This window comes from Ylistrum balloti, unplaced genomic scaffold (assembly GCF_031769215.1).
Source record: "Ylistrum balloti isolate Yb309-2 unplaced genomic scaffold, AGI_CSIRO_Ybal_v1 Utg370192, whole genome shotgun sequence".
NCBI classification, from domain to species: domain Eukaryota; kingdom Metazoa; phylum Mollusca; class Bivalvia; order Pectinida; family Pectinidae; genus Ylistrum; species Ylistrum balloti.
Window position 1 is genome coordinate 143,395 of NW_026782171.1, and position 144,179 is coordinate 287,573.

Below are 144,179 nucleotides of genomic sequence, written 5' to 3' on the forward strand. Positions count from 1 at the left end.
GCAGACGACGCTAACTCTTCAGAAACACACGATGTCGTCCTTAAAGCAGACGACGCTAACTCTTCAGAAACACACGGTGTCGTCCTTAAAGCAGACGACGCTAACTCTTCAGAAACACACGGTGTCGTCCTTAAAGCAGACGACGCTAACTCTTCAGAAACACACGGTGTCGTCCTTAAAGCAGACGACGCTAACTCTTCAGAAACACACGATGTCGTCCTTAAAGCAGACGACGCTAACTCTTCAGAAACACACGGTGTCGTCCTTAAAGCAGACGACGCTAACTCTTCAGAAACACACGGTGTCGTCCTTAAAGCAGACGACGCTAACTCTTCAGAAACACACGGTGTCGTCCTTAAAGCAGACGACGCTAACTCTTCAGAAACACACGGTGTCGTCCTTAAAGCAGACGACGCTAACTCTTCAGAAACACACGATGTCGTCCTTAAAGCAGACGACGCTAACTCTTCAGAAACACACGGTGTCGTCCTTAAAGCAGACGACGCTAACTCTTCAGAAACACACGGTGTCGTCCTTAAAGCAGACGACGCTAACTCTTCAGAAACACACGGTGTCGTCCTTAAAGCAGACGACGTTTACGCCTCAGCAATACTCAGTCTGTCTTTGTTTCTTTTGTTCATGCTTCGCCCCAGTTTCATCGAAATGAAATTTGAATCAAGATTATGTTAACATGTCGGTATTCCTCTTGCTGTTTCAGTATATTTCACAATAAATAGAAGGATATTTGCTTGAGGCTTTTATCTTGATCCTGCGATGTTTTGAAAAAGTGCAATTTCCTAAATCCGCTTTTAGTTATTTTAGGGAAAAATAAATGTCCTTCACCAAAAAACCGAATCATACATGTGTTAAATCAAAATCAATGTCACTAAAGCACGTTAACACATATTTGAGGACACTAACTTACTAATATGTCAGTATAAAGACCCAGTCCATGTGTCGTATATCTATCTAATGGATAGAAGTGATGTTTTAAAATCGACACTTTTAATCCTTTATTATTGGTTCTAGGCGTGGGGGAGTGATGGAGGTTACACAAATCATAATTAGTATCAAACATTCATTACTGATGCCATACATAATGTATCATCCTACATTCTCCCAGTTTCCATAGCTGATGTCATACTTTCCTAGTTTCCTGTAACGTCCATAGCTAATGTCAAATCATCCTAGTTTCCCAAAACGTCCATAGCTGATGTCACATCATCCTAGTTTCCCCAAACGGTCATAGCTGATGTCACATCATCCTTGTTTCCTCTAACTTCCATAGCTGATGTCACATCATCCTAGTTTCCCCAAACGTCCATAGCTGATGTCACATCATCCTAGTTTCCCCAAACGTCCATAGCTGATGTCACATCATCCTTGTTTCCCCAAACGTCCATAGCTGATGTCACATCATCCTTGTTTCCCCAAACGTCCATAGCTGATGTCACATCATCCTTGTTTCCCCAAACGTCCATAGCTGATGTTACATCATCCTTGTTTCCCCAAATTTCCAAACATAATGTATCGTCCTAGCTTCTCCCGGTTTCCACAGCTGATGTTGTATCATCCTAGCTTCTCCCAGATTTCATAGCTGATGCCATATCATCCAAGCTTCTCCCAAATTCCATAGCTAGTGTCATATCAATATAGCATGTCCCAGTTTCCACAGCTGTTGTCATATCATCCTAGCTTCTCCCCAATTCCATAGCTGATGTCATATCATTATAGCTTCTCCCAAATTCCACAGCTGATGCCATATCATTCTAGCTTCTGCCACTTTCCACAGCTGATGTCGTATCATCCCAGCTTCTCCAAGTTTCCATAGCTGTTGTCATATCATCCTAGCTTCTCCCAAATTCCATAGCTAATGTCATATCATTATAGCTTCTCCCAAATTCTACAGCTGATGTCATATCATCCTTGCTTCTCCCAGTTTCCACAGCTGTTGCCATATCATCCTAGCTTCTCCCAAATTCCATAGCTAATGTCATATCATTATAGCTTCTCCCAAATTCCACAGCTGATGTCATATCATCCTTGCTTCTCCCAGTTTCCATAGCTGATGCCATATCATCCCAGCTTCTCCCAAATAGCATAGCTGATGCCATATCATCCTAGCTTCTCCCAAATTCCACAGCTGATGCCATATCATCCTAGCTTCTCCCAAATTCCATAGCTGATGTCATATCAATATAGCTTCTCCCAGTTTCCACTGCTGATGTCATATCATCCTAGCTTCTCCCAAATAGCATAGCTGATGTCATATTATCCTAGCTTCTCCCAAATAGCATAGCTGATGCCATATCATCCTAGCTTCTCCCAAATTCCATAGCTGATGTCATATCATCCTAGTGTCTCCCACTTTCCATAACTGATGGCATATCATCCTAGCTCCTCCCAAATTCCATAGCTAATGTCATATCATTATAGCTTCTCCCAGTTTCCACAGCTGATGTCATATCATCCTAGTGTCTCCCACTTTCCATAACTGATGCCATATCATCCTAGCTCCTCCCAAATTCCATAGCTAATGTCATATCAATAAAGCTTCTCCCAGTTTCCACAGCTGATGTCATATCATCTTAGTGTTTCCCACTTTCCATAACTGATGCCATATCATCCTAGCTTCTCCCAAATTCCATAGCTGATGTCATATCATTATAGCTTCTCCCAGTTTCCATAGCTGTTGTCGTATTATCCTAGTGTCTCCCACTTTCCATAGCTGATGTCATATGGTCCATACTCCTACGACTATCGATACATATGCCCCTATATCAATATCCTTTTCCTATTGTTGAAGCGCACTTGCTTTTACCGAGTTTAGAACCATTGAATCTATCAGGATATACATTGTTCTTTGTATCTACCCAGGAACACATTGTTCATTGTATCCACGACATCAATACACTACCTTAATCATATCTGGTCAAACTTATGCTATAAAAATATGTATATAGCTCTTGTGATTTGTCAAACATAACAACATGTTAATTTTTTAGTTACGATAAAAAACAGAAATTTTCTTTGTGCAGATTTGTACAGCTTTGCAAAATGTTTTATTTACCGCAGTCAGATTTTGTGACATTCTTCTAGCCTCAAACAGAGTATAAAAAGAAAGGGAAAAAAGACTTCAGAATAACAATTGTTATAATATCAAACTGAATTTATTTGGCAATAAACTATTTCCGTAAGTCATTCTTCTGTGTCTTTTCATCCATTCCTCTGGTTGATCGTAAATATGGTGATGGATAATCACATAGAACAGAAGCTATATATCTCCATACTACTGTTGACAGACGATGGTTTCCTTTGTCGATTCCCTGAGAAGACTGGTAATGGACGAGATGTCGTATATTACAAAATATACATTATTGCCATTTCTGAAGACAAAATCCATTAGTGAACAGTATAACGTGATTGACAGTATTTCATAGCCAGCCCCAAGAATACCTAATGTTTGAGGCTGATTTCCTGCCGCTGTTTTAGACCGGAATAATTATACAGGTAAAAAATTGGATTTCGTGTCAGAGCAGAATTGTGTTTAAGAAACAAAACGTTTCAAGAGCTTTTCAAAATTTCCTTTTTTAGGAGTCCGTATATGTTTTCTAGATGATTAATACAACAAAACTATGTCCACTTATAGCTATATTAAGAATAAATGGCATTTTCCAATTAGTCAATACGTAAACAGAAAAGTTTATATTTGGAAGAGACAAATCGGATTATTCGTTATATGCACTGAGGCGAAAAACGTGTATCGATAACCCATCTAGATTGCTCATATTATCGACAATTTATGCTGGTCTGGCGAGAGATAATTGTATTAGTGTGTATAATTTCAAATTTGAAATCTATAAACATCTTCGAAATTGTTGAAAAATTATTTCCCGCACGTCCATGTTATCGAGAATTATATTGAGGGCAATTGCAAAATCATCTGCATTCTCTTGAGGTTGACCAGATTAAATTGTCGAATGGAGCTTCAGACACCTTAAACTGTTTAACGAGGTAATGGCGTGTCCTTCTGGGCTTGTAATTAGGAGGGTATAGCAAGGCCAAGACAAATTACAACCATTTTCCGTATAAGTAGATCTAATATTGTTATCTGGGGAGATGTATGATGGAATGGGAGAAATTCAAAATTTCGTCAAATTGCAGAGCGACATTTTACCGGAAGAATGTATAAAATGAGAATTTAAAAACAAGAATTTCATCATGATTGCAGAGATATTTTACCAGAAATACAAGTCAGCTATGATTTTCGTCATGGTACAGTTGTAGAACAGCGGATTACGGAAGTACAATTATAGGGCAATATTTTACCATGAGTTTCCCCCATCATTATTGCACCCATACTATTTTATCTGCATTAATTTTATTCTTGATATTTCAGCAAAATTTTTTCATTAAATTATTTATCTGCGTCTAAAAAATGTTACATCGATTGATTTTGTGCCCTATTTCTCTGTGCTCAATGAATATTTTTGTATTCAAATGTATTAAAAGTTAAACTGATTTCAGTTGGCATTCATATGTCTGTGAATGCCAGCTGAAAGCATTTCAATGTTTATGTGTATTATCTTAAATTCTCATCATTAGGAGGGTAAGCTACTTGTTTATATTCACGTGCAATATTTTATTCATCAGGAGCAGTTCACAGACTGGTAATACACAACCTTGGTAAGGTTGCACCATAGTAATGCTATACAATAGTAAATATGATCGATGTCATCATTGTCCGTATTGGACTATTAATTATATTGGCATTGATCTCTTACATGTATTGTTATCTGTATCGATTTCAGGATGTCAATAATGCTGCTGTGATACCCCTGAATAAAAAGTTACTATGTTGATCTGTAACATAATGTAATGTACATTCAGTACATGATCCCTATTAAATAAATAAATGCAATATAGCGTCGAAACACGATCAGCAATAGAGATTTTATCTACTTATTCATAAGCTGTGTTATATATATACTTATATATAAGTACCATACCTATTCTATATGGCTCACTACGGGAGGGCTGTGTACTCATTTCCTAATTAAATTTCATAGATTTTGTGGTGTCGAAACACAGTTTGAAGCCAGCAACAAAGATTGTATCTATTATTGACTTATGAACATCATATCCTTCATTTAGTCACTGATACTACTTCGCATTTAAACATTGTATAACTGAAGCATAAAACTGTATCTTAATTTTCTATTACGGCTTTCAACACTTAATAAAAATCAACAGCGCGCTTGCCAATTTTTTTTCAGGCAGAAACCGGAAACATATTTTTGCATTATATACGCATACGTCATGAATTGAAAATTGCGCAACAAATAACCTGCCTCCGTTTTATTTTGTTCTCAACATTAAGGAATTATGTGATAAAAAGTATCTTTATTTTGTTTTCCTTTCACATGAGATTTTATGACATTAAAGTATATATGGATTACGATAACGATCACACCTGATATATACCTGATTTCGTCTATAGCTGTGAGTAGTACAGAGTTTCTTAAGAAAGTCTTAATTACCGAAGAGGAAATTAGGAGCGTTGTCGGAAATGAAAATCGAGAATCGTTCTTATCTTTTGATTACTTGTGGGTAGGAACAATAGACATTAAAGGTCATTTAGATAATGTCTAAATCTATTTACATAAAACAACGTCCCTGGGCTATTTACACCTCAGTATTACAATAATGGAATGGAAATGTACAGCAAGTGACCAAATATTACATCGAATAGACATACTCCCATCTAAGCGAGCAACGGAAATCTCTAAAACGACAGTTGACAATCCTGTGCGTTGAAAATGTTTAAATGAATGCACAAAATGCAATCGTCATGCGTCCTTAATCAAAGGTCCATTAGACTGGTTGTCACAACAAACGGCGAATTTGATTTCTTTTTCTTTTTTCTTTTTTTTTTATATGTTTTTTTCCACTCACTTCCATTACAAGAGTACTTCTAAAAAATAAATGAACGATAATGCGATCTCATATTGTTGTGCAATGTCTTAATTTACGTCCCTACGTTTCATCTAAAAGGTCAGGGAAAAAAAACAAACCCAAGATTTGCATTTAACTTCAGTGGTATCAGAGCAGTACAAAGGATTGAGAGTTTTAATTTACAATCAATGAAAGACATTCTGCCATTTGCAAAATATTAAGTAGTCTGGGATGTTTCCGGAAAACATTCTACTAAACGACCGTCTTTGTGAAATTCTGACATTTTTTAAAGTACAATCATGGTAATCGATCTCCATATGCTTGACAGAAGTTAGTACAACAGCAACAGTACATGTTCACTTAATACGACTGCTGGTGATAACATCATTTCAAGACATTTCAATTTATTTTGCCAAAGTCTGTTGAATTTCTAAATTTAATTTTACAATAGGAAGTTCATCTGTTTGGTCATTTTGTGTTCTTTGACGATTTGTAAATGTTGTTTTGACAGAGAACTGCTGAAGCTTTCAGGATAGATATAACTTATTACTGAAGTTGTACAAGCAAGAAACGTAATGACATCTATGTCCGTTATAAATGAAAGGGCTTTGCAGTCAAATATCCATTAATGTTGCATGCAAATCCTTGTCTGAGATACATATTTCCTACTGACTAGATGGATTAGTCTTGTATACTCATAATATGCTATTTGATGTGAAATATCGCCCACTTTGTTGGCAGTTTTTAATTGTGTTTTATCCTATATATCTTTTCTTCGTCCTCAAGCGCGATTCTTTTGATGGATTTAGTTCGTTTTAAGCTCAACAGCTGCAAAAAGGCAGACCATGAATATGAGATTAAACCTCATGCATATTTATAAGCGGATAGTTTCCTGTATTGACATTGAAACGTTGCGTTCCTATAAACCCTTGCTTTGCATCAGCTTTCATCCTGAATCAAGGAAGGACATCACCTGATGGAATGCACTAAAGGATTAGAACACTTCCACGCGCTAGCTCCTCTTTCGTATCAAATACATTTTATCATCTTTGAAATAAAAAAATTCTCCTCGCATTATTTAAATCTTTCCTGTCTTCATCGATCATTGGCATCTATCATGACAATGTCAAGGAATATTCCTTAGATACGTACAAGACAAAAGCGCTGGGGCTTTGTTGACTATTACAATGACGCAGTAAAACAGACAGACGACAATTTTAAACTTTTTTATTCTGACGCATGTATGTGATAAAAACAGTTCGAAACGATGTGCAGAACAGCATCATGTTTCCTACACAGAGTGATCAGCACAGAGCGTTGGGTATTTCATGACGTATTACAACAGTTTACAGTGGTGAAGGTAAACAGGAACTGAGACCCTTGTTTTAATGAGATATACAAATTGAACGTCGCATTCACATATAACCATGTCTGTACTTTTAGCAATGTTATATGAGTGCATCATTTAGACTTAGGTAATTTGGTAAGAAGGATCATTTTACCTCACTAATGGTCAATGTTTGCTATCCAATGAATCTGTCTTCAATAATCTGAAAACCATATAAGGTAATGGGATGTTGTGATTGACGTATTAAAGATATTATGTATATCAAAATGATCAGTAGGTTTTCAGAACTGTCTTCAAAGTTACCTATCGCTGTTTATTCTACTTCGCTGTGTCATTCTATGACAAAAGAGGTCCTGGATGCCAATAATTCTGCAAAAAAAAAAAAAAAAAAAAACCCAAAAAAATAAAAAAACAAAAAACAAACAAAAACAAAAAAGAAAAACAAAAATGTTTATTGGCATCTTGCTATTTTATCTCACTTTTGTAGCTTTTCATATTAGCTCAAACTTTCTTATTCGGGTTATAAATGGTGCTTAAATGTTACAGCTTCGTAGAGGTTTTGAGAAATAAAGTAAAATCAAGTTTTGTCTTGAAATGTAGTTTTAACGAAGGACTTGTATACATACGAAGATAAGTATGAGGGGTGATAAGTATACCCATGGTATGACTTTCTTTTATCTTATAAGTTGAGTAATAACAGATATATATCAGATGAGGAAGGACATGTTTACATGGATATTAGATCTGATGGAACAAACAAGCGTCACACGAATAGCATAGCGTACCGGTACTTGGATTGTTACTCACTAATTACATAAAACTGATATGGGTTTACTTTGACTGACCCGTACACTAGTAATTTGTTAATTAACTACATGTAACATTAGCTGTTGACCAACAAAGATTGCTGACATGTGTAAGGTAATATATCATCACTGACTTTATAATTTTCTTGGAAAAAGTATATATATTTATTTCAAACTATACACATATAATTAAAACTATACATTTTTGTTTCAAAGAACATGTATAAAATAATTACTTTATACAAAATAAGTTGCTTAAATATATCTTATTGCTTTACTTGATACAGGCGCACAAAAAAAAAAAAAAAACAAAAACAAAAAAAAAAAAAAAAAACAAACAAAAAAAAAAAAAAAAAACTAAAAAAAAAACCCCAAAAAAACAAAACAATGAGAAAAAAACAAAAAAACAAAACAAAAAACAAAAACAAAAACAAAAACAAAAAAAAAAAAACCAAGGAAATAACATCATGTCAATAACATCAGAATCCGAATTGAAATTCAGCAAAACTCGGACAGAATATGAACAAAAGAAAGATATATAAGGAAACTATACAAGATAGTAAGATCAAGTGAGCCTGAAGGGTAAGCGTCTTCTGCTTCATCGACGACCTTCGCCATGTAAATCTTGGTTAATCCAAATAAGTAATGTCACGTTCTCAAATAAGAACAAGGTATATAACAACAGAATCAACAGGCAATCATATCGCGCCAAGAAACAAGGAGAGCACACTCCGTAAAATTTCCCCACAATATTCATCAACCAGCATCTTTTGAAAACCCGTGTTACAAGTGTGTCCTTCAGTTGATGACTTTTTACACGAAAATCGAATCGTGTAACCAAGAACAGACCTCTGAATATCGAATCAACCGTGACATGCACACACCATTAGGCGAAAAATCTTGTATCATTCCTTCGATGTATCTGTCATATCTTTGTCTGGATGTCAATTAATACCTGCCACTGACACGTTAGATAACTTTGAGGTAACTGTTCTACTGTCCGTGTATTGTTTTCCCGAGATGTCTGTGATAACGAATGAATTCATTTTAAGAATTTTTACTTGTGTTAAATGAATCTTCGATGTAAAACGTTGGTAAAGTCGAGACTTTTGTGATATATAGCCTACAAACTCGCTATTAGAATCGGTCCATAATTGTAACCCGGATGAACTATTGGCTGAATCTATATCCTCGATCATAGCTCGGTTATAAGTGTACCCAATGTTGTATTCTAATAAGACAAAATTTCGACATCAAGCTCACAAGCAGACGCACCTGCACCGAATAGTGAAACCAAGCTGATTTAATCTAAGAAATTGTCAACTCCGAAAAAGCCAAATGATTGCAGAAAAAAGGACAAACAAGTGGATAGCATATTTCTATTAAATCATCAACTAAACTGGTTTTTGTATCTGTTTTGTCCCTTTTTAACCCGTCAGTGGTGCTAAGGGCATACATTGCTAAAAGCTAGAAAGCGACTGAGGAAAACCGAAGTTGGTTAAAATAAAAGTCAGAAAACAGATTGCAATGACAAAATCTGCCAGTTATATGTCCACTTTTTATTAAACCAGAGGCACAATGTGCAATAGCTTTAGGGGTCGTTAAAGAAATACTCTATATATTCGCAGTATAAAACAAAATTGTGGTATAATGTACATTTTTGTATATACTGAAAGGTTTAAAAATGTTCCTACATTATGACGCTTTACTACTGTTCAGCTTAACGCTACGAACATCAATCATCAGATCTACGACAGGAGTGTTTCTGTCAAAGAATGTTACAAAACACACAAAATGACGTAATTGAGATTTCATCAATCACATCCATAGTATGTAACTTCAGTTAGCACATTTAATTGACAGCGGTAGTGAGATGTGTGGAGCTCTTACACAAGCAAATCTGATTGTTCGCCTCCCGAGAGTCTATACTGACGCGTAACTCAATAACTTGCACTACTTAAGAAAAAAAACAATATTTTTTTTATTTTACGCTCTGACAGAAACTTAATGTCACAGACAGAAACTAGACATGTTTTTTCAGTAGGCTTATAAAGTTTTCAGCTTTTGCTTTCAATACCAATCAAAGCATATTTTGTTTGTAGAGATGCGAAACACATCAAACCTTTACTGGAGTGGCCTATTTAAGTACGCATAGCCTTCAACGCACTGTCACGTTCATCACCGTCAATGGAGATTAGTGTTTGAATTGATCTAAATGACGGCAAGCGTTACTGTCACCGTTTCCAGCACTTCGATCAGACACATTTCACCATGGCTAGCTCTATCTTGCCGTTTCGGTGAAGACTAGATGTGGCGCTGTAATTAGAGGTATTGAATCTTCTGTACGATAACATGAAAACGTTCGATAAATGATAGAATCTGATCGTGTAATGATGATATGAAGACATTGTCAGCACGTGAACAAGCAGATGTTAGGAACACGTCAAGACTGTCTGTTCACAATACAGTCAAGGACATTCCGACAATATCTTAGTGAGGGTGTCTGATTTTAACATAATACTGCGGATTTTTAATATGGGGACAAGCTTTCAATGTTAACCTGTAATGCATTGAGAGAGAAAAAAAGTTCCCAGATAACAAATCGGAATCGTCCAGTCACTACACATGTGTTATAAAAAGAGGATACGGCACATACGTAACTTATTTTGGGGGTTTTTTAAAGCATTTTTTATGTCTCCATCAAAGATATACATTGAGTGTTGTCAATCTCTGTGTGTGTGTGTATGTGTGTGTGTGAGAGAGAGAGAGAGAGAGAGAGAGAGAGGGAGAGAGAGAGAGAGAGAGAGAGAGAGAGAGAGAGAGAGAGAGAGAGAGAGAGAGAGAGAGAGGGGGGGGGGGGGGGGGGCGGGGGGGGAGAGAGAGAGAGACCTTGTATTTCATGATGATACACATTCTCTAATCAAAACCAGTTCTTAGAAAGAGATACTGTGTTTGTACTTGGTATTTTTGATATTGAAAACAAACATCCCGTTATCAGACTAAGGTACACCAAGCTATAAGTCACAGAGAACTTGAACGATCAATAGAATAATGTATAGATTGTTCTTCCAATGGTTAAAATGTTCCTGGTTTTACAAAAAAAAAAAAAAAAAAATTGAAGAAAGAGAGTGACTGTCTATTTCTTAAGGGGGCCGCGGTTTTCTTTATTAGTTTCATATACAAAAATTGTTTTCTTGATTGATTCCGTCGTAACATCGTTGTTCCATGTTCACTTTTAAATGTAATATTCTATAATGTAACTTCAACACTTTATGTATCCAATTATTTATTTATTATTATTTGAAAACAATATATCTTTCTTTTGTTCATATCTTGTCCTAGTTTTGTTGAATTTGAGATAAAATAATGATTCTGTTGATATGTTGGCATTATCCTTGTTTTTCTTTTTTTCTTCTTCTTCTTCTTTTTTTTTTTTTTTTTTTTTTTTTATTTTGTTTCTTTTATGCAAAGTTCTTCATAGACCCCTCAATACAATTTCAGATTTGGATAAAATATAGCAAAAAATCCATTGTACTGAATCATACAGTTGTTTCATCTTTTCTACAATGATTCGTCATTTATGCTTGATACCATAATCACCTTAAGTGATGATGATGTAGAAACATTAAAACTGAAGGAACAGAATGTCGAAAAAGGATGACAAAGTACAATAGCACCCTAATCTAATCCAATCAAAGTTTTGTTCAAGATTTTAAAAGATTTTAAAACATGCATGTGTATATTCTGAACTTGTGTCGATCTAAACTCACAATTCACAATAAGGTGGCAGAGTATTTTCAAACCATACTTCATAGTGACAAGAAATAAGCCGTGGTATCATTAATGATCAGAGTGTATTGATGCATTAAATGTTAACAGCCAGCGTGTAAGTTATGCAGAGTTACCCCCCTTCGATGTCTCTCTTGTATTCAGATAATTGTAACAGATTATCCGAATCTATCCAGAAATGTTGTAGATATTACTACAGCAGTACTACTGAACAGTGGATGTCGAAAGTCATTGGATATGTCAGTGAAGTATAAAGGAAATTTCCGGTTTGAGGATAACTGACAATGCTTTGCTGGCTTACATAAAAGAAATTTTAATTGGTAAAACTCATGATATTTTCAATGTGTGACGCGTATATAGTTTGATGAGGTATTCCTGGTTTCGGAGGTAGGCCTATTGGCTACTTTCTATCATTTTTTCTTGGAAACTTTTCTTTCTAGGCGTTCCAGAAGAGTAAGCGTTTTATGCTTCATCGACGACACCCAACATGTAAATCTCGGTCATTCCAAGTAAGTAAAATGTCAAAGTTCTCAAACGAGAACAAGGTATACAACAACAGAACCAAGAAGCGAACTTACGATCATCATAAACATCCAACTTTATATAGCACAAATAATTAGAAGGTGTCTGAATGAGATCACTATGACAAACGTAAAATTTCCCAATAATTTTCACCAACGACTGGAATTTTGTTAATACTATTTCGTTGTTTCCTGACGATTGATTTAAACAAATATGTATTCGTGTTTTCAACATTTTATTTATCTATTTCGTAAAAGATAAACTGCTGATCCTTGTACAATTTTTTAAACACCGGTTTTACAAATACATTTTGTACACTTACATTGTCAAACATGATAGTACAAAAAATATAAATTCATAAAAAAGTGATATATGATAAAAATTGTGTCTCGATATTTCTGATTTAATCATAAATATGTACCTTGTTATAACTTTATTGATATGGACGCAGTATTATTATTAAACTAATACTGTAAAAAGATTAATTTTCGTTGGGATTTATTTAACATTTATCGACAAAATCAAGTGTTATTTTTAAGAAACCACGAAAATTGAGCCCCGCAAAAAATTATGATATATCTATTACATCCATGTAAACATAATCTTGATAAAATACAAAAACAACATATTCATAACAGAGCACGTGCAGTATTGAGCACCACTGAATCCTTCAGGTTGTATATCGTTGCATCTATATTTGTTGTTAGCGACGCACGCGGCGTACGTCATTACGTGCGCTATATAGTGCTGCTCGTGAACGCCGTGAATCAGGTGTGACATCGGTCCACGTGCGTAGATGGCTACATCCTCCCCGCCGTGTGTTTCTGAGCCCCTCGGAGCTGCTGCCACCTGGAGGTAGTCTTTGTCAGCTATAAAAACCAAATATCAATAACTTGTTAAGTCGTCCATGTAAACGAAAAAGGAACACTGACTAGATAAAAAAAAAATGATTGAAAAAAGATTTTTCAACTTAGGTGTATAATTTCAAGGACAAAATATGCGTAATAATTGTCATACTTTCTAAAGAATTAATCAGTTATCATATATGTACGTAAGAAATTGTTTGCATAAATATTCATAGAATGGCATATGTACAAATCTCCCTTGTGTCATGGCGGACCCCTCTAGTGGTATCCCAATCCCTCTTGTGCCATAGAGATACAAATATTATACAAAAGATACATAATACATTTAAATAAAAACAGCACAAGAGTATCAAACAAGTGCCTTGTCCTTCAAGGTCATTGGTGCTAAAGGTCAAAATTATTGAAACGAAGACGTCAGATGGAGAAGGTGCACCATGCATGTCTATACAGTACTTACTTGTGTCCACAGCAGACACGTTGGTCCTATTTCCCCAGTCGTAACTAGCTCCATTACCGTACAGTAAAGTGGTAAACGGTATACCATCCTTTGCTAAGTAGGACTTGCCAACATTGTTTACTACACCTTTAAAACAAACAAAAATGTAAACATTCTTTTCATTTGGGCATTGCATTTTTCGATTTCGAGATAAAATCTTAAGTTCTACTTTGAATAAATTCTTAAACAAATGTCTGGGCGTTTACTTTGACGATGCTGTCTCATTCCGGATATCACGTTCCATCGATGTCGTTGACTCGTTTTTAATATTACTTACCAAATATATCGTTGCCTCGTTCCTGGTATCCAGCAATGTTAAAGACGTGTGAATGATCAGCAGTAACAATGATAAGTGTTTCACTTTCGTCTGTCATATCCATGGCAACCTTAACGGCGTCCTCCAGAGCCAACACCGAATACAGCGACCTCTTGGCGTTGTTGTCATGGTGAGCGTGATCAATCCGTCCCTCTTGACCGCACCAAAAAAGTAAACAAGACTTGCATGTTTAACATAAAAACATGTTTATCGCTCGTATTTGCCTAAAATCTTTGTCGACCAAAATTGTTATCAACGTCATCTAAATATTCCAATTATTCACTGCTTCAAATTCTGGTGTACTCTCTTTCTCATATATTTTATTCAAGACGAAAATTCAACTCTGTGATAACGGCTAATTTTCAATATGGGACTTTTTTACCTTCAACCATAAGGAAGAAGCCATTTTCGTCCTTTTGAAGAACTTGGATAGCCTTCCGCGTCATTTCCGCTAGGGAGGGTTCACCATTCGACCCATTGTTTCTGTCCAACTCGTGCTGCATATGGCCCTGCTCAAACAGACCTTGTTCGAAAACGGAACATTTGGACAAGTAAGATATTATAATTAATTCCAATGCTGTAATTTTCGTGGTTAAAAACATCTTTCATTGACACGTGATTTCGTGGATGAATATACTCAATAAATCTACTTAAACTAATTTCAACAGTTTGTGCCTTTATGGATGAAGAGTAATCACGAAATCGAAGAAAATAATTCATCCGCGAAAATGAATGATTTTACAGTATGTTATCGCAAAATGTGTGTGTGTTTTTTTTTTTATAAACAAGAGGCAGGGAGTTTCACAAGAAGGAAAGTGGACCCGATGATAGTTACCCAGAATGTAGTCTGTCTTGGAGGCATCGATAGCATCAAACTGAGATTTGTTCCAGACATACTCCGCCCTAGAATCTTTGTGCTTGTCCTTCCAAATCTGAAATGAAATATTTGTTTTCATTATATTGAATATCAGTTTATTATATATAGTAAAATATGAAAAATGTGCCATGCTTTTATTTGGTGACTTTTGTCGGCGAATTATATAATCTAGAGTCGTAAACGATAAAAATCTAAGTTTGAGAACAACATTTGAATGTGATAGATTTCACCCAAGAATCGATCGATAGCTAATTATTTTAATGAAGTCCTGACAAATCGATGAATACACCCACACTAGTTTGATCATATTTATAAAAGCTTGGCAAACGCTATTGTGTCATCGATAGTGCAGTGTTTCCATCCTTTGTTCTGAATTTGTAATTTGCACTGAAAGATAATTGAATTAATAAAATTTGTGCGTGTCTATTTGTTTGTTTGTTTTTTTTTTTTTTAATATTTTGAGCATGCAGACACTTTCAGTAGACCTTAGCTCCCGATGCCAGCCTTATCCTGTATGCATTGTTTTAATTCGAATAAAATCAATATGGAACATAACGGATTTTTGAATTGATTGAATTTTATCACAGCGAATCTCTCTGTTTTTATCACCACTAACATCGGCCAAGTTTAGTTTTCCTCTCACGTTTCAAGAATTTAAGCCAAACCATTAAACAAGGGAGGTAAGTGGGCGGCTTTATTTTATTTTAATTTATTTTTTGGCGGGGGATGCGTTGAATGATTGAATCTGAATATCAGACTTATCAATTGCAAATATTATATATAGCTGTAAATAAAACTAATATATTATAAATATATATTATACTATTATATTGAAATATTATACATATTCTTTTAGTTGTACGGTTACAATTTGCATATACTTTCATATCATATTTTTTGAAAAAGAAGTTTAAAAATTGACGACAAAAATATGAGTTATTGCCTGTAAAAAAACTTCGAGATAACTCAACCTATATGACTATTCCCAAGCGAATGATCATAATAAAAGAATCCACTGGTCATAGCAGATTTGTGTTATCAGGATAGGAAACTCTGGTTTCGATAATTCTGAGTAAGTGACTTCAATTTTCGATATCGAGATGACTTAATGTTAAGACAACAATTACACGCCACAAATTATAAAAAAAAATTTATTTAATAGAAACAGACAACACATGATACCTACAATACTGTACTCTCTCTCTCTCTCTCTCTCTCTCTCTCTCTCTCTCTCTCTCTCTCTCTCTCTCTCTCTCTCTCTCTCTCTCTCTCTCTCTCTCTCTCTCTCTCTCTCTCTCTCTCTCTCTCTCTCTCTCTCTCTCTCTCTCTCTCTCTCTCTCTCTCTCTCTCTCTCTCTCTCTCTCTCTCTCTCTCTCTCTCTCTCTCTCTCTCTTTGTCTCTATACATGTACGGTAATATTTATCTGTACATGTACAAAGAAAATACGTTTGTAGTCACACGAGATATCAAATGAATCTAAGTCTTCACTGAAATCATACATCAAAACTTATTTATTTTAAACACGAAGTTTTTAATTTCTTTCACGTATCAAAATTACAAAGTCTATCAAAGGGAGGTAACTCCCGTTACCTGTGTGAGATCGACACCATCAAGACGTTGAAGTCTGGCACTGTTTCCGTTTACATCTCTGTCATTTTCAGGATCAAGTTGATTTGCTGGCAGGAAATACCGTCGTCCCCCGCCTAACATCACCTTAACACAGACAAGTACATTATTTACCTGTACAATGGAGCATTTAAAAAAAATAATTGAGACGAACATAAATATATATTTACCACATATATGATATATCGCTTGATAGAAACATTTGGAGTGCAAAAGGTATGATTTTGTATAAAATATGTACTATCGCTTTAAACACAGTCTTTTTTTACATGAAAGGAACTGCTGTGGCCGATTCAATATATCGGTATTAACACAATTTTGCTAGTCAAGTCAGTCAACAGACATGAAAGAATCTGGTATAGATGAGTCGGTATATCGGTATTAAGCAACCATTTCAAGTCGGTCAACAGAAAGTAACTGGTTGGCTCTCAGTTTCATCATTTTCGAGAGGTCAAAGAGAATTTTGAAATCTAACAGAGACATTCAATCTTCGCGTCTTCTGTATAAAATTACTTTTTGCTTCAAGCTTTTGATAAAGCAGGAAAATCTCAGCAAATTAAAAGAACAACCTTTACGGTACATCAAATATGATATTGAACGAAACTCTTTAGTTTTGTACTAACGGAATATTAGCCGTAGTATTGATGATAATAGCTTAAAACACATACATGTAAAAACAAGCTGGGAATAGGTCTCACCTTTGCAAAACTATTGTTGTAAACAAGTTGGGAGGCAATGTCGACACACCCTCCGGTCACGCCCACCATATTTGCATCTCCCTCCCAGTCACGTGTTGCTGATTTTGCGTACGCACATGCAGGCGTTGCATGTGTGATTCTTGATGTAGTGACCGCGCCCACTGAACGACCTGTACGTGTGCAATACGTAATTATTATATCAAAGTTTTTAAAATTCGACCAATGATTGCAGATCATCATAATTTTTGTAAAATGTAATTGAAATGTTCAGTATATTCATTTAAGCTAATACAGGTGCTCGTATTGAATTTTGTCTCAATACGGATGTATACACAATAGTATATGTGTAATCTTTTGATACTGTCTTTTTAACTTATAGTAAGTAAGTTGGCATTTATCATGTGTTGATGGCGCAAAAATCGTTATCTATGAGATGAAAAAGAAATGGGCGGCTTGGAACAGAAGATTCTTCATATGTTTTACGTTAAGCTCGCAAAATAGTACTAAAAAGCTGACTTACCATCTTCCCGAAACCAATCGAACACACACGGAATTTCGTTGCCGAACTGAGATGCACAGTCCCGAGCAACGGCGTGATCATTTAAACCAATCAAGCGATAGTTCGTCTTTTCTCCGCACATGATAGCTGTAGCCGTGGAAGCCGATCCTGTCGTCTGTCGGTCATTGGAGTATGTCTGGAAACAGGTCAGAGTTCATTCATTATAGTTATTCAGCCTCCTATTGAGCAACAAAGGCGCAAGGGGAGACAACCTTATTCCATCTGTGCTGGATATAGTGTAAGAAGAATTTAATTGTAAAACCAATTTAAATAGGTAGACAAGGTATTCAAATGGTTTTAGTGAACCAACCTATTGATGTTGTTTACCGTATGATGGCCAAACCATCAAGCAATATGTCGTTACTTCAATGTAAATACATGAAGATGCAGTATAGGAAAAAATCTGTGCAGAAACAAATTCGAAAAACGACTTGTCAGCCATGTTCTTTTAAAGACGTACGAGGTTTGTGTGGTAGTGGAAAGCAGGAATAACCAGGGAAAAACACCGACCTGTGACCAGCATCTGGTGACTTGCAAACATAGGCTTCGAATCCGAGATCCAGAGGTGGAAGGTTAGTGATAAAGACGGTCAAAGGCCTTTACCACTCTACCACCGCGGCCATTATTAACATATCTTTATAAAGTGAGTACGGCTCCTTTGAATAAACCGACAAACCGTAACATTACTAAGGATATGCTGGTTAAGGATAAAAAAACCCAACTAATATGTACGATAATAACATATATATCTGGAACCCTACCGGAAAAAAACCCAACTAATATGTACGATAATAACATATATATCTGGAACCCTACCGGAAATTGTGCTTTATTGTATTGTTGTAAGATTTAAAAAAAAATATGAGAGTTATGTGTTATGAGTTGAAGGTTTCTAACCTTTGATAGTCCAACGTTTGGGAACTTTTCGAACTCGAGGATAGTTTCCTCGCCTGGAGCTCCACGTGTTTGGCCCCGGAGTATCCTACCAGCTGTCACAGTAGACACACCCATACCGTCGCCTATAAATAGAATGACGTTGCGTGCCTTGTTGGTGTTCTGCTTCCGGTTCAAAGCTTTGTTGAGTTCTTGTTGTGCGAGCTCTTTCCAATTGGTGCATTCTGAAAATTCCGATTTGTAAGACGTGTGAATATATCTATTTTTTAAGTTCTTCCAAACGATCGTAATCGTCGTCGTCGTCATCGTCGTTGTCTCTGAAATAAATCTGCATTCAGACTTTCCCTCTTGGTTCCTTGGACGGAAGTCGTCATATTCTAGATGATGTTGTTTCTCATATTTATTCATTAATGATGATATATATAATATTAAACATAAGCCAAAAGCAAACAAACTAACAAAAACAGTCATTCCGAATTATTCCGTATACATTAGATTGCAATTAAAATAATAAGTACATTTTGATACCACAACATATGATAATACATATACATTATTTTGAGAATTTGTCACGATAATTGAAAGGAATTATGCATGTGTACAATGTACAGTGTGTAGAGACACGTGATTTACAGCTTTGTTTCCGCCCTTCTAGAACTCATTATTGGCGAATCGTAAATTTATGGACATTTATTGAATTTTGCAATGCTCTTGTTCATAATTCGACTGTATAAACCGAATTTCCAGACACTGTTTGTTTATATGTATATCACTTGTTTGGTTCCTTTCCTGAGTAAATAAATCCAGAAAAAGTATGTATTTTTCCTGGAGTCTCTCTGTATTATTTACATTGATGTTATTTTTGAAATATTTATTCTCCTTTTCATTGATTAGTAATGATAAAGATTAGTAAAAACATAAGGATAAATACTAAAGACATTAAGAATTATTCAAATCATTTTAATGTTTTACATAATATTACGATCAAAATGTTAATTACATCTTAAAACAATTATTGCAGGGGAGGTAACTCTGATAGTCTCGAAAGAATTATTTTTTTACAATATATTTTTAAGAAGCGTCTTCAATGTTTTTCCTAGCTTTGTCTCACTTGCTTGTGAAAATGTTCTTAACAAGTTATATCTAAAGTCTATGAGATTGCCAACTTCTTTTAAAGAGGTGCACGGGTAAAATAAAAAAAAAAAGAATCCATTCCTCCATGGCTCTGTGTTCGACGCTCAGTAGGGACACTTATTTTTTCTGTTCTTTTTTGTTTCATTTTGTTAATCTGATGACATTTTATTTTTTCTTGGGTTCACTTCCTATGCAAATCTTTGGGGGTATGTATACTGTCGACCTCCAGCGTGAGAGGTGTTGAATATACAATATTATAGATGTACATCATCGTACTTTTTACGTAACATCTGTGGGTGATATCATTCACGGTTTTGATCACATGACACATTCTGAATTTGCATCTAAACTAAGGCAAGCGCTATAGCTCAAGTCTTTGTGCCATCTTCGTTTAAAGAATATGTCTCCTCTATCCGACTAGGATTAGTTCAGCGTGCTATACATGAGCTATATACAGAGATGTATATAAACTTGGCCGAAACGCTTTGTTTCTACTTGATGATGGAAAATTTCGCTACTGCTAAATCGATTAACGGTTAGAAATATTCCAGTAAGTATCAATGCAATCTGCATGGATGAGAGATAAATAATTATGGAGTAAAAACATCTTTCTACTTATCTGTGATTCAGATGGCATTCATGTTAACAATTACTACATCCTGACAACCGTTTTTGTCAGATATACATATCCAATTTACGTGTACACACATTCACTTCACCTAAATATATTCCAAATTCCTCTATCAAAAATAATAATAAAAAATAAAAAGAATAAAAATAAATAAAAAAGACTTACCTGCTAAAACACAAATTGTCAAAAGACTAAATAGGCGTAGTGTTAATTTCTCCATATTTTTTGTGATCTATGCTGTTTCTTTACCACTATTGACCTTCTCCGGTTGTATAATTCATCAAAAGGCTAACTTTAACTCCATCCGGGATCTTGTTACAATTATTTCATATCAGTCGGTACTAGACCTTATGTTGAAAGAAACAGAAGAAGAAAGTTTCAACCAATGAAAGACCACAGCATGGCAGCCATCTTGGATGACGTCATAACTTCGCCTGTCAGAAAACGGCGGTCAGCCGTATTGAATCATTATGACCTGTATCTGGACCACCGCATGTTCGCCCCACTTTTCGTAGATGAAACATTACGACACGTACAGATTGCTCTGGTACGTGATGCAAGTATAATTAGTAACGGGGACAAACATGTTTATATCTATTTCATACAAATTTATTAGCCACTATTCTGCTTAGGTACGGAATACGATGGTTTATAACAAACTCCCAACCTGGGGGTTAGTGATAGAAGTCAGCTGGTCATATGTATATAAATATATATATATATATATATATATACTAAAGTACAACGCGACCCATTGCGATATAAATAAACTATTGTACTGTATACCCTAACACTATTCACTAATATACTTCATACTCCAGAACACCGCCCCAGATATTGATTCCCAGCTGTCAAAGAATATAATATCTATGCATATAAAAATCACCGCTCAGTTTGCTACATCAGCATATCATAAATGTAAATTTTAGTGATGGTTAAGATAACGATGACGATGATGATGATGATGATGATGATGATGATGATGATGATGATGATGATGATGATGATGATGATGATGATGAGGAGGAGGAGGAGGAGGAGGAAGAGGAGGAGGATGTTGACAACGACGACAACGACGACACCGCCCTACTTCACGATAAACATGAAATAAGCAAGAACACCTTGACAGTAATAACAACGTCTCCTGGGCAAAACATCCGAAGAGTTCTGACTATCTACCCACAATTTTATTTTTGTCTTGACGATATTCAAAATTTATCCAAATATAAAAACACCAAATTCTAGTGACTCTAGCAAGGCTCGGCATTCAGGCAATGTTTTACACAGCCAAACTCGCGAGAGTTTACTTTTCGTTAGGTATACAAATCAAATCTAGGGAGATTCCTCATACTGATCGCCATTGTAAATATGCTGGAAAGTGAAGCTGTTTGGTGGGAAACTCGTCAATTTTCATGAAGAATCAATGAATTTTCTGCAGTGACTTATTATTTGGTCTCTGGTCAAATTTCGGTATGTAGTAACTCGGACAAGACATGAATGTAAATATTTTAACGTTGTGCAGGGCATGTTGGGATGAGATTATATATACAATGTTATAACTATTCATTTCGTGTCTTATCACATGAAGCCCTACCTCCCGCAGCTGATCATAATTCTACTAATTAAACATGTATGTCTGCGCATGTGTTACCACTCCGCCACCACCACGGTCATCGCCCCCTGTGGCGCAGTGGTAACGCAATTCATGCAGGTGACAGGTTTCATACGCCATTCACAGTAAGGAAGTGATTAATAATGTGTGTGTGTGTGTGTGTGTGTGTGTGTATGTATGTATGTATGTATGTATGTATGCTCACGTAGATACTATTCTAATTCATATTACTCTTTAAGATACTACTCTCATGAAGGCTTCTCTTATTGATACAACTCTAGTAGATGCTACTGGCTAGATACCACTCTTATAGATACTGCAGGTACCGTCATATATACTGCTCTTATTTTGATTCAAAGGTACTATTCACTCACTGGTGTGTCGTTTGTACAATTGTCAAGATCGCAGCAGGTGGTAGATACTGCTAGAGGACGTTTCATACCTGATGTTTGCCGTAACTTGCATGTCACGTCTCAATTCACTCTAATAGTGACACGGGTTAAAATATAAACATTTACTTTATGTTCTTTTACAATTATCATGCACTTGAAAACAAAAACCGAAATTTGTAAAATTTTTGAGCTTGTGCATGTGAGGTCGGTTCTATCTCATATTGTTATGTAATCTCAAATTCAAGTGGTACAAAATATTAACAAAAGAAAAATGTACCCAGAGACACCTGGAAAATACATGGAGAATAAGGCCAGGTGTTCCGGAAGAGTAAGCGTCTTCTGCTTCATCGATGACACCAGCATTTGTCAATTCGAGTGAGAAATGTCACGTTCTCAAACGAGAACAAGGTATACAACAACAAAACCAACAGACAAACTAACGAGCATCAAGCAGGTCCAGCTTCTTATAACTTCATATATACCTTCTCTTGTAGATCCTCATAATAACAATGTGGTCCTAACGAAAAAGATGAAACCAGCTGATTAACGGAGTAATTTTGTTATACTATACATGTAGATATCAGTTACACTGTGGTTCTTATTGTTGAGCTAAGAACTGACAAAAACTCATACTAGCCTAGATAGTAGTGGAATGAGAGACTTCTATAGATACTGAAGCTCGGTAAGGCCTCAGGAGACGGTAAGGCCTCAGGAGACGGTAGGACCTCAGGAGACGGTAAGGCCTCGGAAGACGGTAAAGTCATAGGAGACGGTAAGGCCTCAGGAGACAAGACGGTAAAGCCTCAGGAGACGGTAAGGCATCAGGAGACGAGACGGTAAGGCCTCAGGAGACGGTAAGGCCTCAGGTGACGGTAAAGTCATAGGAGACGGTAAGGCCTCAGGAGACGGTAAAACCTCAGAACACGGTAATGCCTCAGGAGACGTTAAAGCCTCATGAGACGAGACGGTAAGGCATCAGGAGACGGTAAAGCCTCAGGAGACGGTAAGGCCTCAGGAGATGGTAAGGCCTCAGGTGACAGTAAAGTCATAGGAGACGGTAAGGCCTCAGGAGACGGTAAAACCTCAGAACACGGTAATGCCTCAGGAGACGTTAAAGCCTCATGAGACGAGACGGTAACGCCTCAAGACACGGTAAGGCCTCGGGAGACGGTAAAGCCTCAGGAGACGGTAAGGCCTCGGGAGACGAGATGGTAAGGCATCAGGAGACGGTAAAGCCTCAGGTGACGGTAAAGTCATAGGAGACGGTAAGGCCTCAGGAGACGGTAAAACCTCAGAACACGGTAATGCCTCAGGAGACGTTAAAGCCTCATGAGACGAGACGGTAAGGCCTCAAGACACGGTAAGGCCTCGGGAGACGGTAAAGCCTCAGGAGACGGTAAGGCCTCAGGAGACGGTAAGGCCTCGGAAGACGGTAAAGTCATAGGAGACGGTAAGGCCTCAGGAGAGGGTAAGGCCTCAGGTGACGGTAAAGTCATAGGAGACGGTAAGGCCTCAAGACACGGTAAGGCCTCGGGAGACGGTAAAGCCTCAGGAGACGGTAAGGCCTCAGGAGACGGTAAGGCCTCGGAAGAAGGTAAAGTCATAGGAGACGGTAAGGCATCAGGAGACGAGACGGTAAAGCCTCAGGAGACGGTAAGGCCTCAGGTGACGGTAAAGTCATAGGAGACGGTAAGGCCTCAGGAGAGGGTAAGTCTCAAACGACGGTAAAGCCTAAGGAGACGTTAAATCCTCATAAGACGACACGGTAAAGCCTCAAGACCCGTTAGGCCTCAGGAGACGATAAGGCCTCGGAAGACTGTAAAGTCATAGGAGACGGTAAGGCCTCAGGAGACAAGACGGTAAGGCCTCAGGAGACGGTAAGGTCTCAGAAGAAGGAAGGACCTCAGGAGACGGTAAGGCCTCAGGAGACGGTAAAGCCTCAGCAGACGGTAAGGCCTCGGAAGACGGTAAAGTCATAGGAGACGGTAAGGCCTCAGGAGACGAGACGGTAAAGCCTCAGGAGACGGTAAAGCCTCAGGAGACGGTAAGGCCTCAGGAGACGAGACGGTAAGGCCTCAGGAGACGGTAAGGTCTCAGGTGACGGTAAAGTCATAGGAGACGGTAGGACCTCAGGAGACGGTAAGGCCTCGGAAGACGGTAAAGTCATAGGAGACGGTAAGGCCGCAGGAGACGGTAAAGCCTCAGACGACGGTAAAGCCTCAGGAGACGTTAAATCCTCATAAGACGACACGGTAAAGCCTCAAGACACGGTAATTCCTCGGGAGAAGGTAAAGCCTCCGGAGACGGTAAGGCCTTGGGAGACGGGAAAGTCATAGGAGACGGTAAGGCCTCAGGAGACGAAACGGTAAGGCCTCAGGAGACGGTAAAACCTCAGGAGGCGGTAAGGCCTCAGGAGAGGGTAAAGTCATAGGAGACGGTAAGGCCTCAGAAGACGGTAAGGTCTCAGGAGACACTAAGGCTTCAAGAGACGGTAAGACCTCAGAAGACGGTAGGACCTTAGGACACAGCAATGCCTCATGAGACGAGACGGTAAGGCCTCAGGAGGCGGTAAAGCCTCAGGTGACGGTAAGAACTCAAGAGACGGTAAGACCTCTGGAGACGGTAGGACTGCAGGAGACAGTAAAGCCTCAGAAGACGGTAAAGCCTCAGGAGACGGTAAACTTATAGGAGACGGTAAGGCCTCACAAGACGGTAAGGCCACAGGAGACACTAAGGCTTCAAGAGACGGTAAGACTTCAGAAGACGGTAGGAACTCAGGACACAGCAATGCCTCATGAGACGAGACGGTAGGGCCTCAGGAGATGGTAAGGCCTCAGGAGGCGGTAAAGTCTCAGGAGATGGTAAGGACTCAAGAGACGGTAAGACTTCTGGAGACGGTAGGACCTCAGGAGACAGTAGCGCCTCAGGAGACGGTAAAGTTTCAAGAGACGGTAAAGCCCCATGAGACGACACGGTAAAGCCTCGAGACACGGTAAGGCCTCGGGAGATGGTAAAGCCTCAGGAGACGGTAAGGCCTCTGGAGACGAGACGGTAATGCCTCAAGAGACGGTAAAACCTCAGAAGACGGAAGGACCTCAGGACTCAGCAATGCCTCATGAGACGAGACGGTAGGGCCTCAGGAGATGGTAAGGCCTCAGGAGGCGGTAAAGCCTCAGGAGACGATATGACTTCAGGAGACGGGAAGGCCTCAAGAGACGAGACGGTAGGGCCTCAGGAGACGGTAAGCCCTCAGGAGGCGTTAAATATCAGGTTACGGTAATGCCTCAGGAGACAGTAAGGACTCAAGAGACGGTAAGGCCGCTGGAGACGGTAGGACCTCAGGAGACGGCAAGGCTTCAGGAGACGACACGGTAAAGCCTCGAGTCACGGGGAGGCCTCGGGAGACGGTAAAGCCTCAGGAGACGGTAAGGCCTCTGTAGACGAGACGGTAAGGCCTCAAGAGACGGTAAGACCTCAGAAGATGGTAGGACCTCAGGACAAAGCAATGCCTCATGAGACGAGATGGTAGGGTCTCAGGAGACGGTAAGGCATCAGGAGGCGATAAAGCCTCAGGAGACGGTAGGACCTCAGGAGACGGCAAGGCCTCAGGAGACGAGACGGTAGGACCTCAGGAGACGGTAAGTCCTCAGGAGGCGTTAAATATCAGGTTACGGTAATGTCTCAGGAGACAGTAAGGACTCCAGAGACGGTAAGGCCGCTGGAGACGGTAGGACCTCAGGAGACGGCAAGGCTTCAGGAGACGACACGGTAAAGCCTCGAGGCACGGGGAGGCCTCGGGAGACGGTAAAGCCTCAGGAGACGGTAAGGCCTCTGTAGACGAGACGGTAAGGCCTCAAGAGACGGTAAGACCTCAGAAGACGGTAGGACCTCAGGACAAAGCAATGCCTCATGAGACGAGATGGTAGGGTCTCAGGAGACGGTAAGGCATCAGGAGGCGATAAAGCCTCAGGAGACGGTAGGACCTCAGGAGACGGCAAGGCCTCAGGAGACGAGACGGTAGGACCTCAGGAGACGGTAAGCCCTCAGGAGGCGTTAAATATCAGGTTACGGTAATGTCTCAGGAGACAGTAAGGACTCCAGAGACGGTAAGGCCGCTGGAGACGGTAGGACCTCAGGAGACGGCAAGGCTTCAGGAGACGACACGGTAAAGCCTCGAGGCACGGGGAGGCCTCGGGAGACGGTAAAGCCTCAGGAGACGGTAAGGCCTCTGTAGACGAGACGGTAAGGCCTCAAGAGACGGTAAGACCTCAGAAGACGGTAGGACCTCAGGACAAAGCAATGCCTCATGAGACGAGATGGTAGGGTCTCAGGAGACGGTAAGGCATCAGGAGGCGATAAAGCCTCAGGAGACGGTAGGACCTCAGGAGACGGCAAGGCCTCAGGAGACGAGACGGTAGGACCTCAGGAGACGGTAAGCCCTCAGGAGGCGTTAAATATCAGGTTACGGTAATGTCTCAGGAGACAGTAAGGACTCAAGAGACGGTAAGGCCGCTGGAGACGGTAGGACCTCAGGAGACGGCAAGGCTTCAGGAGACGAGACGGTAATGTCTCAGGAGGCGGTAGGACCTCAGGAGTCGGTAAAGCCTCAGAAGACGGTAAAGTCTAAGGAGATAATGGAGTCGGTCATCATAATCTAGAAATACTTCGCAAACTTCATTTCCCACTTGAAATTATTATCGACAGGTATGTATTCAGCCACTTGGAAAATAGCCAAATCGCCTTCTAACTATAAGCAAATTTTTCCATTAGCCAATGTTGGAAAAGTTTTTGAATTAATGATTTTCATGCAACTTCATAATCATTTCATAGAAAACTTATTTTTCGTAAACAGAAAGGTTTCGTGCATGCTCATTCTACAGTATATCAGCGCATTGGAATTTATTTCAACATTTGGATTGCTCTTCAAAAGCATAAAGGCTTGATAGTAAAGTTTAAATATTACGGACTTTGCGGTACACTATCCACCTGGTTAGAAAATTAACTATTTCACAGACAACAGAAAATGATCTATTCATAGACAACGGAAAATCTTCTTAAATAATTCTCAATTAGCTTAAACCTACCACGGTTCCATCAATGTGCCATTCTTGTCATGCTCTTGTTTTGATACAGAATCAACTGCCCCGTAATTTGCTGTTTATACCTCCTTATTAAAGCCTTCTTTCGTCGTGTCCTGAAATTCAATCCATCTTTGATATGTATCTAATGGTTTAAAACTTGGTAATTAATACTTACCGTAGTCAAAAATAGGTAATACTTATTTCTAATTCTGTTAACAGAGATTAGTGTTGAAATTTCATGTTAAATGTTTAAAATTTACAAGTCTAATTCAAGCGATAAGTGTTGGGAATACGTTAATGTTATATATATTTCTGTGATGAAGAAAATGTACACCTTACCAAGATTGAAGTATTTGCTAAGTCGAAATAGCCATTAAAATTTGTAGATAATTCATTTTGCCAGTTTTAGAATAAGAAGGCGCTTTATGGGATGGATGTGCTAGATTTCACACAGAAAAGTTTACGAAAACCCGGAGAGTATTAAAACACGTCTCCCGTTATATATGTATATCGAAGATTGACGAAACTTTTATATGAAATATACCAGACCTTCTTTTCTTCGGTAGTCCAGATCTCTCTGTAGACATTTGTGTATAGACGTTTGTGTTTAGAGATGTGTAAACTTTCTATAAATCCAGCCATGAATTTTGAGAAATATTTTATGATGTTATCTAGTCACAAGACGGTCAGTTTAGATTAGATACCGTTTTGATACATTTTTAATATAGTAATGTAATTGTATATGTATGATGGGAAAGACATTAAAAAGTTACTTAAACTTGTGCCCAATAAAATCAGTATTGACAATTAAATATGAATTAATTAGAGCAGCTATCCATTATTGTTTTTTTTTCTCTTCCGTATTGTATAATCAGGATCAAACAAAACCATATTGTCAACGAAGGTAAGCGTTTTATTACTTTGTGACCTCCCACACGCATCACAGATGTATGCGCAGAACCTATGAACATCGCATCCTGGGTCAAGGTTAGACTTCGAGGTCAAAGTTCAAATCTATTTTGTGTTTTTAGAAGAATAATTTAATATTAGAAAAATGTTGTCATGGAAACCACAAATCAGATATATCAGACATAAAATAAAACAAAACGTACATGTTTCACATAATATTTATTTGAAGAAGTGTTTATCACATTTCAGGAAATGGGGAACAACTGAATCAGTATGTATATTACATATTACAATGATTTGTAAATTTCAAATTTACTGACTACACTTTAATGTATTCAGGCTGAAAAAATATTTACAAACCTCCTGAGTAGACTAAATACTCGATATAAAAACATACAACTTACTGCGAATCAAATAGTTTTCGTGAGACAATTTTTCACATCTGTTCGCGAAGACAGGAAATTCTAAAATCTCAAAATGTTGTTTTGTCATTCGCACAGAAAACATTTAGTATACATAAATAATTCGCTCACATTCACACATATATACACACACACATACACACACACACACACACACACACCGTATATAAATACATTGTTTTGATGTTTGGAAATACATGTAAATGATTTATTGCATAATCAATGAAAACAGGAAAGTATTTGATATTACCGTGAATATCTAATTTTGAAAATTTGTTAAAGGCACTTTACCGAACAAGACCCTATAATAAATACAGGAGAGCTATCAACCCAGTGATGAAGGGTTGTGTTCCATTTATTGAGGTAAATTTCTGATAAGAAATGCTATTATTTTCAAATTTGGGCTTAATTGACTTTTTCTCTGTCTGGAACTAACATCTTTTATTATCATCTTTTTTGTAATCACGTAACTTAACCGTAATATAAAATATACAGTCGTAGTTGTCTCCCTTGATACAAAAAATGAGAAGATTTTAATTCTTCGTACAATATCGCGTCGTCAATTGTGACGTCCGTCAGACATTCTCGACCCCTGTCGCCTGTCATTTCATCTCTAAAACACCTGAAGGAGTGAAACGAATTGCAGTATCTTTGGGAGATCGGTATGCCTAGCAGTAAGCTGCTGGCAGAAAGTATCTTACTAGAGAGTACAGTACTTAGAGATGCTGACAATCCAAAGTCTACCCGGTATTTATTTGAATAATCAAATAAAAGTTAAATTGTACTCTTAAATGTCAATATTTACCCATCGCTATTATATAATTCTATATTTGTATTACGGGAGTTGGTAAAAAACTTCCTCATTAATTCCTTTGACATGTTATATGTCAATAAAATATGTTTAAACTTGATAAAAGTTCGATATATCTTAAACAGTTCATTACTGATATGATTGTGCGCGAAAGATTTACAGTCGAACCTCCATCCTAGAACTCATAGATAACTCAAAGACTTCGTTTAATTCTGTCCCAGTCAAACTTCGCACCAAACAGTCGAACTCACTTTCATCGAATACTCGGTTATCTCGAATTTTTGTCTCACGGTCTCGTCATAACGAGGTTCGACTGTATTTTAGGACGGAACTTGTTTCTAAGGCATAAGAAAAGGTGTATAATGATTGAAATTGAAAATACGTTATTTACAGGACAATACTATATTGTATTACGTAATAGCAAATATTGATAATATTACAATAAAAAGGATAAATTATCTATTCATGTAATTTTTTTCACTTCTTATTAGACAAATTCGACTAAAAACGTCGATTAATAGAAAAGTTTAATTTACAGAAACACACTTCAATAAAACATTTATATCATTTCTTTCACTAATATCTCACTGAAGCAGAATTTTAAAAGGAAATAGTTTATATTAAAAGAAAGTACCAGACTATTAAATCTGAGTGAAATCATATGTAATAGTATAACCGGGACAGCCTAACACAATCTACTTTATACTAGTATTCACCGACGTCAAATGAGTTATGTCCCTTGTTCTTCATTGTATAGTTTTCAGAGTTGTCTTTCTTCCTGTAAGTACCGCGAAAAATAAAAACCGGGTATTCGGTAAATAAAGTTTTCGTAACCAAGTCATACGCGTAAAAATGAAAGATCGCGAAACTTTGCGACTTCTACAATGAAAAAAAATTACATATGCCTATACCAAATAGAGATGTTTGTATTCTTAAAAAAATGGACGTAATTTTCTCAACACTATTTTATTAGAATACAGTTGTCATTTTATTGTTTTTTCCTTTTAATTTTTTTTCTGTTTATCAAGCTACATTGCCATTCTTGCGGTTTTTTGAAGTACACATATAACCATCGCAAATTTTACGGACATCTATTTTGACTAACGTCATATCCAGATAAATTCATTATAATTTATTTCTGTCTGTTTCCTTCACTAGATAAGTGTTTTTAACAAAGTTGTAAGGATAAAATACCTAAAAAACGTGTTTCAGCTTCTTTACCATACTATTACACATAAAAATTGACATAACAAATACTTACATGAATAGAGTTTTGTGAAGCTGCCCCACAACATTCTTACATATTTACACAGATATATACATTGTTTGATTGTCTACGTCATAAACTGCGTCACAGCTTCTAAATAAAACGACTGTACACCTGAGCGGACGATATTCGCATGACGTCATTCATGCTTTGTGACGTTACTGCTGTTCATCATACATCGCTTCACATCACGTTCTGGAGAAAAGAAGTTGTAGTATGATATCACTGTTTTTCAATTTAACGCCATCACTGATACACATTCTGCAAAGTCATATCTTTCCTTATAACATACTTAGTAGTTTGCAGTATTATGACATCACTTGAATAGGTGCTGTGTGTAGCCATGTGGTCTCGTACACCACAGGTCATAGGAATATGACGTCATTGTTTTCTAATACACATGAATTCGCCATATCCTTCAATAAAACAACGTCATATTGAAGTCATGTAGTGTGATATATCACACCGTATCTTATATTATGATGACGTCATGATTCCTGAAACAGCATGCACTACATAAGATAATCTTATGATGTCATTTTATGATGTCATTTTGTGGTGACGTCACACTGGACCGCACATATATTGTCTTGGAGCTTAACATTATGATGTCACAACATCCTTTTCTTGTGGAATGTCATTAAGATGTCATCCACCTCCCGAATTAATCACGATCCTATCAGTAAACCTGTGAAATCTGACCCACTCTGTACCACGGCATTTAGATTGGAAGCGTTGTCAACGTACACAGAGGCGTATTGACCGACCTAAAACGAAATTATAAAAATACATAAATAAGAGATAAATTATATTGTTTACATCATCTAATCATTTAAGTATCTTTACCGATGAATTTTAAACGAAAATGTGAAATATATACTTAAAAACGAAAGTTATTATGCGTGCACGTAATAGAAAACAAAAAATTCACTTCTAAATTATAACTCATATTTCAGCTACACTGCCCCCATACAGAACATCCATAACTACATATGTTAATGATGTCACAAAGTTGTCAATAGAATGACAATAAAATCGATAGAAATTTGCAAATATTATATTGGAAAATGCCTTGCTTCATTTAGCGTTTTATGATCAAACGAAATTTACATTCGAGTCGATGTTATATTGAATTTGATCAATCTTTTTCACAAACATATACGTCACTTGACAGAAGGTGTGGGATAATAAACTCCTCATTACATGGACACAAACAGAATACCTTCTACTACTGCATATAGAGAAATATATCAGTATATAAACTTAAAATAGCTTTCATATATTTTATAAAACGAAAGATTTTTTTTTTGCTTTTGCGAGCCCTGGCGAGGAAAAATTTGAACTTTATGATGAGTTTTATAAAATCTCAAATTAAATTAAACAAATTTTAAAGATACTTTTCATTTTTTTTTTTTTTATTAAATCTCAGAAAAAAATATTTTGACAGATTTTGAATAATTTTCAATACAAGGCGTGACGTCATATGTTCGCACTATGACATCACAATTAATTTCTGACTTCCCTCGCTGATGAAAATTCCACTTGAGTATATAATATTGTGACATATAAGCAAACATATATTACATGGTCGTTTAGCTGGATAATAGGCCGATTATACGATTAATATATTTCTTATTTTTTTGTTCGGTGCATGATTTTAAAACACAATTAAAACTAATGAACCGAGAAGTCAGACTTACCTTTAGTTCCAAAAATCCTGTGAAACTCACGGTAAACACCTTACTGTTACTTTCTAGTCCAGTATAATGCTTCAAGGAGCTGAAAGACGAGAAATTGTAAAATCAAGAAACAAGCCGTTTAAATAGCGCTAACATGAAACGAGGGAATGTAGGAAATTACCATTCATAGAAAATCACACTGTCAAACAAATGTGTTAGAAGGATAAATTTCAATAAAATAAACTAATTAGTGCAAAAAAAAAAAAAAAAAAAAAAGAATAACTTACGCAAAATTTTGACATAAACTATCTATGCAGACTTGAGTGTTGATCGTATCTCGTTTTTTCAGACTACTTCTTCTACTTTTCTTTTTTGCCCGAATATGAAGATTGAGCGAAAACTGGTATATTCCGTCAGTAGGTGCTGAAAATCGACCACTCCTCGCGTTGAAGGTATCACCCCTGTGAAACGCCCCGCCGGCAAAAGGCTGAGAAAAAAAAAACATAGTATCAAATTATTTAAATTATATCGTCTTTTTTTTATTGGTATGAAATATATTTACAAAATTATTTTAATGTTGTTATGCAGTAAAAAAACTAATATTTACCTGATGACAGTTAAATCATAACGTAAACGAATTATTTTGCAATATGAAATTCTGTTCAGTTTATCATTTGAAAAAAAATCCGCGAATTATTATCATTATTATTATCATTTTGTGATTTCTGTAATTTAGAAATAAGAAAAAAATCTTACCAACACAGGGTTGGTTTGATTAATTTTGATTAATAAATATGACATATCGTGACGTCATGAATAGTGATATAATAACGCCATACACTTTATTCATACGTCATTGTGACGTCACAAAGACATTAACTGCAGCAATGGAATAGGGATATACAATGTAGATATGTTAATCAATTAAAAAAATGCCAGAATTTCGTTTCCATTTCTCGATATAAATAAGATTCGTCTCAGAGCTTTCACTTCAGGCAACCACAGGTACGTGAAAAAGGTAATGTCGATACATTGTGTGGTATCAAGTTCTACTCATGTAATGTAACTAGATTTTTTCCACGATAAGAAGTAATATTGATGTCTGGAATCAGTCGACTAATTAATTATGATAACATAAAAAAGTGATCAATATCATCGATACACAGTACATGAACTCCTGGTATGACAACACATAGCGGATCTATGATCTGCTGAAAATTGCGGCATCGTTTCCACAGTGACGTCAACAAACGAGTGAAGATATTGTCAAATAGGATTTTATATCAATCTCATTTAGTGCTGTCTTCACGAATATTAACAAAAGTATATAACCTATGTGATTAACAGAATCTTATATTAGTTTCCGAATCATATTTATCTCGTCACAATCTCATATGAAATGGAACCCGCGAGAAAGGCTCCATTTATGTTGTCCGTAATGTTTTTTTTTTATCTATAAGAGACATTGTTATTTGAAGTTTTTTTACCTGATGAAATGTTTTAAGTTCCAGAAAAGTTTTTCCTGACACCACAATGTTTCTTCGGAGCTGCATGTGGAAGCCAACAGATATTCGGGGAACATGTGACAAGATTTCCGCATCGTCCTGTGGAACCCGAATTCTACTTCCGTTCACCGCCTCCTGGCACGCGCTGCACTGAAATTTAGAGACATATAACGTAATGTTAATCAATTTCGTGTATGTGGATTTTTTTTTTTTTTTTTTTTTGGGGGGGGGGGGGGGGGGGGGGGAGTTTTATTTTTTTTTAACCAAACTGATGTAGATATATGATAAATCCGTGCGTACTCAGTGAGAACAGTTCATATAAAACAACGATGTCTTTTTCTTCGCAGGATTTTATATCTAATTATTTTGATAATGAGACCACTTAATACTTAATTATTAGATAGACAAAAACTGTAAATAATATGTTTTGGCTTTCATGAATACTTTATTTCGCAAACCTACCTCTTAAGACATATTCACTAATACATGATTCGCGAATGATGATTTATTAAAGACCAGGCCCCACTTGTATAAAACATCTCAACTTGAGATTTCCTCCAGTCGAGATTTTCCTCAGCTGAAATCTCCTCAAAAACGGCTTGTATAAAATTTTCTCAAGGAACAGGAGGAAGGCATCGGTGAGGATGTCCTGAACTTCCTTGAGAAATTTCCATACAAGATATTTTCAAGGAGATATTAGCTGAGGAAAATCTCGACTTGAGGAAATCTCAAGTTGAGATGTTTTATACAAGTGGGGCCTGGTATTCTCCATGACTCCGATATTGGTAACCGAAGCAACAAGGATTTTTTAAGGAATGATTGAATTCGGGATAGACTCTCCACGCGTTTTAGAGCGAAAATAAAACCAACGAGAAATATCATTAATTTACATTACTTGCATTTCTTTTCATTCTTAAAATCAAATGCTTTATCAGCTTACAATTTATAGTAGCTGTTTCGTCCTTCCAGACTTGTCAGACAAGTGATAATAAGGGCCTTAAATTCAAAATATTGGTGGCGATTGAGGGAGACCAAAATTCATCGGGAGAAATATAAAAAAATAGCAGGGGAGGTATTCTAGACCCATATAGGTATTATTTAATTTTGTAATGTTGTATACGATAAGATGTATATATATACATAATTTCGAAGACACCACCCACCCCCCATCCCCCCACCCCCACACCCCTATTCAGATCTGCCTAGCCGTGGATATAGACACCTCAGTCCTATGCAGGAAAAGTATTATCTCTATTTAAATGATATGTTAAACAACGGACTTAGACATCTCAATATGTGGATATAGTATAAATCAAAATTACCTTTTCACTGACCAACTCCTCTGCTCTTTTTTCAGCAGCTTCTGAAATTGGAAAATAGTAATAATGAAAAGAAAGAAAGCAAACCAAACCAAAAGACAATACATTATATATATTTATTGACGTAATAATTTGCTGACGTGGAAAAACTGCAAATCTTAGTTTAAACATTCGCTTAATATATTTCATCAATATTCCCAGATTTTACCAGAATTGAATTTGATTAAGCAATCTAATATGAAAGATTTGTTTCAGGATAAAATTAATGAAATAGGGTCAATATTCTTTGATTTACATAAGTACAAATCACATGTTTAAGTAAACAAAATACAAAATGAGTGTTCTTATAATATTGTTTTCAGTATTTTCAAATCAAAGTTCATAACAACCCTATCCCAAACGTTTAAAATGGACTTCTGTGCCGAAATCTACGATGGGAAATGAATGAGTTAAAACATATATTTTGTCATATTACAATGTCGAAAGGATTGTTCAGTAAGTTTAACTATCTTATAAGTGACCTCTCCTTACATACAGATATACCATTATGAAATAACATTAGTCACATGATTAAACATTAGATTTTGAAATATGAAGAGATAAGACAAAAGTGAGACTCTTAAATATTCGTCTCTACGCAAAAAAATGAATGTTTGCAATATTGCTCTTCACAATACCTACTGTAAGATATAATATAACAAATATATGTTCTTATGAGTACTTATGGCGATGATGGAATGCGAGTTTGTTTGACATTGCTCGGTATAAGTGTTTCAACAGTGCAGCATCTGTTTGCCCTCGTTATGGAAATAACAGAAAAATATGTAAAAGTGCGCATAAACACATGTTCACCGGTAACTTGGTAATTCCCTCCGCGGAACCTACAGGATGGGGATAAGGTGTGGTTAGTTAGCATACATTGTAAATTATAGTTTAAATATAGATCATATTAGCGCGTGCTCTAGCTTTATTTATAACACATCGTAAGAATATTTCTGTCAAAACACACATTAGAGAGCATTGCTTATTCAAAACATATGCTCATTAGTGATAAAACCCCACAAAAACAATATCGTTATAACTCAACTTAAGTTCACAGATCAATTAATTCAAATAGATTCGCTGATAAGCGAGAAATGTGTTAAAGTATTAGAAAACATGTTTTCATCCTTAACTATGATTTTCTACATATTTGTAAAGTACACAGGTTTTTAAGAGATATGCCGTCAGGTCTGTTCCTGTCGTTGAACTAAAAAAAATGTGTTCAACTGCAAAACCAATGTCGACGAACATGAATACATACATAGTCATAATGATTTAAACAGGCATTTTGCCTTGTGTTGCCTTTGATAAATTAGATGTGTTTAAAAGTATCATTGATAATAATATATCATTGCTTCTATATTTTGAATACGAAGTAACGAATCTGCTAATTGTCCTATTTATAAGACCTGTAACTTGTAATCGATAAAAATACATTTGAATAAAGTACTCAAAGGTTTTCAACATCACGTACTGACATGTGTAGTACGGATCTTGCTGTTACCAATTGAATCGTTTTGGCATTCATGAGAGTATCAAATGACATGAAAAAGTATGAATATGCCAATAATTTGTCTTGGCTGAGGGTCAAAATGGAATACGTTTTTGATGCTTGACACACCAAATAAACTCCGGTTTCAAAAAAGATAAAAAAAATAAATAAATAAAAAAGGAGGGGAGGGGAAGTTGTGGTACGAAATCTCAAAACGAAAATAATCTGAAGAAACACATTTGTTGGTATTTTATTTCACTATGGAATAAGATCGTCTGTACCATTCCTCATTTTGTGAAATCAAATCAAGTATATACAAAGGCATTAAATCACAACATGTTGTTATAGCTGGTAAGGCTGCTGCAGGTCTCATTTACACAAATCTTTTGAAGATTGTTTGGATTTTTTTAAACAGGCATTTAAAATCATAAAAGCAAAAGGTTTTACTGATGTGGATTTTTCAACACATTTCATAAAATTTACGCGTCAAAATTCGAAAAGAAAAAAGTAGGATTTTAAGTATGTAAATATATTTAATCAAATATAATCTGCTTAATATCTATTTGTGAAATTAATTATTCGTGAAAAAAGTCGTTTAAAGGTGGCATCGAAAATATGCTAATCCCAAAAGCACATGAGTGACAGTATTTTTTGTAACTGTTACAAATTCCACAGTTGTATGAAGATCACGTTTGTGAAATCCTAAAACAACAAAGAAAATACCAACAAGCTAACAACAGTTTGAGCGATGTGAGAGGATAATAGGACCAGGTGTTTTGGAAGGGAATGCGTCTTCAGCTTCATCGGAGAGACCCGCCACGTAAACCTTGGGAAGTCTAAATAAGCAATGTCACATTCCCCAAATGAGAACAAAGTGCATAACACCGGGACCACCATACGTCATGCAATGAATTTGCAATTATCTTTGTTGATCGTTTAATTTATTTGTTTATTTGTTTATTTATTTCTTTTATACCATTTTCTGTATCTATAGAGTATCAAGTACACGTAGAACATCTCCCCTTTATATTAATTAGTGATACCATAATACAGCGATATTTGTGCTGGCTGGTGTATTGATTTCTACCTTAAAAATGATAGACAATACAATTTCTTAATTACACTAACGTTGTGGTGGCTTGTGTTGGAAGAATCTAGATGGATTGATTTCATGAATTGCCTGATGTTACATAAAATCTATACAAGTACACCAAAGATGTTGTAGGTCTGTGCATTAGATTTAATCTACTCAAGTTCATTCCTCAATTTTCGAATAACACGTTTTTTTAATAACCGAAGGAGGTGGTACGTTTTAAAAGGATATGACTTGTTAAATATGTTTTTGCAGGCAATACGCAAGGTGCTCAATATGTTTGGATACGTAAGAAGGAAAACGGAACGGAACAGATTATAATCTATGTGACATTTTAAACAAATATAAATGCCTGGATGTACTGTGAATATAGAATCAGTGATCAAGAAATGTTTAACTCTTGACCTTCAAGGAAAAAATGTGATGGATATGCTATAACTTCAATCAATATATCACCATGATAACATGCGATATCTGTGGGGCAAAAACGTGATATCTAAATGTGTGCAACAACGAGAGTAACGTATGGAGCACGACAGTAGCTCGATCTCTTATATATAAATACAAGGCCCCGTTTGTAGTGGCAATAAGCAGATATTACTCAAATGACCGATGTTTTACGAGGAATCATTTCATAACTTGAAACAAACGTAAAAAAATGAATCTGACAAGGATCGACGATTGGACTCTTCTCCTTCCTTCCGGTTCGGAACTGTGGACCTCGGTTTTTTTGTTATTACTCGGAATAGGATTAGTGACAACCAACGGGGTTCTTTTGTGGCTGATAAAGCGAATGAAAGGAACGAAACCATTCAACAGCAAAATGGCGGCTAGTCAAGCTTCTAGCGATCTGTTACTTGGTTTGTTTATAACGCCAATGGAAGTTGTGCATCATGTGTTGCCACAGGCAAGTGTTAATGAGTATGTATGTCTACTACATCAAGTGTCCATTTTCTTCTTCCCTCTAGTGTCAACGTTACATTTAGTATTTGTCGCCCTGGAACGTTTTCTGAAAGTCGTACATTCATTAGAAGCTAGTAAATTTGCTTTGAAACCGAAAGTAAAATTAATCATATGTTTTTGCTGGATATTACCATTGGTCTTGGCGATTTGTCCATTCCTAGGATGGAATCGGTTGGATGAAAGTTTTAAATATAGATCCACAATTTCGTCTAGACAGAAATATAAGTACGTTTCACAAACCTCTTGTAGCAGACTGGAACAACTGCAGTGTTCTTACATAAGTTTACTTATGACAATGGTGCTCGGCATGTATGTGGGAATGGTGGTAATGTATTTTCAGGTTGTCATTGTCGCCAAGCGTAAAGCCGAACAAGCCTCCACGGTTAATGTTTGTGATATGAGACAGGAGGTTAAAATATTATATATCTTATTGTGGTCAACAAGTTTCTTCGTTGTTTCATGGTGTCCGTTTTTCTCTGTGGTCGCTGTGGAATGTCTGTACGCGCCTACTCCGGATTTGATGTGGGTCATAACCTTTGTATTGGCTTACTGTAATAGTGTCATTAGCCCAATGGTGTACGGATACGGAAATCGGAATATTCGAGAATTTGTGTCCAACAAGATTCGTGGAAAAAAGAACCGTATAACGCCATTGCCCCCACAACAGTCTGTTGCAATGTCTATGGGAACAGAAAAAACAAAGGTGCATGTTACTACCTGCTTTGTTATATATGAGTAAATATATAAGATGTTATTGGTGTGTATAAGCGATATTAAAAAAAGTCATAAAGCGAAATAAGTGGGGTTTTTTGGGGTTATATTTGACTGTACTTTATATTTTTTTTGCGTTTCGTCTTCTTTTTCGTTTATTTCGAAATATCGTTTCATTCTTTATGTGCCTGTTAAAAACATCTATTTACTCCTTGTAATTTATATGGTTCATATTTGCTCTAGTTTTATTAAATTTGAGTTTATATTTTGATGATGTTGACATGTTTGTATTTTCTTGTTGATTTTTACTTTGGTTTGACGAAATATTTTCCTGTCTGTTTTTTGTGTTAATTTTCTTAATTTGTTTTCAACATTTTCTGTTTTTATATTGGTATTGTTCACTAGCATGACTCATTTAAAATAGAATCCTGTCTAATACAAATTTCTACTTCAGTTAGTAGAGTGCACAGTTCTTGCCTATTTAAAGAGAATTTCCTAACATTTCTCGTGATGTATGAAAGTCTTGTGTTTGTTTGCATTGGTTTATAGATTTTAATAGAGTTTTTAATACACGACATTTCATGCATTTTTATTCTTAATACATCATTGTTAGTTTCACTTAAATCCATGTTAACTGTGAACAAATCTATGAAAATTGATCTTCTAAGCAATACATGAATTCATTCGAAAAATGGATCTAATGAGAATATTTCCATATTCTCTAAAAGTTGTTTTTAGCTTTTTTTCCATTTTCGGTAATAAAGAAATGATAAATAAGAAATGACAATATATATATATATATTTATGAAATTTACACCCATTTCAATATTTCATCTTGAAAAACATACAATCTTCCTACACAGGTTTTATCTCGAAAAGCATAAATTCTCCCTAAAATGTTATTATCTCGAAAAGGATACATTCTTCCTAAACATTTATCTCGAAAAGCATAAATTCTCCCTAAAATGTTATTATCTCGAAAAGGATACATTCTTCCTAAAATGTTAATTATCTCGAAAAGCATAAATTCTTCCTAAAATGTTAATTATCTCGAAAAGCATAAATTCTCACTAAAATGTTATTATCTCGAAAAGGATACATTCTTCCTAAAATGTTAATTATCTCGAAAAGCATACATTCTTCCTAAACATTTATCTCGAAAATCATACATTTTCCCTAAAATGCTATTACCTCAAAAAGCATAAATTCTTCCTAAACAATTTTTATCTCGAAAAGCATACATTCTCTCTAAACAGTTCTTATCTCGAAAAACATACATCCTCCCTACACAATTTTGGCCATACAGAAAACACCACATTTGTAATATGTATCAAACATCAAACGTCATATAATATCTAATATGAAATATTTATTATTAAACCCAATGCAGACTGTCGGAACGGATTTAGCAGATTAATCCATCGATTGAGGACACGTGCCAGCGCTGTTTTCACTTCGTACGGTACATTTCATTTACCACTGTGTTCTGCCAGCAATCATGCATGGACATACTCAACACTATGGTGGCAGTATAGTCTATGACATATTAGCGAGGCGGCATGACACGTGACTGTTCCATTTGGCATTGCTCATTTTCCTGCACGTGTCTGATATGGCGTGAGCATGGAAGTATACCAGAACCTCAATATAAGCCACTCATCGTCGTCAATCAACGCATATCAGGATCAGCATGTGGCATGTGTGATTTGACAGTAAAAGATAAAAAAGTGAGACATATTTCTCTCCTTTACTGTGTCGGTATTGTTTATTTGTATGAAGAAGACACCGCAATATTGATTCCAGATGTTTACGGAGTTTTGGAATTACACACTTGAATTTTTATTTATATTGAAGATTTTAATAATAAAGTATAAATGTGTTACAGTAATATTTGTTATTTCTCTATTTTTGGTTGTCATTTTTAACAAATTTGGTTTACATTTGGTCATGTCTTCGCAAAACATAGGTTACAAAGCGAGAGAGGTTAAAAAAATAAAGATATGAAACTGGCCTCCACAAAAAAAAAAAAAAAAAAAAAAACGACCAGGTGATCTCGTAGTGTTAGCGTTTCTTCGCCTGAAGTTGTAGTAATAATGCTTTTCTAATTTACTAGTTACCATTAAAACGGATTTACGTCAACAAAACCAAATGAGGGCAATATTATGGGATATGCGCATTCCTTCATCTATAATGGTCTTTTTCGAAATCGCTTTGGTCCCCCATTATCACTGAGGAGTCCTAAACACAACAGCTGTATGATTCAGTTTAATTCATAATTAGACAAAACTGCAACAAATTTTTACTTTGAGCATAAATGTGGCCCCATGCATATGCATGATTAGGAAGTGTAACACTGTTTCATAAATATTCTTCGTATCGAAGAAAGTTCATTATATGGAGCATAGAACAACCCCAAGGAGAATTTAACATTAATTAATTACTAATTAAACATATTGATTTATTAATTAGTAATTAAACATATTGATTTACCTGTTACTAATTAAATCAATAGTTTACGAAACTAATTAAACGTGAGTACTTTCACATCCTCTTTTGAATCAATGCTAAAAAAATGCTTTAACTGAAGTGAATACATAGGCCAGCGGTAAACATCTACATGACGTAGAAACTGACGCAGTTTGCTGACCACCCACAATACTAGACATTAATCTTATTATTTGTAGGTTTATCAATCCTGGTTTTTCTCGACTCCGGTGCCAGTACTTGTGGGTTGTTGAAATAACACTCAACCACGGAGTCCTGCGGAGTAAACCTGCTACTATCTTTTTATTAGCTATGTTGATTGTTTGTTTACGGATAATAAATAATATTATACATTTGATAAGAAAGCACCAGCACCATCGAGCATTGTATGTAACACTCATATTTCAATAACAGTGCTATAGGTGTAGGCGGTAAGTCGTTTTAACGCTATAGAATGTAAGAATGATCTCCAACTGGTTGCGTTAAAAGAACTCCGGTTCTACTGAGGATATTTAATCGGATTTCCCCCCTAGATTAACCATCGTTTTGCACAAATATATTTTTTTTATTAAAAAAATGTAATAGCTTTTAAACCAGTGTTACCGTCACAAAGATAAATAACATATCAGTAGAAAATGATTTAGAATTGTTCGTCTTCGAAAACATCAAATTTGAATTTAATGTATACTACATATTTACTTAGTTTTTATAGTAAAACGATTTTGCTTTCTTTGCGTATGTGAAACAGCCATTCGAACTTTAAATAAGTATACTTTAAACGCAAATATTTAAGCGATCCTATTATTTTAGCGGTTTAGTTTAAACTTTATCTTGTTATCGTATATTGTAGTGATACATATATTGTACAAAAAAATAACAGATTTAGAATCAAATCCTTGTATAAAACCATCTCCTATTCTTTAGGCTATGGAGCAATATTTCATGTATTAGTTATTTTCGCTGAAATTATTCCGCTAAAATATAATTGCGCTAAATTTCTTATCTGGATATCGTTTATATAAAACAATTACCACTGATGTATGAATTCATTGTTGCGAAAAGATGCTGAACAGATATCATTGGCTTAAATTTGAGTGCGTTAGATAAAGTACATTTGAAGTATACTAAATGGTCTTTTCCTGTAAAATTAATAATTTTTTGGGGTATGAATTTTCGTTGAATTCGCGGGTACCATTATGAGTATAAGTATATTCATGTATTGTGTCTATTATCATATATACTGAACCCGCGGTTTTATATTGGATTTCAGGCCTATACAATGGGCAGGTTTATATATATATATATACCAAACGTAGAACATTTCCCTCGATTTCTGTTTATAGGACACTCAGGAACAACTAACACTACAGATAATAAGACGTAAATTCAAAGTCCATGATGAAATGACTTCACAACTACTGGTCTTTTACTATATTTAGTTCTTGAGAAAAAATGTTGTTTCAGAAGGCGTGCTTGTACCTCTCTAATCAACATTGAACAATTTTTTTATTTTGAACGCACATTCTTAAGTATATATAAAGCCTGTTGAAATGTGCTATTTCTGTCAAGAATGATTCGTTTTTCACCCAATCATTTCTTAAATAAATTTCAGAATATTTTTTTGTAAAATAGTATATCTGATTTCTTTGAAGCCTTAAGATTAAACGAAATCACACGGGTTTTGACTTTCCGGCATTGATTTGTCATAGTTTTCGGTCATGATAGCTTAGCCTTGAAAATAGATAATAATATTGACTCTACTGAAAAGACTTTCATGATTAAATAGATAATAAAAAAGGGAGATAATCAATATATTTGACATTGACATTGCTGTCTGACAATAACTACATGCGATCACTTCCGGGATCACTTTTATACAACACAATGTCTGGGACATTGAAAACATATCAACACATAATCAAATACACGATTTAAAAGTGTGGATAATATTTTGTATCTCTTGTAAAAAGAAGACAAAGAATGAAGGAACAGAGAGTATCTCCTTCAGTGTATTGAGGGTTTCAGGGAGTATGCGAATCGTAGTAAACACATTGAACAAAAGAGGTTACAGAGTAAAAACCACTTTTCCCATAGCAGGGAGGTCGGCCCATATCGTGAGGCTTATTCTACTAAGTGTATAGGAGATAGATTTCTATTGTCTTTGGCAAAATGTTTGCAATATTCGTATTTATTTGGTTTATCGGAAGCAATGGTGCCTTCGCGGTGTTCTGAAAGGTCAGCGTTAGTACTTCTAGCTCCTGTAACAGGGATTCACAAATCATAGCAGTATGTTTAAGGAGCATGGTCAGCTTATCCTAATTATTAAAAAAAATGTTTTTAACAAAATATAAAACAATACGATTATTCATGTCTTTTTCCACAAAGAATTATTTGATATCGTTATTTATTGATGTTATTTGATGATTTGGATTTTTTTCCCACATATTTTTTTTATGAACAGTTTGTATTTATTATTTGTTAACCTGAAGAGGTTATGCGAAAAAGTGCTTCATTCTCTGTAAGATATAAAGCCTAGTCAGCTTATTGATATTTTCCAACAAAATTTCAAATGATTCCTCTCCTCTATAAAAATGAAATCAAACGAAAGTAAAATATTTTTAATGAGACAAACTTGCTTTCAAATATGTGTAAACGTATCATTTATTAATTTTCGACTAAAATCTTTCAATCAAAACTATTTAAAAATCAGAGGTCAAGCTCAAAATGCATATTACACTTTTTATTCAAGTACACAATATGAGTGAGGTTGTGTGGTAAGTCCACTTGTCTGTGCCAAAACAATGTTTGCTTTTCTCACAGTATGTAACGATGAGAGTAATAAGTGATTTCCATTTTGCTTTTACTCATAACAAATTAGTAAGGACAGACTCGAGATCTAAGGGATGCTTACTACCATATTGACCCATTAACTACTGAATAGATCACAGCTTCTACCAAAGCTGCTTCCTAAAGAACGCCCATTAACAGTATGGAGGCTGTGAAGTTTGGAGACATTTCGCAATAGCTTTCAGCGTGGCGTTACATTGAAAAACGTTTAGTTATAGTTGCTATTGTTGTTTAACGTCCTCTTAACCACCAGGGTCATTTGCGGTTGTGATAGGGTTGGGTGTTGGGTGTTGGCGGGTGGTGGGGATTTGTTCGTTTCGTTACAAATTTGCATATTTTTGAAACATATACCTGAGATACAAGTTACTAGTGAAAAGCATTATGTACCAACAAGAGTAGAAAGCTCACAAATGATCAATAATATTTCAAATTACCTTTAACCATCGCCCGAAATTCTCTCATCATTTCATCTTGAGTTATTGTAGCCCCGGGGGGTCCCGGGATTCCCCGAGGACCTTGGGGGCCAGGTGGTCCCATAGGTCCTGGCGGACAGCGCTGTAAATGACACAGAATAAAACACGTGTATAGACTATAACAGTATGGCTGTTTTATAAGAGCTGTCAGTACAATTGTTCATTTGTAATTTACATTAAGTCTTATGGCTTATTTCCATTCAGAACGACATATAGTTGATAATTGTAACAACATGTATGGGGTTATTTGGAACATTTTCTTCGTGTTGGTAATGCCAATAGAATAAAAGCTCTTACGTCACAACCAGAAGAATGTAAAGTTTCGATGACTATAATCTGTTTACCATCTCGTCACACTATTTTTGACCTTAGTGTACATAGGATTATAGTAAAACCGAAACAGTTAGTCGATTCCTTACCATCTCGTCACACTTTTTCGACCCTAGTGTACATAGAATTATAGTACAGCCGAAATAGTTGTTCGATTCTTTACCATCTCGTACATTACGTACGTCAGTGTAAGTACTCTCCAGACTGGTCATTTGTCTGATGCAGGTGACCGCGTAGTCATCGAAATGTCACACTCTACTGGTTTTGTCATAAGATCTTGTGCATCGTATGTACATTGATGTTCTAAATTCTCACGTACAGGACAAACAATTTAACAGAAGATGGACAATTTTGTATAAATAATGTGCAGAAGTGTACAGCGACTTTCCAAGATACATACTAATACGCATTGTGTAAGTTAGAACAGGAAAACAGACGCAGTGACCAAATTTTCTGGGCATATTGAGTGAAGGTCCAATAGATAATATGCTACATGGAGTTGACAAATCAGAACAAAATGGAACTCGTCTTGTACAATAATGACATTTATTACCCCTCGGATTTTTACCATACCGACCCTATACATACAATCGGAAGTGTTATATAAGTCTGATCGATGTCACCTCCATTGTGATTGATGACGTACACGAGTACAAACAGGTGGTGTCTAATTTGCATAAAAGTCATGAACACGTGTTTCTGACTCAGTTTTGTTATTTGATTTTTTAAAAATTATGTAAAATTAATATATATTGGAATTCTTATTCTTGTTTTGAAATTCAATCAACTAATATCAAACACATAATGTTATTCACTTCAATCTCAGTATACGTTGTGGTTTAAATTTTTATCGACCACATCGTCCATATTTGCATTATTTTCTGCATATGTCCTATGTCTGTCTATGTCTTTTGTCGTTTGTGTCTTTTTCTGTCAATCATGTATCATTTCTGTCATTTAAGCCTTTCTGCATGTCTTTCTGTCACCCAAACGTAAGTCATATTGTTGATTCGCCCACGTGCTCTGTGGCTTTAATCTTAACGTCTATATGTTTGTCTGTCCATTTTCAGTCAATCGTCCTTTTTTTCGTCCGCGTGTTCTATATGTCTGTCTATTCTGTGTCTTTCTCATCTCAAGGTGTTCTTATCACTCTCACTTTCTTGTATTCTGTATGTTTCCATAATATTTTTTCAAACTTGTTTATCGAAAACCGACTATGAAAGATTTAATCGTCTAAATACGAAGAATTGATAGAGCAACATTTTTTGTTTACTTTGTTTTATTTTTTTGTTTGTTTGCTTGTTTGATTTTTGTAATGTTGTTGTCTTCTAGGGTTTATTTTGTTTTTGATTTTTGTAATGTTGTTGTCTTGTAGGGTTTATTTTGTTTTTGTATATTTGTATGTTTGTTTGTTTTTTGTAGTCTGATTGTTTGACTATCAAAAAGCGAACGTTTTAATATATTACCATCTTTATGAGATAGTATTTGATATTTACTTACCAATCTGTTGTTCCGTTTATGTTTCCGCTTCCGTCCGGATTGTTTACCGTCCGGAATACGTTTAGAATGTTCTATAAATGATAGCCAACTGCCCTGTGGGTCAACTGCCTTCCTTCTTGCATCCTCTAATTCCTGAAACAACACAATAAGGATAAAAATGTATCCATGTCAATCAGTATGGACATTTACAGAAAACATATTTGAAAGTGATGTAATTTCTAGAAGAACCTACACAGAAATAGCAGCGTAACTCGTTAAATTCTGAAAATGCAGAATGCGAGCAAAATGTCATCCTAACAACATAGGAAACATATGTATTTTATTTTTGTTTTCCTGTGTTTTACAATTCTTTTCCGTTTTCTTTTATGTATATATTTTTCTCATTGAAACCTTATTCCGAATCTAATTTTTCCGTTATCAATATTCCGTATCGATCTACCGCTTCGTGGCGATACATCTTCGTGAACATGAAGTCTTGTTTTCGAATTCGAAATTGAATATATGAAACAATAATATGAAGAGGGAGACTATTGAAAAAGTAAAAGAAGAATAGGTTTTCCGGAAAAGTAAGCATCTCCTTTTTCATAGACGACATATACCTGTAAATTGCGGAAAATCCTAAATAATGATTTTTTGTGTATAATTTTCGAGGTCTTGGTGGAAAATCAAACAGGTTTTGTTCAATATCAATTATTCTTACGCTATTAATTTTGAAATGTCAATATCTTTTATCACCAAGAACATGATATGGGATACAAAACTGCAGAAGCCAAAAATGAATTATTCGTCTTTGGTGACGCACTCGCCTTTCACAAAGGCGTCTGGGATTTGACTAACACAGTAAGACCCCTCGCATGCTTATATCCGCGCAAACAAAACCAATTAGTTGGAAAAAACTTGTTTTGAAATTAATGTAAAATAAGAATTTTAAATTTTAACAGTATCTAAGATGTATTGCCATGTAGATATAAAAAAAATATTCATCAAAATTTACATTTTTAAAAAAAATCATTTTAGTCTGTCAAAAGTTACAACAGTCATATGTACATTCCTCCAATCCAGCCAACAGTCGAGTTTAACCTGCATATTTTTACAATACACATGGACACATGTCTTCGATCCGCTAAATTAACATACGAAAGGCAGAGCGAATCGTTCTCCGGCTTTCCTGTAGTCATTAATCATAGAGTACAGCTGATCACTATCACGGTTTAAGTACAAATGCAGACTTAACTGTTCTCAATCCATTCAAAATAGACAACGAAATTAACAGTATAACTGCGTATTTGTATAGAAGCTGGAATTTCGTAGTTTTCCAAAATGTTGTCATTTCAATGTGATTCGTAAATTAATAATTCTTATGCTATCGGAAATGTGGTACAGTTTGACACAGGGTCTGCTTAATAACTTTTTCATATGTTATAAAATCTTATGTCTGAATTTGCAGATATTACTCATGGCGTTTAAGCTTGAGCACAAGTACGCAGTCATGTCACCATTTTCATCCTGTGTGAATACATGTATTTTTCTTTTTTATTTTATATTTACAAAAGTTAATAGAAACATTTATCTAACAATCTGTTCTCTTGAAATATTTTTGTTGTCGTGGGCGTTGTCAATGACACTCAAATGAATCCACCTGCATATGTGCTGCTTCCGGTACAATATGACTGTTTAAATGAACTCTTTACTGTTGAAGAGGTTTGTATCATGCAATATGTTATAATGGGATTTTTTTTATTCGCAAGTATCAAAGGTAAATATAAAGATTATTATTTATGTTCTGTATCAACGTCTAAGTATCATACTTTACATAGTCTACTTTTCGTGTAAATTACATATTTTACTGTGCGCAGAAACATACGGTCTTATGCTATCCCATATCATCTGAAGGTTTCTGTTTAAGAAGTATGTAGATACCGAAAGTATCATAAATTTCAAAGACAGATATAGTCCTTAAGTCAGACGAGTGTAATAATACCATACCTATGTGCAAAACAAGACAACGCCAACATGTGGAAATCATCATAACATTAACTCAAGTTCAATAAACTTAGGACAATAACACTAGGTGTTCCGGAAGAGTAAGCGTCTTCTGCTTCATCGACGACATCCGCCATGTTAGTCTTGGGTAATCCTAGTAAGTAATGTCACGTTCTCAAATGGAAATAATGTATACAACAACGGAACCAATAGGCAAACTAATCATCATTAAGCACGTTCGCTTTCATATTTCACAAAGAAATTGAATATTTCTCAATGAAATCGCTATGACGACCGTAAAACTTCCCCATCATTTTTCAATGTCGTTCCAATTCTATTTTCTGGTATATCAATGGTTAACAGTTTATTGATGCGTGAAAACATTATTTCATGGATATAGAATATCTAACGATATCAAGGCAAAAACTAATCACCGCGAAAATTAATGATTTCGCAGTAAATCCCCACATGTAAAATGCGTTCGTATTATGAACATATTCACAGAAGTGGGACTGACTGGTGTCACAATCAAAACGTTTATATCTATTCCAATAAATGTTTATAATGCAACAGCATAAGGTTGTACGCAATACTAGAACACAGGAAGAATCCTGGAAGAATGAAACATGATGCAGTTTGATCTTATGGAATATCTGTTTCTGCGTAATTTGTTTTCTTTATCTATTTTGTAATTTGTACAATAGTTTTTGATTGCACGGGTTAATTATACTGGCGGACATTTGTCACCAAGGTTTGCCATACTGCAGCATACCAGATCTTTGGTAGAACTGTCTATAAACTGCAGATGTACTTGGCGTTCACTAAAATCACATTATATTGATCATATATCGACTTATTGAATTTTCAAATTCATACCAAAAAAAAGTTTCTAGGTGTTGCGGAATAGGTTTTTAAGGAGCAAGTTACCATTTTGGGTACTTTTATTTAATTGCTGTATTCCTAGTTAGTTTAATTAAATACTATGCTTTGAAAATCTACCTCTTCTTGTCATGAAGAAAGAAAACTCTATTTTTGACGTTCAACTGGGCTGTACCGAGAGCTGATCTTTAAAAATCTTAACCCGAAGATTGAGATTTCCTTGACAATTTGATAAGCGAGCTTTTTATGCATGTCAATGAAGTTATTAAAGACGGAATGTTTTATACACCGCACAATCAGAATAGATAACAAATTGAGCCGCAAAATAGATGTTTCCATAATAACGTTTTGGGATCTTTCTGTAGAATGCTGCACATGTACATAGGTGGATCAAAACAAACAAATGTAATCTTCAGCACGAACTGAGAGGCACATCCTATTACTAACATCCCATAGGATGATTAGAATAAATATCGACGAAAAAAAAATGAATCAATGAATATTTTTTTTCTTAAACACTTAAAAGTTTAAGTAAAAATTAATGCACATAATTTATAGGTGTTAATAGCTGGGCTGATTAGATTGTGAGTATCAACGATACACAGGGATCGTCCAGGCTTAAAAACTCTAGTTTTGTGAGAAATTATATTAACAAAATAAAAAAAAACAAAAACCTCAGTTAAAGAAACAGTATAATTGTAAAATTCAATGGATATTTTTTTTTATAGTTTTCATAACTCCTACCTATGGTGATTTAGATTGAATTAAAGAAAAACTGAACAGAAGTTAAACCTTTAATTTTTTATAAAAACCTTTTAAAAGTGTTAAACTCTTGAAAAAAACATCAATTTTCTACTAAATAGACAACGTATCGGGCTTTGCGTGCGTAACCTCGCGGGTTAATGTATATTTAATGTGCGGCCCATTAGTGATGCCGCGCTAGTTAATTATTGGTAGGGAGATGTACACACACCTTTTGTATTGAAGTTGGTATGAAGCCAACCATGGTCCCCCAACGCGCTGGATTACTATGAAGTAGCCCTCCCTCCTTGAAATGTAAGATCGGAATCAGGTTTTGATGAAATTAGGTTAAAATTGTAATCATTGCAGAATTTCAAATCCTATAAATGGGGAACGTGTGGGCATCTGTGATACATCTATATTCATATACCAGTACGTTTATTTCTTAATTTACTTAATTTTTCTGTTGATACTGACAACAACACGACCAAGCAATGTACGGATCTTTTTTTTTCGCATTCTGACGACTCTAAAATTACTTTTTAGAATTCATCCATTCATCCAAAAACAGCAAGAAACGGGGTAGTGATGAACAGTTTTGTGCATTTCTACGGTTTGGAAACGTGACGTCACTATTTCGTCCTTGACGCTGTTTGGGGTACCAGTGTTATTCACAAATTTTTTGGAAAATTTTTTTTCTCAGCTTGTAAATTAGTTGTTTAGTTACAGAATTTCCGTCTCCGTGACACTTCCTATCGCCAGACGTTGAGGGGTCGACCTATATCCCCATTATGAGTTGAAACATTTTTCATTGAGAGTATGGATAGTTAGTCTTGCGAAATATATCAATTTTGAGGGATTCTCTTAAGCAATCTGCGCGAAACAAGTGAAAAGATTCATGCGGTATTGTCTTGATTACTGCGTTCTTCTAGAACATTATCGTAAAAAACGTAAAGTGAAGATTGTATGACGTCATTAAAGGTTTAGTACACGTTAACAATTTTCAGATTATATTGTGACGTATCGGCACGTGATATAAAAAGTTAACAAGACGGCGTCACTTTAGAACTTGATTTTTGATAAAATATTAATTTTGTGTTGGTCAATGCATTAGGCACACAAACAATAGCGTGTATCAAGGACAGAATACAGAGGAACTGTAACATAATCAAGGTGGACAATTTATCGTTACGATTCCGTTTTTATTGATCAAAGAGATCACAGGTTGTCATAACAAATTCTGAATTAAACACGGAACTTTGTTTTCGATATTACCATTACAAAATGTTTTTATCAATCAATCAATCAATCAATCAATCAATCAATCAATCAATCAATCAATCAATCAATCGAAAGCGATGTAAAATATAAGTAACTATTTCAGAAAAAGTAACTGTTGAAATTGGCAGTCCTGAATCCGGAAAATAGTAAAAGTATGTTTAGTATCAACGATATTAAGATTATTAAGTAAAACGTTTGGATCGCTTTAACTTGCTACAATGTGTATCAGTTGACTGTCCTTAAACACGGTTTAATGAAACTATAGAACAACTAGTTATATAATACTGATTTTATTGTTAACGATCGTAGCCACTAAACTATAACTCATCTGGATATAGCTTGATTAAGTTAGGTGATCTGACCACACGTGGACATTGTACAAGGTTTATTCGTCGAAATATGGGGAAATTCACATTCTAATCCATGATGTCTGGAGTTATCTCCCTTCAACACACGGAAAGTGAACGTTTCAGTTATATTGAATATGATGTGTTGAGCTTGATCGAAATCAATATTACTCAATTATACTTAAAATGTATGTTTTATAATTTCTTTTATTGTGTTGAAAGATGCTTGTATGCAAATATACTGGTACCCCCAGTTCTAATAAAAGTTATTCTTCAAATACAAACACGCAGCTAACAATGATAAGTATATTTTCTAAGTCTTAAATAAACACGAGGGGTTAAACTTTCCAGGCACAGTAATACATTGTATATAAATACTTAGTACCGCTTAGCTCGTAAAAATGATGACAATAAATAAATGACAGGGAAACTTATAGTGTTAAAATGCCTACGTTGATATTATAAACCAATGTCTTGATTTGTCTGTTGATAATTTAAAATTATGCCATGATTATGTCAGAGAAAGTACGTATAATGCCCTTAGGCTTGTAATCTTAGCATGTCAAGGCTTTATCATTAACATTTTTAATGATACAGACTCGAGTTCAAACGAGATGCTAATTTCACAAATCTGTTTTATTATAGGTGATGTATGAAAGAACAGTCCAGTTTCCCAGAAAAAAAAAATGCCACCTTTAGACAGTAAAACAAAACACGTTCGTGTGATAACATTTACATCATGCCTTTACGTTGCGAAATAACGATAAGTTTCGTTATGTCGAGATGAAAAAAATAATTATCGATGCGAAAAGACGACAATTATTGTTATGTCGATGTGAAATGACAATATATATGATTAAGGAGTTGAAAAGACGGCAATTATCGTCCTGTCGGGACGACAAAAAGGAAACAACGAAATGACAGAAATCAGCCACTTTGTACATCAAACTCTGTTTCGTCCTTCTAGGACTCGTCAATGATGCTAAGGTCCTAAATTTAGCATTTCTTCACACACCTTTTCTCACGAAGTTCAGTATTTGATAACTGTTACTATATAACAATGACATTAATTTTTCTTACGCAACTATGATTTTGATTTAGTTTTTCATTCACATGTCAATCAACGGCTACATTCATATATATTATACATTTTTCATATAGAAGTGAGTGCCAATGCGAGAGAGATTTAAACGACAGTAAAAGATTGTTAATCATAACGATATATAATACCTAATCTATCAGGGTTACTTATGCATTTTATTTCTAATTAATTAAACATTGAGTATTTTCTTCTTCTTTTTTACGTCATGCCATGATTTCCAAAATTCGTGTCTAATATATAGTATCCAACATGAGGCTTTATTTTATGTGAGATTTCATGAAACATGTTTAAAAGTTTTGCTTTATGCAAGTTTTGGCGGACAAAATTATAACTTTCGGAGAAACATTACAAAAACAAAATGAAATGAAAACAAATTTTGGATGCTTTGTATCAAATAATTTAGAAAAGTTAAATTCTATTAGTTTTGAAGAAAAATCTACGGAGATAAGATCAGACCATTTTGTTGTGTCATTGTCCATGTTATGACATCACAATTTATTTCTGACTGACACAGCCAATGAAAAACGTTCTAGGGTATATTGCCCTAGTGACCAAAGATATAATATTAGCGAATTCACCTGATAATAGGAGGATTAAATGGTTAAAAAATGTGTCAGATATATACATATGTAGGGGGGAAATCATTATCCCAGGGGTTGCAAGCGCGGGAATGTCCTTGTAACATGTACTTGAAATAACCTTGAACATCATACGGAGTCCGTCACATATGTCCTTCAAAACATTTGAAAGAGCGGTCCACGATCTCAGCCTCTCGAAATCCGAATATAAAAATCCGAAACCGCATTAGTGGCCATCGATCAAACAACTTTCACATGGGCTACAAAGAGAGCCATGTGCTCTAGTTACAGATATCACAAACAGATCGATTACTGTTCATCGATCACGCCTCCGCCTTCATTCACATATGTTATGCATAATGTATTTGAATTTAGGTCATCATGTCTCAGAAAGCCAAACAATTAATCTAAATGAAATATTATTAATAACTATGACACACAATTCACATTGTCAGTCGTGTTGTGAAAAAATCATATTGATAATGTATGCACTGATTGAAAATTCTATTTTAGTGGAGTATGAAATTAAATGATAGCTGCCGAAGTTACACTTGAACAAGTTTAATTTTCGTAACTGAATCTAAATACAAAAAGAGTGTAATTCAGAAGAAAAAAAAATGAATTTATGTGCGTATATGGATTTTTAGTACAGCACACGTATGACTTATCGTAACTAGATTGGTTGAAAGTTCATTTGGTTCCATTGTGACGTCATAACTTTATGACGTCATAGAAAATGTAACGTCACCAAATAAGGAAATGAAGAGTGAGACTATCGTCTGTCGAAATTTTGTATCAATCCAATAGAATGTTGTATTCGTGGAGGTTTTCTAAGTAGTGTGATAGACAATCCCTCGTATTGCCTCTTATATCCCAGAGATTTATGAAACTCGTCAAAAGTTCGTTTTATCCTTCTCGTATGAATGGGGACTGTTGTAAAAGTTTTCTTTGTTATAATTAGATCAACAGTGTGATGCAGTGAAGATGGGTTTCCTCATATTTCAAATTGATTAATGGCATATCAAATACACTCAACGAATGGGCGGTAAATCTGATAAAGTCAGAGATTTAAACATTTTGTGCTGTTCCATTATTTTCTTACAGACATAGGAACACATTAACAGAAATCCCCGAAGACAACAGGATGAACAGGCGTTTGCGAAGGACAGAAATGCCTTAAAAAATGACATTGTGAAGTTAGGTTCACGAACGAATTGGAATGCTGACATAAATTTTGTAGAATATCTGGCGCGTGGGGGAATCGATATTTACCCGAGGGTCAAGACAAACTCCTTGATGTTAGTATCAAATAACATGTAGACTGTTTGAAGGTCTCATTCAATCTTTATCACATAATCTTAAGCACGGTCGAATGCGAGAAATTGGACTCAAAAACAATCAACAACGGTTCGATATACACGTCCGTCTATACTAAAGGTAGACTCACCCGGAAAATGAACTTTAAGAGCTTTCATTCGGATGAGTACAGCTAACTCGTGTTAGAATTTAACTATTATGTTGCCTTGTTCTTAAGAGGTAATTCTGTACTCTGAGCTGGAGCTTTGATTTATCGGGATTTTATTTTCATTTAAAGCAAAAAAAAAAAAAAAAAAAAAACCGTTACAAATCTAGGTGGATATGGTTTAATTTGAGCAAAAAACTGGTGAACTATTATATGCGATTTTCTGCGGAATTTTAATAAAATACAAGTAAGCGAGTCCAAGTGTAACATGACTTTGCACCTATTTATGACTTAATTGATTTTGACAAAAGTCCATACATAGGTTCTGCTAAATAGACTGAGTGTTGTGTTTTCTAAAATATTCAATAATTTCAATTTATTGATTTCAACAACCCAGAACGATTGGAACAATGACGTGTATGGTTGGTTATTACTTTACATGTATATTGTCCAGTCCGAGGACACAACTATGTCAGAACAGACCCGGTCTGTTTCTGTGATCCCCGAGAAATACGGCCTACCATGGGTTCGACGCTCCCTTCCCGAGGTGGTTTGTTTTTCTCGAGAAGTTGAGAACCGGACCGAGTCCGTGCTGACGGGCTGTGTACTTGGACAAGACAATTGGAGTTTTAATTTCTTTGGATAACATGCGGCGGGCCTCTTGTATGCTGTTTAGTGAGGCCACTACCAGTTTCTACAGGGAGATCCCAGACCAAAACGACACAGGCTGTTTACAGGACGGCGAAAAAACAAACAAACAAAATACTAATAGTTGTATATAATTAGGTGGGACAAATGAAACAGTATCGGCTATATCCATGTTCACGTGGAGTTATAAATAGAAAAATCAAAGGAAAAAGAATCAAAAGGGACTGATCACATGAAACCTAATGAACGAAATATATATACATAAGGAAAATATATGACAACATATTATTTTTCATCCAGCTCTCAAAATCAGTAAGTGGTTCAGTAGTAAGTGCCTTCGACCCACCCCCCTCTCCGAGAAGGCCGGCGCTAGATCCCTTATTATATATTGACGTTAAATCCCGACCATGCACTCGGGATTTTCTCCTAGTGCCCAAGAACCCCTGTTTATTTTCTAGTTTTTTAAAAAAAGATTTGTAATTTATGTAATAACTGTGTTTATTTATTTTTTTTTTGTTTATTTTTTTCTTGTTGAACAGTTTGAAACATCACACCTGTTATGACAATCTGTCGTTAAGAATGCCTCAAATTAACTTTTTTCACCTGCAGTCGACTCTCTGTGTTTACCGTATCTCTAGCTATGCACGTATTAAATGTGAGAAGGTCTCCGGGTCGCGTGCTAATGTGCAAGTAGTATACATTTAGCTGTCAATGTATTTATACACGAAAGAATATATGAAGATAACTACCTGAAATTTGACCTCGACAATTGACCTTTCCATATATATAAACATATAACTCAGTGACCTGACTGACGACCTTTCCGGATAAAAACACGTGTTTTGCTATCGTTGATGCCAGGGTGTCACATTCATAAGTGTCAATTTGACATTTTATTCGAAATATAAAACACTTTATAAAATAAAGGAAGCACTTGAAATCAAACTTTGACCTGTGGTAGTGTCTTCTGGCATGACAACCTTACCTTGCTAGGTGCATCACTAGAAATGCTGTGTTGAAGAGCGCCTTGTCACATTCCTGTCTCCGTATGGGGCTGGGGATCGTACTTGTTTTATCTTTGTTATCGGCAAAAATATTTTACGTATGGTTAAGTTTTTAACAACATTATTTGAACACATTGTCTGTTTCCAAATTAATGTTGTTTAATTTATGGCATATAAACAATTTATGCGTAGATCTAGCTGTTTTTCCTTTGTTTAAGTAAAAGACATAAAATCGCCTTTCAAAATTTGAAAATATTGAAAATTCCAATTTTTGATCTCATATGAGTCCGTAGAAAAAATGTAATTATACTATACACAATATGTAAACAGCAGCTGTGAGTTGTTGTTTTGTATTAGAGTTAAGGATATATGTCATCTTAAAATTTTGATATTAGTACATGTATACTTTAAAGTCATTGGTACATACACCCTTAACTATTGTTAGAATTTTATGTTTGATGCTAGAAGCAATATTTACGTCGTTTTTGTTTTAAAACTATACATGAAAAATCATACGAGAGTTATCTCCCTTAGTGTTTGGAAATAAATGACGTACGTATTTTACGTTGTTTATGTTTTGATTAAGCCTATATATAGCATCATACATTTTACAGTTGCATGTATATGAATTAGGGCTATATTTACTTCACACATTACCCGTATACGTCATTCTTCAAAGTGAGACAAATGTTTAATTAACGTTAATGAGTCGCCCTTTTTTACGAAACGGTGGCGTGAAATCGACGAACCTGACAAATCAGTATTAAACCTGCTATGTCATCGCCACAGAGATTGTATTAAACGTGCAAAATGTCATTTAAGTCTTCATTGATAAATTCTCAATGCTACATTTAAAGTTAAATTGTGTACAAGGTCATTAGGTACGTGAAATCGATCGTTTTTAAACAGTACAAAATTGAATTAAGTGTGTGAAAGCACCTGATAAAACATGCTATTCAAAGGATAGAATTAACGATAATTCAAGGCTAGATGCAATTCTTTTTTAACACTATGGAAATCAATTTGAGAATACTGAGCATATCTATAGATCACGATAAGTCATATCTTTAATGGAATAACTTCTCAACCTTATGTAAATGCACTCAGTTTTCGCAGCGTCAACTCTTGTGAAATATTGGTTTAAAACTGCGACAGATATAAGCTTTAAAATTACAGTCATACCTAATACTTTGAAACATTGCAAGGGCTTATCAAGGAGAGTAACAGAACATAATTTTCTATATGTTAAAATTGGATTTTTAAAAAATATTACTAATCAAAGTATCAATACACTTAGAAACAAAATTACCATTCTTTGAAGTAAAGCGGGATGGTTTGGTTTTAATTCGGTTTTATAAAGTTTAAGTTCAATCCACAACAATGGTCATTCAAGGACGGTCTCCTTTTGGTATAAGAGATGAGTGCGTGCACTGAACATGTTTTTGTTTGTTTTTGTGACTGCGGTATGATAACGTGGGCCTCAGTGTGATAAGGTGGAGCTGATCCCGATTTTAGTGTTGCCTCACCAGTTTACTGCCGAAGGCTTCCAGCACGACACCCCGCCCGGTCACTCTTAACTGACAACAGCCAAGCCAGTCTTTACTCTACCGTTATGGAATAGAATCTACCATTTAAAGACTTTAGCATGTCTTGGTCAGGGGACAGAGTCTAAAGTCTTCCTCACAGGGGCAACCGCTCACCTAAAGGCTATTATTGTGGCAGTGCAATGGAAGACATATGAAGAAAGATTATGTTCCAAATCAAGTTGCTACATTCAATGGGACGGTAGGTACAGTTCTTCATGACCCTACATGCAAGGCCTGACAGTAAAGTTGGAAATACACGTCTTTTTATGAACTGTAATCTATATTGCGAGTAATATCTACCCGTGAAAAGTCAGAGTCATTTTGAGGCACTGTCTCCTTTAGTAACTGGTAAATGCCTCACTGAACAAAATATGAGAGGCCCGCCGAATGTCGTCAAGAACAATAATAGTAAAGTATCTTGCCCAAAGACACAATCACGTCAACACAATCTCTCAGTTTACAGACAATTACAAACCATCAGGAGTAGGGAACGTCAAATCACGTACCGGGGATCTTCACATGAGGGTTTGCGCTTTACCGACTTCGCTGTTGAGGCCTCTCAAAGACCAAGCACAGACGACATATTGTAGTTACTCCGTACCGGAGTGGCGTTTTTCTAAACGTGCATTTAGGTCTTGATAAAACAAACCAAATATGCAACACTTTCAGTACACACTTTGACCAAAACTGGACACAGATGGAAATATATAATATAGTAGACGGTATGGAGGCATAGATATATCGTTACATTTCAGAATAATTCAAATACAAAATAAAAACAAAATAAAACCGAAATAAAAAGAATCAAATTATCATACAGAAACGAAAGTGAGAATGGCAGATTATGAATAGGCTGTATGTGCCCTAGGAACGGCATGTCTCTGATAGTGAGGGATTTGACATCATATCCCTTCCTCCAGGTTGAATAGCATGTAGTATTTACTGGATCTATTAACACTTGTTTCTGAAGTGCTACCCCTGGTAAAACGACATTGATACCCCTCCTTTTTCAAATAAGACCACCAAGCTAAAGCATTTCCCGATCTCTGTGTAAATATATTGTGAGGATATTTTTATTTAGTGAACGGCTTTAAATTTGATATTTTTAATATGTTCGTATATCGTTAGTGTTGACACGGACTTACTAGCCGTTTGTATCGCGGTCTTGTTTGCTTAAACCGTGAACATTTATTGTATTCCCAAATGTTGTGGTCAGTTTTCAAGTTTCGTGTCTTTCTGTAAGTAATTGCTCTTTGTCCGCAAAACGTTTGATCAGAATTTACAGGTCATGCAAGTTTAGAAAAGCATGTGGGAGAACTTGACCAACAATTTCTTCTATCATAGGCTTAGGTCACAGCGAGAAATTACCAAATCTATGAATTTGTTTTTATTACTATACATGTATATATATATAAGGTTAAAATGTAACAGAGGTCATTATCTATTTCAATGCCTCTGCTAGGATTCAAACTCGTGATTTTTGTTTGACTGGTCGAAAAAGATTTTGTACGGAATCTTCTTTAGAATTATTTCGGGAAAGGTCTTGAATATTATGGAAGAAAATATTCAGAGAAAAGCATTGCATTGAAAATTGAGTCAGGCCTAATGTGTTTTGAATAAGCGACTGATTATATCGCCTTAATTGGAACAAGTTCTGTACATAAAATCTCCCCGTGATGCAATATATTTTAATGTAAACAGGATTTTTGTAAGCAAAAGAAATTTAATATGTTACATGTTAATTTCTTGAACAGTCCGTTTAGAGTTATTATCAATGGAACTTCTAAAATTAACAAACAGAGTTTTTAGATTTTATTAGAGTAAAACCTGTTCGTAAAGAATTTTAATTCGATGATTCATACCGTGGTATTAATTTTCTCATTCTTGGTCCTGACAATAAACGTGAGAGTTTACAATGATTCTGGGTCGCATTGTTCCAAATGCTTTCAAATTGTGTCGAACCAGTCACGAGAGCGTACAACGAATTATATAAACATAAGGCAGATGCCTAATTTAATGTCATTCACTATTTTTACTTTAATGAAATAAAGTAAACTATGTTCAATCTACAAAACTATTGTCTTTCGTATACACAGCATACGACAGAAATCTCCGGCTGGCGGTGGTTACTTCCGGTTTTCGTCAAACAATTTACCTAGCGTGCTTAATTGTGAAAATAACGGAACGAAACCTTAAAATTGGACAGAACAAATATAAATATGACAGTAACGATAAAAGTTTTCGTAAATTCTTTACATAGCATAAATGGTTTGTTTTTGTAACTGGTTGAAGGTGTCACGGGAAACAAACGTTGTGTTGTTCTCGTGTCGCCACCTTCGTGAGTGAGGGACTGTTTGCTGGCGCGGCATTGTTCCCGAGAAAACAATGCGTGAATGGGTCATTGTTCTAGGTAAACAAGGAGTATTGGTGTATGTATCTGTAGGTAACGGTTTAGGAATCGACCCAATCACTAGGTGGGTAATGGCACAATCCATGAGGACCTCGAGGGATTCAGTTCCATCAACGAAATTACTCCCAAAATGTTTTTGAAATTCAAATTCGAATATGTTCCAAATTTTGAAAATAATAGATTTTTGTTTGGAAGTACCTTTAACTAGAACCAATAACACTGCAATAAAATATTGCAAAATGATACTTTTTACCTGAGATTGAATAAAAAGAAATAAATGTGAAATATCTTTTTTTTTTAGATTAAAAGATGAAATATCATATTGAACCTTATCGTTAAGGTTTGTATTAAATTTACCTAGTTGTTTTAGATTATATAGAGTGAGTTACGGGTTCAGTCACCCACGTGACCCCCACATTTATATATTTAATCAATGTCAGTTATATCAACTGTATTTGGCGCCATCGCTTGACACCAGACGCCCGGCGATACTAGTTTTTTCGGCATTTTTTGCCCCGGCAAGGTTAACCAAAGTTCTCTGACCAAAGAGTCGCTTTGATAAATATATATTTAGATATTCTATAGATAAAAAAAAACACGTTTCATTCAAATTGCGATTGGAAATCAATAAAATTATATTGATATTTATTTATATTTGTATTTTTTTTTCTTTTTATGATATTCGGCCTTCAGTGTGTACTTATTTCGATGACGTAGGCTATCAAATTCGAATTTGTTTTATTTGTATTTAAGAAAATAACGGACCAAAGGTTCACTTAGCTTCCAGCTTAGTACCATTGTAACCGTGACGTAGCCCCGTTTCAGATATTACATCGGTATCTTTATAACGTTTGTTTTTATCGAAATATACACTGCACCTGGTGCTAGGGTACTGGGTCAAAAATGAGAACATAGGTCTGATACGGAGACTGCATTTCTTGTTTTCGTCTCATCGTATATTGTATACATACATCAATATCGTGCGTGATCAGGCTTTTCCGTGATGTTATGTAGCCTAGACTTGTAATGTTATGCCATGCGTGTCTCCTCATGCCCCTATGTGTTGTGATGCGTCTCCATGTATTGCCACACGTGTCTCCTCATGTCCTCGTGTGTTGTGAGGTGCCCCATGTATTGCAATGCAGGTCTCCTCATGTTCTAATGTGTTGTGGGGCGTCTCCATGTATTGTCATGTGTGTCTCCTCATTTCCCCATGTGTTGTGAGGTGCCCCATGTATTTCAATGCGTGTCTCCTCATCTTCTCATGTCCCAATGTGTTGTGGGGCGTCTCCATGTATTGTCATGTGTGTCTCCTCATTTCCCCATGTGTTGTGAGGTGCCCCATGTATTTCAATGCGTGTCTCCTCATCTTCTCATGTCCCAATGTGTTGTGGGGCGTCTCCATGTATTGTCATGTGTGTCTTCTCATTTCCCCATGTGTTGTGAGGTGCCCCATGTATTGCAATGCGTGTCTCCTCATATTCTCATGTCCCAATGTGTTGTGGGGCGTCTCCAAGTGCTGCCATGCGTGTCTCCTCATGTCCCTATGTGTTGTGATGCGTCTCCATGTATTGCCACACGTGTCTCCTCATATCCTCGTGTGTTGTGAGGTGCCCCATGTATTGCAATGCAGGTCTCCTCATGTTCTAATGTGTTGTGGGGCGTCTCCATGTATTGTCATGTGTGTCTCCTCATTTCCCCATGTGTTGTGAGGTGCCCCATGTATTTCAATGCCTGTCTCCTCATCTTCTCATGTCCCAATGTGTTGTGGGGCGTCTCCATGTATTGTCATGTGTGTCTCCTCATTTCCCCATGTGTTGTGAGGTGCCCCATGTATTTCAATGCGTGTCTCCTCATCTTCTCATGTCCCAATGTGTTGTGGGGCGTCTCCATGTATTGTCATGTGTGTCTCCTCATTTCCCCATGTGTTGTGAGGTGCCCCATGTATTTCAATGCGTGTCTCCTCATCTTCTCATGTCCCAATGTGTTGTGGGGCGTCTCCATGTATTGTCATGTGTGTCTTCTCATTTCCCCATGTGTTGTGAGGTGCCCCATGTATTGCAATGCGTGTTTCCTCATCTTCTCATGTCCCAATGTGTTGTGGGGCGTCTCCAAGTGTTGCCATGCGTGTCTCCGCATGTCCCAATGTGTTGTGGGAGTCTCCATGATTTGCCATACGTGTCTCTCCGTGCCCTCATAAATTGTCACCATGTGTTGCCATGCGGGTTTCCTATTGTCCCCAAGCGTTGTAAGGCGTCTCCATATATTGATATGTGTGTCTTATGTCCTTAAGCCCTAACAAGAAACAAGCATTTTTATCGTTTTGCCTTATACATAGAATTGACCAATCAGGGCGATATTTTTATTCACTTCAACAAGGTTCATAATATTTGTGGTTTATAAGCAAATACTTACGTCAAATCCGAATGTTATCTAAGTTTTCATTGGATAAACGATTTGTAAGCCAATCATACGTGATAACTTCAGAAAACAGCAGCAGTGTACGTAAAACAGTCCGCACAGAATGAACCATCAGTGGGTTTCCAGACATTGTGGGAAATTCTATCACGATACAAGATACAACGGCTCCGTCTTGATGCCAAGCGTAACGTTGAAAAAAGACCTTAAAGATTCCTCTACATTCCTGTGCCCCACCTCATTCCTAAAAACACACACACTTTTTCTAAATATCTGTTTTCATTTTAATATTATAATTAAATAATACACCGGCTTCTTATTAGAAACTAGACATAATGTATTAATAAAATTATCTTTTGAAGATTTCGATTTATCACTCGTGATAACGTTATATTCTGGGACACTGGTGATTATAATGATACTGACCACGTTCAACACTCAACGAATGTTGTTTTTGTAACAATCGGGTAATTAACGCAGGTCTCGTGCAGCAACAATATGTTGATAATCAAGTGTAGTTGTATATCTTATTTCTTTAACTCGAGTTAGTTATTAATAATAAGTTATATTAAAACACAAGCGAGTGCTTTTTCTACACTTTCGAAAAATTAGGTACGATATTGGAAAAATATGCCTTATATATCAAACAAGAGACTTGTTTCTTCCACAATAAAAGAGCTATTCCGAAATGACCTGTTCTGTACCCAGGGGTGTTTTGTTAATGTACCAATTAGGGCTTAATTATATTACCTGTAATGCTAATAATTGTACAAAATGTCAGTTTCAGAAATATGTGGAAATCTTATAATTTGTCATAAATCATTTACGGGTTTAATTTTTTCAGAGCAATTAAATGATAGATATCTGCATAAACATCAAAGAGGAGTAAAAATCATCATGACCTAATTATTTCACGTTTTAACTTCCATGAGCGCGTGAGGCGTCATTCCGGTCAAAGTTCATGATGTCATTCGATTAAAACGCTTTTACATTTTATTCCATGTGGAGTATGAATGAATGTTAATTGATTCTTTAGAGTTGAATAGAAGAAGAAGAAGAAGAAGAAGAAGAAGAAGAAGAAGAAGAAGAAGAAGAAGAAGAAGAAGAAGAAGAAGAAGAAGAAGAAGAAGAAGAAGAAGAAGAAGAAGAAGAAGAAGAAGAAGAAGAAGAAGAAGAGAAGAAGAAGAAGAAGAAGAGAAGAAGAAGAAGAAGAAGAAGAAGAAGAAGAAGAAGAAGAAGAAGAAGAAGAAGAAGAAGAAGAAGAAGAAGGAGGAGGAGGAGGTGGAGGAGGAGGAGGAGGAGGAGGAGGAGGAGGAGGAGGAGGAGGAGGAGGAAGAAGAGGAGAAGAAGAAAAAGAAGAAGAGAAGAAGAAGAAGAAGAAGAAGAAGAAGAAGAAGAAGAAGAAGAAGAAGAAGAAGAAGAAGAAGAAGAAGAAGAAGAAGAAGAGAGAAGAAGAAGAAGAAGAAGAAGAAGAAGAAGAAGAAGAAGAAGAAGAAGAAGAAGAAGAAGAAGAAGAAGAAGAAGAAGAAGAAGAAGAGGAAGAAGAAGAAGAAGAAGAAGAAGAAGAAGGAGGAGGAGGAGGAGGAGGAGGAGAAGGAGAAGGAGGAGGAGGAGGAGGAGTAGGAGGAGTAGGAGTAGAAGAAGAAGAAGAAGAAGAAGAAGGAGAGAAGAAGAAGAATATCCGGCTTTGATTATGCCACATAACTTGCGAAAACTGAATAGATCAATGAACTCATTTCATTAAACTGTAAGATGTAGTTTGAGCAATACGATTGCATGTGAATACTTTTACATAGCAAATCTTTCAATTCAATTCAAACTAGACTAATTAGAACTCTTTTCAAAAACAAAAAGGAAAATGCGCTAATCTGATATATCTCCTTAACGAACACAAACTCTTTAGTGCGAAACTTATTAAAGTACAATGTGTTAGTAGAAGTACACGTTTTAAAACTCCAATTTCCTACATACGTCTAACTGCAATAAAACAAATATTGTGTTGCTCTTTTTAAAAGAAAATGGGTTTTAATTGTATAACTGAGACATTTTTAAGTGTTCAATTTCCCATCGGTTTAAAACAACTGGGACGATTTGAAGCTATTAAAATTCCTATTCGTTACCACTTTTTTGTTACTACATTGACATTTCAATTTTAAAGCATTTACCAGATGCGAGCTGATGGAAAGATGAAAGAGACGATCTTATCAACTCCATCTTAACTAATAGACGTTTAAGCTAAAAAAGCATAACAGTGTTGGAGGGGTCTATTGTACACAATGGTGACCCGCCTCCCTACCTGACCTTGTTAACGGTCTGTGCCACGTCCAATAAAACTACCCCAATGAAAAGAATTCGATATCGGTTTCCGGAGACCGGACACAGTGATATCAATCTATTAGACACGCCGAGCAGCACGCGACATGATCCCATTAATTAGCCATTCATTCACGCGGAATCTGGCGCGTTTTTATCGACGGATTAAGGCGCCGAAAGTTACTCGGTTCGTTTAGAGAGTTAACATCTAATAAACGTTTGTAGATAACGTGAATAAGTGTACTTTATGTTAATAAACTATCGACGGCCAACATTTGTTTGTCTTCTCAGACAACACTGCAAAATCAAGAACACCTGGTAAGATATTTATGCCGTTAAATTAAGAAAACTCACTTATTCTATACAGACAAATATTGTATAAAAGTTAAAAAAAGAAATAAACTTGTAACGAAAATGACGAGTGTTTTTTTTATTTAAAAAACATTGTTGATGTTTCAGTCATTTGAGTAAGAAAGTTAGTTATAAAAATATTGTTTTTTTTTCTGTAGATACGTTATATCTTGCTATCACGTTTGGATGGAAAGTGTGTTCAACGCTGTATAGTCGTTTTTCACACTTAAGTGTGCCTGTCCCTAAATCCCCGATTCCCATGCATAAGCAGCAACCACTGTCATCATATTCCCTTCTCCGCTCTCTATTCTCCGTTCTCCCGCCGCGCCCTTTCTTAAATGACGCCATATACAATACCTGGTCACATAACATATCTAATATGTGTATATAGGTATTGTGTGTTCTAGGTCTATAGATGACGTAGATATACGCGGTTTGTTTTAACTGTAATTTGTCAATGTTACCGCGTATACATATGTACGAGAACTATTCCCCATTCATAACAACAATATTGACATTTTATCTTAACCAATCAGCGCCCCCAGTCGGCCTTTTACATCATTGCACGTTTGTTTCGAGATTAACCGGCTACTCTAAATGTCAAGACAAACACTGCACGGAATTTCCGGCGCCAGTTACAGTCAACAGACTGTAAGATTAAATTTATCTACTGAATCGTTAATAGGTAAATCATATTTGATTTTCATCTTAATATGGACCTGAATAAATATCAAGAGTAGACGGTTAAGTTTCGCAAACAGACGTTTGTTTCATAACGTACACTTTATAGAAATACGATGCAAACACAGAAGTTTACGTCTGGTGTGCAAAAAGAAATCTTTATTTATCAAATACGCCGACGTTTCTGCAATATTGTGTTACTTTTTTTTGATGAAACAGAACGAAATAAATTGTTTTTATTTCCAATGAAATTTAATGAAACAATCTTAAAGGTTATTTTTTTAATATTAACAAAAAGAGACTAATTTCATTAAATCTCATATGAAACGAAAGCAAATTTGAGATACTTTTTTTTATCACAAAGCAGGTTTTAAACTATAGATATCATAATATCGTTGTCTATGATATGACATCACAACCGATGTCTGACAGGCCCAGCCAATGAAGAACGCTCACGGATATTTTACACCAGTGAGATATGCAAAAAAAAAAAAAAAAAAATTACATGGTCGATTTCAATGGATAAGCAGCCTTATATGTGATAAAAGCCCATGCAGAATGACAAGCAAGTGAATAGAGCATTTCAATATAATGTTTAACAGAGATCACACAGATGTTTCGTCCTTCTATAACTCAGTAGTGACGTTAAGGGTCGAAATCTAAATTAACTTATACAAAACAGTACCGGAGTGAATTTTTCTTATATATTTAGCAATTCAATTATATGCACGTGTCTGTACTTCTATATAAACGTCACCTGTGTATAAAGGCCACTTATCTCTGCACACGTGAGTGACCCTTGTAGACAGTATTGATTGTATTGGGTACTTATGAGATAAAGAAAATAAGATATCTGACATTTTTAAAACGAAAAAGAATACTACAATTATTTTATTATTATATCTCTGAATAATGACACATTTTCAAAACCTTTATTACGTAAATTTCGGCCGCTGTTCTGTTCACATTTTCCTCGCGTTAGTTATGACGTCATTGTGTCGTTTCTATTAGTTTATTAGGCTCAGAGTAATTCAGGATCTAAAATAGAGATATTTTAATTCAATGTCATTTTCAGTCGTGTTCTCCGTAAACACATGCCCTTACACATGTAAAAATAAGAGATATGAAAACACTTCAGTTTTTTTCTTTAATGATCGATTTTGGAATGTTTCAAAGTATATTTCTTTTTGTGACCTCTCGGGCATGATAAATTTGATGGAAACTATCAAAATCTAAATCTGACTCTCGCTCGTTCCAACTAGAAAGTTACGTAATACGTGGCCATAACAATATTTAGATGACGTTGAAAATCTTACCAGAAATATTATTAACATGAAAACAAGATTTCTATACAAAACGATAACGGTAGGATAAGAAAGAGTTTCGGAATAGTTTCCATACCAAACACACGTGTTAGCTAGTGAGTTTGGACAATGACGGAACTGTATAACTAGCTACTACTACATACAGACTAAGTCTACACGTCGTAGTAATTATCCTTCCATCCGCGAGACGTTACCCTTTCTCCGTGGCGCGGACTGGAATGGACCTCAGCGTCGCCATTACGGTTCAGGTTGCAGTTTTTCGGCTCCGTTCGAGGCCTGGAAACGAATTCCAATCGTTCAACTGAAGACATTTACGAAAATATGATGAATTGATACTCTCTTCTTTGATTAACAACGTAATTGAAGAAGATTTCGTCTGTCGGTGGTTGTATATGGGTTTTCGATTAAATGGCGCGGAGTAAGACAAGAACTTTCCATATGATAGGATGGTGGTTTCCTTGCTGGGTTTAGCGCCCACTGAACAGTCATGACTTTTTCGAGCTGGGTTTTCCATGTAGTTGCTTGTGGCTACTTCAGTGAACGTAATGCTGGAGGCCCGGTACTTACGATCTACAACTATTCATGTTAAGTGCCTTTCCCAAGGGACACAACCGATACAGCACACGGCAGTCCGTGATCTCAACTTCTTGAGATATGACAAGCTGAACTGGATCGAACCACTAACCTCGGATTTTTAACCCCAGGTTGCAATCTCCTCTATTATTCCGACTGATCTATTGTAGCAACGAGATTAGAGTCTTGGTGTGGTTGTTGGTGTAATTCCTTCATAGGGTCCACACGAGTATCTGTTGTCGAAGACACATTGCATTGGTCAGGACTGTTAATATGTGACGCGGTCGCGCATGTGCAAAACGGATACATGACAAACAAACGAGAGTACGTCTAGTATAACGTTTTTCCATGTCTTGTCGCTAAAAGTATTATTGTTTTTGAAATATACAATTAACTAAGAACCCGTATGCTAGATTGTTACAAGTCTTTGTACTTTTATTTGAGGTGGCACGTGCCGCTACGGTTTTTTCTTGAAAAAAACAACTTTTCCTTGTTATCTGTACTTCAAAGAACCATGCCAGCAGATTGGTGCACCAAAAGGGTTTACAGACACTTATCAATGTTTTACTGATGTCAGACAGGGCACTGCTTCAGTATGGTCAACACCGGTAATTTTTACATGTTGGCAACTTATAAACGAATATCAAAATTAAATCAAGAACGTCTGTGCACATAACGACAACATCAACACATATGACAGCTATAGTTTATGTTACTTTGAAACACTTCTTATTTCAAGTGATATACTTTCATGAAAAGGTACTAAATGAATATGAACGATCCGACTTGCCGGGGTGACTGACATCACAATTTATATTTTTTAAACATTGTGAAAATTCTGAAAAAAGAGTTAATTGATAATTTCGTTCCTGAGAAAAAAATGTTCTTGAATTCTGGGTACATGTTTTTAGACCGGATCTAGTAACGGTGTACTAGTTTTTAACTCCATCTGTTGGTAGTTTGTTACATCAGAGGCGTAATCATTGTACTTACAGCAGTGACATGTGACGACGAATTTGCGTTATGACAAGCGTGCATGTGAGATTCGTCTTTCTGTATCGTCACGAGAACGCCAATGCACGCCTTCATATATGGTCTTATTCCTATATCGTTGCATGATGTATCCGATTGTTAAGACTTGGACGCAGCACCAAAAAATGGATCCAGGCGGCACTTGTTTTATCCATTCCATATTTTACGGGACTACAGCTTCACGAGCTTACGCGAGGTTCGTGATATCTGGAAGTCAGGCAGGCAATTTACTGGAGAGACCGACTTTGTCAGGTCTTCGAACAGTCTGCACGTACTATATCCTCGATAGTGGGTTTTTTATGATTTGACTAACTAGTTGACATAAGACAGTGATTCTAGATATTCGTTTCACGCAATGAACTACTTTAACTAAGTTTAAAAATAATCTATACGACTTAAAGGTTTCTTTGAAAGAAGTTAGATATTCAAGTCATTTTTTTACGAATCACATAAGCCGAAGATTAAAATGGATACCTGTCTTGAAGTAAATATTTAAGGTCAAATTATTTGTTAATTACACGACTTATTAATGTTTTATGAACTTTTTGAAAAAAAGAATAAAACAATTTATACAAGATAGCATTAAATGATGTGAATGAATCGACGGAGTGATGATAAAATACAGAGCACTCGTGTAAACATACGCGCTCGTACGCATGGTTGGTCTGGGGTATTCAGTATTCGCTGATTAAACACTTGAACTCTTAACATCATGTTCATTCAGACGTGACCGCGACCTCCCCTCTGTTTGATCTTCCTTCCGATAACATTTCAAATACATGTGAATATGGACCCGCAACATGTTTGATATACCAGATCTGATTGGCTGATTTTCTTTGGTATTCAGACGCACAGGAAAGGAATAGTTGTTTTTGGTTTCCCTTTTATAAGATAAAATGGCGACTTCAAAGTTTTTCTTATAGAATTGGTATAGTTTTATATATATGGAGAATTAGTCCTGATTTGAAATATTGGACTGGTTCGTATATTTGTATAGTTACGGGCTTGAGCAAGTCGAATTTACCGGAAGTAGGCCTATATGTTTTGATCCATTTGCATTTAAACATAGTTTTCGCACTTCGCAGAATAGCGGAAAACGGTTGTCCCATAGTTACGTCATTCGCGGTTTTCCGTAAAGATTTTATTTTTGTCTCATTGTCCAATGAGAACTCGGCGCATTGTCTATACATGAACAGGTAAGATATAATAATGCATTAAAGCTTCGGACAACTGACACAACAGTAAAATACAATTTCTGTTTTGAAGAGAATATGATTTATATGAATATTTCATCTTTTTGCAGTCACCTGGCAGTTTATGGCGACTTAATTTGGGATATTTAGTTGCTTTCATTTAAAGACATGTCCTTCCTTATACTCTACTTAAAAACTGAATTTGAAATAAACGTCTTGTCAAATTTTGACGGCCTTAGCAAATCATTATGATCGTCATTTTGCTTCCTGCCTGTATAATGTGACATGATGGGAGGTCATGCTACCATGTCTGGGTTATGACATTTCAGTGTGATTGCACTATAAAAGCGTCCGTGAGTGTCTCATCATTCAGTTTTTACATGCCCTGGCTGTTGCAAGGACGTATAACTGAAGAAACCACTGTAAATTACAGTACTAGTTTTATCAGAGTTTTTACTGTTTTCTTGAGTTTTGATCCCACTATATCACAGAGAAACCATACAAGGACATAAAAGTACTTTGATTTATATTTTCATCCTTAATTCAGTAAATAAATTCTATTTACATAAGAAGGAGCCGCTGTCTTGTACGCATAACTAAGTCTACGCAACGGAAATGTACACATATATAAATATATATATATATATATAAACGTTTCGATATTTCAAATGATATTTTTAAAAACTACGACAAATGATCACCAACTGTGTTTCTGATTCTTTATTCAGTTAAAAAGTAAGATCTTGGAGATTCATATTCTAATGAAACGAGTGATAACGGGATGTGTTATATATCCTACAATCTGACGCCCTATTTTACACAGAAACAACTTTTGTCGGCTGATTTCATTTACGATTGTAGAAGTGGAGGAAACAGTTCGGCAATAAAACGCTTATTGATGCTGGTAGGTCGGTAATGTTGATGTTTCCGTAGAAATTATATATGCAAATACGATTTTTTTCCAAACATTTCCGTAACTTCGGCGTACAGATCAATATAAGATACGGTTTTAGTTACAAATGTCACATTCTATATCGTACCACTAGAATTATTATGTAAATGTGTAAATTCGAAAGGGAAGATATTCAAAAGAAATAAAGAAAATTTGTTGACTGTATTTCACACCAAATCAGTGTGCTAGAGAAGAAATATTGCAGGGCGGGCGCTATATAAGAGAAACCATCATGGAAGCCCCCCCCCCTCCCCCCTTTCCCCCTAAAAAATGGTAATTCTTCATTGGAAATGGGCGTTTTTCTTTTATCCAACAGACGCTCTGACCTGTTGATTGTAAACATGATTTTATCACTGGACAGAACCATTTTTCCGAATTCCTTAAAAACTCCGACAAACTCCCGTACTTCTGCATGTATAATTCCCTGTTAAGGTGGTCTAATCTAGATAAATATTTGAGGTTTGCTAAAATGAAGGTTGTCAAAATACTGGGGATGCTTGATCAATGATACAAAGTGTAAGAGCCAGTTTGTAATTTTTTTCGTTAAGATGGCAGCTCTTAGTTGCCGCGAAATATTTTCTAGCGACCCTCCAGGGAAAACCAGTATGTTATTCGTTGTGAAAAAATGCAGCTCTTCTCAGCTTATCAAATACCGTCATGGTCATTTCACAGAAAACACAGAATCTTATCTAAAACCCGCGGATGCGAAAAGGCATACGCTATAAATAGCATTGAGGAAGTTCGACAAGGTGTTTGGAATCGTTGTGCCCCCCCCGACACCAGCTATTTTAGGTGTTACTTTCTAATTTCCTACCCATGCATTATCAGTGTAAGGTGATCGAAACTGCTGTCTTCTCAAATTGCGTAACTTGAGCAATTTTTACCTCGCCACCCACTACTTGCAACCTATACTGAGTTCAGGAAACGAAAGATTGGCTGAAGACATGAAAATATTTCTTAATAAATATAGACCTTATTTTTTTCTGGGAACGAAATAGATTTAAAGAGGCATGAAAAGTTCTCCCAGTTCAGAGTAAACACATTTTCTCGGGTTTCTTCCAATGTCATTGAATTCATGGAGTTAGTTTTTAAAAAATTTGTTTTGATAACTGAATTTCTGCACATTCGACCTGCAATGTGCTTTTAGCTTCTATGTATTTTGTCTTGTAGAAAGAGTTATATGAAAATATGTACATATTTGCACGTTCTTTCATGAATATATTTGTAATGAGTTTATAAATAGAATGATGACGTATGACCATTTATTGTGTAGCATTGATAGAAACCCCACAAAACGTATATAACCAAAATTATCAAGAAGAAAAAGGAAAAACAACAAAGTACAGAAAAAAACCCCGCTCAAATTATGCACCCGAAATTCCATTGGAATAAAACCTTACTCTGTCAGGGTTCTTCAAAGTACGGATTTCATTCATTGAATAAAACAGGTCTACTGTCTTTACTTTTTCCAAGAGCCTCGGTTTCGAAACTTACCCATTTTTATTTTTTTCAGATAAAATTCTGAGATAGAAACGTCTTGTTCAAACTTATCACCGATGTTGTTCCGCATTGAGATTTATTCATCAAAATTATTCCTAAGATTTCTCGTAACCCGAGAAACGTCCGCGTATACTTTCTTGCTTGCTTGTATTTAAGATACCGAATGCGTTGACGTACGGTGAAACTGACGCACCCTAACAGTCAGCGAAATCCCTACCGTATTATACCTACCTTTGAATAGGAGACATCAAAAAACAGGGATCGTTCAGAACTAGTAGGTATTAATGACAGGAACCATCAAATCCAATCTCGTGAAGAAAACTAGGTGGTATGTATAAATCAAATGTATCGCTTTAGTTGTGCTCTCAGCAGTTCGGTATTCAAAAATTTTACATGTATCGGACGTGTAAAGTTGCAATGGTATCTCGCCGCCGTTCCGGAACTTGAGCAAATTATCAACACTTCAGTCGAAAATCAAGTGTATCGATGAAAATTACACCCTTCGTTACAGATCTCACACGCCATTGGGTTTTTATTGGGCTGATATACCAAGTGTGCCAAGCGAAAGCCAGTGTAGTATGCGTTAGTTGATCTCATAAGTCAGAGAGTACTAAAATCATTACAAAGTTATATTAGTGAACGCTGTAGATTGTGGAAGAATATGTCATAAAATTCAAAGTTTATTAGAGACACAAATCTTGTTTTCAAAATTCCGATATTTAAGTCGAAGTTGACGCAGAAGAAATAAAAAAAAATGTATCTGAAAGAAAATATTTTAGCAAAATACGAAACTTTACCCAGATCCCTGGATTTCGAGGCCTGAAAAATGGCGCCTTTTTAATTTTAATCCTGCCATCAAAGATGTTATGAATTTTATATCATATTTCTTTATATATATCTATTTTATGGTTGAATGCCGAGGTAGGAACTACACACCTTCCGGATATTAGGACGGGAAATTGTTAATTTGCATAATCATTATAGGGAAATTGTATTAAATTTGGCCCTATTTGAAAACGAGGTCGATTCCATTTTTTTACTTACGCTAAAGAGATTTTAACGAATCTGTTGATAGATAAAATGAATTGCAGTATATACTATAAGAAATTACTTATGTCTAAACCACCCCACCCTCTCTCTCCTCCCCTCCCCCTGAATGAAGGTTCAAAAAGCCGTGTCAGGAGAGGCAGGAAAGGGGCGGGAGGGGGAGGGGGGAAAGGAAATATCGACACGCTGCATCCTACCCACATTTCCGGTTCTATTACAGTTCACCTGTGTGTCCTTGGCACAATTGTCTTTTGTATTCTCACTTAGGAAACATCAGAGAAGAAAAGTTCCCCTTTTTTAGGTTAATGGTTATGAAGAAATAAAGTAAAAACATATCGGCAAATTACAACACAAAGCTATCACACTAGGTCTTTGTAAAACAGATGGAATACAATGTTTTTGTTCTTCATGTTTAACTCGATAAAATCAATAACAACACCATCGTTTTTATCGTTATCAAAGGTCTGTTACGTGTTGATATTACTCTAGTTTTTTCTGATACAAGTTCAAGTTCTTTATCATCTTTAGTTAAGTGACTCATCGGATTCAGGAAAGTAACAACATGGAATATGTAAACAATATATAAACACATGATTACAGACACAATACAGACCCGGAGAGAGCAAACTATTAGCTCAATTGATCTCTTAAAACGTGAGCAGCCTCGATATCTTTAGACAATTTTGTAATTTCTTTTGTGTTTTTAACATTAAAATGATGTCTTAGTTTAAACTTGGTAGGTTTTTTTTTATGAAAGTACGTTTTTCAAAAGTTTTTTTCTCATGTCCATGTTACAAGAACAATATAAAGTGAGGCTTATTTTCTGTATCATCTTAATCACAAATGGTACATACTAATACTTATGATACAAACAGGCAGTAAAAATCTGCTGTATACTGGTGCAATGTCGAGGAGTTGAAAGGATACAAATCTATTTCTTCTTCGTTGTATCCAACCACAACAATCATGCTTGGTCAACTGTTAATCTGAGTTGTTGAAAACGAAGTTTGTATACCAAGTCCTTGTTAATCGCCATAATGATCTCATTCGGAAAAAATATATATCCTCGTGTGATATGAAGTTGGGCATGTTTGATGCTTGTTAGCTTGCCTGGTGAATCCGTTGTTGCTTACCCTGTGCTAATATGAGAACGTTACATTAGTTACTTATATTGACCAAGATTTAAAAGGCGGGGGTCGTCGAGTAACAGAAGACGCACCCCCTCCAGTACACCTGGTCCTATTTTTCTTATATTTTATCAAGAATCTCCGAGTAAATATTTATCTTAAGCATACTTTACTTTCGTGTCCCAATTGTAAGTTTAAATTAAGATTCTGTTGACGTCTTTTTCGTTGTTATTTGGAAACTGTTTTCGTCGTTTATGAGTTTATGGAGGATTTGCGTTACTGGTTAGTATATATACATCTAAATCCAATTAAAGTTGGCAAACACCAGTAACAGCAAGACTTGTTAGTATTGCTTTCGTGGGAACATTTCTGTAAGTAACGCTGAGTTCCGAATGGAAAAAAATATTTCTTTCGTATTTCATCGCCTATCGATGCTGCATGAATTGTCTGCTCACATTACTATCAAGCAAATTATGAGTTTTTTGTTTTTGTTGAACACGTAAAATCTTCATTGTTCCTGTGTGGTTGTGTATACCTTTGCTATATATTCTCAAATATTTTTTATATCTGTATATATTCGAAAGGTATGGTGTTAAGTAATTTTCTTTCGTGACGTATGTACTTGACATTCTTCTAAGTTACCAAATTTACTTAATTATTGGCTATTTGTAACAGCTCATCTAGATTTTTGATGTTTTCTTTGATGATTTTGGATTTTCCTCTTTCGCCTCCTGGGTTTCACATTTAGGTACCTAGCATCACTGACGAGTCCTAGAAGGACGAAACAGTTGTATGATGTAGCATCATTGACGAGTCCTAGAAGGACGAAACAGCTGTATGATGTAGCATCACTGACGAGTCCTAGAAGGACGAAACAGCTGTATGATGTAGCATCACTGACGAGTCCTAAAAGGACGAAACAGCTGTATGATGTAGCATCACTGACGAGTCATAGAAGGACGAAACAGCTGTATGATGTAGTTTAATTAATTGTTTGGTGCTAGTTACTTGTGTGTCTTTGTAAAGTCTTCAGATATATGAAATATTATACTACAATATATAGAGATACATTATAGAAAGGAAATCACCTAACGAGTTAGTCAGCAGAGGTTGCTTATACTAATGTACAGTAGACGCTTTTTGCAGTAATTCGTCCACATTTTGTCATTTTTGTTTCAAACATGTATTTTTTCACAGATGGTATCTTTTCATCTTACAAACACACACATATATATGTTTTATCATAGGCTCATGTTTAACATCAGTGTGAGAAACATCGTAAAGAAAATGAATTAAATTAATTATACCACAAAACCGGTTGCAGCTAATGTCTTCGCCTGTACAAGAAAGAGTCCCTCAATGGACGCGACACGGTTACTACATATCAATGTGCAAACGTCTCACTAGATCTAAATTCTTTGCAAGCTCGTATGAGATTAAGAATATCAAAAGCTAAACAGTAACCCATTTTCTTTCATATCTGTAAGAAAATGAATTCTTGCATTATCATTAATTAGCGGAAAGAAACTTCAAAAGGATACTTCTTAAATTCTGGTATTCTTTGAAATATAAGTGTATTTTCAAGTGAATTTACCACTGTACCGCGGTGTAAGGATGAGAGGTTGCTCTAGAACAACTGTAGATTGTAAACAACCAGAGTCTGGAGCTTTTACAGTTTATAAAAAACATCAAAGGCTGAACTAACAAATATAACTCTATATCTGGAATACGTCAGATATGTTGAATTTTTTTCGGATATTTAAAAACGACTTACACACTCTCCTCCAGAATTACAAAGATTATATCTACAACAGCCATTATACCCTAACGGTTTTTTTTCTGGTAATAAGTATACATAGCGTTAGTTAGAATTGTTTCTAAAATTATTGTAAAATGTCAATTAGACAGCGCTGTGCTATTGCGTTGAGCCGTTAAGCTTGGGACCAGAATGTAATGATATAGCGAGCTTTGGGAATTTGCTCATTGAAAGAAGTCATAAAAACAGTAAATCCTGCATTTATCAACAAAGATATACGCACAAATACCCCCATTCAAAGTATCATTATGAAAATCCACTACACCGCGTGGTATGCTTGTTCATATAGGTTGTGGTTGAATTATCATTATCTTGTTTCTTAGTATGAGTACATGGCATTATTTTCATTGATGTTTATTTAAATCATGGATGTTTCATTCTCATCTCAACACCAGACGAAGAGAACGGATAAGACTTCTATCCAAAATAAAAGACATGACAACATCAATCTGCACTAAAACAGGTTTAAAATAGTTGCTGTTAATATCACTGAATCATGTGTTGAACTCGCAATGACCCAATAAAGCGTATATTTCAGAAATTGTCTAAGATATGGAAATATTGATTTCAAATTACATTTCTCACAAGTTAAGAGAATACCCTTACTAGTACCAGAAAAAAGGGCTAAACAACGAGTTCATGGTTGATTATGACCAAATAGCCATTCCAATACGCCTTGTTATAACTAATTTGGTTAAATAAGGCAGCAGTATAGGAACAATATATGTAAAGTTTTACGTCATTTTTGCATTTCTTTGAAAAAATAAGATATCAACCGGGAATGATTTTTGATTATTCTCAAACGAATTCAAAGTCAATTATTGATGACTGTACATCATACTGCAAAACACGTTTGTCAATAGAGAGCATTATAAAGCGATTTCTATAGGATAATGGCTATTCTACTTCCCCCGCCATGTTAAAAGTAGTGTCGCCTTATATATTCAACTCTGAAAAGGGACATCAAAGAATGTATTTTGAAATACCTTTAATGAATATAAAAATCTCGATAACACATGGGATCAATTTATCTTGATCTATATACTGACTTTTTAATGTTAAATAATAGGTAAACTTGCTTACTGTGGGAGTATTTTTATTTTCGCGGGGTTCTGTTAAATCAAGAAAAAAGAAGATAAAACGCTTGAAAATGAAATCAAAAGGGAAAGATTTCGTGAAAATTTCAGTTCTACGAAAATCTTAGTTAAATGAAGAGACCATGCGTACAGTACGAGGACTGAAAATACTTCAGTTGTCTCCACTATAAATTCATTATAACGAATGGAGAGATAAAAAATAAATGTTATAGAGCTATAATAACTGATTTTTAGATATGTCAGACAGAACATATTATCTACAAGATCACACCTTTTAACATGGTATAACAAGGGTTGCTATAAGAGCGTAAGTAATTTGACTTTGAAGGTTTCATACTTTCTTACGCTTCTGGGTACAAGACAACCCATGTTATATTCATAAACTGTGTTTGAAGTTTGGTTTGCAAATAAAGCTTACTGAAGCAAAAACAAAAACGAAAACCAACAGAATCATAAAATTAAATAAGCTATGGTAAAATATGAACAAAAGAAATATGCAAACAGAGACTCGTGGAAAAAGTACAAGGAGAATAAGACCAGGTGTTCCAGAAGGGTTTAACATCTTCTTCTTCTTTGTCAATTCAAGTATGTTATGTCACGTTCTCAAAGGAGAACAAGGAAAACAACAATGAAAGGAGCATATATTCCAACAAGCATCAAACGCGTTTAACTTCCGAATACATAAGGAAATATGTTTTTCATTACGACGACCGTCAAAATTCTCCATCATTTTCATCCAACCGTCAGAAACATTAGATATATGCAAACATTTTCCGTAGTTGTTGATATAATTATTTGTAGCCTTCCAGTTGGATGTCATCAGTTTTTCGAGTAAATATGATGTATGATACATATGTCATATTTCGTATATCTACAGTGGGATGATATATATATATATACATTTATCAGATTCTAAAAATTAACATTGCTGTATGCAGATTCGTTCCGAGCACCTTAAAAAAAATTTGATTTATTTTGAGGTGTGCAGCGCTGAATGCTCGAACTGATATTTTTATCATCAAAAATCGATAAAAAAACGTCATTTCATCGCTATAAATAGAACAAAAAAATACATTTTAACACCTGTAGGTCCTTGTAAGAGTAGCATATATATAAATTACACGCGAATGAGCACACTTTCATACACATTTTGAATTTTCATTTAATCTGAGACATTATCATGACAAACTTTTATTATCGTACATATGAATATTGCTCGAAAAAGATGACATACATCAATTTCAATTTAACTGTAACAGTTTATTCAACAAAACACAGTATATGCATTGTAATCAGATCGAAATGATTGATTAATGTATACATACTGCCTATAAATAGGATGTATTGTTTATATCGAACACTTATTGACATTTATCAGTTAACATTATAAATTGCACCATATGTGACAATAGATAATAAATAGATCATGGATTTGAAACGAATTAATGAATGATGTATGTCATATATAATTGACACATTGGGTTTAATTTTAATATACCAGTATATACTAAACAGTTCAGTGAAAATCCTGAACTCTTTAGTTGTTACATTATAAGAAAGATTGTACAAAATATACACAGGTGAATAACACGTTCAATACCAATTCACAATCAGATAAACTACATCCAAACGTTTCGTCCATCTAGGACTCTGAAAATGATGCTAGATGTCTTAAGTGTTAGGCTGCGACTGAGAAAATAATAATAATAAAAAAAAACTGGTTGAAATAAATGATATATCAATTGAAGAAAAAACAAAAAAGTAAACCATGACTTTAAATGATCCAAGGTTCTTCCTGGTTGGTTTTGCTAGATAAAAACAATATTCTGAAATAATTACTACGTTCATTTTATATATATATGCATAAATAACAGCAAATTGGTGCAGAAATGTTCATAACTATGTCAGAAGATATCGGGCGTCTATTTTCTATTTGAGAAATAAATACAGACTAAATATCCATTTTTCTATTATTCATGCATAACCTGGATTTATGTTCAAATTCCGCCAGTGACAGTCCCTGTGTTTACTTTCTTTTGTGAGTGAATGAGTAAGTACAATATTGAGGGGACTTAACACCTGTAATCCAGGTATGAGTTATAGTACAGCTACCTCATTACCTATTCCTATTATGTACCTACGTGAATCGAGTGGCAGTCCATTCTTTAGCTGTATGATACAAGTAGCTATTACCTTACATGCAAAGATGTTTACAAAAGTTCAAGAGCCATATTCACCTCTATTACCAATGCTGGGATATTTTGAAGAAAGACTTGCTTTTCAAATCGTTATATTGTCTATCGAGATCAAATTTCATAACACAAAGCTAACTACACTGTAATTGTGTTATTTATTGTCTAAGTGTGAAATAGTTCATTTTGTACAAATAAAGAAACATGAAGAAGTGCATGAATTCATTTAGGATTAGGTCGACTATGTATTTTATTAACAAATAAAATTCCCCCATGTTCCCATGAGCATTCCCTTTAAAGTCTCTTTGGAGCTATATACCTATTTACACTTAAATAAAATAGTTTGAAAAACTATATAAATAGATCTAGTTTGTATATAATGCTCCTATGCATGCATTGGAAGTAAGAATAAACTTTATTCGAATCTGTAAATGGTGTGTGCATGTTATTTGAAATGAATTAAATAGCACCTGATGACAGGCCCTATTTGACACAATAACAGATAGGTACTGAATTATGACAGAGGAAGTGTGTCTAGATTATAAGAAGTGTTACACATCAGAGTTCTATATATCACAATTTACTATAAATATGAATCGATCACATATTTGACACTTCAGCAGGAATGGATGGCACATTTAAAAGATACACACGAAATGATGACACATTTGAACGACATTGATCACAAATTAGACTGGTACACAGAAGTTGCTGACGCAATCGAAAGAGATACACGCGAATTGAAGACACATTTAAAAGATGCAAGTGAATTGATAACACATTTGAAACGTATAAGTGAATGAATGACACTTTCAAAACACTTTTTTCAGGAGTCGTCATGTAAATCTATCTTTTGTCCTCATGTTATTGAATTTGAGTTTGTATAATTATAATGTTGACATGTTGATATTTTCCTGTGGGTTTAGTACATATGTTTTCAACACTGATTTTAGAGATGCTGCAACTGGTGCCAGGCTGACGCAAACAATCACAACGTACTGCTATGTATTGTATGTATTGCATGTGTAATCTTTTTTCGAAATCTCATACCTGTCTAACGTACTAATCTTTGCAGAGCCTTGTGCAAATATCTATAAATCATTTTTATAGGACATAAAGAAATTTATGATGCCTTCTTTTACTTGTGTACATCACGTTTTGAAACTTTAGCACACATTCCAAGAGAGAAAATGTGGATACGAGCGACCAATAACAGCTACGGATTAATACCTGTGTAGAATTTTCAGAAAAACATGTTTTGTCAACTTTTTGATAATCGATGACACTAATGAACAGTGTGTTCTTGAACGGTTATGAGTATATACTGATCAACTTCATCATATAATGGCTTTCTTTTACTTTTTAGTGATATAACTTGGTTTTAAGCTCTGCTAGAAGATCTACAGGGTCCGAAGGCTAGCTGTTACCTGCAAGCCGGGTCTATATTCTTTCAGTTCGGTTCGGAATAAAAACTTTTTTCTATGAATTGTCATTTGATCAACATTTACCGCCAGTCCTTTTCAATATCTTCATCAAAGTTTACTTTTCCATATTTAGAAAAGAAATTGGTTGTGAACTTCACTGAAGATTTTTAGAAGTTTTGGGCATGTAGGAAGTTGTAGTCATTGAACATTAGGCATGTGCTTATCTTGTATTATGAATAGGTTCATTATATTACTACTCTCTCATTCATGATTTGTATTGTATGGTGTTATTCACTTTCGTGTCTGATAACTCAACATTGTAGTATATTAATGACTAACTTGATTGTAAGCTGTGTGGATTTTGTACAATCCATGAACACTCTCATTTATGCTACATAGACCATACTTCAAATTCTAATTCTTTAAAGAATAGAAATTATATATCACTAACGTTATTATTATGTATATCGATATATTCCTTAGTACTTGCTTCATGAGAAAGGAAATGTTAACTGAAATAAAAAAAATGAACATACAGTATGTTACATGGTTGTAACCAGTTTAGACCATATAACCAGTTAGTAGGATGCGAATAGTCACGCCACGTTTCAGTGGTCAATATTACGCTTTGTTTTTGAACACAATGCACTAAAATGATTCTTTAATGATAATAAATATAATACTTACCTCGTCATTGGTGCTCAGGTTTGAATACCCATCAATGTCGTCACCAAGGTCAAGGAAATCCTGATAAGAGGACATTTCCACGGGAATTGTCTTTAAAATAACTAATACGAAAAGTAGCAACAGAGGTACAGTTTCCATCGTTTTTTATTCCAAAAGTAACGTTATCAAAGAAGGCGAAAAGCACGGGTAAAATCCAAAGCAGGTGTTAAAGACAAGCTTTCACAATGGTTTGATCCTCAAACATCACAAAGCCGCCACATTTTCCATGTGAAAATATAACCATCCGCACAATAAACCACTGCAGAGCTATATCCTCCGAATTTTCTCTTTTTTATTATCATTTGTACATTAAATATGGCGTTTAGATAGTTCCAGCACTGAAAACAGATGTCTTGCAGAGAATGTTAGAATTTTACGTTTCACTTCAATTCTATATATGTTAATGTAAAAACCATAATAAAAATTCTAATATGCTGATTTCGTATCTAGCATAACTTTACATTTTTTTCGATATATATCAAACTTGTGTATCCATGTCAAGCTTTACGTGACAATTTTCAGTAACAGAACTCAGACAAGCGATAGTGTGTTTACATGTGGAACAGTAATAAAATGAACCCACGCCTGTGTGTGTATATACCTTACGGTTAAAGTTAGCAAGTGCAGGTATTCCTGTGTACACATTAGACTATCCTGGCCAATGGCTGGCGTGGTAGGCAGCTGAAGCTCACACAGTCGCTGTGGAGCGCGAGAGTATCAATGAACACATTTAAACAGAGAGTTGTAGTGGTGTGTAGTGGTGAAACATGTAGCCTCGTGCTCTCTCTCATAATTCCAACAGTAGTATACTTTTACAACCGTGCGCTCACGTCTTGACGTCGTATCATTATATCCACACTGTCACCTCTAGGTAATATGCAATTTTTACTGCGCATCTATCATTCAACATGCCTTTTATAAGATTACACAAAAGACATATAAATGAAAAAAAAACACTTTTCAACTCTAAATTAAAATTAGATCAGGACTATTAATAATAAAGCTGTTAAGTCCTTCAGGAAACGTCAGCTATGTTTTTGAAACTTCGAAGGCGATTAAGTAGGTGCATCATCGTATAATTACTACAGTCATAGAGTTAAGAACCGGACAAGTATCGTTTGTTGTTATTTTCATATTCATACTGTATTGCTATATGATATAACTGTTAAAATGAAAAGCTAAATAGATACCATGTGTTATAATTAATCATAATAAAAATGTAGAAAATGTTGATTCACAAATTGATATACCAGTCTCAAAGAACCATTAGGAAATCGAAGAAACCAGAGAGTTACACACAGAAACTCCAAGACCACATTAGATAAAGATATAATTAATAGTATTATACACAGGTCATTTAACGTCAACAAAATAGATAAACAAAAAAAGGAAAAAATAAATACTAGCGTTGAATTACAACAACAAGCTCAGGACTATAAAAATCATAATTGAAAAAGCAAAATTTGAACAAAGCAGGAAAAAATAATGATAATTGTTTTTTACTTGTGATTTATTGAAGGACTCGCGCAGCCAAATCAGCCAATGGGAGACTGGGATTCTGTTTCATTTACAGTCCTGACAGCTCTCATAGTTTTAACAATATATATGGGGTGGATTTAGACAGGTGCAAAATGTCAGTATTTTTCTTACCGTAATGGGTGATTACTATGCCTAGTAAACATCCGGTTGTTGACTTCTTGACTGCTGAAGGTGATGACATTCCGAGACGCCATTCAAAATACTAAATTGTGCCATTTAAAGCTTTTGAGACAGGAGTGCTTCTGTGAATCTAGAGAGTTGTTACGTGTGTGGAAATTCAAATATTAATGCTATTAGCTTAAATGATATAAATAACATAAAGTGATTGATTCAGTGGGTCCTAACAAACACAGAACAAGAAATATTCGCGATAAGGCGTTTCGTTCTCTATCCTTTCTCCAAATGTTATACAATATTTGTCTTTGTCATTTTCAGCAATAGTCATGGCCGATCGAGTTGAATTTGCTGGTAGCTTCAGATGCTACATGAATGATGGTGCCTGAATGCATGAGAACATATTTAAAAATACATAGCACAACCACATGATGACTATGATTTTGCTCTCTCATATACATAGCACTGAAAATAGTCACATCTGTAGACGGCTTTACGTAATTCAAGAAGATTACGAAACACAAAATAAGAAATCTAGACGAAGTGTTCTAATAACCATTTTCAGCAAATGCGTTGAACTTATTATGAAAATGCAATGTTAACCAGGACACGATACAGTTGTTTTGATCAAAGGGACTTAAGGTTGGGAAGGTTATAGCAGTTACTTAATACTGGTATCACGTAGTTTGATTTCGTTGTTTTTTTCAAATGATTTTTCTTATACGTCCATATGATGATATCGCTTAATTATAGTTTTTGTAATGTTTTAACCCTCAAGTATATATAATCTTATTTCATTTATAAATCATATTACTTCATCGCTGAAAATGTGATAACGAGTATAGTATTGCACTTTCCAGTTTCAATTATGTCCTTTCGGTTATAGCAAAAATGTTATGATAAAACGAAAGGTTGACATTTCTTTTTAAAATCTTAATTGTTTACTTGTTACAGAAGGGTCTATGACATAAATAAATGTAAATCTTCCGTAGTTTTCTTAAGTCATTATGTTTTGCCGAATAAAAGATAATATCACAGTAAAGCATTATGGAATGGTTTCCTTGTATTAAAGTCGTGAAATGTAAGCCATTCATTAATTCTTTGACAATATCTCTAAGTTCTAAATCAGCGTACTCAAAGTTTATCTGTCCCTTCATCAGGCAGAATAATACGGTTTTTAACCCTAATTTCATTCCACAAATGGCCACCAAACATTTTTATCACGTAGGAAAAAAAAATAAATATCAAATCTTTATTGATATTTCTAATGAAACTATGCATTGGAGGATAATCAATTGATAGAATGCAATTAATGATACCAACATAAATTTCACCTTATGTTTACCACAATAGTTTAATAACTAATAACAAATATTTTTTCTTGGTATGTGTCTCTATCAACATATCAACCGATTATTCGTCAAACCATCCCTTACATTTACACGCTTGTCCTCATATTTCCTCATTTCTTCTATAACAAAGAATGTGTTTTCCTTGTTCAACATAGGATATGGCTCTTTCAGTTTTGGTTTTTTCATCAGAGCACCAACAACATCATTACACTGTTAAATTTCTTCTCTCAACATTAAAAGGAAAGAAGATGTCAACATGTCACCAAAATCTTGATTCAAACTCAGATTCAGTTATTCTATGTGAAACAAGATTTACACGTAGACTCCTGAAAGTACAGTGGGTAACACCAGATGTTTCAGAAGGTTTAGCATCTTCTGCCTCATCGATTACACCTGTCATGAAAGAATCACAACCATGAAAATAACAACCGTATTTCTAAATCATGATAAATCTGTCTAAACGCCTTGAAAATGTCTCGCTTCTTTCATATTGGTTTTTGATTTTACAATTAGATTTTCCCTTATGAAATCCGTTTCTGTTTATAATATTCAGCTTATCTTACAAATGTAATATTCACCACATCATAGCATGGAAGTACTTAGACACGTGCGATGTCCGCTAAATTCAGCGATAGACAAATAACGATATGATTGGTAATACATTTTCACTTAAGTCAGTATTTTTTGTTTCGTACGTTTTGTAATCAGATGCATTTATGTTTACTAAAATGCTCTGTCCAAAATTCGACGTTTATTTTTGTGCAATAAAACGGTTTAACTTAAGAAACTTAACAAAATATTACGCATAGCCCTTTGACACTGCTTGCTTGTGTAATAACAATTACAACCAGGATTGGAATTTGAAGTTGTCAAAATAGACTTTTGTCGGTGTAATAACAATAACAGCCAGAATCGGAATTTAAACTTGTCAAAATACAATTTTCTTTATAGCATTTTCTCATCAGGTATTACTCTAGTATGATCTTTTCGTAACATTGTCTAACTGCACTCACTTCAATCAGAAAATAATATGTTATTTAAGTTATTATTTTTACTTCCAGTGTGTATTTCTTGAACTCATTTTCGGAAATGCACTCTGTTGAATGGGAACGTTTATGTATTTTACCTATTAGAATTTGAAAATAAAACATCGTAAATTGCATTCTTTTTGGTTTAAAATTTTTAATGCACGTGTTTTGCATGCCAATTGTGCGCATTGTCGATAGACAGCCGTTTCCTCCCCCGACTTCAGAAATATAATGAGCCACGTGCCATTCAGTTATTCGTTTGCACGTGCGGATTTGGGGTTAAAGCAACATACCTTGAAATCGTTTCAGATACTCTACACAAACACATTATCGGAAGAACGGCACTGCGGAAATAGGCTTTGTTTGCTTGGGATTTCGTTAGACATGAGACTTGGCTCTTGGTACAGCTAAACACAACGTGGTTCCGGTCTTAGTCGGACCCGCATGTAGGTGTGTTACGTTCACTGAAACAGCCAGCTCATTTGTATAACTACATGAGTTCACGTCCAAAATCTAAAGATAAGGTTGTTGAAGATTTTGGTAAAATATATTTAAAACCTATAAAGCAAAAGAACACGTATCAAATACAATCACAAAATGATGAAAAATGACAACTTATCCGTGGTATTATTTGTGGCACTTGCGATCATGCCTATTTGTACCTAATTTTATGACTAAATACACATTGTAACAAAACACAAGGCGCCCCTCTTTCCTGGTATTCCCAGGTGTCCCGAGAACGAACGAAAGAAGAAAGGTCTGTTCCAAAAATGCTCTTTTTAGTAGGAATTGAACTAAATTTAGGTATTTTATGATATTGTTTTGCAAACTCTTCGATTCTGACGTGAAGATCATGACAGATTCAGCGGATCCCTTTTGTGCTTTATGTCTCTTTCTAAGTAGAAAATCAAGAGAAAAGAATGAAAATGACACTGACTGTTTACGCGAAGGTAAGCAAAGATATAACGTTTAATCTCGTAAGAAAACCATGTTGAGTTTGAGAAGGTGTTACATTGACCTTTGACATTGAATTTGACTGGTGTCGATAAATCAGAAAATGCTCACTGTTTAATGAGACCTACGTTTCATTATCATTCCATTTTAAAGAAATCTTCGGGAAAATCCCCGTTGTCCCCGTTTCGTCGCTTTTTAGTATTCGGTATTCACTTGCTGTCGTGAACTTGCGTAAAAAAAATTCCTAACATGACACAAAACCAGTAGAAAAACACCCTGTGTTTGTTTTATTTATTATTGATCTACAATAAGGCAAGGGGCCGGAATTTTCGAAATACGGAAGGGGATAGTAGGGGATTGTTATGTGAATGTAAATAAAATATTGAACTAAACTCATAAACGTTATGATTTAATCAATGTCGTTAATATTGAATATAAGATAATTTTCAGGAATGCCAACGTGTATAATCATGAGACTTTAATAGGACATGCGGAATTACGACATGCCGGGGGGACGATTTAGTTTTCAATTACATATGATATCTTCTGTATGAATAAAAAGCTATGCAAAAGTTATAATTGTAATTGGCCTTGGCAGCAGTTGATTCTGATGTTTGAATATGGAGAAATAATATGAAAGCCATGTTCAATATTGAAGTGTAACTTTGACCAAAACTGGTTCATGAACGTGAAAATACATACTAAAAGTGTATTGAAAAGAGATATAATATCGATAGCAAAAAAAAACACCCAAGCACAGCAAAAATGGAAAAGAACCGAATAAAACCCATAGAGAAATGATTGAGCATCTAGGCCACACCCAATATCGCAACAAAAAATCTTTTCATGTTTCTTAATATAAATAAATTGCGATCGATATCTGTATTGCATTCCATAACGTGCAGCCAATAGTCTGCCATTGTGTTTATTGGCTAGCCGTTATGGAGCGTGTCCTTACGGCTTCATTTGAGAAAAAAGATCTATTTAAAGGAACGAGTACTGTACACTTTTAGCAAAGCAATAACATGCACATATGTATTGTAAAGCTGTCTCCAAATATAAATGGCACAAAGTGGAAATGTTAGTAATACTGTGAAATTTGTTTTACTTGGCATTTTTTATAGAAGAAATTTCATTACATATATTATATATATATATCCATTCGTGTCGCGTGTTTGTAAAATATTAAATATATTGATTATTTGACTTTTTTTATGTTTATCGACAAACGATATTCATATTTATAAAATATAAAGATTTAATAGATAAATTGATAAATAAATATACCTGCAAGAATTGGTTGATATTTGCGTTGACAAATTTTACAATGTTTGTCATTTCAATATTTGACAGGGCATTGCAGTGTCCGCTGTGTGTAAATGTGCTTCGAATCAATAGTACCCGTAACTTTCAAATTTATGACTGCTGTAATAAGCTTGTTTCATTTATTGTGCATAAAGAGTTATATTTCATAAAATAATCTTTTAATTTTTATATTTCGATATGAAACCAAATCGATGTTTATTTATATTCCACTAATTTCTATCTTATTGTAACTATCAGTTTTACTAAATTGATGTCCAGACCCTAGTTTCCCGCAAATTGCTGCCACTGAATAAACAAGAGTGTAAAACTAACAAATAAAATATGTCAATATGACCTGTCTTAACAAATCTACAGCTCTGAAGTGATATAGAATATTCTTAGGTTTGTTTGATTCAAGCTTAAATCTAAATTTTCACTAACCACCGATTATCGCTAGAGAGACTTTGAACAACTAGAGCTTGGTCTTCTCCCATCACCTATACTACTATGATAAGAGGAAGGCAGTGGATTATAACATACAATATATAACATACATTGAGGTAATATTACCTGTATTGTATACTCCTCTTTACCAACGGTACATTGTAGCCCATTTCTGTTACTTTGGGGTCAAAATAAAAGAGAAAACAAAAACCTCCATTGAAGTAGATTTAAGAAGATCTGACACTTATAATAAACTGACCTTTCAACGTCCCAAATTGGCCATATTCAAAGTTATTTTTATTGGTCTGATACTGTTTGGACGGAATAAGACATGATTGATTTTAATTATGAACAATTAGGCACTGGAACATATATTTTGAATTGGAAGTGATCATCTGTGTTGATTGTGCACATAAGTATCATATTTAGTTCTGCTAATCAGGAAATAGGTTAATAGCAAATTATGAGAAATCCGTTGCAGAAAACCAAAGAAAGCAAACATTTCGTGGAGCATGTCATAATTTCAGATGCTTATAATACCTTAAATAAAACAGCATAATTAAGTTTTAAGAAGAATTAAAGCAATATTTTTCCATGATTCCAGATGCGTTTTTGCTCTTTTTCTCTTACCAGGATAATCCAATGCTAATCACCATCAACGCTAAGAGCATCGTAAATCAATTAGATATTATGTTTGACCATGGGAAGATTTGGACGTGCACCTTTACCACCTTGAGAAGAGGTTTGTATGGGGATAACTTAACATAAATTATATTTGTATTTATAGATAGATCGAAATTAGCATTCTAACAAATCAGATCAAAATTAATCATATATATATACATTCATACCGATTGACACGAAGCACAGTATTTCTCTGTATTTGTTTTATGAACAATTTCTTTACCCTTTAAATGCCTCTTTAAGTGGAGTATGTACGAATGGTTAGTGTCTCTGTGAAATCCGTGAACTATTTCCGCTATTCTTTAGAAATTGGCTTGAATAAATTGGTAAAAACTAATTCCAAAAGCACATCAGTCAGGTTTTTAAAAAATAAATTAACTCGGTATAGTATCAGCTTTAAACTTTAATAATTAAAGTTGCATATGAACTAAAATATCTTAGAATGAATATTATAGAATATGATAAATCATTTGACCAATATCAGAAAATTCGAACAAGATGATAAACACATATTTGTAGACGACTAAAGATGAAACTCTTAGAGTGTGAATTTGGTTTTTGATAGATGAAGCTGCTGATGCTTTCTAGTATTTCTTGTCCGTACAAAGACCATATGAGGAGACTCTGTCACTACTACTGTGGACTAGCTTGTAAATCAGAGAAATAGCCGACGGTGCATGGTGTTTTATCAAATCCCTAAGCCTCTGTGTAGGGGGAATGTCAGTTTAACTAACCATTCATCATATTAATAGCTACTGCGAATTCCGCTTTATCAGGGATTATTAGCAAGCGGTGGCAAACTCACAGGCAGGAGACGTCGTGTAGCAATCTTACTTCAATTTACCCCCATGTCAAATTCTATCTTCATATAGACCTGAAATAAAACCTATTACTTACAGATACATTACAAATCTGTCGGCCCTCCAGTTCTAATTTGTTTCCTTCTTGTTATGGATTCAAAAAGGACTATGAATAAATGGGTCTGAAAACAACTTCTAAAAAAGCAATCTTAAATGAACGCTTTCTTGTTTCTTTTTTACTAAAAGGAAATACATTGCTGTGTAAAACAATTCAATGTATACTTAATAGTTCTATTGAATGAAAGGTCAATACCCCAAAGTCTTAGGTGACTTTTATAGTGAAAATCGTGTTTGGAATCAATGGTTTTAAGCCAGTGGGGTCCAAGCCTACTGTCTCTCTTTAGATAATATAGCTTCATATTAAGATAATATTTATTGATTGTGGGATATGTGTGAACAACCCCCTACTCCTTTTGAAAGGTTGTTCGAGTTTAGAAACACATTAAAGGAGTTTTTTTTTTCTTTTAAAATAAAGGCGATGTTTAAAAGTAAGATCACGTTTAGATATGTTGTCTTCAGTCAAGTTGATTGAAATCTTTATTGTATATCTGAAATCGTTATTTTCATGTGGAATGCAATTAAACATTAACACGTGTAAAACGAGTGCGTCTATGTAATAATATTTTGTTGTTTATTCGCTGTTTCATTCTTTCGTTTGTTTTCCTTCTCGGATTGAAGTAGTAAAGGACAGTACTTGAACCAAAAAGGATGTCATGACGTCATAAAATCAGTAATTTGTTTTGTTTCTTTGTTGTTTATTATTGTTATTATTTTTTGATTTTGTTTGTTTGTTCTTGTTTTTGTTTCTTTCTTCATTTTTTTCAGGTATTGCGGTTTTCGCGCATTCATTCAATTTTTAACATAATAAAAATAGAACACTTCAAACACTTTATCCTGATGGTCATGAAACTTGATGACAAACATTCAAATTGCTTGGGTTCTGTGTCCCTACAATAGTGAAAGTCATAAGAAACGCTGTATACGGGAAATTATTGATGACAAACATAGTCATATGCTTGGGTTCTGTGTCCCTACAATAGTGAAAGTCATAAGAAACGCTGTATACGGGAAATTATGCAAGCTCTGAACAGATTAACACCTAGCCAGTCAAATTAATACTAACAACAGAGTGTATTAGTCCTTCTGCGTCCCATTCAATGCGGCAGGCAGAGAACAAGAAGTATCATTTTCATTACTTATGTGTGTTACCGGAGTTTTCCTTACTTGTGCCGACGACGTTCTACACTGAACGCGAAAGCAATATACGTCTAGTGTCAAGAGAGACATTAGGAAAGCCAAAGTTTAGTCGTCTGTTACGATCAAGTGACGAGGAAAGCAGGTACTATTCTTACGCTCTGTCAGCATTTACAGAGAAAATAATCGAATACAAGATTTTTCTCAGTATTTACAACTACTTTGGGTAAACTTTCCTCCATACTTCGCTTTTTCAATAAGCACGATTTTTTATTTCCGAGACAAAGAACTGGTTTTTGGGTTATATATTTAGAATATTAAAAAACTTGTGTAATGTGACGAACAAAGTCGTAACACAGGGTATCAAGGGGAAAATGTTCGATCGCCATATCAATCTCATTTAGAAATGTTATGTCGTGCGATATGAAGCTGGACGTGGTTAATGCTCGCTAGTTTGCATGTTGGTACAGTGTGTTTATACCTTGTTCTCACTTGAGAAAATAACTTCACTTACTTGGATTGACCAAGGTTAGCACGGCGGTTGTCGTCGATTACTCTTCCAAAACACCTTGTCATATTATTTCTTTTTCTGGGTTTTCCTTGTAAATCTTTTTTGTTCATATGTTACCATTATCTTATGGAATTTGAGTCTGGATAAAGATTTTGTTGACGTGTTGGTATATTCTTGTCGTTGTTTTTATCTTTTATATCAATAGTTACTTCAATGTAGGGAAGACATCGTCGATACTCCAGGTCTCTCTCTCTCTCTCTCTCTCTCTCTCTCTCTCTCTCTCTCTCTCTCTCTCTCTCTCTCTCTCTCTCTCTCTCTCTCTCTCTCAGACGTGTTATGGTATGCTCTAACGACATTAAAGGTGGATGTCACCCCTTTGTACTATTTTGGTTTGTGATTGGTAAGATGTTTTCCCCTGAAACACGCTGTGGTCTAATTAAATTACTCCGTCTATATGCCTGAAAATGTTCCTGAATGCAAAGAACAAAAGTGATGATTATCCCTGGAGTATCGAGAATGTAGGAAAGAGAACGAAGGGAGTTAACTACGTTTAAAAACCTTCTCGGGAAGCGTGAGCATAACGACCATTACAACATTTTTCTGAATTTTGACATTTCACAGGCATTTCCGTTCCGGTAACCGCTGGAACTCTCATTTTTAGAGAAAGTCTTTGGAATATGGGACGTCGCTTCAGAAATCGAGAGCATTTTATACGTACAGAAAGCCAATTTAAACTAAATTGGAATCGGAAATTAAAACAATAGAACGGTTAGATAGATATCTGGGACGTTTACTGACACTAAAGGAAAAATGATGTAAGCATCTTACAAGGTCGTGACCAGTTAGCAATTTAGTTACGTTGGGAATCGGATGGTAGTTAACAGCAAATGTTTAGAAAAAAACTGCAGGAAAAGAAGTCGAATGAAAAATAAAAGAGTGCCTAAAAGGATCTGGTATATATTCGTCGTTGACGGACTACATCTAGTATTTCCTAATCCGTAAATAAACTGACGTACTATTAGATCGTATTTCAATAGTTCCCAATGCAGACACGCCCACATTTTTAACTCATAAAGAGAAGGTTTGCCGTTTTGATCTGTTAAGATTTGTTGTACATAATAAAAGGACCACACATATCTAGCTGCCAATTTCCTACAGTACCTAGTCACACGACGTTCTCCCTCGGGGTTTTGTTTGCTGTACATGTTCTATTGTCGGGGCGTAACTCCTTAAAGGTATGGCATGTTTGTGTTGTAAAACATATCTGTCGCGTCAGTTTCAATCAACGAGGCTGTCACAAAGCAAAGGGTAGTAACATAGTCCTGTATAGCTTCAGTTAGTATTAATGATTCAGGTTCATCAAGTGTGTAGCAAAGCCTATTTTTAACTACAAGGCATCCCTGCACTTCGTGGATTAAACCAGTAATGATATATTTATGTTAACAGCTCCACGTGAGCCTCAGAAACGACCAATGCGTGAGCCACCTGCGCAATTTTGACTTTGCTTCTTTTTTGCTCCTTAAATCTGGACACTTGTGCGACAAAAATAAATCAGCCAAACCTATTGCAAATCGTGATCTTTACTTTTTTTCATCTAATTAGTGTGTAACTTTCTGATTTCCACCATATTTTGCGTTGCATTTTAGCCTACGTGTTGGTTGTCAGCTTTAGAGAGGAAAGTTTTAGACCTAGTTCCCATATTGACCAAAGTCAAAGTCTTTCATGTAGGTGATTTCTGTTGTGTGTTTTGGTAGTTCGGAGGAAGTATGATTGTGTAACTATGTCAAGGTTAAGACATTAATAGTGATGTCATTATGAAATAGACCTTTATAATGTCAGGGCAAAACGTGTATTCAATTCACAATAATAGAAGGAAGGAAAGAAATAATGAGGTAGGAACAGCCAGTCATGTCGACTTAATAAGTTTTCACCATGTCCCTTGTTTTGCCATTTTGTTAGTAATTATATCACAATTAATGCTTGAAGTATGGTATATTACGCTTTTTGTAAAGGGGTGAGACCTCCAATTGTGTCAACCGGAACGCGCACGTAGTGGCAGCAAAAAGAAATGAAAAAAAAATTAAACTGAATTAACGCTAATTAAGTGTTAAGCGACGTCTACGTATATAATTGGCTGTTTACGATATTCATTTACAACCCGGTACCTGTAGTATAATTGTCGATTTGAACAGAGTTCCAACTATCACCAGAGAGAAACTTTCAGTTCTTATTGTGTTCTAACTAGATGCCAATTCGAACTGACTTACGATTTACAGTAGATGAAGGTCGGAAATAATCTTAATTGTGTCTGTATACATTATGCGCTCTAATAAGATATTACGGTCAGATTTTTAAATTTTTACTTTCTTCCTTTTCATGGTTTTTCAATTCGTATGTCCAGGATAAAGTAAACTGGTAAAGTTGATTTAATGCATACTGAAAATCCACGAGGACACACAAAAAGTATTTTCTTGCAAACCGCGAAAATATACGATTTTACGATAATGGACGAGGAGGTATTACAAATTTTCAATGACATAAGGCATTCCAGGCAGCAATTGTAGAAGTGACGTCCTAATTCATTGGTATGTATTGAATTGTGGTTAGCATTTCCGTGATATTATAGATTATATAGTTATTCATACATTAATAATTCATCCGGAAGCTTATAATGCAGACGTGATCTAGTTAGCTACAACATATTCAAGGAAACTGTGCAAATTAGGACCTTAAATTTGTCTTTACCTGTAAATTTTCTTCTCCCAGGTTGATTCGCCATGAAGGATTTTGTTATACATTTCAATATTAATGCGCAAGTGACGTGAATATGTAATACGCGTTTAAGATAATAAAATCATGATAATTTAACAGATATGAAGATCTTATTCCGCATATGAGTAAATGATCAAAACTGTGCAATTACCTTATAATCAGATGTGACAACTGTCCTGGAAATATCTGATATAATATGACTGATTTATATTGATATTATCGATATCATATTTTTATATAACATAACAACTGACAGTTACCGTAATTTTAGGAGTTATGTCACTGAGAATATGAGACCTTCTTAAAGATGGATAATTAGTAATGTCAACAATGAGGAAGATTATCAGTAAAGGGAACCAAATGAAGTTTCATAATCTAATGACTATACAAGACAATCTAGATAAATAGTTTATACAATGTCAAACGTGGAATTTATTATCATTTGTGAGTGAATATTACAAATATGGTGCATCACATCAAATATGATAAAATATCGAACATTTGTAATATGATATCATTTGTATGTAATAAAACTTCACAAATATCTTATATGACATCAGATGTGATACTATATGATAAACACTTGTGTTATATAATACAAATAATATTTTACTGCAATACATATATATCAAGCATAATTCATGGTTACTTTTGCTTATCTGGTAAAGGGAAGTGAACATGCAAACATTATATCATGTGTGTAATACATATAGCTCAATTATTAAAAAATCAGAAATTATCACAGCTATATATGGTCATTTCAACATTACAAATATGATATGAAACATCAGATATGTAAATGTGATCTCCATTATTGTACAAAAGACACACAAGTGAATAGTACTTGTGATACCAATAACAACAAGAAAAACTAACATGTCAACACAATCATAATCTAAGCCCAAATTCAATAAATCTAGGGCAAAATATGAGCATAAGAAAATCTAAACGGAGACTCCTCAAAAAGGAAAAAATAGAATAAGACCAGGAGTTTCGGAAGGGTTAGCGAGCATTTTCTGCTTCATCGACGACACCCGCAAAGTAAACGTTGAGCAAACCAAGTAAGTAATAACCGGTTCTCAAATGGGCACAAGGTATAATAACGGAACCAACGTACAAACTAACGAACATCAGACATGTCCAGCTTCATATCGAACAAGGAAATAGAATATTTCTCAATGAGATATAATATGACGAACGAACAACTTCCCCATAATTTTCATCAACCTGCTTCATTTGAATCTGTGTTGTATCACGGGTTTTTACTTCAACTGACGACTTCCTACACATAAATGGTGATAACTGGAACAGACCTCTGAATATCGAATAAACTGCGACACCATAGGTTGTTATCCATAAATGGAAAAATTCAAAATAGGGAAATTTAATTCATCCCGTTTATCATACAACTTGGTGGAAAGCTGTCCATTTTGGTTTCGTTGTAATAAACGATTGAAACAAGCTACTGATGTAGAAGAGTATGTCGTGTCTTTGTTTTTTTTCCAATTTTGTTGCATATATGTATATTCGATGGACGTGTTCAATACATAATTTGTTATTTAAACACAAGACGTCATTAATACATCTGAAAGTCAAATAAAAACGACGTTGTCTTTGTGACCTATTTTAGAATAAGATAGAGTCAAGTCTAATTTTAAACTTCGTCATATAGCTGTTCAGTGATATAAAGAGCCTAAATTTTGAAAATTTTCTGGCAATGGAGGAAAATCTAAATTGACTGGAAGAAATGTCAAAATATTTATTGGGAAGGGCGTACTATTCGTAATTTCCAAAGACTGACGTCCCGTCCCAACAATATTCACAAATTTAGAGTACGTCATAAACGCAATACAATATCAACTATGTGTAACAGAACAGCGTAAATATGTTCCAAAAACAAATCACTGTTATACCAATCCAATATAAATGTCACATCGTCAAGTGATGATCCTTCGCTATTTTATTGTGTATATTTTGTATTTTTACGATGTCTAGACAAAGGGGCTGATTAATTTGTAAATTTGACATAAACATATTATCCATAATATCGTTATAGTTTCTCTGTTCTTTATGTTGTATACTAGGACATTATACTATCTATTCTGTTTTGTAAGGCTACAAGGGCGTGATGCAATTTTTCATGTCGATGTGTGTGTTTTAAGCACATTTTCATTCCCGGTGTTCCGGTTGTGTATATTTATATGTAGTATTAGCCAAGTTGTAACACAAGGGTTTAGTCAGATTTATCCAGCACTAAGTGCATAACGACTATAGTGTTTGAATAGCAAAACTAAACGAATTAGCACCCTATAGTGTTCGCTATGGGTGTAACGGGCAGCTTTTAACCAGTTTATCAGTTCAGTAGTAGGATGAGATTTGTGTTTCACGTCAAAAATGTACCTTTAATTTAGAAATAAAAAATTCTGCAGTACGTTTAAGATGTCGGACTAACCATCATTTTATATCAAATTAGTGAAAAATCTGGCATCAGCAGTTAAAAGGGAAAAAAACGAATTTTAACAGGAATTTTATTTTTCTGATTGCTAACGAATCAATTACCTATAATAGCAAGTGTTCCCGTGTTGTCGAGATTTGAATGATTTCAGATTTCTCCTTTGGCAATATGTGGATATGTGGACATTTTAATGAATTGGCGAAGGAACATTCGTATAATGTTATTGAAAGCCATGGTAATACATTTTCCAAATAGTAAGAAAATAGGTTGTACAAGATCAGATGTACAACTCGCATACACTATAAGTGTCCTTTATTATTTTTTTTATTTATTTTACATTTTATGTCCTTCAATTTAATATATTAACTATACTTAGATGTGATCTGGAAGGATAAAACATTTCTATGAACTATCACCTTGCGTATTACATATTCGCACACATAATCTCTAGTAATACAACACAATTATAAGAAAAATCCCCTCAAACCGTACATGAAACAGGCGATGTTAAAGATTTTACCCCCACCACGAGCAATACAAGTTTACAGGCAAATTTACCGTGTAATATACTGTCCTTGTTACAACTCATTTACGTTTGGTATCATACAGTAGTGCAAACATTACTATTATAACTGCCATCTCACAAAATAAGAAAGAATAAGAAGGAAAGTCACGAAATTAAACTGTCGAGGGAGTCGGTGCATACTACATGACATCAAAGGAATGTTGACAATGACTCTTTCTATTAATACACTCAATACTAAGCCGCGGACTGGTGGTTAAAAGTCATTGTTATATAGCCACAAATATTTACTGAAAAATCAATGTTTATTACCTATGTGCACCGCAAAAAACAGGCAGTTGGTTTACAATCAAGTGTTCTGTGCATACGAACTACTGAAAAGCTTTAATATGTAAATGACTTCCGTCTGAAGGTCAGTTATAGTGATTTGACAGAAATGTGATCAAAGAATAAAATTAAATTATTTTTTTACTATGATATGATTAATCGATTAATGTTCACAGCTTGTCCCGAAAACTGAGTTATATCGGATTTGTTTTGTCCTCACTATTGCCAAGGACGGAGGAATACAATGTCCAAGAAACATGAAACACCTGAAGGGCGCTCTTGTCTTGTCATCAAACTGGAATGTCATAACCTGGATACTTTAGCATGAATACAGCGTGCACAGATGATGGTGCTCTGAAAGAACGCTTTTATAACATCATCATACTGGAATGTCAAAACGTCGACACATTTTCATGACTCGACATGACAACTCTGAGGAAGATACAATCAAGGAACACGAATTACCATTCGAATGGCTTTGCTATATCATAATTCGAGGATAGAAGTAATTCTTCCTAATTTGTCAGAAAATCCAAAATTGAACAAGTGCAAAGAGTGACATTACGAAAGAAAGTGAGTCTTAAGGAAAGAGACAATATGTAGACTACGCCAGTCAAGGTATCTGCTAGAGTTCTCACAAAATGGTGCAAAATGGCAAAATTCAAAACAGAAATTACGTGTGAACAGTTAACCTTACAGAAAACTATCAGTTTTAATAACGGTTTCCATCAACGATATTTCCTGTGTTCTGTTTAACATCTAATAAGCCCTGGATCTATTTTGACATTTCTTGTACTTTTACCAACTACTGTTGTGAAAGTACTCACTGACATACCGGTAACTACAAATATACGGAGGCTATGTAACTAGCGCATAGTATGCCGTGATGTTCAAAGTACTGCTGAGTCTTATTAAACATACCGTACAGTTCAAGTGTATTACGGGAGTGCTGAATCAAGAAACTACTTCCTCTGACTGATTTAAGCACCCAGTAAGTGACATCTTTACGATTATGTACCAACCATTAATTAAGAAATCTACACACTGCACACATTTTTTACTGAAGAGTAACTGACAGGGGACATAACTCTCAACAATAATTTGTCCGTTTATCTCAATCAAGGAATAATTTGTACAACCTTGTAATACTTGTTTAACGTAAATAAACACACATTATGCTATGTTTTGTAACCTCGTAAAGTGGTCGCTTCCTGTGGTCTTTAGGGAAAACACATTTGTTTGCAACTATTTAAGATATCGCTCTAACTACAGAACAAACATTCTAGAAAACAAAATGCCAGTTTAGTTTATTAAAAAATGAAGAAAATATCCGACAGAAAACAGGAACAATCAGGCAAGTTAACAAAATGAAAACTCAAAATCAATGTTAAACCAGAGTGAAACATGTACCAAATAGATATTCACACACTTACCATGGAAAACAGGCAAGACGGAAAAGATCTCAAATAATTGAAACATGTAATGAAGAATTAATAATTAATTTTCATTCCAAAATACAAAAACTTATATGTAACCTTAACCTAAAGGTAGGACACAAAATGTGAATTGGATGGAACGTATCCTCGATACTCCAGAGGTTACATGCACGTTGATGAAAGTTATGAATTCGATAGTCATCATAGTACTCTCATTGAGAAATATTCTACTTCTTCGTGCGAAATTAAGCTTGGCGTGTTTGCTACTCTTTAGTTGCCTGTTTGCTCCGTTGTTGTATATCTTATTCTCATTTGAGAATGTAACATTTCGTTCTTGAATTGACCGTAAAGACGAAGAGGCTTGCTATCTCTGAATATCTGGTATTTTTTCTCCTCTTGCTTTTTCAGAGTCACCGTGTAAATCTTTCTATTGCTCATACTATGCCCTTGTTGTATTACATTTTTGTTTGGATTATTATAATGCCCCCATGTGGGTATTTTTTCCCCTGTTTTCACTTTACTTGCAGCAATCCCTACTTTACATAAAGTTGTCATGCGTACTCGGAGACACAGGAGAAGTAAGAATAAACATCTACTGAATTCAATGCCTTTTCGTTGAAAGAGTCAACTGATGCAGAACTAAATTGTACTAAAGGGACATTGGAGTGTTTATAGGACTGTGCAAACACATACATGATGTTAAGACAACTAAAGAAAATATAATTTGGCCACCATCCATATCAAAAGATTGTGAAAATGACACACAAGTGAATAGCACCTTTTAATACATTTACAGTTAGATACTGTATAGCCAAACAATGAATCGAACTGCATCAGAAAGCTGTTGACTTCTTCTAGGACTCGTTAGCAATGCTAGGGGCCTTAATTTTAAAGCCTACGAGGCGACTGAGGAAAATTCAAAGGGTTAAACAAATTCAAAATCTGGATTGGAAGATGTACTAGTCCCATGATTCAGCAAATAACGTTAATTTCGTATATCTGATGATTTTTGAAGAACGTCAAGTTTAATAGTATATATGTGTATATCAAAACCGTATTTAAACACAATTTAATTAATTTGATAATGTTCAATATGAAACGTTGCTCCACAAAAAGTATCTTAAACTTTTTATTGTCTTCCTGCTGGTTATGTCTTTCTGTGCTTTGTTTTCTTCAGTTTGTGTCTGTCTTGACACAGACCATTGCTAGAATTGCGAACCCCAGGCGTTCAGTTGTGGATTAGGTTTATACTTCAAGGTAAGTCAACTCATCATGTTACCTCAAATTTATATTAAGTGTTAAATAAGTCTAATGATCAGTTAGGTCACGAAACCTAAGTATCATAACTTCAAACTACATGTCAAGGTCTCTGGAGAATTTCATATTCTGACACATGCAGACGCGTAAAACATTTGTAAGGTGAAGGTTGTGAATAAGATACGGTTACTTCTACAGTGTAATCCGACATTCATCTCGTTTTAATGGCTGAACTAATCGCTGATATTGATAACTTCTGACACTACGTTATACTGCGGAAGCTTATTGTATACACGTTTGGGTGTTATCCGCCCATTATGATATATTACACCGCGGTTAGCTATTTCTTGTAATTTACAACGAAGTAGAGATTGTCAAGATGTTGGCAAGCTTAAGCCAATCAGAGTTTAATACAAGATGTAATGTTTTCGAATGAAAGAGATTTAAACTTATTACAGCTGACTACTTGTTATGATAAATAATTGAAGATAGTATTTAATCAACAGTCATTGAAATATCGTAATATTTATCATCTGCTTATATCAAGGCACAAACTTCAGAAATAATAATTTGCATCTAACCAGTCTTTTAAATACATAAAGACAGATTACAATGTTGAGGGTGTATTTTATGATAACAAGAGAACATACGACTGATTTTCATCTAGATTTTCTGGGATTCCTAAGACATGTTCGGCAAACTGCATCATAATTATGACAGAAAAATCGAGATATGTATCTACACATCAGAGTTTTGAATCTAAAGACGAGGAACATGATCTGTCTAGAACCACGACAGATGTATTCAATGCATTCTCTCCAAGCTGAGACTTTATATTTGTACGTTTACAAGAGGCCACCATCGCTAATAAAAAAGCCACGTTAAAGGATTGTATTTTATAACATTCCACTCCTATCTACAGCTAAGGTAAAATTAAAATGTGGATGTTTGACCCAGTGTATTATATATCAATTATATTGTTGAAGAAAGAATTCAAATCAAATTTTTTCACAAATTGTGAGTTGATAGTCAATATTATCATAATTATTATTAATATTTATCTATTTTTTGTTTGTTTTGTTTGTGTTTTCTTTGTTTTTGGTTTATTTATTCTTGTTCTTTTCTGTTTGTATGTGTTGTGAACAATACTGAAGTGCATTTCGTGAATATATTGAGGACGAAATCAGAAAAGTTTCTGTTGCCAACATCTTTGTCGAGTCTGATGGTAAGATCTACCAATAGACTATTGAGATACCTGTAGGAACTAACTGTAACCCTCTGTTTGACGACTTGTTTTGCTTTCATACGAGGCTGAATTGGCGATAGAAAACAGGTCACGAAGAACTTGCAAAGTCGTTTAATTTTACTTTCAGATAAACTAATGACATCCTTTCTTTAAATAACAATAAATTTATTGACCTCTTACATCGTATAATTTCACAGGAACTGGAAATTACCAACATGACAGACTCTTCTACATCAGTCGCATGTACATGTCGGAGTTGATTCTACATTCAAGGGCCTGTTCTCATTACCATGAATTTCGTGCTGGAAGAGGTCATCTGACAGACAAACTCGTAACACAGGGTTACAAAAGATGCAGGTTGATGAAAATCGTAGGGAAACATGACTGCCATCATAGTGTTCTCATTGCTTTTCCGGAACACCTGCTCTAATTCTCCTTGTATATTATAAGGCGTCTCTCTTTTGTTCATATTTTATAAAATTTGAGCTTGAATTAAGATTGGCGTGTTTGTACTTTGTTGTTATATACCTTGTTCTCATGATGAAGATGACTACACGGTAAAAATGTAATTCTAAAATATCAATAGTCTAGCATAAAGGCTACCAACATGATGACAATCATGAAGGTGACCGAAGGTGACCGTGTAGTCATCGAAACGTTACACTCTTATCTTCTACTGGTTGTGTTATAAGATGAAGGTGACTGTGTAGTCATCGAAACTTCACATTCTAATCTTCTACTGGTTGTGTTATAAGATGAAGGTGAGCGTGTAGTCATCGAAACGTCACACTCTAATCTTCTACTGGTTTTGTTATAAGATGAAGGTGACCTTGTAGTCATCGAAATGTCATACTTTAATCTTCTACTGGTTGTGTTATAAGAACTTCTATTCCATAAAATATCAGTACACTAGAATAGATGCTACCGACATGGTGACAAGCAAGATGGAAACTACACGTTGTGCTTGACAGCAATTGGTAAATATTTACCACAGCGTCAGAGCAAAAGAAAAAGAATATAAAATGTCTATTAGGTAAGATAAAAATATATACTTAAAACTGGCGAACAAATGAAACAACACAAATCGAGTATGCAATATTAACTTTACGTGCAGCATAACCCGGAAGTCAAATTCACGAGATTTGGATGACTGAGTTGCCATCTATCTAAGGATCGCATTCGTTATGATGTAGGGTAAGAAAAGTAGCATTCTGTCGCGTTTAATTTAATTTTGCGATCAAAACAAATTTGCAAAAATCAAACGTCGCTAATGAAGATAACGGTAATAACCAATGGATATAACGTTTATTACAATATGTTTCACCATAGTGAATCGCTGCGAAATTATGATACAGATATCACGATATATACTGAGAATTTGTTAATATTCGCGGTGGATATGGTTTTCGCTGTAAATAGCTCAGCAGCTATTTCAGTGTGTCAAAATCCACAGAAAAGGAATTGATACCAACTGATAGACTTTCGCGGAGTTTTTTCCCCGTTAACAAGCAAAAAATTTTAAAACTACGAAATGTAAGCCCCAGGTAATTATACAACTACGCGGAGGTAGCCGCGATAAAAAAAGTAGTTGGAGTCATTGAGTTTAAAATGTACGACTTATTACAGAAGATTGTTAATGGTGAAAAACGTATGGAATGGTGCTACAAGAAATATATGTCGATATATGCATAAGAAAAAAAACCAACAAGGTCAAAATAAAGCTTATATTTCTAAGACATACTTATACAATATATACACTAGCCAATATTGATAAATTAAACGTTTGCTGAATTTTAATTTCAAATTAACCAAACGTTCACCGTACTTGCGAATGTTTCCTTTATATTGTATCACTTTACACTGATTTGCCCGGTTTTCTGATGCAATAGTTTACACTTAAAATCACGTTTATGAAAGCAGAAGATTAAATAGGATTGTTAACAGAAAATAATATTTATTGAAATTTGAAAAATAAATTTGATAATAAGTGCAATGTAACACTTATGACTTAGCAGCGACACATCCATTAAGTTATTTAAATCGTTCCTCGATCTGAAAGTATTACACGGTTCTTCAGTGATGTTTGGAACACAGTCTGATACCATCTTCCATCTCTGTGGTACCCCTGGAACATCGTATTGAAAATCAACAAGAAATAATCAAACATTTCGTTCATGATTCATAATAAAACATTAATTAAATTTATACTAAATTACACGTTCAGTTTTCGTCGTGTGATATATACTGTGCTAGCATGCAGAAGGAATGTTTCAGAAAAATAAAAAGAAAACACCCACAATGTCACAATTATCGTGTCTTTTTATAATTAGAACATGTATATTGAATTTGATTAAGACTGCATTACGAACATTTAACTAATTTCTTTCGTTCATCATTTGTGGTGCTTAGTTTAAATTGTAATGTACTCCAGATAATTCCGCATATGAAAAGTAATTTGTTAACTTGGAGTAAGACAATACGTATTTGATATCATTGAGTAAAGCGTTTGTTAAAAAGAAACAAGAAAATGCCAACATATGAACAAAATCATACTCCTGACTCAAATTCAATAAAACTAGGGTAAAATATGTACAAAAAAGAGATTTACACGACGACAAAGATTTTCAAATCTTATTTAGACTCGGTTACATTTTATCGTGTATATGATACGTGTGTAAATTATACAGGCAATTTGTAATAGGTGTTATGGTTTTAAAACAAGTTTTGAAATATTTCTTTAAAACAAACAAAATCAAGTGTAGTACAAAAAAGCGAGACGACAATGTACTTCAGATATACTTCATTTCAAAATTCTTTAAAAACACCGGAAGTAGATACTCACTGAGCTTAGAAACGAGGCCAAAACTTATCATCGTCGTCAGTTAGAAGTGTTATTCTGGTATGATTTATATGTGATTTTGACAATTTGATTACCTGCTCCTATTGTTCAAAAAATATTTGTATAGACAACAAAACTAAAGGAAATGCTCCATGAATCATATAGAACGTGAAACTTTCATTTATCAAATCTATGAAGCAGGTTATTCATCGAAAAGAAAGTCAGAAGGCATGAAAACGAGAAATGGATCCGATGCTGTATAATAACACTGAAACGTAAACAGAGTGAACGGGGGAGACTTCAATGCTTTCAACAAACAACTGATCGTAAAATTTATTGGTTCAAATGCTCAATATTTGTCGTTAAGTAGAATCCGATATGATGCTACAAAGGAAAGAGAAATTAAACCAAAAAAATATACCTGGTTAGTCAATTTTAGTATTTATTGTAGAATACACTATAAATAGTATAGAGGTGACAATTATTATCGGTTAAAAACACTGAACATGATTTCGATTGCAAATGACCTTGAAATGCTGTACAAAGATCACACAAATGACTAACGCCTTCAAATAGAAACGTTTAAAATAGATAAGTTTTATATAGATATACAGCAAATTGCATTATCACAACATTTCTGTCCCGCTATAGCATTCGCTATTGATATCACAGTATGAACTGAAAAGTCCAATACACTCATAATTGAATACATTTCGTAAATTTTCAGTAATTCATAATTTCAAAAGAATGTTGAATGCATGTGTATTTTCAACCGTGCCACTACTTAAAGAAAATGATATTCTGTGTTACAGCGAACTTAGTACACCTAGGTTACCAGCAGAGGTAAATTCGGCAAATTCGATGTTATATAATGCGTTAAATGAAACTAATTAAATGTTATATATCACTTTTAAGTGATTGATATAAACATATTTAGCTTATGGTGTGTCAGCAGCGCCTTCACCCTTTATACAAAACAGAGAGAGTCTGCAAGTTGCAAAAACCACAAAGAATACGCCGACAATATAATCATATTCAACCAACTAGGGTGAAATATAAACAAAATAAGGATTTACACGGAATGACATATTTTCCTTCAAATGTGGAACTCTGAAGTTTTTTAATTTGAACCGCTTGCTGCTGTGCACTTTTGAGAGCAAGACGCTCGTTTTTTTCTATCAATATTTCCCTGATATATACCTGGGCGGCGATATACATAATGTCCATTTTGTTCACTTCAGTAGAAAACGAATCCTGTACTTTAGGTCTTGTAATTTTACTACAAGGAGAATAAATTGACGAAAGTTTCTTTCATTGGAGTGAGAAAAGCACCGTATAGTATTACAGTTTAATAAGAAACGGCTTGGATGTTCCGAAACAAACGAGGTGTTCTGCATACACCATGCACTTTTCAATACATTAAACAAATATGCGGAGTCCATTGGTTTGGATTTTTTTCATACACTTTTTCGATAACGAAAGAGGCGTGAGATATTAATTTTCCTTTCAACAACATGAAAATATAATAATGATTTCTTTGCTCCTTAGTAAACGTGTGTAAAGCATGAAACACTATGAACTCCAAAATGATTTCAGAATCATTTCGGGTTTCTCTGACTTTATATATAATAGTTCATATAAAAAAAATGTACCTAATGAATAAGATTCGCGCCATCAAGCTCATTAAGATAGACGGCTCTTCGGAATACTCATCACGCAGACACAGTGTAACTAATAAGACTTCAAATAAATTTGAGGTTTGTTGAAGTTTGGTTTAGATCTTTAACTCAAAACTAGTGATCAGTTCACATGTAACACGAAAAAGGCACAGTTTTGTATTAACCGATGGAATTTGTCTGTTTGGGTAGGGAGAATAATTAATATAAGTTAATGTTTGTACCGTGACTTAATTAGCATGGTGCCGATGAGCCGGGGTTGGAATCACTATCATTTAACTGTTGAGGCTCATAAAGGGTTTGTCAGGAGAATTTCTTTCATCAGAGAGTTCAAAGTTTAAAACGGGACGGAGGACAACTTGGTGCATACTTTCATAGTTAGGTGAGTAACTAAGAAGATAAGTTATATAAACAATTATATGTGAATAGCATTATATTATTATATTAACATAATAGCATAAAGTGTTACATCGCAAGTAAGAAATCAAAGCGACACGGAAATTCATTGCAGGATTACATTAGTTACATACAAACGACCCCTATTTGTTCACGTCACACTGACTTTGATTAAAAAGAAATAAATACTATGTGGTTTTCTTCAACTCTTCGGATCGCTTATTGAAGACTAGATTTCGGATTTTCATACACTTTATTAAGCGGATCGCGGATCGAGTTAAAACGTTTGCTTGCATTTACGTAAAGTCGATTAAAGATCCACGTTGTGTGGTTATCATGGCGGTATGCACGAAAATAAGAAACGAACGGGTCTGTGTTGTTGTGTCCTTTACACCGATTGTTCTGGATAATGTTAAGTAAGGTAGAAAATAGCTACTACAAAGAGACCCCCTACCCCCACCATTCATGCCCCAGAATGATCCTCCGGCTGGTTTTTTTTCTTTTTGTTTTGTTTTGTTTTTTGTTTTATTGTTTTTATTTGTTTTTTCTTTTCAATTATGCGAGCTGGTTGATCTAAATTATCTACGATAATTGAAAAGAAAGTGTTTTGAATGTCATTAAACACATGTATCAAATTTTCTGTATAGTTTTTTTAATTTAATGTGAAAAATATAGACGTGATGTTTGACGTCATAATATGATATGGAAGACGTCACAGTATGATCTAGAAAGGTGGATTTGATACCTAACAATGTGATATCAAAATGTGTATTTGACGTCACAATATGATATGGAAGGGTGTATTTGACGTCACAATATGATATGGAAGTGTGTATTTGACGTCACAATATGATATGGAAGGGTGTATTTGACGTCACAATATGATATGGAAATGTGTATTTGACGTCACAATATGATATGGATGTGAGTATTTGACGTCACAATATGATATGGAAGTAATATAGCATTCAACAGCAGCATACAGCTGTTTTGTCATTCAATGTATGAGTCAAGATGTAGCATGCAGGCTAGACTTGGGCAAACCCTTAGTCGGGAACTAAAAATTCCACCGGAAGTGTCAAAAACACGCAAAAGACACTTGAAAGTGATAAAAACTTGTGAAAGTGAGTAACGCATTTCAATACAAAATTAGAATTAGATGCAGTAGAGTCAAAGGTTGAAGTAGACTGCATCATACAGCTGTTTCATCCTTTTAGGACTCGTCAATGACACTAAGGGTTTAAAGTTTGAAACCAGGTAGTCGACTGAAGCTGAACGAATTGGCGTGATGGGAAATGTGACCTCTTTGTTGGACATTTTGTTTGAGCAGGAAACATTACCTACATCCAAAGTACACTACACTAGTCCACGTTCCTTTCATTTTATCAACTTTATATCAATGCATATGATGAAAGATGATCCCAGAAGATACAAAAGATACGTAAATAAATAGTGATAGAAACCGGATCTTTGTGATAAACAAAATTTATCTCCTATTTACGTTAAATTGTCTCTCATCAAGTCCTCTCTCTAGTCTAGAAATCGGAAGGTCACATACATATAGGATTCAAAACAGTTTCCGTACCGTACACAAATCTGGCTTTCTTCCCTTACCTGGTGCCGGCCGGTAGTAATTAGAGGCTCCGGATGAACGTTAACAGGAGATAAGTTCATTGCATGTGCATGTGCGATACATATAGCGCACGAGATCTAATGGGCTATCGCGAAAAGCACGGACTGTTAAAATGGCGGCCTTATCCCCGCTGTTCTTTGATATCAGTATTTGAATGCTCATCCTTACAACCTTACTACACGCTGTCACTTTCATGTTTTGTAAACTTATATTAAAACAACTCATCGCTAGGCCTTGTACCAAGTATACACGTTCAACTCAAATTGAATGCATAAGCAAGGTTACTTTTTGTCTGATACAGCAAGCTGTTTTGTATAAGTGTTACAACAAAGTATGTGCAGGCAAATTTGTATTGCAAATTGTTTCATTTTTTATAATTAAATAGCTGTCATGATCTTTTACTCTTGGTAATCACTCTATATCGTTTCTAGATTTCTTACAGCGCTTATTTTCTTACTTTTTGTGTTTCCTGATTTCTCATATTTCCTTTTTTACCCGAAACCTTCAAATTATGGATGATACTTACTCCCACGATACCTACATATTCTGTCATATATGCCAAATATTTCATTTATAGAAATTATAATATGAATGTGTATGTGTCTACAACGACAATTGTTTGATTAATTGATTGTTCGCTGGGCTGACCACCCCCCTTGAACGGCCAGTCATTTTCAGGCGGGGATCACTGTAGTAGCTGGTGAGTACATCAAAGAACAACATACGGGAGGCTCACAGACCGATTCGATTCTCAGCTTCCTAGGAAACACAAACCACCACGGACAGGCCTGAGGATTAAACCAAACACACAATGATAATCCCTGAGTGCAACAGAGTAAACTTAAGACGTAATTTTGACAATTAAGACTACTTCCAGGTACACGAGCAACTCAACGCCATTTTATTACATTTTATAAAATTATTTATCGGTTGTGTATTAAACAACCTCAGAGGTGACGTAAACTGAGAGTTCATGAGCTGTTCCCGACCGACGTTATTTTGATAAAGCTTACAAACTTCAAAAAACATGTCCTTTTTTCTACAATATTTGACAAAGTAATCGATCATATGATAAAAATTTTCCTAAATCTATTTCCACTTGATATATGATTTATAAAATTTGTCACTTTTTCATTTTAGCATGCAAAAGGCTCGTTAAAATTCTACAAAGAAATTGTAACATTCGCTACATAAATCATGTATCAAATGGGAGTTCACGTAAGACCCTATGTAAATCGGATTGTGGCGTATAAATGAAATCATTAAAAAGGCACATTTCAATCCTGGAGTGTAGTAGGAAGACAACACTCTGTTTGAAGTAACAAGTTTTAATAAACCTTTCTTACAGGAAAATGCTGATATCCGAGTATCTATTTAACAAGGTCAATGTCGATCGCGTGTAGCTAGACAACGGATTAAAACAAATTAATGAAAAAACTATAGTGGTTAAGTGCGAATGTTTGAAGGCACAGACAGCTAATTTGAATCTGTTAGGTCCTCTTTGATTTGTACCACAAATTATCACGCTGTAAGTCTTTATTTGATAACCAACACCATAACTTCGTCACACCATTTAGTGGTGTTTGTTAATTAAAAGATATGACATCACATGCAGTTTGCAGAGATAAGTCTGCGGTAACTTCAGTTTAGCATCTTGATTTACTTCTTAAAAGTATTGTTAGCTTGAAAACTTGTTCAGACACATTTTCAAAGTGTGATTTTTTTACAACAAAAGTTTGAATCCTTAAATTATGATTTTCGTTCCTTCACATCATCTAGCTTCAGCATCTAACTTCAATTTGCTTTGAAAATATTGTAAACTGACGCAGATATCATGTAGGTAATATTTACGAAAAGTTATGATGTCTTTAAAGATTTTACCTTTTGAAAGAAGGTACAAAAGAACCAAACAATGAATCAAACTACATCATACAGCTGTTTCGTCCTTTTAGGTCTCGTCAGTGATGCTACATCATACAGCTGATTCGTCCTTCTAGGTCTCGTCAGTGATGCTATATCATACAGCTGTTTCGTCCTTCTAGGACTAGTCAGTGATGCTACATCATACAGCTTTTTCGTCCTTTTAGGTCTCGTCAGTGATGCTACATCATACAGCTTTTTCGTCCTTTTAGGTCTCGTCAGTGATGCTACATCATACAGCTTTTTCGTCCTTTTAGGTCTCGTCAGTGATGCTACATCATACAGCTTTTTCGTCCTTTTAGGTCTCGTCAGTGATGCTACATCATACAGCTGTTTCGTCCTTCTAGGTCTCGTCAGTGATGCTATATCATACAGTATTTCGTCCTTCTAGGTCTCGTCAGTGATGCTACATCATACAGCTGTTTCGTCCTTCTAGGACTCGTCAGTGATGCTACATCATACAGCTTTTTCGTCCTTTTAGGTCTCGTCAGTGATGCTACATCATACAGCTTTTTCGTCCTTTTAGGTCTCGTCAGTGATGCTACATCATACAGCTTTTTCGTCCTTTTAGGTCTCGTCAGTGATGCTACATCATACAGCTGTTTCGTCCTTCTAGGTCTCGTCAGTGATGCTATATCATACAGTATTTCGTCCTTCTAGGTCTCGTCAGTGATGCTACATCATACAGCTGTTTCGTCCTTCTAGGACTCGTCAGTGATGCTACATCATACAGCTTTTTCGTCCTTTTAGGTCTCGTCAGTGATGCTACATCATACAGCTTTTTCGTCCTTTTAGGTCTCGTCAGTGATGCTACATCATACAGCTTTTTCGTCCTTTTAGGTCTCGTCAGTGATGCTACATCATACAGCTTTTTCGTCCTTTTAGGTCTCGTCAGTGATGCTACATCATACAGCTTTTTCGTCCTTTTAGGTCTCGTCAGTGATGCTACATCATACAGCTGTTTCGTCCTTCTAGGTCTCGTCAGTGATGCTATATCATACAGTATTTCGTCCTTCTAGGTCTCGTCAGTGATGCTACATCATACAGCTGTTTTGTCCTTCTAGGTCTCGTCAGTGATGCTACATCATACAGCTGTTTCGTCCTTCTAGGTCTCGTCAGTGATGCTATATCATACAGTATTTCGTCCTTCTAGGTCTCGTCAGTGATGCTACATCATACAGCTGTTTCGTCCTTCTAGGTCTCGTCAGTGATGCTACATCATACAGCTTTTTCGTCCTTCTAGGTCTCGTCAGTGATGCTACATCATACAGCTTTTTCGTCCTTCTAGGACTCGTCAGTGATGCTACATCATACAGCTTTTTCGTCCTTCTAGGTCTTGTCAGTGATGCTACATCATACAGCTGTTTCGTCCTTCTAGGTCTCGTCAGTGATGCTACATCATACAGCTGTTTCGTCCATCTAGGTCTCGTCAGTGATGCTGCATCATACAGCTTTTTTCGTCCTTCTAGGTCTCGTCAGTGATGCTACATCATACAGCTGTTTCGTCCTTCTAGGTCTCGTCAGTGATGCTACATCATACAGCTGTTTCGTCCATCTAGGTCTCGTCAGTGATGCTGCATCATACAGCTTTTTCGTCCTTCTAGGTCTCGTCAGTGATGCTACATCATACAGCTGTTTCGTCCTTCTAGGTCTCGTCAGTGATGCTACATCATACAGCTGTTTCGTCCATCTAGGTCTCGTCAGTGATGCTGCATCATACAGCTTTTTCGTCCTTCTAGGTCTCGTCAGTGATGCTACATCATACAGCTGTTTCGTCCTTTTAGGTCTCGTCAGTGATGCTACATCATACAGCTGTTTCGTCCTTCTAGGTCTCGTCAGTGATGCTACATCATACAGCTTTTTCGTCCTTCTAGGTCTCGTCAGTGATGCTAAGGAGCTAAATATTGAAACCTGAATTTTGAAATACGAAACTGAGACAAATAAAATTGACGCCGTTATCCTTACTTCGACTTTTGTTTACTATATCACGAAAAATTTATTCTTAAAACATTTTTCCGAATACAAGATTTATGCATGAAATTTTCAATTTTATGCTTATATCATCTTCTACTAATGAACTGAGCATCTCTGTAAACAAACGCGTTTCGGTCCAGTGACTTAGCACTTACAAACCGAACACTTCTGTAAACAAACGTGTTTCGGTCCAGTGACTAAGTACTTATGATAAACAAAGTGTTTCGGTCCAGTGACAGCCCTTACAAACCGAACACTTCTGTAAATAAACGTGTTTCGATCCAGTGACTTAGCACTTACAAACCGAACATCTCTGTAAACAGACGTGTTTCGGTCAAGTGACTTAGCACTTATGATAAACAAAGTGTTTTGGTCCAGTGACGTATCACTTATAAACCGAACACTTCTGTAAACAAAGTGTTTCGATCCAGTGACTTAGCACTTATTAAACCGAACATCTCTGTAAACAGACGTGTTTCGGTCAAGTGACTTAGCACTTATGATAAACAAAGTGTTTCGGTCCAGTGATGTAGCACTTATAAACCGAACATCTCTGTAAACAGACGTGTTTCGGTCAAGTGACTTAGCACTTAATAAACCGAACATCTCTGTAAACAACAAGTGACTTAGCACTTAATGTTTAGACGTGTTTCGGTCAAGTGACTTAGCACTTAATAAACCGAACATCTCTGTAAACAGACGTGTTTCGGTCAAGTGACTTAGCACTTAATAAACCGAACATCTCTGTAAACAGACGTGTTTCGGTCAAGTGACTTAGCACTTAATAAACCGAACATCTCTGTCTGTAAACAGACGTGTTTCGGTCAAGTGACTTAGCACTTAATAAACCGAACATCTCTGTAAACAGACGTGTTTCGGTCAAGTGATTTAGCACTTAATAAACCGAACATCTCTGTAAACAGACGTGTTTTGGTAGAGTTGAGATTCGCTTTAGACAGGTGATATTACTCTTTCACACTCTGACCTAGATTCGTTTTCACCCTCTGACCTACATACGTAATGATATATCAATATCAATTCAGTTTAATGAGACTGAAATCTCTATTTGTCTCAATTGCTGAAAACGTTAATTTCGTATAAAAACCTTATCGGATCTACTTTACATTGAGACTACGTTTTTTACCTGGTATATCTAATTATCTTGAGATTTTTCCATAAATACTGTCAGGTAAGCTTGCTACAAGTAATACATCGATTTCTATTTTTTCAAAACATAAAAAATCTTATTTTGAAATCTTGATTTGAATATATAATGGATTTAGACTCTAATGCTATGGAAGCCGAATAGGAATTTAGAGTTTTTTAATCCTCATTATTACGAGTTTCTTTCTTGTTATCACGAGATTCTTTATAATAATAACGACGCTTTAATCGTTATATTGCGTATTTTCTCGGAATATTAAAGTTTCTTTCTCGTAATAACGACTTTCCCCCCGTAATAACGATCTTCTGTCTCGTAATAAAGATGTTCATTCTCGTATATAAGAATGCCATGTATTGCCGGATGACTGCCTTTTCCTGAGCTTCTGGTAGAGATCTATTAGTCTAGCTTCACTGAGAAATCCTGGGTGTTATATTTTAGATTTGCCAGAACTGTAGTGTCCATCGACGAGAGCGAGTACTTGAATGTTAAAATACATCAATGTAAGCTTACCAGAGTTATGTCCCTTGACTTAAAAAAAACCGTCAAAATAGAGTTATGAGCGTAAGTTATTTTATGAATTTCCTTACATCACCTCCGCGTAGTGGAAATTATGACAACTTAAAAAAAATATGTTATGAAACAAAAACAAAAAAACAACAACAACAAAATCAGTAAAAAATAATAATAAAAAAAAAAAAAATAAATAAAAAAAAATTTAAAAGAAAATAGAAAAAAAAATATATAAAAATAAAAAACCAAAACATCTGTTATAGTATGAAGGTAATGGTCGAATAAGAATTATTCAGGAAAACCAAAGAAATCCTAAAGTACATTCCAAGCAGCTGCTGGCCAAATAGAATGAATTGTACAGGTATAAAATGTACTTGTATAACAAAACTACTTGGTCATAGTACCTGGTACTTTATATATGTACATGTACACTCTGTACATGTGACTTAATACATGTAGCAATTCCAAATGTTATCTGAGAATAAGTCCACTTTTCGGGGAAATTAAAGGACATATCTCAAGCCAAATATCACGATTCCATGTTGTCATCATTTGATGTAGTTTATGTTGACCTTTGACTGCCTCCTGACACAAGTCCTTACACAATTTTATAAAACATACCTATATTACAGCTCTAAATTCAAAAGTTAAACAAATTTGATCTCTTTGATTTTAAAAGGATGTGAATGTGATCTGTTTGTATCATGTGTCATAGAAAGGAGTAATGTAAAAAAAACCATGGCCCTTGTGGGTTCGAACTAGTGACCAATGGTCTCTAGCCGGACACTTTACCACTAATTAAAAGGAAATCTACACTAGCCCAAGTTAGGTAACCTGTACACTCAACTTCAACACTGTTCCCTCCTTCACAAATCCTCCATCCCGAAGACAACAACAATCCTGGTTTGATATAACTAAGAAGGTCTATGTATCTCCTACCTGTTGAGTGGTTAACGGCAACAAATCTATAATTGGAAGGAGTAATGAAAAAAACTCTGCCCCTGTTGGGGTCGAACTAGTGACCATTCAGCATCTAGCTGGTCACTCTACCATCCATAACAGGGAAATTCCCACTAACTGATCTAGTAAGGCAACCTGTACTTCCACTCTATATCACATCACTTATTATATATGATTATATATCTTGACTTTGGGATTTTCAGTCTTAAATAAGAAGTTGTTCAAAAGAAAAACTGGTATGTAGATTCTAAGTGATATACACTGTCAGCAAATTCCCAATTAACAAATATTGCTTATCTGTCAAAAACCATGCACACAAATCTCTGACTTAATACATTATTTTAGTATGTTGATTGTCAAATATAACTCTGGTCCTGATGGACCTTAAATGTGACTTAATATTATTTACTGTAAGACCTTTAGTCTAACTTTGCTAATGGCCAAGTGTAATGATATTACTGGGACTTTCAGCCTGGGTCCTACTGGCACTCACCAGCTATTACACTGAAATGATGTATGAATTTTCTAAAAATAGTAACATTGACCTTGACCTAACAACCCTATAACTCAAACTTGTCCCTTATAATTTGATGCTTCACAAGTTTGTCAATTTTGATGTGGCTAGAGTGCTGATAAACTTTCACAGCCACAGGGACGGAAACACAGACTGACAGATGGATGGAGGGAGGGACAGATGGACAGAATAATAAGTATTAACAGTATAAGTTTATAAAAGTGTTGTGATAATTAATCTGAACAAACTTGATAGCCCTTTACCATTTTGGATTGTTGAACTAAAAATTGAGCTACTTCAACTTTTACATTTATTTTCGATTTCAAAACTACATTTCTATTTTCTATTTCAAATTTCAAACATAAATTTCCATTTTTCCACAGAAAACATGAAACAGAATTACAAAAAGAAGCTTTAATGATAGTCTTAGACAGAATATCATCACTCACATTAAATGTAGATATTCTACATATACAATGTACAAATAGCTACTAATGTTTCCTTTATCAGAGAAATATCCCACGTTACAAAATGCATATAAAGTTAGGAAATTTATTAATCTTGTTCATAATTACATATAGAAATATTAAGACATTTTAATATAAGCCTTTGTCAGTGGTTTGGCATTCTGTACATATCTAATGTGACATAGAAACAAAGCTTATCAACATTCATCCGTACATGTACATACATATAGTAAAAGTACATGTATTATTCCTGGTGTAATATCTAAATTAAAGAAATTGAAGAATGATAAGGCTCTTGTATAGAACATCATAAATAGATTTTAAAATACCAAACTTAACAATAAATATTTGATTGAAATGGAAAATATAAAAGATCTATCATACTTTCCTAAAATTTAATTGGTATTTGAAAATTATACAATCAAACTGAAATTAAAGTCCTTCATAAAACAATCAATTATCAATTTATTTCATCTTTAATGATCATACATTAACATAAGTTATCAATTATATTGCACTTGAAAGTGTGATGATCGTACAAAATTATGTTTATTATCATGAATTTGAACTAAAATTTAAATTCTGTATAGTGTATTTTTTAGGTGTTAATTTCATCAGAAAAAATCATCTACAGATTCAAAAATTTCAAGCAAAGTAACTTTATATATTCAATATTTTTATAAAGCTGCTTTCATTTCTAACACAGAAGGAAACACTTGTTTGAAAGAAAGTCTAGCACTTTGTGCAGTATTATAAATTTTGAAAAGTTTTTTACATTGTGTCCTCAATAAGTGTAACAAAAATAATTATTGAAGGTTTTTAAATTCTAAATGGATTTAGCTAATTTGAAATTCTTTTTAATGATGCTGAAAAACACAATCAAATGGTAGATATCAATAATACAGAACTTATGAATTCTGCTTCATCACCATCAGGTTTCAGATCTGATATCAACATTGTCAAGATGTGTTTTCTTTAAAAAGGAAATCCTAGGTAAAGAAGCAAGCAACTCCAGGTCAGCAAAGTGCAGAAAGATTTCTGAATTCTTCTTCATTAAAGGTACAAAAGTGTGTATCAAAAAGGTCTTTCTACCTTAACACAAAAAATGACTATTTCATCTGTTTCATGCAAAGCTTTATTATTTATGATTTAGGTGAAAAAGCAATACAAAATCTAAATGTTGAATATAAGTTTTTGTAAGTGTAATTTGTATCACAATACATGTGTGTATATGAAAACAATTTACAATGCGTTTTTGAGGTAAATTTTCATGAACGGTAAAATTTGTTATGTTACGTGACAAATTGTCATTGATAGACAAAAAAGCACTCTTTTGTTGAACGTGAATATTAGTCACAGAATTATCACTATTTTGACAATTGAATACAATCTTTCTCTCACACAAACATATCAATTAAAGGTATTCTTACCAAATATATATCTATATTATGTACGGTAGAGACACAGAAACTCCAACAAACAAAAGAATATCAAATCTGACAATCACAGAGGATAGCTAAATCTAGGATCACAGAATCACATGTATTTTGTGGAGAAAATTTTAAATTATTAAGATATTGTAAGAGATATACCCATTTCATTTTCAAAGAATTAGCACTACAGTTTTCTGCAGATTATATCATAAATATGTATCAATAATTTCTGTTAAAAAAAATTATATATACTTGTTGGATTTCAAACATCAATACGATTGTTCTAACACTCACAGCTCACAGAGAAAAAGGTCAGCACCAAAAATCGAGACATAGTTAAAAAGATAAATAACTGAACTATCCAAACGTTAAATACATTGTACATGTATTTGTTTAAAATGTACTAATTAAAGCATTTTGATGTCACCGAGTGCCAATAAAATTCTCAAATCATTGAAAAGAAGCTCTGCTTGCAATAAATTTGACCAACGATGCCCACTGCATTCCTCCAGACAAAAAAACACAAAAAAAAAAAAAATATAACGAAAAAAGCCACTTAACACATAGACAAAAAACAAAAAAAAAAACCCAGAAATTATAAGAAATTTTGTATTCAGTAAGGACAATTCTGGGTACCTGTGTGTAGTTTATATAGATTTCATCAAATAATACAAGGTAACTGTTTTTGTAAGAATGCACCAAATAGCCTCGTTCTGTCACATACCTACATAATATTACGCATTCTAGTTCAACCGAAAAATATAAATATATGTTTGCATGATAAAACTGATACTTCTCAACAAATTCAACAATGTCGCAAATAAGCTTTCACAAAGTACAACAATCTATATTTAAAAATGTGTTTTGTTAACAGTAGTCGTCTTAACAATAAGTTAAGTACTGGATTTGTGTACTGGTATATCAGTAAATTTGACAGGAAATATTTGGTAGTTATCCCATTGATTGTGACATTCTTGCAGAAATGTGAACAGAAAATATTGATACAGCTATATCTATCAAAATTGCACACACGTATAGCGATGTTGTACAGCGATATAAAAATTATTGTCAAAAACTTGCATCATGATCCTTGCTGTACTGTTTTTCTTGTCAACTTTGTTAAAACAGCAAACCATGTTGATAAAATTTCAATCAACATAACCCAGTTTTAAAAAAGAAACTCCTTTGTACTATGCTACTCTACATCTGTCTCTAACAAGCATTAGTTAGAAGTTCCGAATATAGATTTATATCATATTGAATTTATTTACTACAACTTGTTAGCTATATGACATTAGTACATATTACATACAATGATGACTAACTATCTTTCTTTCTTTGTTACCATTCAGATCTTGTATACCAATACCATCGATAAATCTATAACCCATTCAATGAAATTGTCTCCCTTTATGAAGAAGTCTCCAATTATCTGAAAAAAGTGTCCAGATATTTGTGTATGTGAAGGATGATCCAGCATGATTAAGCATCATAAGTACTGGACGATACGGTTCCACCATGTCCAGTCCAGTTTGTGTGGATGAATTTACCAGGATTACTCAACAGTTCGTAAGTATGAGCTCCAAAATAGTCCCTCTGTGCCTGTAATAAATTAATGATCTTCATGTAAGTCAACAGAACTTTAGGAAAGTGAAAGAAAAGAAAAAAAGAAAAAATCTCTGTAAGACATGAATGCCTCTGTTTCCAATCACATAAGTATTGATAAATTTGGGAAAGTTTTCAAATGTGACCTTTGACCCTTTAATCATAACTGATGACCACCTAGATATGTTAAGGTGTTGAACTTGATCTTATGATACTATGCTTTAGGTTAAACATGAACCCATTCTTTTGAGAGGTTCTTAAGACATGGCACGTCATGATGAGACAGATGGACAAGACTACATGTCTATGCAGCCTTAATAAAACAGCAGGGGCTTAATAAAACACAAAATAAAATCTTAAATTAGTAAACGGAATATAGACCTTCCTACAGCTAAAAGTAAAACCTCTAGATCTACATCGAAGCTCATCAACCTTGAAGGAGGTTCTCAAAAAATATAAAACTGTAAGAAAGCTTTCTCACACAGCCTTTGAATAAAGTCTATTTGTATATATCTATATGTAAACCTGAGTGATACAAACTCTGTCATATCAATGGCTTATACAAACAAACATTCCCTTTTCACCTGTCTCACTTAATAGAAAATGTCTTACCTGTAAAAGGTTAGCAGGTAGTCTGGCTGACCGGTACCCATCAAAGAATGCCAAGGCTGTGCTGAAGGCGGGCGTAGGGATTCCCAATAGGACAGCTGTGGACACAACCCTTCGCCAGGCAGCCTGGCATTTCTTTATCTCTTGCTTAAAGTACTCATCCAAGAGGAGATTACTCAGTTTAGGATTTTTGTCAAAGGCCTCTTTTATCTTGCCCAGGAAACGACTGAAATTAAAGTTTCATATTTCTTATCATGAACTATTTAAATTTCTAAAATGAGGATACGCCGAATGAAAATAGGTCTAGATTGCGAGTAATTATGTTTTAAGCACCCATTAACTTACTTATCTTTCCTCCTGTGAATTGACTTTAAGCCTAGTGGAAATGAAGATGTCCGAATGCACCAGAATAACATTTCGTGTTATTAACGACTCCGAGGGTAGAAGTTATGGCAGATTAAGAAACTTTGTTGAAGATTAAGAACCTGAGTAAGAGTTGTCTTTGGAAGCAAACTGCCTCCAAGGCTTTTGTGAAGGTAGGAAGGTCACCTAACTAGTCTCAGCTAGGAAAAGCTACCCTATAGTCAAGTTGTAGTGTGTCCATTCTACGAGTGAGAGGTTGAAACCCAACAGTATGCTGGATAGCTTTCATACTCTTTCCTATCACACCAGTTACCATAATATAAACAAGTCTTAAAACACTGATGAAGATAACTGAACTTTACTAAACTGGCAGAAAATCTTTTGTTTTTGTAGATTATCATATTTTCTAGAACCATATTTTTTTGTTGAGCTAAAATTTTGTAATTATACAAAAATTTGCATTTTTGTTTTCACTTGATTTCTGGGGAAAATCTAGCTCACAAAATCTACCTGTACTATGTCAATTTTTATCTATCTCTTATTTCTTACACATATAAATTCTTGAAATTCAATGAAAATAAAAAACACCATCAAAATTAATGGTTTTACAGTATTTGAAGGAATTTTGGCCTCAGACTAAATACTTCTATTTTCTATGAAGATATAAAATGTTAGAAATATCAGCTTCATTTCTATGATAAAAAGGGATATACAGTATCTACACCACTAATAAATGTCAGACTAGTGTCTTATGATAGAATAATTTTACAAACCTGCGGATAATACACCCTCCTCGCCACATCAAAGCGATACCGCCAAAGTTCAGGTCCCAGTTTAATTCTGATCCAGCTTCCCGCATCAACATGAACCCTTGTGCATAGGAGACAATCTTAGAGGCATACAACGCCTGAAAAGCAAACAGTAAACACATCAGGGGTGAGGGGGATTTTATTTTTTTTTTTTAAATCATGATACATTTATACGTTTACAAAACAAGATATTATATGGACAGAATAATTCAATCTGACAGATTTAAGAGATTTCATCATGATCTCTATTTTTTGTACATGTGCTTTGACTTTTTTATTAGTTCCACACCCAATAAGAAGTGCCATTTATCATTCATTACCCTGCTTGATGAAAGAAACTCACCAGCTTTAGATCAGCCACTAACTGCTTCTTGTCGCCCTCATACTTGGTTTTCTCTGGTCCCTCAATATGTTTACTGGCTTCAATTCTTTCTTGTTGAAGGGCAGATAAACATCTTGCAAACACAGCCTCACCTAAATCAATTCAAAGCAGACATTAACACTAGCTGATTTAATATAAAATTTATCATTGTGATACCACAGGTAGTCTATCATGTGATGTGAAAAGCAGGAGAAGTGTACAATGAAACTAAACAGAGTGAAACATGTCCATATCTATAGCACAATCTAGTGTAGACTAAGAACTTGCCTAACATCACTTCCATGACAAGTTGATATAAGCTAATTAACTACAGACTGTCAGCTCATCAGCCACTTTCGCATTATTCAACAAAATGTTTCAAAAGAAACAACAGACCCAAGCTGATACTAGTAACAACTGATCTTCTTACCAACCGTGCAAATTTTCATCAGGAGCAGTCTCACTTCAGATTTGTAACTTGGCTAAAAATGTCCACATTAAAAACCAATACATTTCTGGTAACAAGTTTCAGAATAACTGACTTACTAGTACTGGTTCACATATAGGTTAAAGATAAAATTTACTGATCTTGTATAAATTCACTGACCTAGTTTATCCCTCACTAAATAATTATCACCTGGTATCACCTGACCTTTAAATGATGGGTAATATGTTTGGTACTTACCGATAAGAGACACTGGCACACCATATTCCAGTGCTGATATGGCTGTCCATTTCCCTGTGCCTTTCTGAAAATAAAACAAGTGATATGAACTATAAATTCATTTGACCATAAAGTTTGGTATGATGTACTTGTTTCTGCACAAGTTTAATATCATCATGTTAAAGTTGATAAGGCAATAATACCAAGTCTGATACAACACCCTCCCAGAAAAGTACAGCTGTTCAGTAAAAATTCTCAAAAATTGTTATTTCTTTGTCCTGCAGTAGGTGAGGTCCATGGCTTTGAACCAAATTAATGAATTGAGAATTTCATTCAGGTGTGTATCAAATAGACACAATGACAATATATGCATGAAAGTGTATTAAAATCATTTTATCATTAATATGCTTTATTTACATTTGTTTGAACACATTTTGATGTTTTCCTGGATTTATCACTCCGTGAACAACCCGGGTCATTTTGAGACAGGGTCACCTTGTAGTTGTTGGGTGGCTACCTCATTGAACAACCTATGAGAGGCCCATTGCATGCTGAAGAAATTTGGGTAAAGTGTGTAGCCCAAGGACACAGCCACATCAGCAAAGCTTCCCAAGAAACCCAAACCACCATTGGTAGTAAATATAAAACCACACACCTCAGATCTTTGCCTGAAGTTACATCGACCAACGCTCTAATCAGTAACTGTTGCGGCCCCAACACATGCATGAACAGGAACATCTCCTTAAGGCCTTCAATTCATTATGTGTAATGAGTAAGTAACACAATATTAACTGCAAATAATTAGGTTTCTATACTTGTTTGATCATCCTGTGAACAACCAGAGTACTTTGAGTTAGAGTTTCCTTGTAGTAGCTGGTGATAACCACACTGAATAACATATGAGAGGCCCATCACATGATTAAGAAAAATGTATTGCCTATGGACACAATCACTACAGTCCTATCACAATGCCCTCAGAGCAACTGGGGAAAGTGTTGCAACGAAGGACACAAGAACACAAACTGATTTGTTTTTCAGCTCCCTGAGAAATAAAAACTGCCAGAGGCAGAGAGTGCCACACCCATCAGATTCCCACTTGAGGTTGTGAAGGTCAAAACTCTACTGACAAATTGATAAAACCAAATCTTTTGTATCCCCAAAACATTATACCTGTCCTGCTGTGTCACGTATCTGTTCCAGTAGGAAACTGCCATCACTGTTCTTATAACGAAGGATGTCTCGGGTGATTTCAATCAGAAATGAATCCAGTTCAGTTTTATTCCACTCCTCGAAAACCTATCAACAGAAAATTTTCAATGGATTTTGTGAATGGAACATAGAACAATAAAACACAAAAAATGAAACCATCAAAACACAATCATTACATTAACTTTTCAGCATGACTAACTAGCTAACTTGAGATGAGGGGAGATAACTTAACACTGGTTTAATATTGATAACAGGTTTAGCAAGCGAAAAGAGACACCAGGTAGATGGTTATTTTTGCGATTCAAATTTTTGCAATTTTCATTTAAAAAGATGAAAATTTCATGCTTTGTATAGAGAGGATACTTAATTTTCATGATTGATTGTTCATGTCAAGTTCTAAATATATAAATAATGGTTTATTGGTCAAACAACATTTATAGATAATGGTAAGATTGATGTTTTAGAATGCTGACAAATAACGTAATGTAATCCAATACCATTTAAGTCATTGCAAACATCTGAAATTGTTGAAATAGTGTCAGATAATTGGAGTGGTCTGTGCCAACAAATGATGACATTCACTGCAAAATCACCCAAATATCAACTATAGCCAGATATACAATATTTCTCTGTCCCTTAAACTTCTCTCTAAAGACATTAGATCTTACATCAGCCATTTCCAACTGATTCATGCCTAATCCATCCTTCATAACATTGTATGCCTCACAGATGAGCTGCATGTCTCCATACTCAATACCATTGTGGACCATTTTCACAAAGTGTCCTGCACCCTCACTTCCAACCTGTAAAGTAACAATGAAATTGTCAGTCACAATCATTACAATAAAAATGTATATCATGCTCTGAACAGGAAATAAGGCGTTCATATCTTTAGCTTCTATAAATATATTGTACAAAAATGATTTAAAAGTTTAATCAGTCTTGTTGGCACACACAGAAATTTCCAGTAGGTTAAAATGCAGTAGGAAAATTGAGTAAGGAGAAAAATCAACATCAATAGATAGCAATATAGGTGATCATGTCTTTTTCACATCTGGTCGGGATTTAGCCATTTTACTTTTGACCCAGATTTACATGTGTAGAATATGATGTGACCATGCTATAAATAAAGTAATACAAAATTTGCGGAATGGGTCATGAGTTACATTTTTGTCAGGTCCCAATCAAGATTCAGTTTGCTGCCATTTATGTGTAGTTTCCCTTCCATAGAAATGAACAAAACATTCCCGAGCTAATTCTACATAAAATCCCCTTTTCTTCAGTGATAAGTTCACAACATAATGTATTACAAATTACTTCATATTTTATTAAATCCATGATTTTTCATGTCCATTTTGTAATGATACTACCCAGAATGCAACATTTTATATAGTTAATATTTAGGTAGATGTTCCCTCAGCCTAGAATCCCCTTACAGTCACTGCTCGCTTCACGCACCTTGGCTTAATTTTTTCCCCTCCATTGTTGAATTAATAAGTCTATCTTTTCCTTATATATCTGCAAGGGGCTTCTCCCTCTAAAACCTGGAGTTATCCCTGCTTGTACCATTATGTATATGATAATTCCATAGTGGATTAACAAATTTAAGACCAAGATAATGAACTGAGCTTGAGATTACTGAATACCACTTCTGTAACATACAAATAGAATATACAGTGCTGTATGTCTTTATACATAAGTACATTATCATGGTACATGTACTTCTCTCTAATAAGTGGAGACACTATACTACTCACCCAATCACAACAAGGCTCATCCCCAGATTTGGCAGCAATGGACTGGAAAATGTTCTTAATATGAGGCCTGAAAAATTAATATCACCATAATGTATTATGAATTTTATTGGATTTCAAGAATATAACTTTCCATATTAGGATATGTCTGTGTAACAGAGCCCTAGAAAAAAATTTTGTTTTGTTTTAAAGTTTATCATTGCTTTCAAATAATGCTGGGTCTATAGTCTAAAGTCAAAGCAAAAAGGCCTAAAGGGATAAACCCACACCTGTCAAAATTATAGACACTAAATTCAAACATGCAAGATCATTATGACATATTAGTTACAATTTTGTCTTCAGTATTTAATTATCCTATTAAGAAGAGGAAAAAACCTAGATTTGTTTTAATAGATTTTTTACTCTCATGCAAAACATTTTCCCAAATAAATAGCATTTTGGTTAACATTGGTTCAAGATAACAATGTAGTCATATACTAATTCTACATCAGACTGAAAGAGGGGGAAGAGCCAACAACAGCCCAGTACAAAGGTAGGTTCTTCAGCTGGTCTAGTCAACTTACCATGCTTCTGGTGATCCACCAGGCATGAGAGAGGGTCCATATCTGGCACCGTCCTCTCCTCCACTTACTCCACTACCCACAAACAATAGACCCTTTTCAGCCAAGGCCTTACATCTCCTCTGTTCATACAAAGTAAGTAAACAATGATGACTAGTTATAATGTACATATTTCATATCTCTTTTAGTAAAACAGTTTCAAACATAAAAGAAAGGAAAACATAGTGCTCTACTTGGATGAAAATTTGAAATATTTAAGTTATCAATAAACAACCTTCTTTATCTAATAATTTCCCCTGAATACAATTCTCTACACTGATGAATAGATGGGATGAAAATAATGTAATGATCCTGTTATAAGACCAGGGGACTCAGACATTATCTTTGACTATGGGTTGCTTGCAATATTTCAGGGGCACTGGGAGGGGTGGGTGGGCAGGTGGCTTATTACCAGACAAGGGCATACAGACAGATAAATACAATTATATGATAATATGTTTCTATGACCAGACAAGGGCTTACTGATGGATAAATACAAATGTATGATGATATGTTTCTATGACCACACAAGGGCTTACTGACAGATAAATACAATGGTATGATGATATATTTCTATGACCAGACAAGGGCTTACTGATGGATAAATACAATGGTATGATGATATGTTTCTATGACCAGACAAGGGCTTACTGATGGATAAATACAAATGTATGATGATATGTTTCTATGACCAGACAAGGACTTACTGACAGATAAATACAATGGTATGATGATATATTTCTATGACCAGACAAGGACTTACTGACAGATAAATACAATTGTATGATAATGTTTCTATGGCCTTAGCTTACATTTGTGTCTTTGTATTCAGAATTCCCTCCGTCAATGATGATGTCTCCCTTTTCTAGTAGAGGCACCTGAAACAAATGAGTCATCAGATTCAGATTGTTAGAATTCAAATATAATTGTCACTTATAAATCACATAACATCTCAGGTGTCATCAGCTTTAGTATTGTAAAACTATTAGCCTAGCAAATTAAAGCAGTCCACCAACAGGAAAGGTGAACTCCAGTAAGCTGTTCGTATTGTGCTATATTGGCTTCCTTTGATATTTGTTTGAAATGTTTCTTGGCAACTCTATATACAATGTACAGGTAACTGCAATACAAGTTTTTATAGTGAAAAATCATTTTCACTATCCAACTGGGCTTTTAAAATGAAAGTTTATTATAATTTGCCCTCACCACCAAAGGTTGAACCAAAAATATTTGAACAATTGCATAAGATGAATACTATAGTCCAGAGCTATCATGAAAAATATAAAGCCACTTGGATAGATTTGAAAAGTTACCAATTTGTCAATGAAGGCGTCCACTGCAGCTCCAGCCTTGACCAGTAACATAACCCTCCTTGGTTTTTTCAGCAGACTGACCATTTCCTCCATTGATTTAGCTCCAATAATGTTGGTGCCCTTGGCTTCATTGTTCATAAAGTCATCAACCTTGGATACAGTTCGGTTAAAGGCAACCACCTGTAGGGGTGTAATTATAAATTTAAGTTAAAGGTTAAAGTTCAAAGGTCAATAAAATATTCTATGCATCAATGTAATTTCAGTAATGCATCCAATGTATGTATATACGAAGATAGTGATCAACATTTTGCTGCATTACTTTTTTAGACAGGAGGAGGAAGAGGGGGAGGAAGAGGATGACGAGGAGGAGGGGGAGGAGGAGGACGACGAGGAGGAGGAGGGGGAGGAGCAGGAGAGGAGGAGGACAGGGAGGAGGAGGGGGAGGAGGAGGAGGGGGAGGAGGAGGAGGAGAGGAGGTGGAGGAGGTGGAGGAGCAGCAGCAGGAGGAAAACAACAATGAGGAGTGGGAAGAGAATGGTCATGTTGAGGAGGGGATTAGAATGAGGAAGAGGAAGAAAGAAAGCAAGAAGGAGAAAGGGGATGGCAATGACATTGGGAAGGGGGCAGATGTTTACAGGAGGGGGATGTGAACAAGGAGAAGGGGGATGGGTACAAGGAGGAAGAAGGGCAATGGCAACAAGGCCATGATGATAATGTGAGAAGGAGATGAGGATGAAGATGGTGAACAAGAACTAGGAGGAGGGGGAAGAAAACAAGGAGATAAAGGTGGACAAAGAGAATTATGAAGAGGAGAAAAACGAGGAGCAGCAGGAACAGGATGAAGAAGGAAGAGGTCTTATTTATAGGTCCACCATTTAAAATCTGTGATGCAATCAGCTTCATTAACCACTGGTACACAGCTGTTCTTCACTAGGAAGCAAATAGTGTATTGATTGGGATAATCAACAAATACCTTCTGACTGATGTGGTCACACAACCTGTCGAGGTTGTCGAGGCGGTCGGTGAACATCTGCTAATGATCTATAATCAGGTTATGTATGTATCTCCTCTGCTAATTATAGATCAATATTCCTGACATCAGAGCCACAGTAAATAGACTTCAGGGCGATTGAATATCAAGTTTTACTCCACTCACCTAGGTTTTACACATGTATTAGCTATCATAACACTCAAATTTTCTACATACAAATTTGATGCACATCAGTAAGTCGCTTGAAAAACACAGATACCATAATTGCTATAGACAGCATTAAGGGGCACCCAAAAGTTTATGTCTTAATTTAACAAGCATACTGAGAATAGCTGAAGCAATACATGTCCCCCACTGGCCACCAGAAGCTACTACACTGTAATAATTCATAAATTTTCTATAAATAGTAGCAGTGACTATAACCTTGACCCAACCACCCTAAAACTCAAATTTGTCCAAGATAGTCTGATGCTTAATAGGTGTGTGAAGTTTTATGAGAATCCCCCAACGACTGAAGTCTCCTTCTCACAAGCACAAAGACATATGACATTATGATTGAAGGACTCCCACAAGTCATTGTAACACACACACTGGGCTTGAATGTTCTGCATTTTAAAATGCCTCCTCTAAATTAAGTTCATTTGAAATGATAGACATTATACCAATCTTTGTCAAACTTTTGAGGTTTTCTTCACATTGGGATTTTGTCTTTAGCAAGTTGTATATGGATATATGTGAAATATCAAACAATTGTTTTTTCTTATTTTGTTGTTGTGGTATCAAAAAGATTGAAACAATAAGTTCATCGATGACGGTGGTTTTTAAATTGTCAAACTGAATGCTTTTTTTGTTATTTCTCCGTCTGTAAACTTTGAAATGGATGAAAATGTAACTGCATTTTAATAAAGAAAATACAAAGATTAACATAAAATTTACTCAGGTTCAGTTGTGCAACAAAACAGAAATTCATTCTTGTATAGAATGTTATAAAATTACAAGTGACAGATGACAATGAATACACTAATCATCTCTTACATGTATTCTATTATTACAAGTTAGCATCCATTCCTCATTACTAACTTTAAAAATGTCAACTCCCCAACATTATACTATTTACTATACAGGTAGAGAAGATTTAAGTGTCCTTAAAGATCCAGAGCAGAGTAAGTCAACCTTGTACAGGTACAAAGTGTACACTTCCCAAGTTTGTTGCATACTACAGTATCAAATATCTTACAGTTTTAGCAGCTTGATGACACAATGATAGGATTTTAGATGCTGTTATCCTTCATTTAATCTCTACTGATCATCAATATATCTATTTTCAGATTTCTAGAAATCAAAATAACAAGCTTTAAAACACACCAGGAATTCATTTTTCAAAAAACAAATCTTGATGATTATATAAGTAAAGTTCGGCGTTTAAAAGATTTAAGCTTACATCTTAATTCCACTTGCTTTTCGAAGTTCATAACAAAAGTGACGGCCAACAAAAAGAAAAGTATTTAGAATGCATCAAGTTGTCAGGTATTTTTGTCCCAGCGCTAGTTCTCCTGATATTGATACAGGGCATGTACTACACATACCGTGTATACATTTATCTTTAAATGACACACATCGGTTGACACGGAGATTTTTAGCCGACGCGACAAAGCTATTATATGATCACCCATTTAAGAAACTTACTAAACAATTTCTACTCCCACACAACCAGGTCCAGAAGTTTCAGGGATATCAATGTACCCTCAACAAACATTACAGGGTATATATAGATGATACTTAACATTAAAATAACAATGAACTACAAACTGAACCACAATTATATGTTAAAACTTTACCAAGATCACAGTTAAATAGAAATACATTTTCTAGAAGACATTTTTCTTTGCTTTTTGACACACATCTGTAATTAATGCATCCTTGCAGAATTGTTTATTTGAACTAAGTTCAAATTTATCAATGTAATTATTGACACAGGAGAGAAATATATGAATATAATAAAATGTTGAGAATGATGGTATTAGCGTTTTTCTGGTACCTATGAAATTATCTTTACAAACAGAATAACTTCAAAGAACTAGACATTTTTATTTAAAGTGTATTTGAATCAATCCAAATTCTACATCAATGGGGAAACTTCTGCTTCGGAATCGAAAAGACATCAGGGTAACTTGCAAGCCATACGTTAGATTATTGAAACTAATCGGTATTTGATTTGGTTGGTTACACTGTTGAGGCCAAGCAACTTTTAGATTAGTGTTACATTAAGATATATCAACACATACAGAAAGCTCTCATAATGCTTGTATTTGATAGTTTAACAATTCTTTTGGTGGCAGACACATATTTGTAAAAGACATCCTCCCTTTTCCTGTAGGAAGAAATCGTATCAGACTCAGATCAAATATCACCATGTTATATTAAATGTTTAAACTTTGCATCAAAGAGAAGTCATGCAATACACGATGTAAGGTGTCAGACTACCACACAAAATATTCAAAAGCTTTGTCATCTTACAACACAAAGTTGGAAAGTAAAAAAAGCTGGCTATAGATTTCTTATAACCTAATTTATTTAGCTGGTCCTGGAACTAAAAGACCTATCCTCACAAGCAACATTGAAATTATCAGGTTAATTTATTTTAAAACAAGTCTAATGTTATCAACATGTCTTTACAGTTGGAGTAAAACGTTGTTATGAAGCTGACTAGACATAAAACATTTAGGTCAAAAGAAGATCCGGACAAGACAGAACAGACTTAGAGTAATCACACATCCTTGTAGTACACCTCAACTTCCCACAGGAAATCATTATGTTTGAGAGGTGGCCATGTTATAGGACTTGAGGTTACACTGAACATGTACTTGATACAGAATGATATCCTAGTATAGGATGTTTACAATATATGATTCCATAACACAAATTACTGTATAAATGTTAATAATTAAAAACTCCACTATAGTTTACATTATATAGATGGTAACAAATTCAAAAGGTTAAATTCCATTCTACAATAAAAGATACATTCACATACTAATATTTCAAAACTTCCTCAATTAATAAAAAAAATACTAAAAAAAGATACCAGTAATTCAATTTAAATTCATTTTTTTTATAGCTATGGATGCTGTTCTGTTTCAAAATTTGCTTCAATTCCATGTACATGCAGAGAACTAGAGGTGTATTTTGCTCATTCACCAACATAAAGACAATCCTACTGAATTAAATGAATGAAGCATAAGTTTTTGGACTGAACTGATTCAATTACTCTGTAATAACTTAGGCACAAAACAGTTTAAGACTTTTACAAAATGGATGCATACACAAAGTGAATATGACTTCCTCTTAATTCTTAAATCTAATTTTATATCTCCGAGATAAAATACATCTTTATTTTGTTTAATCAGTCTAATTATGAATCCAGCTCAGAAAAAAACAAGTATACAGAAATTATAATGGCTGGTCATGATAACAAGTTAAATACCTTTATTTACATTGATCAGAATTAAATAAAACTTTATTTAGTAAGAATTATGAAACAAGTTATTCAAACTTATAATTAATGATTAATATTAATGCCTATCATTGGCCAAGATGGAAATGCATGGGGGTCTTATTGTGGGAGGAAATTTGAGTACATGCAGAAACCACCACAGTCAGACAGGTGACATCCATACCTTTTCATGTCTGCTTGGGGAATCAAACCCCAGACAGCTAGGTGAAAAGTGAGTGAGTTACCAATGTGTAACCCCTTCACACATAAATCAAAATGAATCCTGTTAACTTCAACATAATTAAAAAGTTGAGGTATATATATATATATATACATATACATGTGTGTGGTAATTGCTAATAAACAACACAGCTAATACAGAGAAATATCAACAAGGCCAATTTCACACAGAAAAATATTTTCTATTTCTTTACAAGACCTTATATAATGACCTTGACCTTTGAATCACCATTGAATATTTCCAATTACTCTGAACGAGAGTACAAACCCAGCCTCCCAAAGACTTTGCACAAAAAGTTTCAAAGCACACTAAATGAATCATTTGAAGTACAATATACATGTATATGTATCCCCAATTTCAAAATACAATGTACAAGGCCTGGGACACTTTTGACCATTTTTATCCTACAATAAGCTATCTGATTTCTGACGCAACGTCAAGGAACCCCCTTATGACATTAGATAGATATAATTTAACTGAATAGTGAAATATATGGTAGGCTTATTGTCAGACATGTGCTTATTTGATGCAAAATAAATATGGTATATAAAGCTGGTCTTAAAATTAAAATCCAGAAATGAATTCTTGTAGAATTAGTGGCCCTGTATATAAAAATGTTGTAATTGTAACACAGATATAATGCTACCAACAGTTTGTTCTAACTAGCAGTTTAACAGAAAAAAAGCTCCTGGTTTAGGACATAAAATTTGGATAGTCACTTTACATACATATATATGTACACAAGAATTAAGTAAGATCTTGACACCAAGAACATCTCCGAGATATCTACATGTTCAGAATTTCTTTGTAAACATGATGTAGAGCTGTAGCGTCATGTGCATGTTTACCAAGGAAAATTGATTTCGTGAAACTACATTTAATTAAAAGATTAAAATTAACAGTTCACCTTGAATTTAAAAGGATCTACATTTTCAATTACATGTGTAAACATTACAGGTCCTAGAAGTGTATTCAGGAAGAGACATTAAAAATAGACTGTTACAGTTTTATAGTGATTATAAAATGTTACACATGTTACTGGAGTGAATGATATGTTAATGAGTGTAGATGTGATAGCTCTTTACTGTAGGTACAGTATATAATGTAAGATTGAATGTTCCACTTAATGTACCACCTGGCCTCGAGGTGTTGATATATATAATTTTCTTCTGTTTAAGATAGCTGTCATCCTAGCAAACAAATTTTTAGCCTCAATGTCCCTTCACATTGGGAGTTTTTAATTGATAATGAAAATTTTAATCTTTTTATTTCATATAATTTTTGTAGATCATCAATGAAAATAATAAAGATATCAAATGGCAGTCAAACACACTTAAGCTGATATCAGATGATTTGTTTATTTTCCAGAAAAGACTTCTGACTCCCCTCTTTCTTCTTCCCCTCCCCCACCTTACTTACCCCTACTCCCCACCCCAGCACTTCACCTCCAATGCTGCTCATTTCATAAAAATGAAACTGATTCCATCAAAATGTATTTTTTTAAAAAAAAAGACCAAAATAAAATATGCCATTATCTTGCACACTAAGGCCTGAACTCTGATTAAGTTATAGCCCACTAGGATCCAAGACCATCATACAAAATGGTTAGTCATAGTGAATGTACTGGGGCCAGACAGATTCCATATTCCATACATGTACATGGCATGTAATGGTGACTTTATTTGATTACCGTGAATCCATGGTCGTTCATGTTGAGGATGATGTTCTGGCCCATCACTGCCAGCCCAATTAATGCAATGTCTCCCCTAAAATGCAAAAATTACATACATATGTATATTTGTATATGTATTTAAAATATGACCAGGACAAATAGAAATATTGAAAAGTTTGTCATAAATCATAAACATTACTCTTGGAATTCATTATCATTTTTAAAATTTGAAGAAATTGATGCTGAAAATTTTTTATGTATTATAACCTCTCTCCAAAATTGCCATTGCTGAACTAAATGTACATGCCATTGTTACACAGCCTACACATCCAGTATAAATGACAATGGTTGTAATTAATCATCAAAAGAAGAGAAATCAACACAGCATTCTACTTTCAGTTATGACCAAATCAAAGGGCAGTAACATTTTCCAAAAACTGTCAGATTGAGGGGGCCACAATAATAATAAACTGCTGTTAAAAATTCAACGAAAGATTATAAAGACTGTGACAGAAGATCTCTAGACAAAACTTCAATGAAGAACAAAACAAAGGGCAATAACTCTTCCATATTACAATCCAATACAATTTATATACTCCAATATATACACATGTATTGGGAAGGGTTTTTTGGACTTAGGGATTTGAGCATTGTCTCATGCTTTTCCTGTGAGATTCGCTCAAATTTTAAGACCCCACCATATTTCTTAGTATTGAGATTTATCAAAATTTTGGAATTTGTGTTCTGAACTCACCTTAAAACATGTACAAGAGATACTGTGTAAGTGGATTCTGAATACTTACAGTAAATTGAAGAACTAAACTCTTTTGTATAACAACATAATTGAGTCATAATTTGTGATTTTGTTAACATGTTATATCATTTCTATATCTATATAATGTTGAATATCAACTTTAGATAAAGTATGAAATGTGTCAACAATATCTTAAATATTACAGTACATGAAAGTGTTCACCATAACATCAGGTTTATTAGCTGAAGTCTAATCCTTAAACTAATCTAATTGTTTGTGTATCAGCTTATGATCAGTATAAAACTTCAGGAAGTAAACAAAGGCTTCCAGTCCAAACTATCCATACTAAGTTAATTTTACATAAAATAATTGATGAGTTATCACTTTCAAATAGTGAAGACTTATGTTGCAGAAAAATGCTGAATTGACTGATTTAAAATGATGAAAAGATCTTAGAGACTGAAATATTCCTTACATGGAGCAACTTAATTAATTCATTTATATTCTGAATTTTAATATCATTTGATTTATGAAATTAATTGAACTCACTACATCTATTTAAGCAATAAAATGTCCCTGCATGTAATGATAATCAATATAAACACAACTTTCTGTGCTATCAACATTTAAAACAAATGTATTGATATCTGATAACAATATTTGACTTTCAACACTGGTTTTGAGCATGATCAACTTTTTAAAAGAATTCCCAAGGATACAAAAAAAATTGATAGAAAATAAAGAAAAAAATTTTCTTATTGGACCCAAAATGGACTTACACTACCCAAATTTCCGCACATTACATAAGATGGACATTTTTCTTTTTAGACATTGCTTTAGTTTATTAGTTGCAAAACAAGAGGTATGTAGATCTAGGGTTTATAATTTATAATAATTAAATCAAAGAAGTTTTTTTTACTGTTTGGGTTAAATATTTATTTCTATCTGTTCCTTACTGCAGTTGAAGAAATTGACCATCATATCAAAAGACCATGTTTCTTCCAACTATTTCTAAACGACAAGTTCCCCTTTTGACAGTTTTATATATGGTAATAATCTGATAAAAAATAAGAGGTTCCTAAAAATCTCCCATTTAATTGATCCTTGTGACTTACATGTAAGTATAACTTAATCTGCCATTACTATTAATAAATATCAGGTTCGGTTAACATTTACAGTAATGAACACGAAATTCCCTACATTCCATCACTCACTACAGCATTGAATGATCTAAATACATTATCAGTTACTGACACATTACCTTCATGTATTTAGCAATAACATACTAATATATGGAATCATTTAAAAGTTTGAAGATCTAGTACTTAAAACTTTAATTGATATATGAATTTTTCTTTCAAATTTGTTCTACCATGTACATATTTAAAATTTGATCATCGGAGATAGGTAATTTTTATGACAAAACTTCACTTGATATATAAAAGTAAAGGTTAAAAGGTTTACTAAGTAATTTACTTTTTCAACCATGACAAAAAACATCAACAGTGTAACACCAATCATATACAAGTATCAAAAATTATATACATATTTATTTTACTTGCCATTTTACCTTTTAATGCATTCATGCATGAAACATATATATAGAAATATTTTTACTCTTACAACTTAGTAACTTACAATTTAAAACTAGGTCACTGACTCAACTACAGCAGATGATATAAATTTACATTTAGTTACTGGACCAAAACAACTACAACATGAATCTGCTAGGTTGAATAAATGATTGCTGGGTTAAATTTCTATGTGTGTATTAACTTTGACAGCAAAAAATCATGCATCAGCTATCAATTATTTTTAAAGGCTTTTAAGACTTTCTTTCACTGAATCTAATTATCTGTCATCCCAATTAAATTTATAGATTCTTGCAGATTTTCAATTTGATATTTATAGAAAATCCATCGACTTTAAAGGTTCTAAAGCCCAATATAGTTAACATTTAATCATCATCAAATAAAAGTTTTGACTTACAAACTGTCAAATTTAATTTCATTTCCATTTGTATCAGCAGGAGGATGGGACTTATTACAACTCAATAACAATTAACCAAAGTATCCCTTCTTTTAAACATCTGTTGATATATATGACCTCTTCTTTGCTTTCTATGCACTGTACTGCCAAAAGACAGACCATGAACTGCTGTGTAAAAATGGTGTAATTCTGGAAACATTTTTTATAATTTTACAACAAGTTTTCATGTACAGGTACATACATTAAAAGGAAATTTTTAAACATGTATTTTTCAGTACTTTTGATTTTTGTCAAAAATAAAATTTCCTTCATTTTATGATTACAAAGTGAGAACTTCCCCACAAAATGTTGGTGGCTATGGGAATGAAAAATTGAAATTGAAAAACAATCAAGTATGTGCATGTACCATAGTACAAATCTAACTGGACCATAGATAACAATGTCATCAATTAACATCCTGTACATTTATATCCTGTTCAACCAATACTACTCACTGAGTACAAAATATGGGATGGTTCATGATCGGAGCAGATTAAGTATGTGTAAATATACATCCTGGATTATGAAAGTGTCTGTCCTATCGATTTATTAGCAACTGTATTATACAAGGGCCTTCTCGTAGACACTTGAGATGACGTTTCTGAATGCAAATATAAGATTTGAACCTGATTTGACATAAGTTTTGGACCTCCAGATTTCTTATTTGACTTCTGAAATAACCAAACACTTTGAGGTAGAAGTAAGTTGGTCTACAACGTACTTCCTCCTTCACATAACTAAGGATACAATGTAAAATAATGAAAAGATTTGCAGATAATTTCTAGTTTGGGTTCCAGAATGAGTACACAGTCCGTGTTTCATTATGATCAATAATGGAATTTACTCTCACCGTAGTAACTCACTAACACGAAAAGCAAACAACGGTAAACGGTCAATGATGAGAAGACATACGACCAAAAGTTGCAAGTCACTAAACCGGTACTAGCAAAGAAAATAAAGTATTTTATTTAAAAAAAAAAAACATAATCACTTGACTTGAACTCGCGTATGTCAGATAAATCAACATGCAATTACTACTTACTTGGGTTCAGCCATATTTCTTGTTTATAAGTGGAATGTCGATAAGCTTTATACTGTTACACTTTCCAACACAGAGTTGTAGAAAGGACTGCTCCGGTTTCTCACTCGACCGGCTGTGTGTGACCCTTAAAGGTCAAACGGAACCGGAAATCTCTATTTTCGCTTTGAATTGATCTAAAATATGACCCGTAGTACGGTTATATAAAATCAGAACAAAATAATATTTTTATGTATTTTATACATGTTTCGTAAAATATTATTTTATACTATTCAGTCATAAGTATATTTAAAGTATATAGTCCATATATTGACTTTACCTGAAATAATACAAAAAATAAAAATTACTTGAAATCTCTCAATATCCGGAAAGTGTCACTCACCGGCATAATGTCTTTAATAGTATGAATGACGAAAAACATGGTCGCCATCAACTGATTGCAAGCACGTTTTTATGCTTTAAATCATGGTTTTCCTAACCCCACTAAACCTCATAAGATCAAGAGGTCCAGACAAGGCATGGAGAAAACGGATGTACCTAAGGATGTCATGGGTATGTCTGCTCACTCTAAACAGATATTACAACAGAATATTCCGAAGGTCGTAATCCTCAAAGTTAAAACATTGGCATTGTATAACGAGATAGAAACGATTCAGCATTTTAGGTCAAAATTCTAACTTGACGATCTGCACTAAATCTGTTTCCTTAGTCCATTTGACATTAGTTTTAATTCTGAATACATGAAATGGTGACAAAAAAGAACTCTATTGAATAAGATAGATAACATGAGACAAATATGATAACCAGTTGAGACAGTTATGAAAAATGAATAAACAATTTTGTCTGCTGTTCTAGCAGCTGATATAATTATCTTGTAGTGATGATAAGAAAAAAGAGGAATTGCATTAAATTCCTTTATTCTAACTCTGGTGATGACTAGCAAAGTTTTGGATCCTGAGCTATTTTGATTGAGATAACCCATAAGATAAGAGAGGTGTGATGCTTTCTGATATTATGATTATATCAAAAGACATTGCCTCAGATAGACTTAAAATTGATAAGTTATATATAGTGGGACAAACGAGAAAACATCCTGACATTTAAAGAATTAGTAATGTTTGGGAGGGACCTAATAATGATTTTTGATGTCAATAGATGTCCGTTTCTTGCATGCTCTGTATGAACTTTGCTGAAACTTAAATATCATTGAATAAATTATCACACTTCAATGCTAAAGGTTGATGAGAGATTAAGAGAGCTCAAAGTCAATCTTTTTATAATCAAGTATGCAGCAAAGTTATGTAATACAGCAACAAAATAATTTTCTTTTAAAAATAATGCAGTTTTATGACATATGTCACATGATGTTGTATTAGATTTTATTTATATGCATCAATATATGCAAATTATTGTTAATCTTCCATTTACTTTCAAAAATAAGCCAAAAATGACTCATCTCAAACCAGTAAAATATGACTCCAGAGCATGTTCTATACCAGGTATACAATGATATATTGTTGCTTCTTTTTCACAGAGTTACTATGGAAGAAAGAGGCACTGTTTTTCTATTGCTGTTAGATCAGTAAGGAAAGCTATGATGTACTCAACAAAAGCAAAATATGAAAAGAAGAAAGCATTTCAAAAAGTAAGTACCTATAGTTCACTTGACACTTAAATCTTTCGCATTATTTAGTGTTTTGTATTAATACTGGCAGTGTTTCCAAAAAATTAACTATGTATATAATTTGCTAATTGGGTAATTGTTATGGGATTAGAGTGATAAAAAACAAGCTGCCCAAGCAGACTAGTGAACCATCAGTCTCTATGTGGACACTGCCTCTCAGCTAAGGGGGAATACCAACAAGCCAAATTGAACTGTCCCCTTCTACAAGTAAAATAAAAATTGTTCATAAAAAAAGAACCCAGATTCATTTATCATCAATAGTATATTTAAATTTGCTTGTGGAACAAAGGAAGGGAATGTTTATATATCTTTGTGTACAATTTGGTAATCTGTAAATATTATGTACACCAAGTCTTACATTTAACTTCCGAATCAACTGCTGCATCTGTCCTTGTTTGAAGAAAAACATACATACATGAAAAACAATATGCATTTATTACTTTTTTTTTCTGAAATGATGAAATGTCAAAAAAATGAGTCATTTAGGAAAATTAGGTTATTTATATTTTTGTAAGGGAGACAACCTCTAATTCATTATTGTCCAAAATGTTCTACAAGTGGAAAGTTGTCTCCCATCAGCTGCAAATAACCTTTATACATAGTGGATCCCCAAGGATTATATACTGATCTAAAGACAAAATTAGGGTAATGTAGCCTGTATCAGAGTAATTCAATGAAAGCACACAATGCATGTATTTACTTATTACTTACACATACATCAAAGGAATGATATTAACATAGGATTTTTAAGAGTGCAAAATTGCATTAGAAAACAGGGACATTTTGTAAGGAATCACATCATATTTATGTGTTTCCATTTTCAATTTGATAAAAAATCCAGTATAGCCACTTTGAGAATTTAGTGCCAAAATAAGTTGATTTTAATGTCTAATTCGAATATCTGCTCCAAATCATCAGATGTGGAGACTGAGGATAGGAGCTGCTTGTTCAGAACACAACCTGGATTACTATACATTTATGAGAACACTGGCAGAGGTAAGAAAATCTTACATACATGTATTCATTTTTTTCTTATTCAGATGTAGCTGTAATCATATTTCTCATTTTTGTTTGTATTGAAGTAAATTTCTCATTTGATATAAAGTCATTCCCACAAGGATAAAAATATTGGGATTCAATGTAATTGTAATTAAAGTTTCGCCTTCCTGTTACATTTGTATGAATTAATCATGAGTCGTCCTATGCATTTTGACATTAAAATACCCCGGGTAAATTATAATTGATCCAAGATACTCTAATGAGTTATAGAAAAAAATTAGAACGAAAGATTTTGAAATATTACACAAAGATCAAAATCTTTCCTACATATGGCACTAATGATGGTAGCCAATTTTGTAGAGATCTATTTGAATTACTCTATTATTCTGAAAGACCTTAGATAATTTATGATGTTAATTTTTGACCATTCAGATGACTGCCTATACATTTTTTGATTTGCTGAAATGTTTCTCAATCCTTGATATCCTGTTAAGTGAATTCTTAATAACTGAGCTTGAATAACATATTACCATAGTATTGACTGACAATGTTCTTTATTTGAAAGTTTTTTAAAATTCAAGATGGCCCCTTGACAAAATCTATTCACAAATATATTTCAGATAATATTGCCATGGCCCAAGTGTTAAAGCCCCAATGTAAATGACTAGGATAAATTTTTACTACAACAAATTGAAGAAATATGTGCATAAACTTGTCTTAAAACAATATATGCAGTGAGTTTTTACCAATATGACAAACTGAAATCACTCCAAAATTTGAATAACCAGCAATAAAACAAAAATATGTAATTATTCTTTTATAATCATGATGTATATGTATCAATGAATGAAATAAAGATTAAACCAAAAACAAAGTAACTAGTAAGAAAGAAGAAGAAAAAAAACCGCTTTAAATAGTTAAAAAAATGTTTGTTTGATTTATCAATACATAGCTCTTGTTGATATTTGTATTTCTTGATTGTTTTTGTCTGTAATTAGTGAGACAGGCCGAAAGTAAATATTTATTTATATTATTTGTTCCTTTTCTTGGATTCCAATACAGAAACAATACAACATACACCTGACATACAATGTAGATTATAATATTTTTTTTTATCTTAGAGTTATATGATGGACAAAACAGTGGATGCTTTTGTATTAAATTCACATGAACATTACAGAAATGTTTTCTCAGAATGTTTTCAAACATGTTTTTGTTTTTACAGTCCAACATTGCACTTAACAGAAAAGTATTAGCAGACCTTGCTATTTATGAGCCAAGAACATTTCAGGTAATGTCCCTGCTGTATTTCACTGCATGTCAAATGAAATGACTTATTAAAAATTCTTAGATATCATATATTTGACGTTTGGACATTCGTCTTTTTGTACCCAAAGCATGATTTTACCCACAGTTAAGCTAGTGCAATGTACGAAATTCAGGTCCATGACCCCTTAGGTATAGAGTTAAGACAGTTGATTTGAGGCAAGTGAAGTGAAAATATAATCTAGTGGCAGTGGTGCTCCTAATACAAACACATGTATAACTACAGTAAGTGTTTTTTTGTATTAAATCTTGCAGAGCCTCACAATTTTTGTGAAACAGAGAGCAGAAGAAATGGGATTATCAGATGCTCTGAAGCAGCCTCCGAAACATGTGATGACACGTGCCATGCTTAAGTTGCCAACGATTAGCACGTAGGCAGTGTCGTATATATTGTATGTGTGATTTTATAATTAAACTGTGAAATTGTGTTACATAAACAGTGTCTGTGTAAAATAGATTTTATGTCTGGCATCATGCATAGATCATGAAAACTAGTTAACCAGACAAAACCCAGTAATTTAATTCAGAGCTATGTGACCTGTGTGACCTATAGTCTGTTTCTCAATTGACAACAAGTTACAATCATTAAAAAGCATTAAGTATACTGTATTTCGTAAAATGAAAACAAAAAATGAAGAGGTGATACTGTGATAATGGAAATTTAGAATTTCAAGAGACTGGCATTTTTGGATGGAAAAGAATAATTCCCTAATTTATGTGTTAGCGAATTTGAGTATTTCCACCTTAAGCATTGTCTTTCCAGAGTCTGTGCAATGAATTTTAGTTTATATTGAAAAATATCTTCATGTGAAAATGTATTTTTAGATAAATCAGACTTTTCTAAAATGAAAACCAAATACAGGGAAGTTCTGATTCTTTACTAGGATTTTGTTTTTTGCTAGTTTGTAAAGTATACAAAGACTGGATATGATCTGCTGTTAACATGATCATTTTCACGGGGAGTTAATTTCACTATTTCAATAGACACATTGTATGTATTGTGATATGTACATGTATGTAATATGTCACAAATTCATGCATGCATGTAAAATTTACACTGCCAAATTACTTTAGCATATTTAGTGTGAATTCCATGTTAACAATAGAGACATGATGATCTGCCGACAGGTTATTAGGTATGCTGTGATGGAGAATGTCGTGATGGCTACCTGTAACAGGGACAGCATATTTCTGTGTGTGAGTGAAGAATGTAGCCTGTATTTGAATTAAAATGGTGATTTATTTCATCCTTCTTTCATGAAATTTGACTTTGTGTTGTCAGTTATTAGTCCATCATAAGATGATATGCAGTTAAAATCACTCTGCATCCACAATCCGTCAATGCTCCATCCAGGGTCCGTCTTTAAAATGTTCTTGTTATCACTTTTCTTGAAAACTGCTGAATGAATCTTTGTCACATTACATCTTAAGGTCCCTCTTAACTCCTACCTAGTTTTAACCTATTTATTTTAAGACTGATCAGTTAAAAAGTGGCCATATTGGATTTTTACAATGAAAGTTTGTCACAACTACTTCCTGAACTTTTCTTAGATTTCATATCATTGTATATGTTCCTCTTCGTCCATTGTAATAAGTTCTGATTTGTTCTGTTTGGAAACTATCAGAAAATTGAAATGATCGACAGGCAACCATCTTGGATTTTGACAGTTGAAGTTTATTATTTAGAGTCATAATAACGCAGGCCTATAGAACATTTTCCTATGCAAACTGTCATGAAAATCAGAGATCCAGGACACAGGGAAAGGAACAGGTCTGTGCTGTGGTGGTTGTGTCCTAATTGCTCTGGATGATATGTAATGGGCCTCCCTTATTTTGTTTAGTGAAAAAGTCACCAGCTAAAAAAAGGGAGCCCCACCTGAAAATGATTCTGGTTTTTTTGGTTTTTTTTTTTTTGTTGGTGGGAGGGGATGGGATGTGGGG

The 144,179-nt window shown here is 34.7% G+C and overlaps 4 protein-coding genes across 4 annotated transcripts; 1 reads left to right on the forward strand and 3 right to left on the reverse strand.

Moving 5' to 3' along the window:
• Positions 1-1,343: 1,343 nt before the first annotated feature.
• On the reverse strand, positions 1,344-18,968 carry LOC132551296 (alkaline phosphatase, tissue-nonspecific isozyme-like). Its single transcript, XM_060215423.1, has 10 exons — positions 18,756-18,968; positions 17,820-17,994; positions 17,300-17,469; positions 16,566-16,688; positions 14,934-15,030; positions 14,481-14,621; positions 14,060-14,251; positions 13,744-13,869; positions 13,080-13,289; positions 1,344-1,483 (listed from the first exon to the last, which is right to left on the reverse strand). The coding sequence occupies exons 1-10, from the start codon at positions 18,867-18,869 to the stop codon at positions 1,344-1,346; spliced, it is 1,488 nt and encodes a 495-aa protein (XP_060071406.1). The 5' UTR covers positions 18,870-18,968.
• Positions 18,969-31,679: 12,711 nt separating this feature from the next.
• On the reverse strand, positions 31,680-83,336 carry LOC132551311 (adipolin-like). The gene is made up of 8 exons (XM_060215436.1): positions 83,199-83,336; positions 47,450-47,581; positions 45,581-45,701; positions 35,518-35,558; positions 34,178-34,345; positions 32,978-33,177; positions 32,712-32,790; positions 31,680-31,778 (listed from the first exon to the last, which is right to left on the reverse strand). The coding sequence occupies exons 1-8, from the start codon at positions 83,334-83,336 to the stop codon at positions 31,680-31,682; spliced, it is 978 nt and encodes a 325-aa protein (XP_060071419.1).
• A 34,401-nt stretch (positions 83,337-117,737) lies between these two features.
• On the reverse strand, positions 117,738-138,325 carry LOC132551312 (6-phosphogluconate dehydrogenase, decarboxylating-like). Its single transcript, XM_060215437.1, has 13 exons — positions 138,233-138,325; positions 134,427-134,502; positions 128,012-128,191; positions 127,511-127,576; positions 126,663-126,781; positions 126,103-126,169; positions 125,014-125,148; positions 124,307-124,432; positions 123,158-123,221; positions 122,455-122,585; positions 122,076-122,209; positions 120,943-121,165; positions 117,738-120,327 (listed from the first exon to the last, which is right to left on the reverse strand). The coding sequence occupies exons 1-13, from the start codon at positions 138,244-138,246 to the stop codon at positions 120,208-120,210; spliced, it is 1,455 nt and encodes a 484-aa protein (XP_060071420.1). The 5' UTR covers positions 138,247-138,325; the 3' UTR covers positions 117,738-120,207.
• A 323-nt stretch (positions 138,326-138,648) lies between these two features.
• Positions 138,649-143,501, forward strand: LOC132551302 (large ribosomal subunit protein bL20m-like). Its single transcript, XM_060215427.1, has 5 exons — positions 138,649-138,781; positions 139,764-139,874; positions 140,832-140,909; positions 142,138-142,203; positions 142,494-143,501. Exons 1-5 carry the CDS (start codon positions 138,695-138,697, stop codon positions 142,611-142,613), a joined length of 462 nt encoding a protein of 153 aa, XP_060071410.1. The 5' UTR covers positions 138,649-138,694; the 3' UTR covers positions 142,614-143,501.
• The last annotated feature ends 678 nt before the right edge of the window (positions 143,502-144,179 follow it).

What these genes read in the sequence shown, in the direction of transcription:
- LOC132551296 (XM_060215423.1), bottom strand. Translation starts at nt 18,869, where the DNA reads ATGGGTGTGTCTACTGTGACAGCTGGTAGGATACTCCGGGGCCAAACA. An exon ending in ATGGTGTCGATCTCACACAG is followed by an intron (nt 15,031 to 16,565) that starts GTAACGGGAGTT and finishes ATTTCATTTCAG; the next exon opens with ATTTGGAAGGACAAGCACAA. An exon ending in ACAACCTGAAGGATTCAGTG is followed by an intron (nt 1,484 to 13,079) that starts GTGCTCAATACT and finishes ATGTAACATCAG; the next exon opens with CTATGGACGTTTGGGGAAAC.
- LOC132551311 (XM_060215436.1), bottom strand. Translation starts at nt 83,336, where the DNA reads ATGGAAACTGTACCTCTGTTGCTACTTTTCGTATTAGTTATTTTAAAG. An exon ending in AGGAGTTGGTCAGTGAAAAG is followed by an intron (nt 34,346 to 35,517) that starts GTAATTTTGATT and finishes TCTAAATTTCAG; the next exon opens with TGCAGCGCGTGCCAGGAGGC. An exon ending in AGTTTATGTCAAAATTTTGC is followed by an intron (nt 32,791 to 32,977) that starts GTAAGTTATTCT and finishes CTCGTCTTTCAG; the next exon opens with CTCCTTGAAGCATTATACTG.
- LOC132551312 (XM_060215437.1), bottom strand. An exon ending in ATGAGCCTTGTTGTGATTGG is followed by an intron (nt 125,149 to 126,102) that starts GTGAGTAGTATA and finishes GTTACTTTACAG; the next exon opens with GTTGGAAGTGAGGGTGCAGG. An exon ending in ATCAGTTGGAAATGGCTGAT is followed by an intron (nt 124,433 to 125,013) that starts GTAAGATCTAAT and finishes TTCTGTTGATAG; the next exon opens with GTTTTCGAGGAGTGGAATAA.
- LOC132551302 (XM_060215427.1), top strand. Translation starts at nt 138,695, where the DNA reads ATGGTTTTCCTAACCCCACTAAACCTCATAAGATCAAGAGGTCCAGAC. An exon ending in TGTACCTAAGGATGTCATGG is followed by an intron (nt 138,782 to 139,763) that starts GTATGTCTGCTC and finishes TCTTTTTCACAG; the next exon opens with AGTTACTATGGAAGAAAGAG. An exon ending in ATGAGCCAAGAACATTTCAG is followed by an intron (nt 142,204 to 142,493) that starts GTAATGTCCCTG and finishes TAAATCTTGCAG; the next exon opens with AGCCTCACAATTTTTGTGAA.